At 34.3% G+C, this 144,179-nt stretch overlaps 8 protein-coding genes and 1 pseudogene across 8 annotated transcripts in view; 2 read left to right on the plus strand and 7 right to left on the minus strand.

Annotated features, from left to right (window-relative positions):
* The window catches only part of LOC114757525 (disease resistance-like protein DSC1), a 4,078-nt gene extending 1,695 nt beyond the window's left edge, over positions 1 to 2,383 (minus strand). The window contains exons 1-4 of the mRNA XM_028946605.1: positions 1,852 to 2,383; positions 657 to 1,764; positions 281 to 577; positions 1 to 168 (exon numbers count right to left, since the gene is read on the minus strand). The exon at positions 1 to 168 is cut by the window's left edge and continues 1,695 nt beyond it. Of these exons, the coding sequence (XP_028802438.1) occupies positions 1 to 168; positions 281 to 577; positions 657 to 1,764; positions 1,852 to 2,318 (2,040 nt within the window). The 5' untranslated portion in view covers positions 2,319 to 2,383. The remainder of the gene's footprint in view (positions 169 to 280; positions 578 to 656; positions 1,765 to 1,851) is intronic.
* A 35,249-nt stretch (positions 2,384 to 37,632) lies between these two features.
* LOC114757523 (uncharacterized) lies at positions 37,633 to 38,933 on the minus strand. The gene is made up of 5 exons (XM_028946604.1): positions 38,678 to 38,933; positions 38,486 to 38,590; positions 38,329 to 38,404; positions 38,024 to 38,236; positions 37,633 to 37,695 (listed from the first exon to the last, which is right to left on the minus strand). The coding sequence occupies exons 2-5, from the start codon at positions 38,557 to 38,559 to the stop codon at positions 37,660 to 37,662; spliced, it is 399 nt and encodes a 132-aa protein (XP_028802437.1). The 5' UTR covers positions 38,560 to 38,590; positions 38,678 to 38,933; the 3' UTR covers positions 37,633 to 37,659.
* Positions 38,934 to 43,865: 4,932 nt separating this feature from the next.
* On the minus strand, positions 43,866 to 46,468 carry LOC114757526 (disease resistance protein ADR2-like). Its single transcript, XM_028946606.1, has 4 exons — positions 46,292 to 46,468; positions 44,964 to 45,266; positions 44,479 to 44,597; positions 43,866 to 44,067 (listed from the first exon to the last, which is right to left on the minus strand). The coding sequence occupies exons 1-4, from the start codon at positions 46,328 to 46,330 to the stop codon at positions 43,866 to 43,868; spliced, it is 663 nt and encodes a 220-aa protein (XP_028802439.1). The 5' UTR covers positions 46,331 to 46,468.
* A 6,596-nt stretch (positions 46,469 to 53,064) lies between these two features.
* On the minus strand, positions 53,065 to 53,937 carry LOC114757527 (disease resistance-like protein DSC1). The gene is made up of 2 exons (XM_028946607.1): positions 53,894 to 53,937; positions 53,065 to 53,797 (listed from the first exon to the last, which is right to left on the minus strand). Exons 1-2 carry the CDS (start codon positions 53,935 to 53,937, stop codon positions 53,065 to 53,067), a joined length of 777 nt encoding a protein of 258 aa, XP_028802440.1.
* Positions 53,938 to 61,308: 7,371 nt separating this feature from the next.
* LOC114757533 (TMV resistance protein N-like) lies at positions 61,309 to 88,757 on the minus strand. The gene is made up of 4 exons (XM_028946612.1): positions 88,184 to 88,757; positions 70,971 to 71,435; positions 61,643 to 62,177; positions 61,309 to 61,532 (listed from the first exon to the last, which is right to left on the minus strand). The coding sequence occupies exons 1-4, from the start codon at positions 88,690 to 88,692 to the stop codon at positions 61,494 to 61,496; spliced, it is 1,548 nt and encodes a 515-aa protein (XP_028802445.1). The 5' UTR covers positions 88,693 to 88,757; the 3' UTR covers positions 61,309 to 61,493.
* Positions 62,173 to 64,089, minus strand: LOC114757536 (TMV resistance protein N-like). The gene is made up of 2 exons (XM_028946614.1): positions 63,626 to 64,089; positions 62,173 to 62,578 (listed from the first exon to the last, which is right to left on the minus strand). The coding sequence occupies exons 1-2, from the start codon at positions 63,967 to 63,969 to the stop codon at positions 62,200 to 62,202; spliced, it is 723 nt and encodes a 240-aa protein (XP_028802447.1). The 5' UTR covers positions 63,970 to 64,089; the 3' UTR covers positions 62,173 to 62,199.
* On the minus strand, positions 69,497 to 70,972 carry LOC114757534 (disease resistance protein RPP2B-like). The gene is made up of 3 exons (XM_028946613.1): positions 70,443 to 70,972; positions 70,044 to 70,346; positions 69,497 to 69,963 (listed from the first exon to the last, which is right to left on the minus strand). The coding sequence occupies exons 1-3, from the start codon at positions 70,929 to 70,931 to the stop codon at positions 69,604 to 69,606; spliced, it is 1,152 nt and encodes a 383-aa protein (XP_028802446.1). The 5' UTR covers positions 70,932 to 70,972; the 3' UTR covers positions 69,497 to 69,603.
* Positions 88,758 to 105,196: 16,439 nt separating the features above from the next.
* On the plus strand, positions 105,197 to 106,750 carry LOC114757528 (TMV resistance protein N-like; annotated as a pseudogene).
* Positions 106,751 to 125,597: 18,847 nt separating this feature from the next.
* LOC114757522 (TMV resistance protein N) lies at positions 125,598 to 129,134 on the plus strand. The gene is made up of 5 exons (XM_028946603.1): positions 125,598 to 126,133; positions 126,257 to 126,360; positions 126,737 to 127,799; positions 128,197 to 128,472; positions 128,595 to 129,134. Exons 1-5 carry the CDS (start codon positions 125,804 to 125,806, stop codon positions 129,048 to 129,050), a joined length of 2,229 nt encoding a protein of 742 aa, XP_028802436.1. The 5' UTR covers positions 125,598 to 125,803; the 3' UTR covers positions 129,051 to 129,134.
* The last annotated feature ends 15,045 nt before the right edge of the window (positions 129,135 to 144,179 follow it).

Below are 144,179 nucleotides of genomic sequence, written 5' to 3' on the forward strand. Positions count from 1 at the left end.
GTTCAAATTCACAAGCTTGTGGATGGTTAAAATAGAAGGATGAACCTTACGCAAGCTTTTACAGTTGTAGAGTACAACTTCTTGAAGGTTTCTGGCCATAGAAAAATCTGGGAGTTCCAACAGATGCTTGGAGTTACTGAGGTCAATCTTCTTCAAATTCACAAGACGCTGCAATATTCATAAGAAGCAGACATTGTATGAGCTTTTCTTTTCACAAGAGACACTGTAAGAAAAACTATACCATGTTTGTTTATTTATGATGATGTAGATTGATACGTACCAGAACTCCATCCCAAAGTTTTTCCACACGATTCCAAGTCATGTTAAGTTCAACGAGACTTTCTGGACGGAATGTGGAAGGTAAGGATTTTAAAGGACAGCAACCGCAATGAAGAAATCGCAGTTCATACGGCAAAGATTCAAGGCCACAAGGAAGGCATAGGATTTGTCCATTGACATCATTCTGGGGAAAACTAAGAAGTTTTAGCTCAGACATCTCGGCAAAGACCTGGGGAGTTAAGCAGAGCTCTTCAATTTTTGTCACATTCGAAGTTATGCTTTGAATGGCTTTAGTCCCCTGGAAAGCAAAAGTAAGCATATAAGGGGAAAGCAAGAAGATAATTTGGGAGAATACAATTATCAAGTTAAAATTTTACCAGATTATGTTCCAATACTCGACACATATCATTAGCATCCCATAACCGACTGTGTTTTCCAGGATCATGAATTGATTCTTCACGAACAATCTCCCAACCCATTTCCTCTATCAAATCATGCATAAAGATTTTTGATGCTCCTGCGTTGGATCCTTTGATTTCAGTGATAAGAGCTTTGTCTTCAAGGACTTTTAACCCAATAATTGTTGAAAAACCACAAGCATTTAGAAAAAGTATTACTTGCCGTGATTTATATCCTTTGAAGAAACAAGCAATATACAAGAAAATATTCTTCTCTTCCCTATCAAGTTTATCATAACTCAATCTCATCACATCCTGAATCTTTGCATGTGGCATTTTGTTGAGCTTCTCAAGTTGGCTCTCCCATTCTTCCTTGCTTTTGCCATAAAGAAAGGAACCCAAAACCTTCAAAGCCAATGGAACGCCTTTAGCATAACTGATCACCTTCCTTGATAATTCAATCCACTCCATGTCAAGATAATTATTCCCAAAGGCATTTGACATAAAAAGTTGAGCAGCATCATCAAATATCAAAGGCTTAACTTCGTATATTTCATCAACTCCTTTAGCTAGAACTTGCCTATCCCTTGTTGTTATAATGATTCTGCTACCCGATCCAAAGCAATCAAGTGCTCCCACTAAATTTTCCAGTTGATCAGAATCACTAATATCATCAAGAACAACAAGAACTCTTTTTCGAAGAAGCCTTCTCTTAACATAAGGTGGTATTCCATTTGGTGTACCAATATGCAAATCATTTTCCTTGAGCAGTATAGAAAGAATTTTATTCTTCAAATAGATAATCCCATGATTCTCTGATTCTTCTCTCACATTTGCCAAAAAATAATATCCTTCATATTCAGAACAGAATCGATTAAATACTGCAGTTGCGATAGTTGTCTTACCCATACCGCCCATACCCCAAATTCCAATGACTCGAACATCTTTTGAGCCTTGGTTCATTAGTGATTCTAAATCTGCAATCCTTTCATCAATTCCAACGAGGCCTGTTAAGTCACTTTGGAACATAATATTCAACCTTGTCGACAAACGCTTGGCAATTTTTTCTATAAGCTCAGCCTCGTCCCTGTAACCACAGGAAAAGAGCAAGATTATGAAATTCAGAGACATCACTGCTTATTGAAACAAGAACTCTTGAGGGAAAGGAACTTACTCGTAACTTGATGAATGAAACCCAGACAAGTTAGCCGCTTTATTCAAAGCTGATTTCCAAATTGGCACCTTTTCCTTGTAATTTTTGTCATGTTTGACAAAAGCATCTCCATAAGATCCTTTTTGATGCCTCACATCTGAGGGATCTGTGTTATAGAAAACGGGAATTACAATCTGTTTTTGCTTCTCCATACACTCAATAATCTGCACCAGCTCTTCTAAGCACCACCTTGAAGAAGCATAATCCTTCGAAAATATGATCAATGACATGAGTGATTCTTTGATGGCGTTTAAAAGTGCCGGTGATATTGGATCTCCACTTTCAAGTCTGTCGTCCACATAGGCATCAATTTGCTTCTGCCGCAATTCCTTCCTCAAATGACTAAGAAAACCATGGCGAGTGTCTGTGCCTCTGAAGCTGATAAAGACATCATATTTTATCCCAGAACACTGAGAAGAATACGCCATTAGAAAAGAACAAGCACACAAGTTTGTCTAGTTTGGGAAAATCATGGGGTAGTTTAAGGAACAGAAAGGGATGAATTTCAGCAGAAAGAAAAGAAAAATAAAATAAGAGGAGGAAAATACAACAGCTACAATAATTAGTCAAATAAGACGACAAAAGAATCCGACAACAAGTGAAGAAATTGTATTGCTCGTGCAGCCACCAAATACAAGACTCAGAGAAAGAGTTATTCGGAGGAAAATGACACGACCAGTCCGTGCTAGCTATTAAACTCAAGGATCTGCATATGCAGATTGTTAATGGATGGACTGGACAAAGATTGGAGAAAATTTTTCATGTTCTTTGAAACAGAGTTGTCAAAGAATAAAGAGGAAGCTTCTGGTTCAGTCCCTGTGCTTTCTTTCAGAGTATAATACGTGTTTTGGAAAGTTCCCGAGGGGTTTGCAAATTTCAAGGACAACGAAAGGATGAAGGCATGATGGTTAAATTCACCTTCCCCCCCGCCCAAAAAAAACAAAAAAAGAAGAAGGAAGAATTCCACATAAATACCTTCAAAATATAAAAATCCCAAATCAGCACTCCAGACTTCATAAATACTATATCAGTATTCAGGTACTATATTGGGATTTAGAAATATTGTTAAATTACAACACTGTCCCTCCTTTATCTTTAGGGTGTGTTTGGTTGGAGGGGAGGGAAGGGGAGGGGAGGGAAAATGAGCCCCTCCCCTCATTTGGTTAAAAATTTTGGAGGGAATGGGAGCTAAAATGTCCCCTCCCCTCCCCTCCCTCCCCCCATTTTGGCTCCCCTCCAAATTGGGGGTTTTTGGAGGGGAGCCAAAATTTTGGACCATTATACCCTTATAGCTTTTTTAATATTCCACTTCTACCCATAAAATATATTATTATAATATTTATTTCAAATAAAAATATATTATCCTAAGTAAAAAAAATAAAAAATATATACATTATTATAATTAAAAATATATTATAAAAATTATTTAAAAATAAAAAATATTTAAATAAAAAATTATAATATTATAAAATTAATTGTTTTTTATAAATATATTATTTATTAAATATATTTTAAAGCTGGAAAAAAAGATAGCCTAAAGAAAATAAAATTTCATTTTTCTTATAGCATATAAAATTTGTTAATTTGATTATTTTAAATATATTATTATATTAATTAGAATAAAAAATTACTATACCAATTTTTTAATACACATATTAACATGATAAGACTGAATTTTTATTAAATTATATAATATAAATTAAGATGTAAATTAATTTATATAATATATCAATAAAAAACATAAACTAATATGTAAGGGTAAAATGGTAAATTGATTATTACTATCCCTCTCCTCCCCTCCTTGAACCAAACAAGGGATCATTAAATGCCCTCCCCTCCCCTCCTTTTTAATCAAACCAAACAAGGAGAGGATGAAACCTCCCCTCCCCCACCCCTCCCTCCCCTCCCCTCCCCTACCCTACCCTACCCCTCCCTCCCCTCCCCTCAAACCAAACAGGCCCTTAATCTAACACCCCTTTTCATCATCCTTCTCACACACTCTCTCTCTCTCCCCGACGACAATCTTACCAACTCTATCCCCGCAACTGCTCGTTGGAGAAGAAGGTAAAGGTTAGAGGGGGTGCTTGCCAAAGAAGAAGACAACAATGATGGGCAACGGGGAGGGGTGCTTGTTTTCAATATCTTCTTCATTGTTCTTCAACCTCCATTCCCATTTCTCCTTTCTCTCAACTCCAGCAAGTTTCCACCTAATCCCATCTTTGACCTTCACACTCCCACACCAAAGTGCTGCTCATCACCCTCCGCCAGTTACCTTATCGTCCCCGGCCAGCTTCTCCATTCTATCTTCCATAGTCTACGTATGGCCTCTAAGACTTGCGCTTTGATTAGAAAGACTGGGTCTATCATTCACCAGTTTTGAGAGCTTATTGGAGCCAACTTGTGCCTCTTTGGGGAATGAATTGATTCAAGTGGTGCTTTTCTTAATTCTCGCCCTCTTGTTTCTCCAGTGTCGTTTTTTGTGATGTGGTCCGTTCAAAGAAAAATTCTCTTTTTAAGACCTTGACATTTGATGTGTGCTTTATTAACTCTGGAGAATCTTATTTATTTTGGGCAAGTTCTTGTGCTGCAACAATTAAAACTGAGACCATGAGAGCTGAAAATATGCTATTATTTGCATTTATCATGCTGCTAATTCTGATGTTAATTCTCTCTAACTGAATTAATTTTTATCTCCTTTAGAAAGTAAGAGGTGATCGATAATCAAGCTTGGGAATTTGTTGCCAAAAACATTGACATTTTCATTTTTGTATTGGTTACTTGTAGCATCTCATTTGGTTATAGCTGACCCAAAGGCAGCTAGATACTTTAAATTTTGTGATGTAATGAAGACAGATGGTTGGAGTTTTTTTTATTGATATATTATATCAATTCGTATAACTTGATGAATAAATTTTGAATTTTTCCTTATCTCAAGCCCACCTTCCCTATTAATCTTAGGCATCGTGTTTAATTTGGTTCTAGGAGATTTTGATTTCCTTGCATGTAATGCTTTCTGCTGTGAAATTACTTATATTAATTATGGAAGAGAAGCATCAATTTCACTACATGATGCTAAATTGCTCATGTTTGGGGTGTTTGTAATGTGAAGTTAGCAATAGCAGGACATTAAATTGAGAAGATAGTTTTTTTTTTTTAATTGAGAAAACAATAGATTAAACTGGGCTTTATAGCAAGAAGTCTGCAATAAATAGTTCATGTTTAGGGTGCCACTTAATCAGATTATTTGTCATTGATTTGCTGATTTGTTGTCATTTTTTATTAAATTATAGTTAATCACATTTGTTCTCATTGGTTATTAACAACATAGATGATGGAAAGGAAAAGTCCGGAAGGAATTCCATGAGTCTTCCATTATATTCTGTAGGAAAATGGGCCAGTCCACCCTTGGTGGATTGGACCCGAGCCCAATGTCATTTGGGACTCCAGTGCAAATAGCAAAACTCATGGGTCCTTAACTGTAATTTTCGCCCTTTGTTATATTTTGCCAAAAGGCGGGAACGGTTGTGCAGAGGAGACGGTTTTGAGACAGTTTTTTATTTGAATAAACGAGGAGTTACAAAACTGATCAAAAGGGATCAGTTTTGGGTAGAAGGCATTTTATTCGTTTTTTCCTCCTCCACAAGGCTCTGTCCGTCTCTCCAAACTCCCCTCCAGTGTATTTGCTGTGTCTCTTAAATCCGACTCCGTCCCCGTGATCGGATCTCCGCGTGGCAACCTGACTTTATTGCATACTCCAGGTATGCCCGAAAACCTTCATTGGTATCAGAGCATGTGATATTTCCTGTAGACTCTGTGGCCTGCGTTTTCATATCAGTATTTTTTTCTGATTGTTCGGTCTGAGTAACTTGTGATTTGCTTCAATAAATTATGCAAATCCTCTATTTTACCTTCAGTATGATAGTTTTTGTGTCTTATATTTATGTTTAGACATATTGGGTTGCTTCTCTGCCTCTGTGAAAATCGTTTTATACAGTATTTATTTTTGGCCGTACGTTTTCGTTTTTTGGGTGTCTCGAAATGAAGTTTTTTGGATTCAAAATTTATCCCATTGCGTAGAGCTCGAAAAAACGAAGAAAATGATATAAAGTACACTAAAAACGGACACCGGACGGCGAAGATACGGAGGAGAGAAGAAACCGGGTCCGACGGGTCCGTCGGACCCGACCCGGTTGCAGAAGCCGGGTCAAGACGACCCGGCTGGAGGTTGAAGGAGACCTCCAGGGGCCAAAACAGCGTCGTTTTGGCCCCTCCTGTTAAAAAAAAAAAAGGGTATTTACTGGGCTGGACGTAGGATCCAGCCTAGACAAAAAAAAAAAAAGGAAAGGGTGTACTGGGCTAGAGGCAGGATCCAGCCCAGACCAAAAAAATTTTAAAAAAAAAAAATTTGAAGAGAACCGGTTGGGCCGAAATGGACCCAAACCCAACCGGCCCAAAATACTTTTAAAAAAAAACTGAGAATTTAAAAAAAAAATTTTTTTGACCAAGTAGCGCCACGTGGCGCGTTCTGCCACGTGGCACCCCACCTTGGCACGTGGGGACCACCACCTGACAGGTGGTGGCGCGTAGAAGCCACAGGTACGGCGCGTGTCGCCGGAGGCAGGCTGCATGGTGGCGCGTGAAGTACACGCGCCGACAGGGCGAGTGGGAAAATATTTTTCCCAGTTTTCCGCTAATTTTTCCTTCTAGGGGCGCGTGTAGGCGCGTGGAGGGTCCGTTTGAGGTGTAGTTTGTCTCTAAAAATCCCTAAAATCAGGATCTTTATTTTGGTATATAATTTGATAATTTTGGAGACAATTAAGGATCTATTTGTGAGTATTTTCAGTGTATTTTCTGGTATTTTCATGCGGAAATAAATTCCAGAATATTCAGAATAATTTAAATTATTTTGTTCTAGGTGAAAATGAAGCAAGAGGCTTCTAGTAGCACTGAAAATATCCAAGATGATTCATTGGAATACTCATACATGGATAATGCAATTCCAGAATATGAGCCAGAGGATGAGGATCCTGAAGAGGACCCTGAAGAGGTTCCTCAAGAAATCCCGGAGGAGTTAATGAATTCTGGACCTGAGTCAGAATCTTTATTTCCCACTGAACCCCTTCATACCAAACCTCATTTGGTCTGTAATGATTCGCTAGATCTTCCCAATAAAACCGAAGTAGAGGAAGGCGAAGAGGTGGATCAACCCTGTACCCCTGCTTTAGCTATGAGAATAGCTGAAAGTGATGCAGCTAAATTGACAAACATAAAAGGCATCAATGGTGTGCTCGCTAGCTACGTCCATTACATGACCGATAAGAAGAATACAGAATTCTACCTAAGAGTCATAATGGAGTACATAAGAGCAATAAGAGTTAGAGGCGGACCTAAAGGCAAACCCATAAGAAAGTCTTACTGGATTTGGGCCATAGAGCTAGTGTCCTCCTTTATGAACAAAACGCGCAAACTTAGAAGCCTAAGAAAAGAAATGCTTGATTACATTTATGTTCATATCAAATGATGTAATATTTGTATTCACCATGAATTTGTAGTTTCATGCATTGTAAACAGACTAAGTATGTTATTTCATTTAATGAAATTACTTGAATTATTGTTGTATGATTATTTGTGAATATCATGTGTATGCCTTTTATAAGTGGGAGCTTTTAGAAGATGAGACTTCTAAAGGTTACAATCTTTGAAGTACTTATATAAAATCCTTGATAGGACATGATGATTATTGCTAGTATCTGTGTGATGGGAGGTACAAACGTATTCTCTTGATCATAGATCTTGTAATTTCATTATTTACTGATCAGGATAATATAGGCACATTACATTGTATACTTCATTGTGCTATATAACTGAAATGTTCTTTGGTTCGGTTCTCTTCAAAGAGAACATAGATTAATGTGGGATAGATTTGTCACAGAACTAAGAATGGCAACCAAGAACATAATTGCTGAATTGAACAAGGGAGAAAAGCCTAGAGGAACAGGATGCGATAGAGCCTCTCACCACTGCTATGGTTGAACTTGAGGCTGGCAACACAAACCAGCACAGGAGAGACCAAGAGGCATATCTAACCTGGAAAAAGAAGAATAGCATAGCAAGAATCACGCTTTTGAGCTCCATGGCTGATGACCTGATGTGTGAGTTTGAGTCGCACAAAACTGCACAGGCCATGTGGATAGCATTAAGGATAAGTTTGGCGGTGTCTCTACGACCAAGCTTAGGAGGTTGACGATTAAGTTCGATACCTATAAGCTCAAGCCAAACAATCCTATGAAGCAACATCTGAGAGAGATGGCCAATATGATCCGGGAACTGAAGGAAGCTGGACATAATTGTCTGATGAACAGCAAGTGCAGGCTGTCATCAGGTCACTCCCTGCAAGTTGGGAGCACATGAAAGTCAACCTAACCCACAATGAAAACATCATCACTTTTAATGATGTAGCTAAGCATCTGGAGCTGGAAGATGAACGTCTAGAGGCTTACAAGAGCTCTGGACAAACTTATTTAACTGAGGATGCTGGTACTTCCCAATCTAAGCCCAATTTCAAAAAGGGCAAGAAGCCCCAAAAGAAAGGGAAGAAGGGCGGTCCTCAATTTAAAAAGGGCAAGAAACAATTTAAGAAGAAGGGAAAGAAAGGCGGGAAGAAGAAGCTAGACCTGAAGAAGGTCAAATGCTTCGCCTGCCAACAAATGGGCCATTTCGCACGTGACTGTTCTAAACAGGCTGAAAGCGAAAAGGTATTAGTGAATTATGTGAATTCACATGTTTCATATGTTTCTAGTACTGTTTTTCTAACAGAACCTATTTCTTCTTCTTGGATTATAGACTCAGGCTCCACAGACCACGTAAGCAGGGATCGGGGATCCTTCGTGGAATACCGTCGGTTGCCGTATCAAAGCAAGTGGCTTTATGTTGGGAACAATGCGAGAATCGAGGTTCGAGGGATTGGCACCTGCAAGCTTGCTTTGCGTGGTGGAAAGACCTTGATACTCCATGATGTGCTTCATGCTACCGACATCCGACGGAATTTAATTTCTGTTATTTGCTTAGTAGACTTTGGGTTTAATTTTATTTTCATGATAAAGTTGCAGACATTTCCTTTAACTCTGAATTTTATGGTTCAGCATTCAGATTCCAGAAATTTTTTGTTATGGATCTTGCTTTTGGTTTTAACGCTCATGATTGTTTTGCTATTTCTTCAAGCAATCCTGATATGAATATCTGGCATGCTAGACTAGGACATATTAATCAAAATAGAATGATTAAACTAGCAAAAGAAGGAATGTTGGGCACAATCCCTAACATGGAAATGTCCTTATGTGAAAATTGTCTAGCTGGTAAGGCAACTAGAAAACCTTTCGGTAAGGGAACAAGAGCTGAAAATCCATTGCAATTAATCCATTCTGATATCTGTGGTCCGATGAGTGTGAGGGCGAGACACGGAGCTTGGTATTTTATTACCTTTATTGACGATTTTTCACGATATGGTCATGTCTATTTGATCTCGCATAAGTCTGAAGCACTTGAGTGCTTTAGACGATACATAAATGAGGTAGAGAATCAAATGGACAGTAAAATTAAAGCATTACGTACTGATCGAGGTCGTGAATATTTATCTGATCAATTTAAACAACTCTGTGAGGAAAAAGGGATAATTAGACAATTGACTATCCCTGGCACTCCACAACAGAATGGAGTGGCTGAGAGGAGGAATAGAACTCTTCTAGACATGGTTAGGTCTATGATGGCTCAAGCAAACCTACCAATTTCATATTGGGGTGATGCTTTGTTAACGGCAACCTTCATACTTAACCGTGTGCCCTCAAAATCAGTCGCTTCCACACCCTATGAATTATGGACAAAACGCAAACAGGATCTCAGTGTCCTAAGACCCTGGGGGTCAGCAGCATATGTTCATGATGATTCCCACAAGCATGGGAAATTGGGTCCTAGAGGAAAGAAGTGTATTTTTATAAGGTACTCTGAACAATCTAAAGGATATGTTTTCATAGGTGAAAACGAAGATGGAACAGTGACTGAAATGGAATCAAGAGATGCCACATTCATTGAGACTGAATTTCCTAAAAGAGGAGATGTTGACCGCACTGTATCTCTTTATGAGACACAGGAACAAGTCAGTGCAGAACAAATTGACAGACCAGAATCGTCTAGGTCTGTCAATCTGAGTGGGAGCCAAGAAAGGTCAACACCAAGACCTGAACAAAGAAAGAAAGATAAGCAAATAGCTCCCGTCAGAAGGAGTAACAGGGAAAGTGTTCACAAAAGACGCTTTCAAATAGAAAGCGAATCTCTTTTAGTTACTCCAGAAGGGGATGATGAGCCCCGTTCTGTACGAGAAGCCTTGTCAGGTCCTGCAAAAGATGAATGGATGAAAGCTATGGAAGAAGAAATGGACTCAATGAAAAAGAACCAAGTTTGGGTGTTAGTTGATCTTCCAAAAGGGCGTAAAGCCATTGGGAACAAGTGGGTTCTCAAAATTAAAAGAAAAGTGGATGGATCAATTGACAAATACAAGGCTCGATTAGTGGCAAAGGGGTACACACAACAGGAAGGAATAGATTATGAAGATACATTCTCACCTGTTGTGCGTTTCAATTCTATTAGACTTATTCTGGCAATAGTAAACAGTTTAGATTTAGAATTACATCAGATGGATGTAAAAACCGCATTTCTGAATGGTGATCTGGATGAAGAAATCTATATGGAACAACCATTAGGTTTCATTGAAAATGGAAAGGAAAGTAAAGTTTGTAAACTCAAAAGGTCTATTTATGGATTGAAACAGTCATCCAGACAGTGGTATTTGAGGTTTCACAAAGCAATAACCTCATATGACTTCCAAATGATAGAGGAAGACCACTGCGTCTACATTAAGCGGTTTGAGGGTAATTTTGTCATATTATCCTTATATGTAGACGATATACTATTAGCCGGAAATAGTCTAGATTTGGTGGTGGCTATTAAAGAATGGCTTTCATCGAATTTTGAAATGAAAGATATGGGTGAAGCAGAATACATACTTGGAGTTAAAATCCAAAGAAATCGTTCAAAACGAATCCTCTCTCTTTCACAAGAGAATTACATCAACAAGATTCTTGAGCGATTTAACATGAAAGACTGCAATCCCATGAGTACCCCTATTGCTACTGGAGTGGCTTTGAGTTCTGACATGTGTCCCAAAACTGAATCCGATAAAAAGAAGATGGAAAGAGTTCCATATGCCAGTGCTGTTGGTAGTCTGATGTACGCAATGATGTGTACAAGACCAGACATCTGTTATGCAGTGGGACTGGTGAGCAGATTCCAGTCTAACCCCGGTGAAAAGCATTGGAAAGCAGTGAAGAGGATCTTGAGATACTTAAAGGGCACTTCCAATTATGCACTGTGCTACGAAGGAGGTGACCTGCGTCTTGTTGGGTACTCCGATGCTGATGTAGGCGGAGATGAAGAAGAACGAAGGTCAACTTCAGGTTATACCTTCTTACTCAACAATGGCGCCATATGTTGGAGTAGCAAGAAGCAAACGTGCATTGCCTTACATTCGATGGAAGCTGAGTTTGTGGCTTGCACTGCAGTAGTGCAAGAGGCTTTATGGCTGAAGAGATTTATAGAACACCTTGGATTTGGAAATGAGAGTACCAATCCGGTGATGGTATACTGTGACAATACTGCAGCCATAGCCTATACTAAAGATCCTAAGTATCACAGCAAAACCAAGCACATTGACATCAAGTATAATTTTGTTAGAGATTACATAGCACAAAAGATTGTTACTGTACAATACATTTCAACCAAATGTATGGTAGTAGATCCTCTGACAAAGCCAATAGGCGAAAAAGTTTTTAAAGAACATGTACAAGCCCTTGGCATACGTAAAGTGTAATATGAATGCTTCATTAATGAAATTATATTTCGTTATCACTTTATGTGTCTGTCCGAAAGTATACAATGTCTAGTATGTCGTACAGGTTAAAAAGGTTTGCTCTCTCACATGGGCAACCGCCTTTGACACTCAGGTGGAGTGAACAAAGATGAGACATTTGTGTTCACCAGTAAAGTAGCAATGAATGCTGATATGGTAGAGAAGAAACACAAACTTTATGTCGCCTTGACTAAAGTGTAGCAAGTCAAGATGAGATCCACGTTGATAAAGCTGGATCGAAGTTTGGAATCCCACTTCCATAATACCTGTAGCCAGACAACAAACTCTTCAACGTCGACGTCATAACAATGAGCAGAGTTGAAGAATTTGGGTTTAGATACTGAGTGTGTTTGGACCTAAGTCTGTACGGTGTTGATAATAAATCTAAATCGACATACGCTCTTATAGTAAAAGAGTAACACCGTAGCATGTGTTTCATACCACATGTGTTGAGAGAACCGCAAAAAGGGAAGCAAGTGAAAGATCCCTGCTTCATTGCTGTGTGAGTCCCAGGGAGGAATTATCCTCCTATTGGTGTCCTTTGACTTTGACAATATCATGAAGATATGTTTCAGTGACTGCTACTTTAGCATATGTCCTATGGTCATGATTGATGCGATCTAAGGTAGTATGCTAAGAAAGCGACTGATTCATTTCAAAGTGATATTTGGGGGAAAGAAAGATTAACTGTGATATACACACCTATGCTAGTGTCTGTGACATGTCCCTTATGACATTTTGTGGTCATAAGTGTGGATACTAGACATACGAGAAAGGTAATCTGAGTCAACCATTGACTCGAGAGGGATTAGATTTACCGTGGAAAAGTGTATATGAGTAAATCTAGGACATCTGAGGCATAATTTTAAAATTCAAGCTACACAAAGGAGAGGGTGACTTGTGCTGATCCTTTAAAAGGGATTTCTAGTACAAGGACCCAAGCGAAGACGTCATGCCCACGCAGTCACAGCAAAGCACTAAGTATGAAATTGAGGGAAGGTGAAGAGATTAGACCCGTGACATCTAATCCACCAAGTGTGAGTGGGAGATGTAGGAAAATGGGCCAGTCCACCCTTGGTGGATTGGACCCGAGCCCAATGTCATTTGGGACTCCAGTGCAAATAGCAAAACTCATGGGTCCTTAACTGTAATTTTCACCCTTTGTTATATTTTGCCAAAAGGCGGGAACGGTTGTGCAGAGGAGACGGTTTTGAGACAGTTTTTTATTTGAATAAACGAGGAGTTACAAAACTAATCAAAAGGGATCAGTTTTGGGCAGAAGGCATTTTATGCGTTTTTTCCTCCTCCACAAGGCTCTGTCCGTCTCTCCAAACTCCCCTCCAGTGTATTTGCTGTGTCTCTTAAATCCGACTCCGTCCCCGTGATCGGATCTCCGCGTGGCAACCTGACTTTATTGCAGACTCCAGGTATGCCCGAAAACCTTCATATTCATTGGCATTGGTTACGAATTTGACATATAGAAGGCTTACTTTATACTCTCTTGTTGTCTTCGGTCCATACTAAATGGAATGGGAAGATGAGGGAAAGATCTAGGGCGTTGGGTGAATAAGAAGATTATTAGATGAGAGGAACTTTCACATTGCAAGAGATATTTTTATGCCCCTGTAATTAATGATTCTTTTCCTATGCTATCATTTACAAAAGAAATGCAAAAAAGTTTGTTAGGTGCCTTAACAACACCTTTATATGTATTTATGACAAGTAATCTGAAAATTTTATAACAAGGCACACCAATTATCATTACATAAATAGATTAATAATTTTGTTAAGTACATTGACAACTCTTTCAAATATATTAACAACACTTTTATAAGTATTGATAACAAGTAATAAAAAAATTCATTACAACTTTGTTAGACGCATTGACAACTCTTTGAAAAAAATTAACAAAACTTTTATGTGTATTGACAACAAATAATCAAAAAAATTCATTAAAATTTTGTTAGGCGCATTGACAGTTTTTTCAAATAGATTAACAACATTTTTATATGTATTGACAACAAGTAATAAAAGAAATTCATTTCAGGGCAAATCAATTAGTAAACTTAAGCAAATCACATGGTCCCAACTGGTTATAGCCATTGCTAACTCTTCCAAACATATTGACAACAATTATATATATATATATATATGGACAGCAAGTAAAAAGTGAAATTATTGCAAGAAAAACAAATTGGGAAATGTAGGCAAATCATGTTATCTTCTTATTAGGTGCGTTGACAACTCTTTCATACTAATTGACAACACTTTTATATAACTAGACTGAACTATCATGCCTTTTGTATTGTTTTTTCTTTTGTCAATTTATCTAGGACAATGTTGTCTTTTACCAATATTTGGAAATACCAAATCAGTACCCTCGTACTGATATGGGTTTTTGCATCTGGCTAGCACTGATATGGGATTTTATAAATTTAAGGGTATTTTCTTGTCTTTTTCCCAAAAGAAATTGTCCTTTCTTAATTGCAATAAGTTGGAAAATAAAATTAAAAAGTCACATATTTTTTTCTACAAATTTTAAAAATACTAACAACTATTTCTTCAGAATTATTTCTTATCGACCACATAGTTAGTTGACTTTATAGGACTAATAAAATATAAAACAAAAATTTAGAGAGTGTAGAGTTAAAAAAGAGTTCCTGTATAAAACAATTTATAAACTTCTATAAGAAATTAAACTTTAATTAACGCTTGTACTTACTTGGGTCTCTGTTATCCAATTTCCACCTCTTGCCGGGCCATTTTCAACTTGCTTTTTTGTAAAATTTGTGCGTATATACATATATTGTAGTTCCCTTTAATTTTTTTCCTAATATTAATTTCTTAACTTCAAAAAACGGGGAAGGACAACATGTTTATTTTCTTTTCTTTCTTATTTTCATTATATTACCCAATTAAAATAAAAAATTAAAAGTATTTAATTCATTTTTATAGCATATACCTTTTTTTAAATTATTTATATTTTCATTCTCATTCTTACAGAACTCATTTCTATAAACCAAAAGAAACACAGATCAATTGTTCACATTGCGCCAAGAGTTGCCTCTAATAATTTTCACTTGAAAAGTGCTTAGTCTTGGATTTTCGAGTCAATTAATTTAATAAAAATTTAAAAATAAATAAAAAGTAAGTATTTTTTTTCCTTTGAATTTTGGTTCTATTTATTCGATCCTATTCCATTGGCCATAAAATTGGGAGCACTGATGTTTATTTTATTAGTATTTTTTATTAATTATCATCCTTTCAAATTCATTTTAATGTGAAAATTCTTCTTATACATTCTCTAAATTTTTACTTTGATACCTTTACCTTTTTTCTCTTTAATAATCCTCTAATATTGCTATTTTAACACCATCAGTTCCTATTTAGGGGCTAACAGTACTAACAAAAAAATTAAAGAATTTAATAAAGAGAAAAAAATATACAGATAACAAGTTAAAAATTAATACACACACACGCACTTTTAACAAAGTTTTCCTTTTTTATTTATTATTAGTCACAATCAGACTGGATATTGTACATGCTAACTTCATATTTTATTATAGTATTTAAAAACATACAAAGACGAATTTGTTTTAAGTTAAAGTATGTCTCTCTATGGCGGCCGTATTTTCCAGAGTGAAAGCATATCAAATGAAGACCTTCATAGTCCGAAATACGCTGTTTCTTGAAAATATTAATGGTTGATTTCAGTCTTTTACGAAGATCCAACTCTAAGCAGATTCGAGCAAACTGATCTCTCTCGCTAGTACATGTAATCACATCTACTTTCAGGTTCTTTCCCATAAGTTTGCAAATCTTTCTCAGACTCTCTGTATTGAAAAACTCCAAAGGAAGGAGGGGTATTCGCGCCCACGCCGCTATTTTCTTTTGAACTTCAGCATTCTAGGGGTTGAAGTTTGGCCTCCATCGTTGCATAATAAGATACCGGTCCACTATCATCCAAGATCCCTCTTGATGTCTCAGGTTCATGTCTTCCTTATTATCAAACGACACAACAAAAAACCCATTATCCAAGTCTCACGTAGTGAAAGACTCTTTCGTTTTCCATAAACTCTCTGTATTCATCCTTATCGTTCTCAATGGGAGCGTTTTTCCAAGAAGTTTAATTATCAGAGATCTCCTTCAAGGGAGCACCGAAGTTCATATTCTTCAAAAGTGGCTCTGAGGGTGGGACAATCTTCATCATCATTATCCACTTGTTCCTGATTCTTCCCATCCATACCAGTACAAAAATAACCTTTCAGGCCTTTGAGATAATCGTTCCATGCGTCTTCAAAACACCTTGTTTCCTCTTCTATCGCTTGAGCACGCTACAGGCTCAACAGCCATGAGTTTGTCCTTGAATGAACCAGCCGTTTTGCTTTTCCTTTGAGACTCCTGCTTTTTCATTGCCGTGTTTTTTGAAATTTCTTCCTCCAATGCTTCGTTGGATCGCCATCATCCAGAAACTCCTTTGTCGCCGTTAGAGAGAATTTCTGAACCCTCCATCATCTTTATTTCACAAGTAATTGGTCTTTCGCTGTTTTATAAAACGTTTTGTTCTCTACCTTTTTTTTGGGGTAAATTTAGTTTAGTAGTTATTCTATATTAGTATATCATACGACATTTATTAATTAACTTTGACAGCGATGAAGTGGCTATTGCTATATTTTTCATAAATTTGGAGAGAACTTATTGAGATAGTTCACATTTATACGTCCCAGGAACAGTATCAATTTTAAATTTTAAATATTTATATTAAGTATTTAAATGTATTCATCGTTCCTTACTAAAAAAAAAAAATCGTTTCAGAAAGAGGAACCAATCTACGTTTGGACAAAAACTAAAATGAAGTTGCTCATATCTATTAGTTCATATTGATAGATGAATTTACAAGTACACATGCGTATTTTAACAATAATTAATGACAAAATAATAAGTGTCTATAGTTCATAGGTGAATTTACAAATAACATACATATTTTTAACAATAAACAATGACAAAATAACAAGTGTTTATATTTCATACGTAAATTTATAAATATATATATAAGTATTTTAACAACTAATAATAGTAAAATAATTACCATTATAAAAATTTTAAAACCATAATTTACATTATAAGAATTGTTACAAAAATTTACAAGTATCTGCAAATAAATTTATTACAAGTACACATACGCATTCTAACAACTAACAATAATAAAATAATAAATATTATTGGAGAACTTAGTTTAATAAATGTAAGCACAACTTGACTTAAATCCCCCCCCCCCCATCATCCCACGTAAATGCTATGTGTGAATGATATTTTTTGGTTGGGAACTCTATGAATTGACAGGGGTCCGTCGCAGTCGAGGGACTCCGCCGCCATCATCACAGGGTCCTCAAGGAGGAGGACGTTGCCCAAGGGTTCATATGGAAAAGGGAAACTAGGATTCACCTTTACGGCAGGCAAAGGGCGATCTGCGAAACGTTTGAAACTTCCCCCGATAGCTGAATGTTTAGTCGCTCCAATCTGTGTTTTATTTTCCATTTGTCTTCGTTACTGAGGGCTGACTCCAAGATTTCTTTTGTTTTTCCAAATTGTTCTTGCAAATCTGTTCATAGTTAATTAGTTGCAAGATTTTAATTCAACGATACCTGTATTCGTTGCTGAGGGTTGACTGCCAAGATTTTCTTGTTTTCCCGAATTGTTCTTGCAAATCTGTTCATACTTCGTTCAACGATATCTGTATTTTTCCGAATTGTTCTTGCATCTGTTCATACTTTGTTGCAAGATGGTGAAACTGTATTCATTACTAAGGGCTGGCTGCTAAGATTTCTTTTTCTTTTTTTTTCCCCAAATTTTTGTTTCAAATCTGTTCATACTTTGTTTCAAGATTTTAGTTCATACGTGGTTACCTTCATATTCTTGAATATTTGTGTTTTATCTTCAGTAGTTAATTAAGAAATTAATTTGACGAATTATCGAATAATGTAAATAGTTCAGGAAAATTACTACGCTTAATCGCTTATTAATATACGGACGTTAAAAACTGATTTTGGGTTAAACCTGAATTTTAAGTTTTATCTACGTTTAGAAATAATTATCGATGAACAGGGTTATCAAGGAGATGAGCAGGCCACCGGAAAAGTTTTTTCTCTTTTACCTATCGTTGAAATTATTATGGGAGAGATGCCTCAGATAAGTTACATCCTGGCTCTCTGATCCACACATTCATGTTCAGTCATTTTAATTCCGATTCAAACGCTGTCCATATCATTTAGACGATAGGAACAAGCACAACTTTCATACAGGAAACAATAGCAATTAACACGTTCTCATATAATGTTACACTTTCCTCAGTTATCTCGGTGCAAACGTGATCCATCCGATTTAGAAAATAAACAAGAAAGATAATTAGGACATTGTAATAGTTAATGAGAAAGGGAGAGGAGAATAAGAATTAATCTTACCCAAATGCGTTTAATAATTAGCATCTTGTTTCACAATAGAATGTCATTCTTGATGACAGAGCATACAGATAGATGAATAGTGACACGGTGGATGCGACTGAGCCATGGAAGGGTGAGATGTCAGCACACAACAATGGAGGCTTGTCACTTTCAACATTCCATGCCCATTATTTTGATAAGCACACTAATCAAAATCGTCCACACAACAATAGATTTTAAATATTTTCTCGTTTTAATAGATGTGAAATTTAAAGTAATAATAATCTTACAAATTTATCTTATATCATTGAAAAATTAAGGTTGTCTGGTAAATCATCCAATCTACTAGCTTCCTTATCATGAGAAGCCAACATTGTTCTTCTTAACTTCTTTGACCTACGACTAGATCCTCTTTTCATTCTGGCTTCACAGCAGTCTCTATCTGAACAGCCATGATAACTAAAGTTAACTGAAGAAAGGTAAGATATCAGTATATATACATCAAAGAAACAGCTAAAAGTTTTCCTTTTGATAATCAATCAGAGGAAACAGGTAAAGAGACAAGCTTTGAAATGAACCCAAATAATAAAAGGACTCATAATCACACACTTTCTCGAATATGTTATCGCATTCTGGTTCAACAAACAAACCCAATTCCCCATAACCATTTTTACCCAATCATATCCTCAGACAACTGAAACAAGCGTAACTTCGATGTAAAAACCAGATTGCGTACAAAATATAGCTACATAGCAACCCAATTTCAGATGGTCAATAACAATCGAGTGAACTGTAAAACAAATTATAATTAAGCCACACATCAATATAGAAAATCCTACAACATCACACTAGGAGATGAGGGCTTTGAATCTAAACCTCTCATCATACCAGAAAATCTAAAACAGTAATTCACGGTTAGAGATAATTGAAACAACACTATCGGTGGGACATTGGGAATAGCCGCCACCGATAGCTCTAACTTAGTTTACCATCAAATTAATAACGTGTATTAGTGGTATATCAAAAAAGGAAAAAAAAAAACGTTTATTAGTGAGTAATGAGTTGAGTAAAATCCTAACCTAAACTGTCTAAGAGGCCACACCCCAGATATTTCTAATTAGATATCCTATATAATACTTGTAATATAATTAAACTATCTAACATGGACCTAAACAGTAATTTCAAATCTTAGATATATCCGTCTAAATTTTCAAATAGTAAAAAATTTTACAGCTGACATTTAAATTTAAATAATCTCATATATTAAATATATGAAATAAATTCATAGAAAAACGGAAATTTATTTATATTTAATTTGATTTGATAAAAAATAAAGGGAAAATCTAAAAAAAGCCCTTGGAATATAATGAATCCCTGATTGGGTCCTGAAATTGTGTAAATAACAGAAAGGATCAATGGCCTAATTTGTCATTTGTAAAATCAAGAAGAATTTACAACTTTGCCCCTTATTTGTATTCATTCAGTATAATAATTTAAGAAATTACTATAAGGGTTTAGGCGTTATCTAGATTCGCATAGAGAATAACTACCCATTTTTTTGTAGTAAGAAATGCCCAATGAGAAGGTACCTTGTTATTAACTACAAATAGTTATGTAATCACTAGAACAATGTAAGCGTTACCTAGATTCGTTTAGAGAATAACTACTCACTTTTGCCCTCATTTGTATTCATTCACTACAATAATTTAAGGAATCACTATAAGCATTTAGGCATTACCTAGATTCATGTAGAGAATAACTAATCATTTTTTCGTAGTCACGAATGCCCCATGAGAATGTGCGTTGTTATTAACTAAGACTAATCATACAATTACTAAAACAGTGTAAGCGTTACCTAGATTCGTTTAGAGAATAACTATTCAAGTTTGCTTAGTCAATGCAAAGTTGTCAATTTCTCTTGATTTTAAAAACGACAGATCAGGTCATTGACACTTTCTATAATTTATACAATTCCAGGACCAAATCAGGAATTTCCTATATTCTAAGGGCTTTTTTTAGGATTTTTCCAAAAATAAATTCACCCGAGAACTTAAATTTATTTATATTTAATTTAATATAATTTGATAAATGTCATCAATAATTTCCCTTTACAAAGTCTCATAAATTAAACATTTAGAGGATAAAAGAGTAATGGGATGAATAATCAATAACATATATAATAGACAACAGATAGATTTATTGAATTCTTTTTCCTTAAATTCCGGTGTCAGTTACCCAAAAATTAATCAAGGTAAGGGTGCCATATTATTAAATTATTTATTGAACTGTTTTTCCCCATCGATTCTGATGACAGTTACGCAAATTCTAAACATTAAAATCTATTGACCGTTGACAAAATATTTAAATATTATTTATTCAAATGTCAAAATTCAAGGTTATGCCTCATATATCAAATTGGAGCATCAAGCTAATTAGGAAAAACAACATTTAAATTTATCTACTTTCTTATGATACCTGCTGTGTACCCTGCTTGTTATAAGTATAATAGACATAATAGATAGTGCATAATAGATAATAGATTTTGTACCTTCAATTTTCCTAAATAATTCAAAAATTATAAAAGTTAAAGTACATATTTTCATTCTAACTCTTCAGTGTGACTTTTCCTTTAAAAACCGCAAACTTGTGTAAAATTAATGTTTAGGGCTTTTCTTAAATTTAAATTCTCAATATATTTATAACTTTTTTTCTTATCAGTAAACTAGAGTACAATAGTAACAAAATTATTTGAACTAGAAAGAACAATAAATTATGTAGACCCAAACAAAAAAAACGGAAAGAACAATAAAATATTCTCATCCATATTAAACAGAAAATTAACTCAATTTTTAAACACAATATGATTTTTTAAAAAAAGTGAGCTTTGGGCCCCATAAACAAGTAGCTAACGTTTATATCTTGTAAAGTTGTTCGATTAGGCGGGGCCAGCTGGATATTTTCATAGTTTAACAAATCGGATTCAATGTCCAAATCCATATATCCCATTACCGTGATTTGGAAAAAACAGATATTGAGAGATTGGCTTTGGATTACCTAAATTGAGTTTATCAATTGAGTCTCAGTCGAGGGATATCGATTGTTGGATTTTGATCTTCTGATCAATGCATGTATCATTTCGAGTCCATTAATAATAAAGATTCGGAATATCAGATACTGTTCAATCAAAGAGAGATTGTTAGACTACTTAATTTTTCAAACAATAAAATTGTAACTCCCCTTCTAATACTTTTTTTATAGGCATAAGTAACTTTCTATTAAATGTAATATGAGACATTATCGGATATTAAAGGTGAATATTTTTTAAAATAGAAATTCAAATTTGTGAGATACTGGCCCATTTTGTTCACCCCAACACCTATTAGTCCTCCCTCCAACCAAGTGTAGTTTAGAAAAGTTCAACTGAGAGGATGCAAGCAGTTGGAAGATTAGGATCAAAATAAATAATATTGAAATAAAAACTTTAAGAAGCTTTTTTTTGTTTTCTTTTTTGGCCAAGTAAACATATTTTGATATAGCTTTTGCTTTTAAAAGTAAAACTAACGGTGTCCCTTTCTTTAGATGTATAAGGGGCATTCAAGTTCAAAATTTAAAATTTAAAAATACTTAAACTTAGTATGTCAAGATTGAATACATATACATCTCCCAAGCAACTCACAGATGCCAGACACAGAACACACAGACATGTTTACTCAAAATGAAATTAGAAGTTTAGAGTACAAACATTGATAACTAAATGCAGGTTCCCATCTCACCCTTTGAATTCATTAGCAACGGTGCTGCAAATTATCTTCCGTGATGTCTTGCTCTTAACTTGAACAAGCAGATCGGTTTCTGCAAATCATTAGCATCATGTGTATGAGGACTTACAAGATCAGAATAGATCCATTTCTTCATCACTGATGCTGACTCAGAGGAAAGCATGATAATCTTCAAATAGAATAGTTAAATATATATATATATATATATATATATTATGATGTCACGTGGTCTAGAAACTCAATATTAGATAACAGTGCACCAAAAAGGAGAGGGAAGGCACATTATAAAGAACAATAATTGGTTCTGTTCCATAACAAAGAATAACTCATGCAACTGTTATCTGCACTTCCCAGACCTAAAACACAAACAATAAGCAAGAAAGGCTTTCATGTAAGTAGATAGTCAGATAGTACTCTAGTTTCCAAATTAAAAAAGTATGCAAATTCAAGAATCGAATATTAGACACTCTGAAGGAATTCGGGCATACCTGGAATCTACAACGAAATCAGATAGCCACGTGGAGGTACGATCACGGTGACAGAGTCGGATCTGGATTTTCACAGCAAATGCGCTGGGAGGGAGTTTTTGGAACACAGAACGGAGGATGTCAAAAATGAAAACAAATCGGGGGTTTTTACTGAACTGATCCCTTGCAGTTTTCTAACTGCACATTTTTGAATTAAAAGAAAACTACCTCCTTCGTCCAACCGTTCCCTCTTTTTGGCAAAATATATAAAAAAGCAAAAATCATAGTTAGAGACCCATAATTCTTATTATTCACACTGGGGCCCCAAATGCCAATGGGCCTGGGTCCAATCCTCCAAGGGTGGACTGGCCCATTTTCTTACATCTCCCACTCACACTTAATGGATTAGATGTCGCAGGTCTAGTCTTATTGCCTCCCCTCAATTTCATACTTAGTGTTTTGCCGTGACCGCGCGGGCATGACGTCTTCGCTTGGATCCTTGTACTAGAAATCCTTTTATAGGATCAGCACAAGTCACCCTCTCCTTCGTGTAGCTTGAATTTTAAAATTATGCCTCAGATGTCCCACATTTACTTATATACACTTTTTCATGGTAAATCTAATCCCTCTCGAGTCAATGGTTGACTCATATTACACTTTTCGTATGTCTAGTGTCCACACTTACGACCACGAAATGTCATAAGGGACATGTCACAGACACTAGCATAGGTGTGTATATCACAGTCAATCTTCCTTTTGCCCAAATATCACTTTGAGATGAATCAGTTGCTTTCTTAGCATACTACCTTAGATGGCATCAATCATGACCATAGGACATATGCCAAAGTAGCAATCACTGAAACATATCTTTGTGATATTGTCAAAGTCAAAGGACACTAATAGGAGGATAATTCCTTCCTAGGACTCACACAGCAATGAAGCAGGGATCTTTCACTTGCTTCCCTTTTGCGGTTCTCCCTACACATGTGGTATGAAACACATGCTACGGTGTTACTCTTTTACTATAAGAGCGTATGTCGTTTTGCACTTATCATTAACACCGTATAGACTTAAGTCCAAACACACTCAGTATCTAAACCCAAATTCTTCAACTCTGCTTATTGCTATGACGTCGACGTTGAAGAGTTTGTTATCTGGCTACAGGTATTATGGAAGTGGGATTCCAAACTTCGATCCAACTTTATCAACATGGATCTCATCTTGACTTGCTACACTTTAGTCAAGGCGACATAAAGTTTGTGTTTCTTCCCTATCATATCAGCATTCATTGCTGCTTTACTGATGAACACGAATGTTTTATCTTTGTTCACTCCACCTGAGTGTCAAAGGCGGTTGCCCGTGTGAGAGAGCCAACCTTTTTAACTTGTACGACATACTAGACATTGTATACTTTCGGACAGACACATAAAGTGATAACAAAAAAAGTATAATTTCATTAATGAGGTTTACAAATTACACTTTACGTATGCCAAGGGCTTGCACATGTTCTTTAAAAACTTTTTCACCTATTGGCTTTGTCAGAGGATCTGCTACCATACATTTGGTTGAAATGTACTGTACAGTAACAACCTTTTATGCTATATAATCTCTAACAAAATTATATTTGATGCCAATGTTCTTGGTTTTGCTGTGATACTTAGGATCTTTAGTATAGGCTATGGCTGCAGTATTGTCACAGTATATCATCACCGGATTGGTACTCTTGTTTCCAAATCCAAGGTGTTCTATAAATTTCTTCAGCCATAAAGCCTCTTGCACTGCTGCGGTGCATGCCACAAACTCAGCTTCCATTGAATGTAAGGCAATACACGTTTGCTTCTTGCTACTCCAACATATGGCGCCATTGTTGAGCAAGAAGGTATAACCTGAAGTTGACCTTCGTTCTTCTTCATCTCCACCTACATTAGCATCGGAGTACCCAACAAGGCATAGGTCGCATCCTTCGTAGCACAGTGCATAATTAGAAGTGCCTTTCAATTATCTCAAGATCCTCTTCATTGCTTTCCAATGCTTTTCACCTAGGTTAGACTGGAATCTTCTTACCAGTCCCATTGCATAACAGATGTCTGGTCTTGTACACATCATTGCGTACATCAGACTACCAATAGCACTGGCATAAGGAACTCTTTCCATCTTCTTTTTGTCAGACTCGGTTTTGGGACACATGTTAGAACTCAAAGCCACTCCAGTAGCAACAGGGGTACTCATGGGATTGCAGTCTTTCATGTTAAATTGCTCAAGAATCTTGTTGATGTAATTCTCTTGTGAAAGAGAGAGGATTTGTTTTGAGCGATTTCTTTGGATCTTAACTCCAAGTATATACTTTGCTTCACCCATATCTTTCATTTCAAAATTCGACGAAAGCCATTCTTTAATAGCCACCACCGAATCTAGACTATTTCCAGCTAATAGTATACCGTTTACATATAAGGATAATATGACAAAATTACCCTCAAACCGCTTAATGTAGACGCAGTGGTCTTCCTCTATCATCTGGAAGTCATATGAGGTTATTGCTTTGTGAAACCTCAAATACCACTGTCTGGATGATTGTTTCAATCCATAAATAGACCTTTTGAGTTTATAAACTTTGTTCTCTTTTCCTTTTTCAATGAAACCTAATGGTTGTTCCATATAGATTTCTTCATCTAGATCACCATTTAAGAATGCAATTTTTACATCCATTTGATGTAATTCTAAGTCTAAACTGTTTACTATAGCCAAAATAAGTCTAATAGAATTGAAATGCACAACAGGTGAGAACATATCTTCATAATCTATTCCTTCTTGTTGTGTGTATCCCTTTGCCACTAATCGAGCCTTGTATTTGTCAATTAATCCATCTACTTTTCTTTTAATTTTGAGAACCCACTTGTTCCCAATGGCTTTACGTCCTTTTGGAAGATCAACTAACACCCAAACTTGGTTCTTTTTCATTACGTCCATTTCTTCTTCCATAGCTTTCATCCATTCATCTTTCGCAGGACCTGATAAGGCTTCTCATATAGAACAGGGCTCATCATCCCCTTTTGGAGTAACTAAGAGAGATTCGCCTTCTATTTGAAAGCGTCTTTTGGGAACACTTTCCTTGTTACTCCTTCTAACGGGAGCTATTTGCTTTTCTTTCTTTCTTTGTTCAGGTCTTGGTGTTGACCTTTCTTGGCTCCCACTTAGATTGACACACCTAGACAATTCTGGTTTGTCAATTTGTTCTGCACTGTCTTGTTCCTGTGTCTCATAAAGAGAAACAGTGCAGTCAACATCTCCTCTATTAGGAAATTCAGTCTCAATGAATGTTACATCCCTTGATTCTATTTCAGTCACCATTCCATCTCTGTTTTCACCTATGAAAACATATTCCTTTGATTGTTCAGAGTACCTTATGAAGATACATTTCTTTCCTCTAGGACCCAACTTCCCATGCTTATGAGAAGTGTCATGGATATACGCCGTTGACCCCCAGGGTCTCAAGATGCTTAGATCTGGTTTGCGTTTTGTCCATAACTCGTAGGGTGTGGAAGCGACTGATTTTGAGGGTATATGGCTGAGTATGAAGGTCGCCGTTAACAAAGCATCACCCCAATATGAAATTGGCAGGTTTGCTTAAGCCATCATTGACCTAACCATGCTTAGAAGAGTTCTATTTCTTCTTTTAGCAACTCCATTTTGTTGTGGAGTGCCAGGGATAGTCAGTTGTTTGATTATCCCTTTTTCTTCACAGAGCTGTTTGAATTGATCAGATAAATATTCAAGACCTCGATCAATGCGTAATGCTTTAATTTTATTGTCCATTTGATTCTCTACCTCATTTATGTATCGTCTAAAGCATTTAAGAGCTTCAGACTTATGCAAGATCAAATAGACATGACCATATCATGAAAAATCATCAATAAAGGTAATAAAATACCAAGCTCCGTGTCTCGCCCTCACACTCATTGGACCACAGATATCAGAATGGATTAATTGAAATGGATTTTCAACTCTTTTTCCCTTACCGAAAGGCTTTCTTGTTGCCTTACCAGCTAGACAATTCTCACATAGTGACATTTCCATATTGGGAATGACACCTAACAATCCTTCTTTGCTAGTTTAATCATTCTATTTTGATTAATGTGTCCTAGTCTAGCATGCCAGGTGTTTATGTCAACATTATTCGAAGAAACAGCAAAGCATTCATTACTATTGAAATCACCAATAATATCCAAAACAAAGAACTTCTTAAACAAGAAAGTTGAACCATAAAGAACTGAGTTGCTAAAAATATCTGTAACTTTACCATGAAAGTTTACATTAAACCCAAATTCTAACAGACACAATACAGAAACCAAGTTCTACTGGATGTCGGGAGCGTAAAGTACATCATGGAGTATCAAGGTCTTCCCACCACGCAAAGTAAATTTGTAGGTGCCCAAACCTTTAACCTCGATCCCCGCGTTATTCCTGACATAAAGCCACTTGCTTTGATACGGCAACCTATGGTATTCGATAAAGGATCCTCGATCCCTGGTTACGTGGTCTATGGAGCCTGAGTCTATAATCCAAGAAGAAGAAACAGGTTCTGTTAGAAAACCAGTACTAGAAACATATGAAACATGTGAATTCACATAATTCACTAATACCTTTTCGTTCTCAGCCTGTTTTGAACAGTCACGTGCGAAATGCCCATTCTCTGGCAGGCAAAACATTTGACCTTCTTCAGGTCTAGCTTCTTCTTCCCACCTTTCTTTCCCTTCTTCTTGAATTTCTTCTTTTCCTTTTTGGGTTGAGGACCACCCTTCTTCCCTTTCTTTTGAAACTTGTTGCCCTTCTTGGAATCGGGCCTTGATTGGGAAGTACCGGCATCCTCAGTATAATAAGCTTGTCCAGAGGTCTTGTAAGCCTCTAAACGTTCATCCTCCAGCTCCAAGTGTTTGGCTACATCATTAAAAGTAATGATGTTTTCATTATGGGTCAGGTTGACTTTCATGTGCTCCTAGCTAGCAAGAAGCGATCTGATAATAGCTTGTACTTGCTGTTCATCAGACAGGACATAGCCTGCTTCCTTAAGTTCTCTGATCATATTGGCCATCTCTCTCAGATGTTGTTTCATAGGATTGTTTGGCTTGAGCTTGTAGGTGTCGAACTTAATCATCAACCTTCTAAGTTTAGTGGTAGAAGTACCACCAAACTTGTCTTTCAACGCTATCCACATAACCTGTGCAGTTTTGTGCCTTTCAAACTCGCATATAATGTCATCAGCTATGGCACTCAGAAGCGTAATTCTTGCTATGCTGTTTTTCTTCTTCCAAACTAGGTAAGCCTCTTGGTCTCTCCTATGTTGGGCCATATTCCCAGCTTCAGGTTCGACCATTGCAGTGGTTAAAGGTTCAACTGCATCTTGTTCCTCCAAGATGTATTGGACCTTTCGGTGCCAAATGTCCTAGTTATCCCTGTTGAGCTTTTCTCCCTTATTAAGCTCAACAATTATGTTCTTGGTTGTCATTTTTAGTTCTATGACAAATTTATCCCACATTATTCTACGTTCTCTCTAAAAGAGAGACGTATCATAGAACAGTTTAGTTATATAGCACAGCGAAGTATACAATGTCTTGTATTTATATCATCCTTGATCAGAAAGTAATGACACTGCAAGATCCATGATCAAGAGCATACGTTTGTACCTCCCATCACACAAATACAGGCAACAATCATTATGTCCTATCAAGGATTTTGTATAAGCACTTTAAAAATTGTGACTCTTAAAAGTCTTATTTTCTAAAAGCTCCCACTTATAAAAAGCATACACATATTATTCACAAATAATCATACAACAATAATTCATGTAATTTCATTAAATGAAATAACACACTTAGTCTGTTTAATTACAAAGCATGAAACCACAAACTTAATATAACAAATGTCAATAAGGCGAATACAAATATTACATCATTTGATATGAACATAAAGGTAATCAAGCATTACTGCTTTCTAAGTTTGCGTGTTTTGGTCATAAAGGATGATACTAAATCTATAGCCTAGATCCAGTAAAATTTCCTTATAGGTTTTCCCTTAGGTCCGCCTCTAACCCTTATTGCTCTTATGTACTCCATTATGACTGACAAACTCAATTATTTTTATATATTTTGGTATCTTTTATATGAGTTTTGTCAGCTTAATTGGTCCCTTTTTGCCTTAATTGATTTATTTTGTTTTATTTTGAATTATTATTTTATAAGGGCAAAATTGTCATGTTTTGATTTAATTATGATTAATTGATTTTTAAGGACAATTAATGCTACCTTATTTTTGAATTTTGTTTGCAGGTTTTTAGAAGATTTAAAAATAAAAAAAATAAATAAATAAAAAATAAGAAAATAATAATAAAAGGGGGAGCAAAACGCAACATTTTGCCCCCCAACCTAATATAGTATAATTCAATCTTCTTCACGGAGCTGGAGGCGGAACGAGCTGGGAGCTGGCGGCAGGAAACAAAACAGAGTGGAGCGAGCTAATGAAGGGAGAAGACCAGCGACGAGGAAGAGAGAACGAAGGACCAAAGCTTCACGGCAATCACACTTCCTCTCCCCTGAGTCTTCATCTTCCATCGACAGCATCTGTTCTTCTTTGTTCTCCACGGCTTCTTCCTGGTGGCAGACACGTACGGCGGCTGAGAGAGGGAGAAAACAGAGCGACGGCAGAACGAGCGTCCAGAACCAGAGGAGAGCGGCGTGAACAGGACCAGAGGACGCGCTCACGTTTGACGGCGAGCTCCTCTGTTCTGCTGCCTCTGCTCGTGCCTCCATTGCCACCGTCAACTGCATCTTCTTCCTCTCCACGTTGCGTAACAGAACCACAGGAGTGGCGGCAAACAGAGACAGAACGGTGGAGCTTTACTGATGCAGGGGCTTAGCTAAATCCTTCAATTCTCTAGTACAGTATTTATGACTTGAACTTGGAGCTTCAAAGGGGAGTTTCAGCTCTTCCAATCTTTATTTCTTTCATTGTAATTGTGATTTCTAGGTCTTAGAATGAATTTTATAATGTTTGAATGTGCTGTGATGATTTATATTTGTATTGAGATAGGTTGTAGCTGCTGGAATCTTTGATTAGCATTTAACATTATGCTGTGATTAGCTTTAATTTCTTTACATTGTACTGGGTCAGACTATGTTTTGAAATTATTGTGAATATTCAGTGGTAATTCAAGGTGGCTTGGTTATTGGACTAAAAATGTTAATTGCTTTTCCTTGATTCTTTTTGGCTAATTGTGCTGAAACAGTTTAGTTGTGAGTAATTAATATGCAAGGTGGCTTGGTGTTGATTATTCTAATTAAACCGAGTCTAAGAGGTGGCTCTTAGAGTCTTTTGAATTTAGCTAACTCCCAAATTAATTAAAGTAATGATAGCCTTAATAATTGTACTAGAGGATTGTTTTTCCATTTGCTGTCACTTGTTTATTCACTTTACTTATTTTATTCATATCCATTTTATAAACTAAAAATCCAAAAATTATTTACTCATTTGGCATCCTTTTAAATTTTGCCAATTAGTTAGTTAAAAAGAAAATCAATTCCTTTTCAAGTCAATTCTTTATTTTTGATACTTAGTTTGCTTAGGAATTCAAATAAAGGCTCCTCAAAGTGAAACGACCCGAGTTTTGCACTATATTGCATTGCTTGGATTTATTTTTGATTGGGAACCCCAAGGCGAACGACAAAGGCTCTCATCAAGTGGCGCCGTTGCCGGGGAGCCAAAAAAATTGGTTCCCAAATAACTAAGTGTCAATCTTTGGTTGACTTGGTCCTTGAGCTTTTTAGTTTTTGCATGTAGTTAGTTTTACCATCTTTAGGCAGTTTGCATTGGTTCATAGTTTTTCATTTTTTTTTCTCTCTTCGTTTGCATCAAAAATTTTCAAAAACACAACTAAATATCTTGATTTTTCATTCATTGCATTTTTCATTCTCATACACATACACTTGCATTGCTGATTTTTCTGATTTTTTTGGCTTTTTAGGATTGGTTTGATTTTTTTTAGATTGGCTCTTGTTAGGAATTGATTGTGTGACTCATGGCTTGGTTTAATAGCAATCATGATCTACCCTCGCACTCTCACTTTTTTGCAGGAAATAGTACATGGAATGAAGCACCTTCTAATTCAACATGCTCTCAAGAGATTGAAGAGTTGTTACAACAGTTGGACTCCTTCCAAGCTCAGCTAGAGTCTCAAATGCCTAATCACATCTATACCCATGATCCCTCTTGGATGAACCATCATCTACATCAATCACCTCACCCATCACTCCTACTTCACCAACCATACTTCAATCATATATCTCCACCATATACATACCACCAAGAACCACCTCCTTTTCCATATGACTACTATCACCAACCCTCATCCCAATCCAAGTACCATTCTCTTCCCCAATCTCATGAACATGAATTCAGTGAACCTGACCCATTTCTCACTATTCCTAAGAATGACCAGATACGATTTTTAAGAGAAGCTTATGGTCGCTTGAATTCATACTACCATAGATTACTTGAAGAGGAAGAGATATCTGGGATCTCTAAGGAATTAGAGGAAGAGCTAGAAGAATGTCAAAGTGCATTGGGAAAGTTCTTGAGTGATATAGCGCGAATTGAGTCTGAGATTGGGAAAGATGAATCAAAGTGTCTAGATTCACTCATGCAAGAGGCTGAGATGAAGCAAGAACATCTACAAACTCACAAGGACTCATGCCCTACATCAGGTAATATTGCTCCTCTTCTTGAGGAGATTGACCCTTGTACTAGAACTACTATTCCTGTTGAAGTTATTGATAATGTGAGTGATGATGAGGTGGATGAGGAAATCATAGTTGAATCCCCTCAAATGCTTAACAATAAAAATTCTCACTTGAACACTTCTAATAGTAGTTGTTTAGTTGATGATATTGCTTACACTGTCACTGCTTCTTTATGTGAAGAACATGCTTCTCTTTCTAGTGCTAGATTAGATGGTGCAATTGATTCTAATTTGAACGAACCTCTATCTTGTTCTTGTAATGCCCACACTACATGCATGGATTGCATTGATAACAAGTATGATATACTTGTTGGGTTGCAAAAGCAGAACTTTAGTAAACTGTGTGCATCGCCTTCTAGTACTAAAAGTGCTGACAATATAAAGCATGATATTGATGTGAGTTGCTTAGATGTTAATCCTGTGGAGAAATGCGAATTTGAACATAGCCTTGGAAATTATCTTTCTGAAAATCCCATTGAGTTGCATGCTTCTAATGAGTTAGTAGGAAAAGATTCAAAAATTTTAAAAGACAAAATTGTAAATAAGAACGAATCTTTTCATCTAATTCTTTCTTGTGACTTGCCTCCTGATTTAAGTAGCTATGTAAATAATAATATTGCATTGCATAATCATATTCTGCATGAATCTTCTTCTTCCACTCTTTTTTCACCCACCTCTTGTGTTAGTAAAAGTGATGTGATGTACTCCAATAACTATCAGTTGGATTCTTCATCTTCCGCTTTGCATACACAAGACATTTTTGAAAATATTCCTGATTATTTGATTCCTATAGAAAGGAATCCTATTGACTTTCTTGGGTGTGATATTTACTTGGAAGATTTTGCCACTCAAATATACCTATGCTACTCTAGATCTTTCCAAGTTTTTCTTTTTAGACTAGATACTGCTGCTTGTTCAATGTTTCCCTTGTAGGAACCCTTACCACCAAGGAATGTTAATGGAGAAGTGAGCACACTAAAGAGATATATGTTTCTCATCCGGGATGAGAACTTCTCCTACAAGAGTTTGAAGAGATTTCATTCTAAAGGTTGTCCCTTTCCTTCCTTAACTCTTATCTTTTGAATTACTTGCTTGTTTTGTGAGATAAGTGTGGGGGAGGGGCATAGCCAGTAGTAAAAGGTAGCTTGTGTTTTGTTTTATTGTTTGTTGTTAGTTGTATGCAGTACTTTCCCTACCTTGTCCTTGCACATTTTGAGCTTCCAATTGTTCATATCTTTAGTCTAAGCTTGCATTGAGGACAATACAAGGATTAAGTGTGGGGGAGTGAGTGTTATGTTTTGTTAGAATTTGTTTTCAAAAAAAAAAAAATTTGCCTTTGGATTCGCTCCTGTTTCCTAAGTATTGCTGTTATAATTGCTCTCTTCTTTGCCTTATTGGTTGATTTCTGGATTGCATCGCATGATTTGAGAGTGATTCTTGCTTGGGAATTTTGCTGCTAGTTTCTATGTCCTCCTGTTTTCATTCGCCTCAGTGTTCTGTACTGCTATATGGGCGAGTTGCTGTTTTCTCTGTTACTGAATTTTGACTTTTGTAATCCTTGGGCATCTCTTTTAAAATCCTTTTGCATAATGCTTGTAAATGTTGCACTGCTGAGTTTGATTGCATTTGAATTGAGTGATTTCTGTTCTTAGTTGATTAGCATAGTAGAATGCCTTTGGTGCAGTGTTATTAACCTTGTTTCATAGCTTGATCCTTAAGGAGGAAACATCTTGGAGAAAACCTTGATGGAAGGATTGTTGAGCCATATATTTTCTCATCTTGTGTGATTTTCATCTAGTTTTGGTTAACCTCTAGAACTTGTTTAGATTCTTTTTCAAAGCTGCATTAGTACCTAGATTTATGAAGATGATAGGGGCATTCATTTCTAAACCTTTACCCAAACACAAACCACTTGATTTAACCTTTGTTCACCCCTTTGAGCCTTCACTTTCATTCCATTCATTTTGTTTTAGCAAGTGTTTTGCATGAGTTACATTTGGTTTTTCATTTTGAAAAGTACATCATTAATGTCTATATCTTTGCTTTCTTGGGTTTGGATGCCAAAAGAAAAAAAAAAATAAAGAAGAAGAAAAAAAATAGAAATAGAAAAAGGCAAGAAAGAGAAGAAAATGTTTAGAAAAAGCCAAACAAAGAAAGTTATAAAAAAAAAAGAGAGAAGAAGAAAATAAGTTGCAACAAAAGAATAAATTTGAAATAAGGCATTCCATGGTGGTTTGAAGAGCAAAGATTTTTTGTCTCAAAAGGTTAAAATCTGCACATTGGTATTGTTTCATGATTGTACTTTAGCTCACTTTGAGTTGATTATTTACTACTCATGCATTTCACTTGTTAGTCCATTTCATTCATTTGGCCATACTTTCCAACATTACAATCCTTCAAGTCCCCTTGATCATGAGTCTAAGGTATGTTAGTGGTGGAGATATTAGAATTTCTACAAGCTTATGGTAGGTGCTAATCTAGGTGGATTGAGTGAAATTTTTCTCATTTGAGAGATGAGTGAAACACTTGTACCATATGTGAGCTCTATTATGTTTCTCTTCTTTTATCTTGCTATGTTTCTTGTGTTAATTTCTTTGCACTGAAGTATTCTATAATTGTTGATTAATTAAGAATAAAGGTTGCTTGAGTTAATTGTACATTCATGCTTAGTTAGTTTTATGTTTGCTTGTATTGAGTCTCTTTATTGAATTCTTCTTTAATGAAGTTTTGCCCAGGAGTGCAAAAGGCTAAGTGTGGGGGAGTTGACAAACTCAATTATTTTTATATATTTTGGTATCTTTTATATGAGTTTTGTCAGCTTAATTGGTCTCTTTTTGCCTTAATTGATTTATTTTGTTTTATTTTGAATTATTATTTTATAAGGGCAAAATTGTCATGTTTTGATTTAATTATGATTAATTGATTTTTAAGGACAATTAATGCTACCTTATTTTTGAATTTTGTTTGCAGGTTTTTAGAAGATTTAAAAATAAAAAAAATAAATAAATAAAAAATAAGAAAATAATAATAAAAGGGGGAGCAAAACGCAACGTTTTGCCCCCCAACCTAATATAGTATAATTCAATCTTCTTCACGGAGCTGGAGGCGGAACGAGCTGGGAGCTGGCGGCAGGAAACAAAACAGAGTGGAGCGAGCTAATGAAGGGAGAAGACCAGCGACGAGGAAGAGAGAACGAAGGACCAAAGCTTCACGGCAATCACACTTCCTCTCCCCTGAGTCTTCATCTTCCATCGACAGCATCTGTTCTTCTTTGTTCTCCACGGCTTCTTCCTGGTGGCAGACACGTACGGCGGCTGAGAGAGGGAGAAAACAGAGCGACGGCAGAACGAGCGTCCAGAACCAGAGGAGAGCGGCGTGAACAGGACCAGAGGACGCGCTCACGTTTGACGGCGAGCTCCTCTGTTCTGCTGCCTCTGCTCGTGCCTCCATTGCCACCGTCAACTGCATCTTCTTCCTCTCCACGTTGCGTAACAGAACCACAGGAGTGGCGGCAAACAGAGACAGAACGGTGGAGCTTTACTGATGCAGGGGCTTAGCTAAATCCTTCAATTCTCTAGTACAGTATTTATGACTTGAACTTGGAGCTTCAAAGGGGAGTTTCAGCTCTTCCAATCTTTATTTCTTTCATTGTAATTGTGATTTCTAGGTCTTAGAATGAATTTTATAATGTTTGAATGTGCTGTGATGATTTATATTTGTATTGAGATAGGTTGTAGCTGCTGGAATCTTTGATTAGCATTTAACATTATGCTGTGATTAGCTTTAATTTCTTTACATTGTACTGGGTCAGACTATGTTTTGAAATTATTGTGAATATTCAGTGGTAATTCAAGGTGGCTTGGTTATTGGACTAAAAATGTTAATTGCTTTTCCTTGATTCTTTTTGGCTAATTGTGCTGAAACAGTTTAGTTGTGAGTAATTAATATGCAAGGTGGCTTGGTGTTGATTATTCTAATTAAACCGAGTCTAAGAGGTGGCTCTTAGAGTCTTTTGAATTTAGCTAACTCCCAAATTAATTAAAGTAATGATAGCCTTAATAATTGTACTAGAGGATTGTTTTTCCATTTGCTGTCACTTGTTTATTCACTTTACTTATTTTATTCATATCCATTTTATAAACTAAAAATCCAAAAATTATTTACTCATTTGGCATCCTTTTAAATTTTGCCAATTAGTTAGTTAAAAAGAAAATCAATTCCTTTTCAAGTCAATTCTTTATTTTTGATACTTAGTTTGCTTAGGAATTCAAATAAAGTCTCCTCAAAGTGAAACGACCCGAGTTTTGCACTATATTGCATTGCTTGGATTTATTTTTGATTGGGAACCCCAAGGCGAACGACAAAGGCTCTCATCAATGACTTTAAGGTAGAATTCGGTATTCTTCTTATCGGTCATGTAATGGACGTAGCTGGCGAGCACGCCATTGATGCCTTTTATGTTTGTCAGTTTGGCTGCATCTCTTTCAGCTATTCTCATAGCTAAAGTAAGGATACATGGTTGATCCACTTCTTCTCCTTCCTCAACTTCGGTTTCATTGGGAAGATCTAGTGAATCATTAAAGACCAAATGAGGTTCGGTACGAAGGGGTTCAGTGGGGAATAAAGATTCCGACTCAGGTCCAGAATCCATTAACTCCTCCGGGTCTTCTTGAGGAACCTCTTCAGGGTCCTGATCCTCTAGTTCATATTCTGAAACTGCATTATCCATGTATGAGTATTCCAATGAACTATCTTTGATATTTTCAGTGCTACTAGAAGCCTCTTGCTTCATTTTCACATAGAACAAAATAATTTAAATTATTTTGAATATTCTGGAATTTATTTCCATATGAAAATACCAGAAAATACACTAAAAATACTCACAAATGGATCCTTAATTGTCTCAAAAATTATCAAATTATATATCAAAATGAAGATCTTGATTTTAGGGATTTTTGAGACAAACCGCACCTCAAACGGACTTCCCACGTGCCTACACACACCCCTAGAAAGAAGAATTAGCGAAAAATTGAAGGAAAAAAATTTTGCCCACTCGTGCTGTCAGCGTGTGAACAACACGCGCCACCATGCAGCCAGCCGTCAGTGACATGAGCCGTTCTGGCAGCCTCCACGAGCCACCACCTTTCAGGTGGTGGGTCCTACGTGTCCAGATGGCATTCCACGTGGCGGCATGAGCCACATGGCAGTTCTGTACCAAAATTTTTTTTTTAATACGTTCTTTTTTTTTACACTAAAATGTTTTTTTTTTAAAAATACTGGGCTAGACTGGGTTGGCGCCAACCAACCTGATCTAGAGGCTAACCCATGCTCCTCCCTTTAAAAAAAATCTGTCTTTTTTTTTTTGCAATGATCAAAACGACGCTGTTTTGATCACTGTGCACCGTCTTCTACCTCCAGTCGGGTCAAACCGAGCCGGCTGGAGTGATGGGTCGGGTCTTACGGACCTGTCGGACCCAGAAACTTCTCCATATCTTGGCCGTCTGGTGTTCGTTTTTCGCGCATTTTATATCGTTTTCTTCATTTTTTCGTCCTCTACACAATGGGATAGTTTTTATAGCCTAAAAACTTGATTTTCCAAACACCCAAAAATGAAAAATGTACGATCAAAAAAGGATTACTATGAAACGATTTTCATGGAGGCAGAGAGATAATGTATCATATCTACTTATAAATATAAGTCAGAAAACAATTATACAGGAGTATAAATGGAAGGATTTACATAATATTTATTGGAGCAAATCACTGGATACTCATAACCGAAGAAACAAAAAAAAGAACACTAATATAAAAACGCAGGCCACAGAATGACACCAATAGGAAAAATAAACCATGCTCTGATACCAATGAAGGAATTCGGGCATACTTGGAATCTACAACGAAATCAGATAGCCACGCGGAGGTCCGATCACGGTGATGGAGTTGGATCCGGATTTTCACAGCAAATGCACTGGGAGGGAGTGTTTGGAACACAAAACGGAGGATGTCAAAAATGAAAACAAATCGGGGGTTTTTACTGAACTGATCCCTTGCGGTTTTCTAACTACACATTTTTGAATTAAAAGAAAACTACCTCCTCCGTCCAACCGTTCTCGCTTTTATGCAAAATATATGAAAAAAGCAAAATCATAGTTAGAGACCCATAATTTTTGCTATTCACACTGGAGCCCCAAATACTAATGGGTCTGGGTCCAATCCACCAAGGGTGGACTGGCCCATTTTCTTACACATTCAATTCAAAAGAGGCATCCAATCTTTGCCTTAGGGACAATAATGACCAAACGCATGCCTCCAAGCCCAGCCGTAATCCTATGTTTCATAACCCAATGTAGCATCCGGGCATTGTATCAAGCTATGAGGAAACAAAGATATTTCACCAACTCCTAGATGTTTTGACCAAAACTGAAGTAATGGATGATTATGCTGCTTTTCCTACTTCATTATTGTTTGTAGTAAGAGGCCTACATATTCATATAGTGGTAGAAATGTACGGGTGAAAAACAGCCATAGATATTCTTATTTTTTTCAATGTGCAACTCACTCTCCAGCAAACCAGCCAGCAATATTATCAACGGTACTAATGCTACTAATTAACCACAACAAAGTTTACAATAAACTTTACAACTCTCAAGCTAATAACATCCTAATTTACTTAAACAAAACCCTAAATCTAGATGGACCTCAATTCTCACTTTGAGAACAAAACTCTTGAAGAAGTTGTTTTGCCAAAAGATCTCGGATAAAATCAATGTCTTCAATAGTATAGAAGTCCTTGTTATAAAAAATCTGCAAATTACTTCTTCAAATTTGCTAGTAGATCCATTTTGAATAATTTCATACATGTAACGGATAACATAGTATCCGCATTCTTTATTCCCTGGTTGTTGAGGGCACTGCAAATCAAATCAAAATCAAATGGTAAAGATGAACAAAGGCACATGTTAAACAATTGTTGGTGAAAAAACTTGAAGTTCAAACTACTTACTTTCGGTTGGATCCAAATCGTCTGGCCATTTTTACTATTGTGCTTCTCACCCATAGGATAATATGTCTTTAGAGCCCTGTTAGCAAGTGCAAATAACAAATAAGATATTAAAACAATTTAATTATTTCAAAAACCAAAGCTTTACAAATAAACTTACATGTTGAAGATGATTTTCATCTCAGTGCTTGGGCCATGACCTAAGGAATCAAACCAGTAGATGATGTTGTCCATGGGGCAAACAACACACAGTGCCCAGTGAAAACCACAAGATATAAGGGATTTGAATGTTGTAGATAATTTGATAATTCTTAACAAACTGAACATGTACAAATGGATATAATTAAGCTACCTGCCCTTCAATAATTGGTGTTAGATAACACAGCAATTTCTTCTCTCCAATAGTATTGCCCACATATCTTATCATCTCATCCGGTGTGTTGTAGGCCTTTTGCACAGTCGCAGGACACAAGAATCCATGTAAACCATTTTTTCCTGTTGAGGTGCATATGTTGTAGAAGTACCTATCATTAAATTGGAATAAGGCAAAAATCAGTGCATATATACAATTTAAGAAATTAGAAAATAAATTAAAGTTACATGATTGCTAATTAAGCCCATGATATATCCATCTCCTGCATGGATAGGAATTCAATGATATCTTTATTGTCCATTCCAAAGGAATAAGATTTGTTTGCACCCACGATCCCTTTAGGCATCTTCAAGTCGATCTTCTTAATTGTATTTTGAATCTCATGCAGTTGTGCCAAATAGGGAAAATTCCCAACAACTTTAGAGTCCTAATAAAATATAAAATAAAGTCAAGTCATATAATTTGTAACATCCCGAATTTTCTGACTCAGGATGAGTAGAAAAGAGAAAGTTCATTAAATTTATTTAATAGCTCAATCACAATTGGGGAAAATTATGGAATATTGATTTTTCAAGGTTTAGAAATATTTTGGAAAAGTTCATTCCCCAAAAACTGGTTAAATGATTTTAAAGTTATTTTCATAGCAAAATGGGTTATTTTCTTAGAAAATACTTAGAGGTTTCTAATTAACTAGAAAATTTTAGGGAAATTATCTCATGAGGTAAAGAAGTTATTTGAGGCATAAAATCCTTAAAATGAGTTAAGGATTAATTTCTGGAATTAAGAGTTATTTTCTTGGAAAATTCAAGAAAAATAGTTATGAGTTAATTTTTGACCCAAAATGTTTAGAGAAATTATTTTATGGATCAAAGAAACTAGTCGAAAAGAAAGATCCATATAAAACATAGTGGAGTAATTTTTGGGTTTATCTATTTATCTCAGAATTATAGAGGAAGCATGAAAATGAAAGAAAGCAATGAGCGTAACGGCAAAATGGACATTTCGTTTGTTTTTACTTCCTCATCACACGTGTACTGCCTCCCCACTTAACATAAGATAACACTCTTCCTCCTGATTTTTCATTCGGCCACTCGAAGGAAAAGAGAGAGAGAGACGGAGAGCGAGAGAGGGAGAGCACGGGAAAAAGCAGTACCGGAGTTGGTGATCGGAGGTAGTGATCGGTGGCCAGATTCCTGCATGCAAACGGAGTTTCAGATTCAGGTGAGCCCTCTGATCATCATTCTACTCTTCGTTCTTTGGTTTGCTGTGTGTTTGAAGAGTTAATGATGAAAGAAGTTTGGGTTCTAGTGAGAGAAACTCTTGGTTAAGTCTGAAGCTCAATGATGATGAAAGAGTAGTGTTTGTTGATGATGATGGAGTATGATTTTTAGCTTGCATGTGGATTTCCTTGCTCTGTTTTGTTGCTGGCCGAACAGGGGTTGAGTGGCTGGTTTAGGATGATAATGAGTTAAGTTCATGGAGTGAGCATATTATATTGCATGTTGCTTATCTCCTCTGCAAGTTAAACTTGAATAGTTGTTGTTGTTGTTTCTGATGCGGGTAGCGTCAGGTTCTGGTGGAATTAAAGGGGGAAAATTGCACTATTCAGTGTATATATGAGGCCGTATGTGATATTGGTTTGTGAAGTGACGGTTTTCGAACCCCAAGCTCCGTTTTAATTAAGTGACATGGAGTTCCGTGTTTTGGTTGTATAGTGTCGGTTCATAGTAACAAAAGTAAGGGAAGTTCAGATATTATGCAAAAGAGCTTTAGATGGTGCTGTGTGATAGTTTGGTGAACGTTTTCAAATCAGTAAAAAGAACAAAATCCAGAATATGGGTGCTGATGTACGAAACATTTATGGAGGTTAGAAAGTGGCTAAGATATATATATAGAGAACGAAGCTATTTGGATATATATTAGTGAATGTGTGTGTGTGTGTGTATGGGGGAAAGCCGTGGAAGTATGAGTGGCAAACATTGAAATTGAAATGGTTAATTGGGAGGAAGTTTAGGCATGATTTTATATATATATATATATATATATATGAGTCTATGTGTATAAGTGTCCGCTTGGTTCAGTGATTTAAGAAGAAAAAGTTGCTGCAGTAAATATTAATTGATATGGGAGAAAGGCGAAGCTAAGAGCTTAATATATATGTATACTTGGGAGAGTGTTTCAGTTAGTTGGAGTTTGGAGGAAATTAAAGTGGTTAATTTTCTTAAGAGCTTGTAAAGATGGTAGAAAATGCTTTTAAAATCTGGAAATATTTTCCAAATTTTGGGGTGATGTGTATGGGTTCTCTGTCTCTGTTTTATGACTATCAAAACAGAGAGCTTGCCCTTATATTAAGGGGGTTGAATTTGGGACATTAGAGGAAGGTGAAGGCATACTCGCATATAGATGAGGTTACACTTGGAGATTGGAGTCTAATGCTCTCTAGTATTGTTGGTCTGTGTTTGGCCGAAAGCTAATGGAGTTTATATTGGTGCTTGAGAAGTTGAAGTGATCCAATGGAATAAATGAGATATAATATATATATATAGTCGCAGATTTGTCTTAACAAATTTATTATATATGTATATATGTATGTGTGAAGATGCCGTGAGGAGTGAGTTTGGAAGCTAAAATCAGATCGGAAGTGAAAAGTGATACACACACATGGCGGGAGAAAAGAAGGAAACGAGATTAATATATGCATGTGCTGTTTGGTTGCTGTTGTCCGTGAGGTTGATAATTGGGAAAGTTGGAATTTTCGAATTATTGAAGTTAAGTAAGGATCTTAAAGGTATATGAGTTGCTAATAATAACTAGAAAAGTTTGTAGATTTATTTTGGAGTGTTAGATTAAATTTATTTGGTGGAATAAGGAAAAGTAAAGTAACACTATGGGTTGAGATAAGAAATGAAGCGTTCCAAAGAGAATAGTTTGAATAAGAAAAATTATCCAAGATCACCAACTATTATGTAAGGGTAGAGATTAAAGAAGATTTGAGATTTAAAGAGAATTATTTAATTTATGAATTACAGTTGGATCAAATATTGATCTACCCTTACGAATATGATAGGTTTTTATACCTGCTCAAGCCCACCAAGAAGCAGAAAGAAAGGAGAACGGTAAGGTTTGATTTGGAGGGAGGCCGCCCAGGTAGTAGTTCTTTCCTACCTTACACTTGTGTATGATTGCTGCATGTCTGTTTGTGCCATATTGCTGTTTAAAGCATGAGAACATGTAATCCTTAATTCCTTGCATGGATTTTTAGCCGTGATCACGTGTAGCTGATAGACATGGGGCAGTGATTGCCAATTATTTGCGCATTATTTATTCAGCTTGTCTATTTGTCATTGCGCATAAATGCTTAATTGCATTAGCTTGCAAGGTTATGTTCCACTTTGGCTTGTTTTGCATGCTTTATGTAATCTGCACATTTGTTTGATGGAAATTACTACTACAAAAGAATCTCACCCTCCCATTCATGATGAACAGCGAAGGCTAGTAACTCGAAGGATAAGGAGGATGTTTAAGAAGAAGGTGAGCTGATTGAAGAGCAGAGATACCTGTTATAATTCTGTAAATTGTATAGCAAAATATTTGGGCAAGTAACTTTACTTGCTTTATGTAAATATTATTTTGTATCCAGCATAATGAGGAGAGCACTGCCGGGTGCAGGCATGTACTTTTAACCAAGATGGTTACTATATTTTCAACATAATAGAGATTGCACAGTATGAAATCATTTTAGGTGATAATAGATTAAGGTGAATATAGGGTTGAGTGTGGATCACTCTTCAATTACTCTAAAAGGTTTGAAATTTGATCGACGAATTCCAATATTGGAAAAAAAAATCCCTATCTTTTCCCAGGTCGGAAACCTAACGTTAGTTATTCACATACGTTAAAATGATCCTATTAGTATATATAAAAGTAAAGTGCTGCATAGTTAAGTAGAATAGCAAAGAAAAATCACATGACAGTAAGGTTTTTGCTACTATTGAAGGTATCGTTGTTATGTCAACTGGTCTTTTAGGCTATAGAATGAAAGATCCTTTTACCTGGCCTAGTTTGACAACCTCGCCATTAGAGAACGACACGTCTGCATCGGCTTGTCCCTCTCGAACAGCTATAACTGTCACCCTGCATCGGTCCTCTTGGATTTCTTTATGATGGATGGTGGACCTTGTATAATCGAGTGTCGGCAACAACACGCTTATTTGGGATCTCCAAATAAGGATGACATGCTATTCTATCTTCTGGTGTGGGACTAGGGTCATGCAGTGCCAACGCCCCTAGTAGATTATAGTTGTCTTTGGTGCTTTGAAAGCTTTGGGAAGCCTGAGTGAAAGAAATGGAGGAAACATTGGCAAAACTCAATATCAGTTTAATTGAAATGAATTACAGACTTGAGGTGCACTGTCTTCTTGTGGAACCTGTCCAACTGCCGTGCTGTGATATTTGCGCTTTCGAGAGCCCGCTTCTTTGTGAAAGGAGCAACCAAGCCCCAGTTGAATTTGTTGAATGTAATTTTGATATTCAAGTGCAGACGTTGGGCATACCCCACAACTTTTGATCTTTCCTAGTCTTACACGATTCCAATACGGGAGACGCCCCACTGTGAATTTAATTTCAACCAATGGATGATAAATGCTGCTTTGAGCATCTCTTTTCTTTTTCCTTCAATTTTCCTTTGTGGTTCTCTAGAAGAATTTGGATCATACCATAGAAAAACATAATCTGACAATGTGGAGTAGTCATCTGTCATAAAACAAATGGCAGCCTTGCAAGCATTTTCACCATCAATAAGCCACGTGGCATCAATTCCTGTCTTCGGTGGTGATTTAGAAACGACGGCACAGAAAATGAAACCGCCATTCCAAGGTCGTGGAATCGAATTGAAATCTACTGTTAAGACAGACTGTGTGGTCCTATACATAAACCACTCTGGAACTCTTTTTCCTGGATAATTTAGAAAAGCTATTTCAAAAATGGCTTTATTTATCTGAAGTAGCACTTTTGCCGCAGCAGCTTTGATTGATTGTTGATCCAACTTCATGCAATTTGTAAAACTAAAGCCAAGATAATCCGATTCATCATCATCATCAGAATCTACTTTCTTTCCTTCTTCACCTTCGTTTGTCAAAGGTGAATGTAGGATCTCAATGGCTAGGCGTTATTGGCGGACAGTGTCAAGAGGGAGGGAGGGAGGGAGTTCTGGTAGAGACCGAAGCCTTTTGCATCTATCCAAGTAAAGCTCTTGTAGCCTCGAAAGATGTCTGGTGCTTAAAGGCAAGGTCTCTATATTAGTTTCTGAGAGATGTAACTCACGTATTGATGACAACAAGCCGATGTTGTCAGGAACTTCAAATAATTCACTACAATCATTCAGCCACAGTTCTTCCAAATTACGTATTCTATCAAATATTGGATGTAGGTTTGATGCTAACTTGTTGCAACCAGAAATATAAAGACTTCGAAGGTTACTCAGGTCGACCAATTTATGGGGAAGACTTGTCATACTTTCACATCTGTCTAGAAACAACATAAAAATTTTGCTAACATGCCCACTTGATGAGCATGACTCACCATTATTGATGGCTGTTTCTGAGAGGTCCAGTACAAAATCACAATTTTGTGAGGTCACTGAAAAGTTTTTTAGTCTTGAGCATCCATCCAGGTGGAGAGAACGTAGTGATTTGAGATGGGTATTACTCGCAAGGTTGGTGAGGTTTTTTTGCGATAAATCACAAAGTCTATGGAGAGATAAAATTGATGGATGAACGCACCGTAATTTTGAACAATAATCGAGATTAACTTCTGCAAGATGTTTGGCCTTGGAAAAATTTGGGAGCTCAATCAACTTTTTTGGCCCGTGGAGTTCAATTTTCTTTAAACTCACAAGATTCTGTAAAAATAAATTACATAGTAAGATTCATGGCCAAAACATGAAATTACTCCCTCTAATCCTTTTTACAAGACATTGTTAATAATGTTACTAAGAAAATTAGTTAAAATTAATTTTAGAAGGTTTACAATTTCCAAAATAACTATTAATCAACAATCTTTATAAATAAGGTCGTGGAGATTAGTGTAAAAGGCAATGGCATTTTTTAGAATGAGTTATCAATGTCCTTTCATTAAATTTTGCAAGAGGTACTGTATTCAAGACTAATGAGTAGAACCTTACAAATAAGATTAAAGGGAGTACACAATTAAGATTTTCTAACAACTGTATCAATAATATTTTCTAAGAGAAAAATATAAAATTTACCTGGTCTCCATCCCACAGTTTTGTCAACTTGCTGAAGTTCATTTCAATTTGAACGAGATTTTCAACCTTGAATGTTGTTGGCAAGGACTTTAAAGGGTATCCCACCCAACCTAATAGTCTGATTTTATTTGGTAAAAACTCCAAACCATTGGGTAATTTTAACTTGTTCCCGACCTGGTTATTGTAATTTTTATAAAAATTTAGAAACATTAGATTGGGCATTGAACGAAAGACTTGAGGACTTAAGCACATCTCTTCAACTTCTGAAACATTCAAAGTTATGCCTTTAATGGCTCCACTTCCCTAACAAATAAAAAATAATAATAGCAATAAGAATACGTACATTATGTAAATCAAACGAGAATTTGGAATTTAACATTTTTATAAAAAAAATTAAAAATTTCACTGATCTTACCATGTTTTCCTTCAATATTTCAGAAATTTCATTAGAATTGCATAATCGACTACGCTTACTAGGATCATCTAAGGATTCTTCAAGAAAAATTTGTCGACCCATTTCTTTTATCAAATTGTGCAAGGATATTCTTCCTTCACAAATACATAAAAGAGCTTTATCCTGAAGACTTTCCAATCCAATCTTGAATGAAGGACCATATGATGCATGTAACAAATTTTGTACATCATCAAGATTATAATCACTTAATAAACACGCGATATCCAAGAAAATATTTTTATCTTCAGGATCAAGTCCTAAACTCAATTTTAGAATAACATTAATTTCTGAACAAGGAAATTTTGCAAGCCTTTTCAATTTGCTTTCCCATAATTCTTGATTTTTGCCATATAAGGAGGAACCTAAAACTTTTAGGGCTAATGGATTTCTAGCTGCATAGTCAATCATACTCATTGCCAACCTCCTTACTTTTGGGTCAACACAGTCTTTTTTGAAGGCATTCAAGGAGAAAAGTTGAAAAGCCTCATCAGAATTCAAAGCCTCAAGCATATATATATCAGCTACTTTCTTACTAAGAAGTTGTCTATTTCTAGATGTTATCAAGATTCTACTACCTGGTCCAAAGCAATCATGTCGTCCGCCTAAATTTTCTAATTGTTCATGATTATCAACATCATCAAGAACAATGAAAATTCCTTTCTGACGAAGTCTATCTATGTCTTTAGGAAATATTCGATCATCAAGTATACGAATGTGAGATTCTTTATCCCCTAATAACTCCAGAAAAATTTGTTTCTTCAAGGCAGTTATTCCTATTGCTCTGACTTTTTCCTTACATCTAAAAAGCAAGACCCTTCATATGCAAAACACAATTTGTTAAACAATGCTCTTGTAAGAGTTGTTTTGCCCATACCGCCCATAGCCCAAATGCCAATAAAACGGGCATCATCATTTGAACCTTTGGACAACAATGATTCTACATCTACCATTCTTTTATGAATCCCAATTAAGTCTTTTAGATCATGTTCACTTTGAGACTTGTGACGCAACCTTTGTAAAACAGATCCCACTATTTCTTCATTAATTAGCTCCGCTTCATTCCTGCACATCATTGAAAAAGTAAAGACGCGCCAAATTTAATGCCACATTATCTATTCAGACTTTTCAGCTCTTCCTCATGAAACTTAACTTCGAAAATTTGCCAACTTTTAAAATTTGTTCTAATAGCTTTCTTGAGAACCATTACCAGATGACTTAAACTAGATATACAAAATTTCAATTTAATTTTATGACTATGAATGCATGGTTATGACTATTGTGAGTCAGAGATTTAGATTAAAGTATCATAATGGTAAAATTGATGGGCTTAGTGGACCGGTTTAGCATGGTGTTTAAGAGAAGCTACTCTCTTCATGATTATCAACTTCCATCAGATTCTCAAAGATTGATTTAATTTAGCCTCAAGAGAAAGATCATAAGCATGTAGTTGCCTGTCGAAGTGACAAGGAAAACCAGCGAAGTTGGTAGAATCAGTGAGAGCCTTCCCCCACCTTTGTAGTTGTTGCTTGTCGATGCTTCTGCGCTCATGTTCTTCAAATGCTTTCTTGTAACTTCCAGACTGCTTCCTCATATGGGAAGGATCTACTCTATAGAACACTGGCATAACACGGCGACCTTCATTTTTGGAGCACTCTAATAGCTTTGTAAGCTCCTTCAAGCACCATGTGGAAGATGCATGGTTTTCTAAGATCACAAGGAACAGAGTTGAATGTTCAATGGCTTCGTCAAGAGATGACCATACCTCATCTCCTTTCTCAATTCTGTAGTCGATGTATGTTTCTATTTTGTTTTTGCAAAGAGCTTCATGAAGATGGCTGATGAAACTGTGGCGGGTGTCCTCACCTCTAAAGCTAATAAAAACATCATATTTCTTTAGAGATTGAGATGACGGATTAGCGGAAGGAGATGAAGCCGTATCAAATCGATTTGATAGGACACGCAAAAGGGAATTGGGACTCCTTTCAATTCAGATCTAAGAAGTATTTGTAATAGGAACCAGACAGTGCCAATGTAGGGTCGTCTTGGAGTTGATTCAGGCAACCAAAGTCATTGGAAGACGGTAGGTTGTGACTGTTTATTAAACTAATGGGTGCGAAACCTTTAGGAAGTTCGCAAAACAAACAAACACACAAATAAAAGCAAAGCTACTTTTGAGCTGTTAAGATCAATCTGCCTCATGAAATGGGATCTCTTCGTTGGCTTTTCAGCATCAGACTCAACGTGGATGTTTATTGCCTTCTCAACATTTCAATCCAGCCCGAAGTAGCAGAAGAGGGGTAATGAATAATAACTGCGAAACTTCATGAAGTGCAACGCAACATTTCAAAAAGGTGATAGGCCTCTCTCAAGTTAATTAAAACTTGTGTTCACAATCTGAAAACAGGGCAAAAGATAAGAGAAAGAAAACTCTCCAATTTCTCCGTAATTATAATTCTCGTAATCTCTTCTAAATTAAATACATATACAAGAAAACAGCCAAGTTTAGTTGATAATGTTTTTCCTTTTCAGTTGTATCCTCAGTTAAATGTTATCATTCGCAAGCGTATCTTTATTAATAGATATTTAGGAAAAATGTCTTAATTAGATTTAAAACTTTGCAGTGAGATTTATAACTATGAACAAAACAAATTTTAAAAGACTGAGACTTATGTTTAAGAATTGACAGGGTTGTCAAATGCACCGTAGGAGACTCTAGGCAATCATTCCTGTTTTCTACATTAATCCGTGAGATATTTACAGGGGGAATACTGCAAAAACCCATCAGAATAATCACAAACGATGCTTTTGGAAGATAGTTAAAGATTTATAGGTTGGCTTCTGCGGGACTTAATTATGAGAAGCTTCACAAGGCTTGGATTTCAAATTTCAAAGAGAGGCGGTCCTACTGAGTTGGAATTAGTGGGGGAAGTGATAGCCAAAAAGTATAAATTCTTTGATATTGTCGTCAATGAAAAGTGGAACTTTGAGTAAATGTTCACACTGGTAGCCCCACCAAAAGTGGAACTTTGGAAAATAAGCAGGCACGCAAGTTCTTATGATTACGCGTGCAAGTTCTTGGTTTTCTCAAAGATACAAATATAATTAAGTCCTAAAAGTTAGCATGCCCATTAGAATTATACCTTTCTTAATTGTGTTTCACTGCTTCTACTCCTTGTCTTGATTTCTAGCTAGCACGTGTCTGCTTCGCCTTTAGAAATATAAACTTGAACAAATAATTATTTTTTTAAAGAATAATAATGTATAATATGTAAGATTTGCATTAACATTTAGAATGAAATTCTTAGCATTTTATTTTTTTGGGTGATAAAGGGAGTATAAACCTAGTCAAAATAAAGATTTTGTAGCGGCGAGGCCTCTTGCATCATCATTTAAAATGGCAAAACAAGTCGAGTGACTTAATTACATGCGAATAAGATGGGTCATGCATGTCTCATCCCATGTGGCACTTCGTATTGGTGGAAGTACAATTTAATACTTTGTCTAGTCTTTAATGTTGAAACTGCTTAAACAATTGAATAAATTAAAAAAGTCAGATAAATTAATTAATATAACATATGCGATATGTGATTTGATTGTATAAGTATTTATGTGCAACATTTAACTATATTTATATTAATAAGTTATGTAAATTAGTATGGAAAAACATGGTAAATATAATGATGCTAGCTTAAGTGATAAAGGAAAAACTAAAAAATTAAAATCCTCCTAATATATATAAAATATGGATAGCATCGGTGTTAGTGAATAATCCATAAATTAATCTAGCCTCACAATAAGGAGAGGGCTATTAGGAAGGCACAAATTTTAAAATGGGAGATTCGATTCTTGGGAAGTAGTTGTAAAATAAGGAGAAGGATTAGCAAATTTATTAGATGACATGGAAGTACACATTAAGTACGTCACCTCGCCACTCCCCTATATTCTTAATCTCGACAATAAAGTTGACTTACATCACCCTTGGTTTAATTACTTGATCTATTTGATAACAATAACATCCCAATTTATGATACTCATGAGTAATTTTCTATTTCCAATCATGTTGCCGTCCATGGGGAATATTTTGTTAATTGGTACAACTCATAGTTTGACGTTTGGAGGTCTCCGTCACATCATGCTATGGCACTATCAGCTTTTCCGTTCCTTGTGTCTATATATAAAAAAAAAAAAAAACATTGAAACCTTAGCTCTTTGTTGATATATGAAAATGTGTGCGTGTTATGGGATTAAGGGGGTGTTTGGATAGAAACCAAACCATAGTTTTAGAAGTGTTTTTACGGTTTACAAAGTAAATATATGAAGAAGTTTGTCTCGTTTTGTGAAAAAGTGCTTCTGAAACCATAGTTTGGAGGTTGCCAAACACCCCCTAAATAAGGTTGGGTGGGAAATACCAGGTTGTGAGGCTTAGATTGCCTTTCACATAATGTGTCTTTCATCCTTCCTAAAAGCTTCAATTGGCAAGAATCATCTACCAAAACACCCCTATATGAGAGTACCATTAATTAGCTAGAAAATAAATAAATTAAAGTGCACAATTAAGCAATGGAGTGCAATCCGAAACAAAAAGCACACATTTTCATTCAAAATATGGACACAAATGTAAAAAGTTGCATGAAATTTTAGAGTTTAAAAATTATATATATACAAAATATTTACATTATGTAATTAAAGTGGATTAGTGACTTAATTATTGTAAACTTCTTTTAATTCTATAGATATATTTTAGAACTTTTTTTAATCGTTGACTAGGAATTTTGCCTTTCTTTGGTCCTTTAATGATATATTATGCCAAATGCCAAGTGCGTTATATATACTGAAACATCATGATCTACTGGGGTAAATAATTAATACACCAACTAATGGGGTGCTTTCATCTTCTATCTGTAATAAAATTTATAACATCAATTTGCATTAAAAAGTTCATAATTTAATCCCATAATTTGTCCAAAATTCCAATCTAGTTCCATAGTTTAAAAACTGGTAAATCAATATTTATAATATAGCTAAATATCTAATTATTGATGCAAAATTTTAGTCACGCAAACAAACCACTCTATTTTGTTTCATCACCCAATCGTTGGCTAAATATTATATATGTGTGTCGCAAATGACAAGGCGTGATACGGACCACCCAACCTCAACCTCAAATGCATTATATAATTTGGAATTTATTACTCTTCCGGTGCTAAATATAAAACCTTTTTTGTAGTGTAATTTACACTACAAAAAGGGTCTTATATTTAGGACCAAGAGTAATAAATAAGAAAAATAATGCGTCAGCTGAATATGATTTGTATGAAGTGACAATTCAATATTCCCAATGGACGCCAGCATGCATTAAAATAGGAAATTAATCAAACATTATGAGTTTAATTGAGATGTTATGAAATACTCCCCTTTTTATAATAAACAATATCTCTAGTAGTTGTGTTCCTAAATATAAGAAATAAATCCTTTTTGTATGAAATTTTAAACAGATATTTTTACTTTTACTCGCATTAAATATATGTCACTTATTATTTCTCTATAATAAATTTTCACACATTATTTCTCATGTGTACTTTTTTTACATATAAGGATATAATTAAAAAAATATGTATATATCTTACATTGCAAATTGAAAATTGAAAACTATATTAAAGTGTATTGAGCTGGACTCTTAATTTGCTTATGCTGTGATAAATGGTCAATATTGGCACTGGGTGTAAAGCAACTACCACTGATTTATTATTCGGATATCAAAATGAGCCTAACTTAATAAACATTGGATTATTACTTGTTAATGTTAACAACCTTTTATATTTGTTTCATTATTTTTGCCACTAGCAGCCCACAATCACTATCAATGTAAATAAATAGGCTAGTGGCATCACAGAGCATGAGCGTCATAACATTCAATAGTAAGTAATAAGAAAGTTGGTACATTAACCAACAAACTGTTAGTTAATATGGTAAGCGGTCTTAACCTTGTAAGGAAGAGAACACAAGTTCAAATCACAAGAAGAGTACTTGTTGGGAGGGCTTTAACATTAAGGTTCCTAATCCAACAGGAATTAGTTTCAAGTTCAAAATGACTTGACAATACTCTGAGTTACACCAAAAAAAAAAAAAAGTTGGTGCATGTGAGAGACAAACATGATTAATAAAGTAAATGAATGGTATAGCATTTATGAATATCAAATACACTTAAATAGATTTTTGTTTGCATAATTTTTCTGTCTCCTGTAGGGAGGAAATGATTGCTAAATACTTTCTCTTTCACCAATCTCTACATCAAAAGAATGAAACTCCAAACAATATGCAAATTTAACATTTCTAAAGAGGTTAGGGAAAATAATTTATTGGACATAATAATTAGATTGCTACAGTTTCTCAAATTTAAGAATTTGAGCTTTAAAAGAGAAACGATAGATGGATCAAGCCGTGATAATTTAGTGCATCCTTCAAGCTCTAGCCTCTCAAGATGTGGAAGCAATTTGAAATTTGGCATCTTTATTAAATCCTTGGATCCACTAAGATTCATGTTCTTCAAGCGAAAGAATTCCCATGGATAAAAAAAAGTGTACCAAATATAATTAGGTAAATAATTTATAAAAGTCAGAAGGGCTTAGGCACAATTAACATTACCTTTCCTCGTTCCCTTTCATTTATGATACAGCAATCAGGTGTCTTTTCTTCATCCCATATATTAGTGATGCAGCTATCAAGCAAAATCAATTCCCTAATACTGATAGGATATTGGTGCCATATGAAATATATTGGAGCCTGCTTGAAAGATGCTTCAGCACTCCAGAAAATTTTACGTTATGAAATATGATTAGTAAAAGATATTTCATCCGAGATAAAACTTCAACCCTCAATGTTCTTCCTTGTGAATCTTCAAGCTCCAAGACTATCACTTCAACTTCAAAAGTAGCCTAAATATAAAATACATTCATTTGAAAAAGATGCAAAGTAAGACTACTTCAATATTAATGTTGTAGGCAAACAAAATATGTGGTAGCAAAACTTAGTGTCTCATTTTGCATAACTCTATAAATATCATTGAAATCCCACAATCTACTCCACTCTTCTGGCCTGGAAGGAAATTTATGCCAAACAATTTCTTTTCCCATTTCTCGCAACAGACTATGCATTTGTATCTTTTGATTTACAATAGTCACAAGTGATTTTTCAATTAAAAGTGGTATCCTCACTTGACTAAGATTTTTCAATTAAAAGTGGTATCCTCACTTGACTAAGGGCAAATATCTTATAATGACGATATACATGACCACCTAAAATTCCTTCTACATATATATATATTTATATATTTTTTTTTTTGCTACAAGAGAAAGGGCTAGGCCCAACTAAAAACTAGAATTAATCAAAAGGGGATTCAAATCCCATACTCTCTGCAGCCACAAGGTTACTAAGCCACCGCGGACAAGAACTCAATAGAGAAGAATTATTGAGACCTTCCTTTGCAAGAGCGTCTGCCACTTGATTTTGTTCCCTGGGAATGTGCTGAATCTCCACTTGCCAATGAAACGTCAAAAGGTCGTGTATTTGCATTAGGAGGATGCTGTATAGTGAGTTGACCTCCTTCTACATATTTAATATCCTTCCCCATGAAAAAGCATGCAATGTCTAAAACGTTTCCTTAGCAATGAAGTCCAGTTCAAGAAAACTGCTTCTGAGGACTTTCATTATCATTAAGCTAGCGACCTTTTTGAATTCAACCAATGCTGTACTCCATTCGGAGGCCCTTCTATTATATAAGAATGAGCCCAATTTTACAGTTACTAATGGAAGACCACTAACATATTTGAGTACACTATCGATATGCTCCTCATAATCTCTTATAGGAAAATCACATTTGAAAACTTTCCGACAAAATAATTGAACAGCTTCATGTCCAGTCAATAATTTAACCCTATAAATATCATGCATCTTAAAAACCTTAAGGATTCCTTCATCTCTGGTTGTTAAGATGATTCTACTTCCTCCACCTAACAAGCTATCATCTATAGTCTGGATTAATGGTTGTAGCTTTTGGTAAATGTCAACTCCATCAAGAACTATGAGAATACTCTTGCCTTCTGTGTTCATGTCAAATTCAGATACATTGAGTAGGAAATGAGAAGCATCAAAACGGTGAGAGATCCTATCATACAAAACTGTGGCAAGAGTTGTCTTCCCTATCCCACCCATTCCACAAATGGCCACAACTCGAACTGCATCTTTTGTATTAAGGTCTAGAAGCTCTTCTACTTCTTTCACTCGAGATTCCATTCCTACTAGGTCTAAATCAACATACACCAATTGACAGATCTTTTTCGAGACCACTCTGACAAAGTCATCAATAACTTCTGGGCATGGGCTGCAGTAAGAACAAAAACATAAGTAAAAAATTAATCACTAATTGGGTGACTAAATTGAAAGAGTAAAGCTAAAAACCATGACTAATTTTACTCACTTGCATGGTACTAGCCAACTAGAGAGATTGGCTGCTCGTTCCATGGCATACCTCAAATCATGTACCTTGAGTAAAATTTGTTATGAACCTTCGTTCATGTTCACTAAAAGCTTTTTTGAAAGAATTACTCTGGTTTTGTACATCGGATGAATTGACATCATAGACAACTAGGAAAACAGTATATCGCAGTTCCGGAATGCACGCAGCAATCTCAAACAGTTCCTCGAGGCACCATACACAAGAAGCATAGGTTTTGAAGAAGACAACAATGGAAATGTTGGTTTTGTCGAATTGGTTTAGCAAAGTGATGTGGGAGAAAGATGGAATCACCTGGCTCAAGCTTCTTATCGTCCCAAAAGGTATTTAAATTGTCACTTTCAAGAGCAGCCCAAAGATCGACCTTGATGATGATGATGATCCACAAATGACACTCTTCATGTGTTTATACTTTTCAGTCTTGATGATCGGCTGCCTTTTTTAATGAGAAAGCTGGATAGAATGGGGTCGATGTTGCTTGCTAAGCTTTGGGAGATCTTCTGATGGCTCCGCAGATGGCAAAACCCAATAGATAAGAACCTTCAAACGAATAGAAGCAGAGAGAGCTGTTAAGGTGGAATGTTTTGGGAGCTTGCCTTGAAAGAGATACGAACAAGGTTTTGAAGGGCCGACCATTAAAAAGTAATGGATGTGGTTTAAATAAACGGATGTCGTATCTTCGCATTATTTTAAAACTTTTTATCGGTAGTTTTGCACTCAAGTGAAAGCACATTTATGATTCATGAGTAGACTCTTAATCTTTTTTAAAATGGAAGTCAAAATGATATCAAAAGAGGATAAGCTTACATAATCCCTTCATAATATGAACAAACATACACTAAAAAAAAAAACAGCTTATTACTGATGAAAAATTATTGTATCGCTAATTTCCGATGAATTATCAACAAAAATTCTGTTACTAAATTTAGCAATGGATTTTCTGTTCATCACTAAATTCTGTCACTAATCCGTCAAAAATTCAATCAGTAAATATTTAATGACTGAATTAGCAATGGAATTTTTTCCTTCGAAAATTTCTGTGGCTAATTCCGTCACTAATTTTAATTATAAATTTTTAATGATGGAATTAGTAACAAAAATTTTGTTGCTAATTTACATCACTGAGTTGTTTGTCATGCAAGTTTTTATTACTGATTTTCCCGCTAAGTCTATTCTATCGTAATTCTGTCACTAGCCTGTCACTAATTTTAAATTTTATTATTTTATATTATAATCTTACAACAATTTATATAATAACATAATTAAAAATATAATGATTTAAGTATATTTTTAATTACAAAATAAATTAATATATTTGTGGAATTGGTGTTAATAGAGGTATCATCATCATTAAATGCATACAGAGAATAGGAAGACAATTTCTTAGAAAACTTGTTTATATTTCATTAAAATCAATTCCTCTTGATTATTAATAATAATTAAAAATATAATAAGAATATCAATAACTTTCTTATACAAACTTATATAAGAAAGAAATATTTTTATCATATGTATAATATATTGAAAGACGTAATATATGGTAGAAATTCAAAATTAAAAAATGAATTTATATGAACACATCAATTTATGATTATAAATCAAACTAATATTGAAGTGAATTTTGAATTTCAATCATTAAACAATGAAAATTAATCGTGATAAATTCATAACTATGATATAAATTGATTTTAATTTGGTTTTCAATGCAAAAAAATAGTATATACAAAGAATTTTACGAAAATGAATTATATAGGATACATATGTAAGTAGAAGAATGTTGTTTATCATAATCTATTCAAATAATTTAATTTTTTAAAGAATAATTTGTTTGATTTTATTATAGTAGCTATTTTTTGAATAACAAGATTTTTTTTTCTAATTATAAATGGTTTTCATCAAATATATAAAACACATATAGATAATATAATATAATGTAATATAATATATAGAAGTAAAGTATATACCTTATCAATATTAATTAAAAATAAATTTAAAAAACGCATTTATGAAAAAATTATTTATGATTTAAAATTCAAAATTCATGTAATTGGAAATTAAAATTATACTAAAAATATTTTTAAAAAAATAATTTTTTTAAAAATAAAGCATTATAAAATAAATAGTAAAAAATATTTAAAATTATTTTGTCATGAAAATAGTTATGATTAAAATTATCATATAGTTTATTTCTAGTTTTTAATAATAAGGTTCACTGCAACTCAACTGGTAAAGCCAAACGTAAGCACAGACAAGGTCTCGGATTTGAGCCATGGATAAATCACTCTGAGGAGGAATTATGTGGTGAAGATATGTGGTGGCACATGGTGGCATGTGAGAGGGCGACACATGGAGGTGGTCGGCAGTCATCACCGGCAATGAGGTGGCAATTAGTGGAGGCACTACATGGTATTTTAATTTATTTTTTCAAAAATTGTATTAGCAACAGAAAAATTCCATCGTTATTCTGTTACTAATCTGTTGCTAATTCTATTCCTAAATAAAAATTCTGTCACTAAATTACGTCACTAATCACATGTTTTTTTAGTGATAATTAGTACTAATGAAATAAAAAAGGGAATAAGGCGTCAAAGAAGAGAAAAAATTAGAAAATTAAGTGCGCTTTGATTTGTTCTATTCAAGAGAGATGGTTTCTATCTTAAGAACCCTTTTTCCACTTCTAGAAATGCGCAAAAACCTCAACGGTCTTAAAAAAAACCCACTTTAATCTAAGCAAGCTCAATCCAGTTAGGTTGAGAAAAATTTGCCCAAAGCAAGCTAAGACAAGACCAGACCAAACCAAACTAGCCTCATCAGGGTAGATTGGACAGGGGACCGAGTCCTCATACCAATTGTTCTAGTTTAGTTTGGCTTGAGTTTACTTTTTTTTTTTTTTTCATTTTCAACTATTATTTATGTAACTTTAATTTTTTTAATTCTTATATATAAGCTTTTTGCCAATTCAAATAACGGACATTTATCTCTTTATTTTCTAAGTAATGAGCATGTATATGTATTTTCTTCACTGTAAATCCTAAATTGATGAGGATTAAAAAAAAATCAAACATAACATTATAAAGAAATTGAACTGAAAGGGAATGATCAAATTTGATGAAGCTTGGATCAAAACAACTGCTGACTTTTATTTTCAATAATTATTTTCTTAATTGATTAGTACTTTCTACCTTCATTGATTGTTTTCTTGATTGATTAATACTTGTGTTTTATCTCTGTGTAGTCTATATAGATAACAAGAAAACTTCCGGTGTTGATCTTAGTCTTCTCCTTTTATTGATATGAATTTTACATTGTCTTCATTAGGATTATTATTAGGTTGAAATCTTGTCTCCATTAAGGGGAAGAAAATCAAACTAAGGTCCTACATTGCCTGAACTAATTAGGCAGTCTGCTGGTGAATCAAATCTAGTCTAATCCAACCTTGGGTAAATACTGGATTAGATTAGACCTCGAGTTTTCTTGTTCAACTCAAGGTCTTCACCAGAACAAACCTCAAAGTTAATAGCTAACCCTGCCTGATTTGTTCCACAAGCACAAGCTTTAGAGACAGTTTCCTACACTACAAACTTTCAGCCGCGACTTTTATACTTTCAGTGGTGACTTTTTGTCGCCGCTGAAAGTTAATTTTTTTGTAGTGCTAGAAGTTTCCATGTTAACAAGACTTTTTTTTTTGCCCCAATTATTTATTATTTTATTGGCCCTTGTTTATTTCTTTCTTGGATAGTGTTCGAGTGGTACAAAAAGATCATTTGGACAGATTCAGCAGAAACACTGAAACACCTCAGGAATAATTTTAAAAAATAGTCAAAATGTAACTTTATGAAGACCCATGCGTGCATGGTGGCACATATTTAATTATTTAACAGGATTGATAGAGCCGGGGTATCAATTGTTAAGAATCTAACCTACTACTTATAATTATTTTTGAAGACACTAAATGTTAAGATTATGTCAAATGAGAATTGATTGTTTTGGAAATTAAATCCTGGTTGATTGAGATCATTGCCTTCCATTGCGGAATCAAGGAACAACCAATAATGGATGATGACAAAGAGAAATATTTAGTCGGTGGAACGTTAAGCCAAACTAAAAAGGAGTTTAATTGCTCTAAGACGCGTGTGGAAAATTAAGTGAGACAAGATTTGCAAAATCTAGGAAGCGCCTTTTTAATGTCCAAATATTTCATGTGCTATAAAAAGGATGAAATTTGAATTCTGAACGTACAAGTAGAGAAGAACAGATTACAAGGTGTTATTTAAACTTAAACCAATACTATTTTACAGTTATAAACTGTCAAATAAGTGATCATATATTTGACAGTTTTTACGAAGTAACCAACAATTAATTGACTAATATTTTTCGCTTTTTACTAACTAATCGTAGGGTATTCACGTATATCCTTTTTTTTTTAAAAAAAAAGGGACAACTCTGGCATTAAAAATATAAATATATAATAAACTAAAATCTAATTCTTATCAAAACTCAAATTAACCAAAATCCAGACATACAACAAAATGGGTAATTATGGGTACGGTTAATATTAGAAAAATGGGCAAGAAATTAATAAAATGGATTAAAAAATGGAAACTTGGGAATGGCTTTTTGTGAACAAAAGCCGATGGAGGAAACTTTGCCCCACGTCAATTGCTCTTCTGCAACTTTGCTGTTTGGTGCCCATTTCAGGCATACAACTGCAATATTTATTTTGGTGTTGAAAATAGTGTAGTGTTGTGTTATGTCAAATAAAGGCCAACGTTGCCTTTGTGAGAAGTGGACCAAGAGTGTATAAGATAACATATGATTATAAAAGAGTAAATAACGGGCTTAGAGCCAGTTCCACATCCCGCCCATAACAATGGGCTAGGAGGGAAACACGGTTGAAACTGCGGAGTGAGCACCTTTTACAGTTTTTATGAAAAACCAAAATATATTTGTAGTACAAATAAGGAAAAATGACAAATAAAGACTCCTAAATTATGAAAATTACAAGGAGGTCACCTAAATAAGTAAAATTATCATGAAGGACCCGGCCTCATATTGTAAATGTGAAATATTGGCAAAATGTTTTAAATGCCCCTTAGCCAAGTTGTGATTTGGTCCACTGAAGTTATCATTCACTAAAGTGAATTTATTATTTCTCATAGTCAACTTGTCATTTGGCAAATATGAAATCTTGACAAAATGTTTGAAATGCCCTTTAGTCAAGTTGTGATTTGGTCTACTGAAATTGTCATTCGCTAAAGGGAATTTGTTATTTCCCATAGTTAACTTGTTATTTGGCATACCTTCAGCCAAGTTCTGATTTGGTCTACTGAAGTTGTCATTCGCTAAAATGAACTTGTTATTTTCTATAGTCAACGTGTCGTTTAGCTTAGGGGTATTTTGGACATTTTACCAAGATTTCATATTTGCAATATGGAACTGGGTCTGTCATGGTGATTTTGCTTATTCAGGTGATCTCCTTATAATTTTGATAATTCAGGGGTCTTTATTTGTCATTTTTCCTATAAATAATATTTAAGTTAACCAAAAAAAAAAGTTAACCTTCAAACCTTATTTTTTTAAAACTAGGTTTAAAGTTGGATTGTCAGAACATGCTTGTAAAAGAGTGCTCCCACAATTTCCATCTGCAAATACCTTTTAGGCTTGCTCTTTCGTCTTTTAAAAATTTCTGAGCTTAGGATTTATTTAATCTTCTGCAGTGCTGCTGCTTCCCGAATTATAGAGAAATTGCGGAATATCTTTTAAATACAACTTGAACCATCTGATTTTTAATGTTGCTGCCGACAATTGGACATACACATGCGTAAATTCATAATGTTTATATATGTGTTTGTATATATAAATACAGCGTCCTCAAAAGTTGGTGTTGCTGCGCGAGTCTTTGATGGTACCAAACGCTGAGGATCTCATAAAACTTAAAATACTATTCAGCTTTAGATATCCATTTGAGCGCCTTTTTCAACTGTTCTGCTGGTTGCTTAAATGAGAGAAGATTCACGTGGTGGAAATATCAAAGATTTTTAAAATATTTTCTTCAGCTCACACAATCGGAGAAAGCATATTTTTACTTTGATGTCTGTATATGGTAGAAGAGGGCGGGGTTGGGGGGGGGGGGGATTGGTCACTGATAAACAGGGATTTTTTTAAAAAAAAGTGAGAATAGTTTGAAAAACGTTTAAAGATTGTACCTAAGATTTCTATATTACACTTGATAATAAAATAAGTTTGGAAAATAATGAATGGCAGTTCATGAATGTGCACAGCAATATGAGGGCACCGGGATGGGGGTGTCAGCTGTGCCCTCCTAACTGTGCGCCCAGCTGTGCTTTATCTTTGGGATCCTTTTCAAATGTTTTTTTTTTTTTGGTCGTGTCTTTGTGCTGTATGCATGAGTGTTCCAGATATCGAAAGAATTTGTCATCGGTTGTTCAGGTTAATAAAATCTAATCTTTCATTTCTTTATCAACCACACTCTAGTTTATATATGGAATATTAAATATAAACAAATTATAGAAACGAAATATGAGGGGAGTTGAGGAAGTAAGAGAGAGAAGAGAGAGAGAGAGAGAGGGATAACAGAAAAATGATAACCAAATAATGATACGACATTTGTGAGTATTAAATAATAGTACATAGCTTCTGTGTTCAAGAAAAATGACTACTGAGTACTTTCACCAAGCTCCTCAAGCTTGGAAAAGTTCAGACAATGAGCAAACTGGGAAAAGCAAGCCAAATTTAGAATCTCTAAGGAGCGTAGAGAAAACAACATGTTGGGAATACTGACAAGATTGGTGCAATTTCTCAAGTTAAAGAATTTGAGCCTTGAGAGACAAATTCTGTCAGTAAATGAATCAAGCTGTGATAACTGAACACATCCTTCAAGGTTTAGCCTCTTAGGCCGTGGAAGTCCATTTAAATTTGGCCCTTTGGTTAGATTTTTGGAGCCACTAAGATCGATGTTTGACAGACAATATAAAAGCTGTGGATAAAGAGACAAAATCCGTAGGTTAAAAGGGCGCGCGTTGCACAATTAATATTACCTTTTGAAATTTCCAGGGCTGGGTAGCCGTTAGTACTAGTAAAGTGGAGAAATGTAATTGAAAATGATGTAAGAAGGCTAAAAAATTCACAAACAAACAATTAGCACAAATATATACGTACATGAATAAAAATAGAAATATATAACTTATTAATATATATATATATAAGAAACCATATATATATTTTTCATTTCGTTAGTTGATATAAATATTTTGGTTATTGCTCATAAAGGAGTTGTTCCCATTTACTTGTGATGCAAGTATCATGCCGCTTTTTCATCCCGTATGCTTGTGATGCAGCTATCAGTCAAAATCAATTCCTTAAGGCTGTATGGTCGAAATTTATATGGCAATGAAGCAAAAGGATATTGGTGCCATGAAATATACCGGAGTTGCGATGAAAGGTGATGTAAGACCCCTGAAAATTTCACATTGCGAAGTATGAGTACTCTCAGATTTTTCATGTGTGATAAACCTTCAACCCTCAATATAGTTTCTTGTGAATCTTATAGCTCGAGAACTATTGCTTTAACCTTTAGAGCCGCCTGAAAATGAACACATTTATATAAAAGCAATGCAAGTAAGATTACTTAGTATACTATATATTAATGTTTCAACCAAACAAGAAATGTTAAAGGAAAGAAAAACAACTTACTGTGTCACGTTGCACAACACTATAAACATCAGCAAAATCCCATAATCTACTCCATTCTTCTGGCTTGGAAGGGAATTGATTCTGAACAATTTCTCTTCCCATTTGCAGTAAACCATGCATTTGTATTTTTTGATCTATAATGGTGATGAGTGACTTTTCATCCAAAAGTTGAATTCCATTGTCCTTAACCAAATCGCAAGACCGTAAGACTCCTTTTACAAATTTGATCTCCTTCCCTATGAAAAAACATGCAATGTCTAGAAAGGCTTCTGCGTGCTTATTATCCAAATCATCAAAACTTTGTTTGAGTACTTTAGTTAACGACGGCTTAGCCAATATTTTGAATTGAACCAAGGCATTACTCCAATCTGAGGGTTTTATGTTAAACAAGAATGAGCCCAGCATAACAATTGCCAATGGATGGCCATTAGTATATTGGAGTACACTATCTACTTGCTCCTCATAAACTCTTGCTGGGAAACCACATTTGAAAGCTTTCCTACAAACTAACTGAAGAGCTTCGTTCTTGGTCAATATGATGATTCTACTCCCTCTACCTAACCAGTTATGCTTATCACATTGAGCACTAATTGTAGATCATAAAATTGATCAACACAATCAAGAACTATGAGAGTTCTCTTGAGATGACTTGGCTTTATGGTCTCATAAAATTCAATTGCTTTAAGTATGAAACAAGAAGCATCGAAATGGCGAGAGATCTTATCATAGAGAACTCTAGCAAGAGTTGTCTTCCCTGCTCCCCCAATACCACAAATACCCACAACTCGAACCCCATCTTTTGATCCAAGATCAAGAAGCTTTTCTACTTCTCTCACTCGCGATTTCATTCCTACTAGGTCTGCATCAAGATACACTAATTGACGTACTTTTTTCTTGACCTCTCTAACAATGCCATCGACAACTTGTGGACTTGGGCTGAAGCAAAAACAGAAACAAAAGTACGAATCAATTACAACTAATCACTTATTCATTGACTAAATTAATAGAGAAAAAAAACATGACTAAATTTACTCACTCATATGGTATATTACAGCCAGAGAGATCTGCCTACATCAAGGATCCTCTTTGAGTCCGTACTTGTTCTACATTGTTCTGGATGTTTTAACTGAACCTATTCAAGAAAGAATCCCTAAGTCCATGCTTTTCGCCGATGATATAGTTCTCATAGCAGAATCAAAAAAAGAGATTAACACTAGATTGGAATTATGGAGAAGGACTTTAGAGTCAAAAGGTTTCCGTTTAAGCAGGAACAAAACAGAATATATGCATTGTGATTTTGGGAGGAGGCAAGGCAATGGGGATTTGGAGGTGAAGATGGGGGAGCAAATCATTCCCCAAGTATCAAAGTTTAAATACCTAGGATCCATTATACAGGAGGATGGGGAAATTGATGGAGACGTTTCTCATAGAATACAAACTGGCTGGTTAAAGTGGAGGAAAGCTACCAGAGTTATTTGCGATAAGAAGGTACCTAAGAAACTTAAAGGAAAATTTTATCGGACTGCGATAAAACCAGCTATGTTGTACGGTTGTGAATGTTGGGCAATAAAGGGAAAACAAGAGCACAAAGTCGAGGTAGCAGAAATGAGGATGTTGAGATGGATGTGTGGTCATACAAGAAAAGATAGGATTCGAAATGAAAATATTAAAGCAAGAGTAGGTGTGGCACCTATCCAAGAGAAAATAGTTGAAAATCGCTTAAGATGGTTTGAACATGTGCAGAGAAGGCCATTGGAGGCCCCGGTAAGGAGGGTGGATCAAACAAGATAGAGTCCTATAAAAAGGAATAGAGGAAGACCAAGAAGAACACTTAATAAGGTCATTGAACGAGACCTCCTAGTCAATAACATATCTAAGGATTGGGTTGTTGACAGAACACGATGGCGTCGTGTGATTCATGTAGCCGACCCCATCTAGTGGGATAAGGCTTTTTGTTGTTGTTGTTGTTGTTTCATTGCTCACCTCCATTTGTGTACCTTGCGTAAATTTGCTGTGAACCTCTGTTCATGTTCAGCGAAAGCTTTTTGGAAAGAATTACTCCGGTTTTGTACCTCAAATGGATCTACATCATAGAAAATCGGGAAAACAGTATATTGGGGTTTATGAATGCGTGCAGCGATCTTAGAGAGTTCCTCAAGGCACCATATGGAAGAAGCATGGCTTTTGGAGAAGACAACGATGGAAATGTTAGATTGTCGAATTGCTTTGAGAAAGCGATGTGGAAAAAGGATGGAATCAGCTAGCTCAAGCTTCTTGTCATCCCAAAAGGTGTTTAAATCTTCAGTTTCAAGGGCTAGCCAAGGCATCTCTGTGAATTTGCAAGTTTAATTTCATCATCATCTTTGAAACTTAAATAAACATGGATTGGCCTTGATGATGATGATCCACCGTTGAAACTCTCCATGTGTCTATAAACTTTCAGCCTTGAATATCAGCTGCCTTTCTCAGTGAAATTGAATAGATAAAAGAAAATTGAATAGTAAATGAGCATAATAATCACCACCGAGTTGCCTCCAACGTCCGCTGATCGATTGATTTCAGAAGGTGAAGTGGAAGTGATTCCCCTGTTTCGTTCTTCTCTTCATCACTGCGTTGAAGAAAATTTATGCAAAAGAAATGAAGCTACAATAATAATTCAAGCTAGCCGACCAAAAATAGCACTTTTTTGTGGGAACAAAGCAGAGTGTTGCATCAACTGACTTTTCAATAGTATTCTGATAGGGAATCTAAAGAACTCTGAAAAATTAATTGACTCAAATCTATTGATACTTTCATTTTTGTTGTTAGCCGTATAATTTTTATTTTGCCGAAACCTTATTATATCGTCTGATGGCATCACATTGCAACTCTCAATAAGAACGTTGTAAGATCAAATCTAAAGAATATAAAGTACTAGCTCTGCTTCTAAATATACGAACTAGTTTGTTATACAATTTGCCTATTTTGGTAATTAGTCAATTTTTGGTTTCCACTTAAGATACTTGGCCAATTCGGTTTTGCTTTCTCTTGTCCAATTTTTATTTTGGTTCAGAAAAATATACTGTAAATTTGTTTCTCATTTGGTGGTTGAATTGATATTTTTTGTTGCTTTCTATTTTTATAACATAGGAGGGCTACTAAAAAGGCACCCGTCTTTTTTTTTTTAAGGTAAATAATACTTAACAATTATTGAGAACAACTGTCAGGTATTGGGTATCAAAAGACGATTAATGGGGTTGCAATACTTAACTATTTTATTATTAAAATTGTCAAGTATTCCCACAAATATTTGACGGTTAATAATTGTCATATATTTACTATGCGAATATATGACGCCTATATATTTGATAGTTCATAACTGTCATATATAAATAAAAATAACCGTCAAACATTTGTATTTTTGCAGTACTGGCCAAAAGGTATTCAAATGACAAATTGTTAGTTTGAAGAGCAGTCCATAGCCTATCTATGATTATGCAAGTTTCTTTATCTCCTTTGAAACTTAGATAAACATGGATCGGCCTTGATGACGATGATGCTGCACTAATGAAAATCTCCTCTCTCACTCTCATGATTGGTTGCCTTTCTAATGGGAAAACTGGATAGAGGTGGAGTCACAATTGCTCACTTAGCTTTCGAAGATCAGCGAATGTAAAAGAGCGACAAAGTTAGAGCTCTATGCGAGTGCGCGCACCTTTGGTAAGAATTACTACTAAAAATTAAAAGGTTTGTTAATTTCTTCTTCTTTATTTTGACTATTATGTACGTTGCTTTAGTAACGTTGTTGAATTTTCAAGTGGATAAAAAGTTGACAGACAGAAGACCCAGCTAAGCATGCCCTTTTCATAAGTAGTTCTTGGACATCGTTTCTTTTATTTATTCATTGTTAATATAATCTTTAGTCATTTAAATTTACACTGATTTTATTTTTGATCTCTCAAAATTTTAAGTCATAAATTTTAGTTCTTCAAGGAGTAAAATAGTTCAAATTTTTAATAAATTATAGGAATTAATGTTTTAGAAGGAAAGAAACTTGAAGAACCGAAATCTGTGATTTGAAACTTAAAGGATCAAAGTCAGAATAAAAATAAACTCATGAGATTAAAAATTATATTAACCCGTTCATTTATTATTTTCATAGAATACGAGCTCAGATTGTTTTTTTTTTTTTTTTGGGTGATTGTTTAGCTATTTTAACAGATGACCTAACATTATAAGTGGGATCAAATTCGTGATCTCTTATTTACATATTAGCATTTAAATCCCCAGGTTACAATACCATACCGTTGCTGGAATTCGGACCTAAAAGCACCGATTTAATCATGTAGTCACTAGATTGTGTTAATAATTGGTCAACAGTTATTTGAAATTCTTTATAATTTGCCTATTGAGAATTTGAGACTTGAAAATTTTGATTAAGAAAAACTAATTACTGTCCAAAGCTTTTTTTCTTTTAATTTTTTTAGTGAGACAAGATTTTGAAGATTTTTTACGGCTCTGTGAATTATAAAAGACGTGCGTACACGGATCAAAGAGGAAGCATAAAATGAAAAAGAAAAGAGGTTGCCAAGGAGGACATGCCTCAGGGCCTGCCTTGAAAAAGATCCTAATTAAAGAGGAGTTTCTATGTCTTTATAATTTCTTTGAGCAAAGTGGGATGCAAAGTAAAGTGTTTCTTATTCTTTTTTTTCCCTTTATGAAAAGGCAAAATGATACTAAATAATAAAGTGCCTTTTATTTACCTTTAAATATAAATAAATAAATGAAAAATTAAACAAAAATGCCTCTTTATGATATGTTCGTCCTCTTTCCCATTGATGGATCAAGCTGTGATAATTTAGTGCATCCTTCAAGCTCTAGCCTCTCAAAATATAGAAATTTGGCATTTTCGTTAAAACTCTGGACCCATAAAGATTCATGCTTCTCAATCAAAAGAAAATTTGTCAATGGAAAATAGTGTACCGAACAATTAGCTAAACAATATCTATAAGTTAGAAGGGCTTGCGCACACATACTTATCATTAGGCAAAATCAATTCCCAAAGACAATAGGGTCTAAAAATTGAAGGCAAAGAAGTGAAAGGATATTGGTGCCGGGAAATATATTGGAGCAATGCTGAAAGAAATGACACTAGAAAAATACATGTTTTTGGGTAGGAAAATAGAGGCATTGGATGAATTGGAGCAAAACAGAGCAAAGCATAGTGTCCTGGCTTGGACAGAATATCAAAAGGACGAGACTATTTACGATAAACCAAACTCCCCCTTAACACTTTTGTTAATTTGGTATGCTGCTGCTTCGTTTGAAAAGAAGATAAAAAGTTGATAAAGATGAGACACAGCGTACGTAGGCCCCTTTCTTCATTGCATGTTGACGTTTTCCTATCTCTTACCAGCTTGGATTCTGCAATCTAATTTGAAGGTTTTTAATAAAACTATCTGCAATCTTGCTTTAGATTCTTTAGATGATTCTCAGGATTTTGCAACGTGCCCTCAATATTTATTGAATTTTTCTGAGCTTTCAAAACATAGCCTTAGGGTCACACTTTTTCATGGAAATTTGTTTACGTATTCATATATATGCAAGGTGTTTTTCTATGGAAAAAAACACACTTTAATAAGAATGCCTCAGTTTTTTTAATGAAAAAATGGTTATCATATAATCATTCGCATGCAGGGAAATAGTATAATAATGATTTTAAATATCCGCAATAAATAAATTAGAATAATTTAATTATTGATAAAACTTGGTTATACAGATCCATTAAAATAATTTTGAATTTTATTGTTGAATGAAGAAAAACTTCTAATTATAAAAAGTAATATTCATCGAAGCAGTGCGATTTGCCGTAAAAGATGAGAGAGAGCCACTTTTATGGAGGGGTAGTCAAAGAAAGTCCTGTGCAGCTTTTTGAATGCCACGTCACATATATATTAATTCTTAATATAAAACTCATTTAACTAATTTGATTAGATTAAGGAAGTTAGGCAAGTTAGTTAATTATAATAAATATAACACGTTTTTTCTAAAATACTATAATTATCTTTTTAATACCCCTCTTCCTCTTTTACTTGATTATGGTTGACGGAGTATCCTATAATTTTGAAAAAATCGATAAATATGAAAAATGAGTCTTATATTTAGGACTAAAACCATAAAAAAATAAATGAAAAATATAGGAAAAATCACAAAAAAAAAAGTCAAAATAAAAAAATTATAAACAAGGACCCATAACAATATGACTATGAATAGTATGGATTTGATAACAATTTTATAACTGGGTTCTTGTATGTAATTTTATTTATTTTAGTATTCTTTTTTTGTGATTTTCCCAAAATATATCCCATTGGGCTTCCTAGATGAACAGGACAACACTGCCAGATGTTGAAGCCCAAGTTACACTAGCAAGTACAAACGAAACCCAAACCAAACAAGGGAAATACTGGGACTCTTAACACATAGCCCCAAACAAAGCGGTAAAGCCACACATGAAACGCAGTGCGAACCCCTTATATAGGGCGTATTTGGATTCCCAATCGGTAAGTGTGTCTATACTTATCTCTATCGTGTTTCATAAATCATAATTAAAAAATTATTTATAAATTACTTATATATCATTCTAAACAAACCTTTAAATGTGTTGGAAATCGGTTTGGGACCAAAACTTATTCCCTTTTGGACCATCTAAATCAAATATAAAATTTTTAATTAATTATTTTTAAATAAAAATAGTTTTTAAAAAGTTTACTTTAGAGTCTACGTCCATTAAAATAATTATTTTAAAAAAATTAAAAAAAAACCTAGACCGTACAAATCAGATTTAAATAATACAAAAGGAACAAGCTTTGATTGCTCATTTAGGACTTGTTTGGATTGACTTATAAGTAGTTTTTTTAAATATGATTTACGGAATATGAGATAAATATGTAAAGAGAGTTTTGTCTCAATTTACGTAAATTTACTAAACAGTCTGTTTTGAACGGAGCTCTAAACAAGCTAAAAGATAAGAACCCAAACCGCTTTCAGTTATTTTCTCTCTTTGTTTCCCTTGTTATCATCTGCCTCCCAGTGGCGATCGATCGGTGTCGGCGGCACTATTCTCAGTGCCCAGCCTCAAGCCCATCATGGACGGCGGCTGCCCTCAGCTCCATGCCAGTACTCTTGTTTTGCTTCTTGCCACCACTCTTCAATCTCCATCCTTCTACCTTGAAGAATGGACCTCCCTCCGTTTATGGATTAAATTAAGTATTGAAATTTATGACAATAAAGGCGTTTCACCTGTTATGTAAGAAAACCAATTGATTCATGTAGAATAAAGATGAAAGCTGCTTTTCGTTTTATAGTAAAACTTTTGCAATGAAAATAAATCACAGAACAAACATATTATTTTTTTAACAAATAATGTTTTTGTTAAATATAAATAAATTGTTGTGTGTGTGTGTGTGTAATATCGCTGTGTCCATGTCTAAACGACTTTTCACCGTTTCTGTAACGTTCAGTGTTGGAACTGAAAACAATTTCGAATTTATTTATCTTTATATGTATATTTTTGGGGAAAAACATAATATGCTTGAGTATAATATGATTTTAATAAAAATATCCTCAACACAAAATTAAAAATTAAAAAACATATTAAAGTGTATTAAGCTGAAGTAATCTTTTATTGTTGCTATTAAATCATCAGTAGTGGCACTGATTGTATGATAAAATGGCCACTAATCTATTAATATGATATCAAAATACGCCTAACTCGATAAATCTTGAACTAATTGTTAATGTTAATAAACATTTATATATGCCTCATTATTTTCACGAGCAACCCTCAATCATTATCAATGTAATAGGCTAATGGCATCGCATCATCATAACATTCATTAGTAGGCGAGAAAGTTGGTACGTGTGAGAAACAAACATGATTAATAAATTAAATGTGGCATATACACTTAAATATATTTTTGTCTCTATAGCTTCTTTCTCTTGCAAGGAGGAAGTGATTGCTGAATACTTTCTGTTTCACCAAGCTCCGCAAGATCAAAACAATGAAACTTTAAACAATTGGCAAATTTGGAGCAACCAGCCAAATTTAACATTTCTAAAGAGGGCAAAGAAAATAAAGCATTGGGAATACTAACAAGATTACTACAATTTCTCAAATTTAAGAAGTTGAGCCTCCAACGAGAAGCAATTGATGGATCAAGGTATGATAATTTAGAGCATCCTTCAAGCTCTAGCCTCTCAAGTTTTGGAAGGGATAGAAAATTTGGCAGCTTTATTAAATCTTTGGAGCCACTAAGATTCATTTTCCTCAAGCGAGAGAATTTCTGTGGATAAAAAAAGTGTAGCAGACAATTAGTAAAACAACATCGACACGTTAGAAGGGCGTAGGCACAGTTAACATTACCTTCCATTCATCTATCAATTTAGCTGGTGCTGTTTCTTCATCCCATATACTTGTTATGCAACTATTAAGCAAAATCAATTCCTTGAGATTTTCGGGTTCAAATCTTGATGGCAAAGAAGTGAATGGAAATTGATACCACGAAATATATCTGAGCTCCCTTGAAAGATCCTTTAGAACTCCAGAAAATTTCACGTTACGAAATATGAGTAATTTAAGATTTCTCATACATGATAAACCGTCGACCCTCAATTTACGCCCTTGTGAATCTTCTAGTTCCAGGACTATTGCCTTTGCTTTAGTGAACTGATAATAAACACATTTATGCAAAAATAATGCAAAGTCAAGTCACTTAAAGTATATATTAATGTCTCAACCAAGAAAAATGTTATAAAAACTTACTTTGTCATTTTGCATAACACCATAAATATCTTCAAAATCCCATAATCTACTCCACTCCTCTGGCTTATGAGGAAATTCATGTCGAACAACTTCTTTTCCCATTTCTTGCAATAAACTATGCATTTGAATTTTTTGATCCATAACGACCATGAGTGATTTTTCAATCAAAACTTGTATATATGGTTGGAATCCATTAAAACAATATCTATAGATACTATCCAAAATTCCTGCTACAAATTTAATCTCCTTCCCTGTGAAAAAACATGCCATATCTAAAAATATTTCCTTACACCTGCCGCCCAATTCATCAAAACTCTTTTTGAGGACCTTCGTTATCATAGAATTGACAACCTTTTTGGATTCAACCATGGCACTGCTCCATTCAGAAGCTCCTCTATTATATAAGAATTGGCCCAGTACTACAATCGCCAATGGAAGACCACTAGCATATTGGAGCACGCTATCTATTTGCTCCTCATAACCTCTCATTGGAAAATCACATCTGAAAGCTTTTCTACAAAATAATAGAAGTTAACCCTATAAATATCATGCTTTTCAAACATCTTAAGCACTCCTTCATCTCTAGTTGTTATGATGATTCTACTCCCTCCTCCTAATAGGTTTTCTCTTACGGCAATGATCAGTGATCGTAGAATATCACCAATACCAACAACATCGAGAACTAAGAGAGTTCTCTTGTAATTTCCTAGCATTGTGTTCTGATTAAATTCAATTGCGTTGAGTACCAAATAAGAAGCATCAAAATGGTGAGAGATCCTATCATGGAGAACTTTCGTAAGAGTTGTCTTCCCTGCTCCACCCATACCACAAATGCCCACAACCCGAATGTCATCTTTTGAACCCAAATCAAGAAGCTCTTCTACTTCTCTCACTCGAGATCGCATCCCTACCAGATCAACATCAGCATAGACTAATTCACGCATTTTTTTCTTGACCTCCCTAATGATGTCATCAACAACTTGTGGCTCTGGCCTGAATAAATGATAAACAAAATTAAACCACCAAATTAATCACCTAGTCTATACATTATTTCACTAACTGATCGACGGTTGCTTGAATGTAACTATAATTTGCCTATTGAGACCTGAAAGTTGTATGATCACGGAAAAAGGCAAGATTAAATTACTCACTCGATTGGAACCTCCCAACCAGAGAGATTGGCCACTTGTTTTATTGCTAACCTCCAACTGTGTACCTTGCGCAAATTTGCTGTGAACCTTTGTTCATGTTCAGCAAAGGCTTTTTCGAAAGAGTTACTCTGGCTTTGAACTACGGATGGATCTACATCACAGAAAATTGGAAATACAGTATATCGCGGTTCATGAATGCGTGCAGCGATCTCAGAGAGTTCTTCAAGGCACCACATAGAAGCAGCATAGTTTTTGGAGAAGACAATGATGGAAATGTTGGATTGTCTAATTGCTTTAAAAAAGTGACGAGGAAGAAAGGAGGAGTCACTTGGGTCAAGCATCTTGTCATCCCAAAAGGTATTCAAATCATTACTTTCAAGAGCAGCCCAAAGCCTGTCCGTAAATCTGCAAGTTTCATTATCTCCTCTGAAACTTAGATAAACATGAATTGGCCTTGAAGATGATAATGATCCACTAATGAAACTCTCTCCCATCACTCTCGTGGTCAGTCGCCTTTCTCAATGGGAAAGCTGGATAGCCTGGAGTCACACTTGCTCACTTAGCTTTTGAAGCTGAGCGCGAATGCAAGGAACCAAAAAAATAAGAACCCTTAAATGAAATGAAGAAGAGAAGGTTGTAAAAGGAGGAAATTTCTGGGATTTTTCCCTGAAAGAGATCCGAAGGAGCAATCTTCCTGTCCTTAGTATAATACTTATTTTGTAGTACAATTTACACTATAAAGTAAGTATTATATTAAGGACATGAGAAGTATTTCTTAAGGATTTTTTTTAATTAATTCATTCTTTTTGTATGGAGTACTTGTTCAGTTTAATTGGACTGTCTATAGCCACTGGGCTGCTTATAATTCTTGAAAAAAATTAGGCTAAAATACCTTTAAAAATAAACAAATAAAAAAAATGCCTCTTTCCAAGCAACTTCGTCCCGTAACGCGTGCTTTTTCAAGTCCGCGTAACCAAAGGAATAAAGACAATAATTACTCACATGATGCCACATTTCACACTATTATGTCATTTAATGGAAATGAAGTTTTCCACAAATTTCAAAACATAGGCCAAGGTCATCATTGAAATTAAAATTTTTCTAGGCTAATTTTTTATTACTAAAGTATTATTATTTATCCATAACTTATCAAATATTAGAAAATTGACCTATTCTGTTTTTATTTTTCTTAAATTAATCATGATTGTTCAAAGTTTATTAAAGGATTGCTAAATGAATGTTAACACTAATAAAATTAAATTTAAGGTTTCAAGATTTTAATGATCCTATAAATTGAAATGGATTAAACTAAAGTGGTTCTAAAAACTGTCTTTATTGCTCTTAATATTAAAGAGAGAAAGTTATTAAATCAATTAAACACCATTGCGAAGATTTGTCACTCTCCCTTGTGAGAGTTTTCTCTCTCTCCTAAAGTGGGAGTTAGTTACGACGGTTTCTTCACGTCGTTTTTGCCTGAGTGCTTCCCTTCGCCGCCCACTGCGACGGAGGCAAAAAGAGTGCCCCCTCGTCCTTGCTCATTGCATCGACGGGGATTGTGAGGTCTATCCTGTTTCTGGAGTTAGGTAGAATGGAGGTTGGAAGTTCAGGGGAAGGTTCAAGCGGAAGGAATGCAGATCGGAAGGCCGATGATATGACAACGAATCTAGTTTGGAAAAAGCAAGAACAACGTAAGTTGAATGGAGGCGCACTAGTCGGTAAACTAATCACTATGAAATCTTTAAATCGTCAAATTACGATTCAGATGATCAAGAAAGGATGGAATCTAGAGAGGAAAGAAGATTTGGAGGTGATTGAGGTGGAACGAAATGCTTTTATCTTTGAATTTCGAAGAAGCAAGGATTGATTGAGAATCTTGAGAGGCAGGCCTTGGTCAATTCAAGGCGTCTTGCTGAATATACAACCATGGCAGGAGTATATGGCCTTTAAGGAGGTTGATTTTAATTACTATCCGTTTTGGATTCAATTCCACGATCTACCCTCAGCAGGAATGGATATAGAAAATGCTGTGACGCTAGGATCTATGATTGGGAAGGTAATGATGGTAGAGGATCCGAGACATAATGATTTGTTGATTAGAAGTTTTTTACGAGTAAGAGTTCTGGTTGATTTGCAAAAGCCTTTAATAACTGGAATGTGGACTCCTCGACCTGATAATGATCCTATATGGATTAAAGCTAGATATGAAAGACTGTAGAACTATTGTTATAAATGTGGCAGAATTGGTCATGACCAAAGGAGCTGTTTGGTGGATAGAGATCAGGAGGAGGATGCTGATAGAGGATATGGAGGATGGTTGGGAGTGCAAGCATCAAGGATGATTGATGATGCTATTAAGTGTTGGGAGGAAGGCTGGGAGGAATTTGCAATGATGGACAAAGTTAATCTGTCCCAAGCCAAGAAAGTAGTACGTTTGAAGAATGTGGAGGATAAGGAAGGGAATGGTAGTTCGAAACTTGATGAAAATAAAGAGAATATGAATGCTAATCTTCCTGTAAAAGATGATGTTGCTGTTAATAAGAATAACAGTAGTGAAGGTAATAAGCCTCAAGCTAACTGCAGGAGGCAAACTATGGTCGGGGAAACTATGAAAAGCAGGGCAGAGAAGACTAGTGGTAAAGGGACTGAATCGGAAGGTGCAAGGAAAATGGAGAATGTTATTTCTCCAAAGAAAAGAGAAGATTTATCTAAAGCAATAGTGGTTTATGGTACGATTTCACCTATGAGTGAAGTTACTGCTGGTCTAAAGAAGGTAAGATTGAAGAGAAATTTGGAAGAGGTGGAAGATAGTGTGAGTTCTAAAAGAAGGAAGTTATTTTTTGAAGAACCTATTGTAAACAGTGAAAAGGAGAAAAAGACACCATTGAGGAGAGGAAGCCGCAGGAGTGTTCAAAATCTGAAGAAACAAATAAGAAGGGGAGCTGGTAGAGGTCGTTTGGTAGGGAAAGGGAATGCAGATTGTAATGTGGTAAATTTGGCTTGAGATGACCTGATAAATTTGATGACTGGAGGTATTGGTGGCTGGCCTCAAACAGCCATCAAGGAGCCATGAAGATGATTGCTTGGAACTGTCAAGGTCTGGGAAGAACCTTCACAGTCAAGAAGTTGAGGGAGGAGTGTTTAAAGAACAAACCCTCTATAATCTTCCTAATGGAAACAAAAATAAAAGGGGAGAAAGTAAGCAGAATTAGAAGGTTGTGTCAGATGCAAGAGGAATTTTATGTTGATCCAAGGGGAAGGGGAGTTGGCTTGGCGTTATGGTGGAAATAAGATGTGATAGTGAATATATGGTTTAGTTTGAGAAACTTGATCCATGTTTCCTTAGAATCTGATTCTTTTACTGTACCAAATTATGTGACCTTTGTGTATAGGGCACCAGTTAATGATGAGAAGATGTTGGTATGGAATGAAATGAGAAGATTGGGAAGTGGAGTTAGAGGGTCTTGGCTGTGTTTAGGGGATTTTAACGATGTGATTTCAGAAGAAGATAAGTGGGGCAATCTACCAATTGAAATAGGAAGGGCAATAAACTTTCAATGATGTTGGCAGATTGTCATTTCGTAAATTTGGGTTTTAAAGGTGCTAGGTACACTTGGTGCAACAAAAGGCTTGGGGCTGCACATGTGAAAGAAAGATTGGATCAGGCAGTAGCCAATGTGGAGTTTAGAGAGGAATTTCACAATGCTACTGTAATCCATATAGAACCTGTGGGGCCGGACCATCATATGTTGCTGATGGTTGTGATTTTCAGCATTCAAAGGTACCCAAAATGTTTAGATTTGAAGCTTTTTGGGCTGAACATACTGATTTTCTGAGTGTGGTTAAACAAGGTTGGAAACAGTCTGGAGTAAATGGTAATAAGGTGGATGATTTAATTGATAGACTTGATGAATGCAGAAAGGTTCTTTTGAAATGGAGTAGGGTGACATTTCCTAATGCAAGGAAACAAGTTGAACAGCTGACACAGAAATTGAAAGAGTGCACATTGGGTAGTTTGAATGAGCAAAGCAGAGCAGAAGCTAAAAGTTTAATTCAGCAAATTGAAGAAGCTTGGGATAGGGAAGAGAAGTATTGGTGGCAGAGATCTAGAGTGAATTGGCTGCAAGATGGAGACAGAAACATGAAGTTCTTTCATTCAAGCACCATTCAAAGAAGGATAAAGAATAAAGTCACAGAGTTGAAAAGTGATGATGGTAGATGGCTACAGGAAGAAAATGAGGTGAACGATGCTTTCCTGAAATTCTATTCTTCCTTGTTTTCCTCTACTGGCTATAAAAACATGCAGGTGGCTTTATTCTTTGTCAAAAATTCTGTGTTGGCTGAGGATAATGAGAGGCTGGAAGGAAGGGTATCATTCGATGAGATCAAGATGGCAGCATTCCAACTAAATGGTGCAAAGGCCCCACGTCCAGATGGTTACTCTGGTATGTTTTATCAATCTACATGGAACATTTATTGTTTTTATGTCCTTCGGCAAAACAGGTTTGGTTTGGCTCTCCATTGAGTTTGAGGTTTGAGGAGGGACGAATGTATAGGTTGGATAAATGGTTAGGTGACTGGTTGGATTGCAAGGAAAAACCAGATGCCTACGGTTTAGCTCTTTTTGCCACAATTTGCTGGGAAATATGGAAGTCTAGGTGCCAGTGTGTTTTTGAAAAGAGAGAGGAGAAGCCTCTGGAGGCATGGTTGCAAGAAATGATGAAGGTAGCTTTGTTGGTGGTTTTGGGAAGGAAGTAGTAGCAGATTCTGCGTTCATGGCTGAAAGTATCGCTCTGCTTGGGGCTTTAGAATGCTTTGATAAATTTAGCAGTGGGAAAGTAGTGGTGGAGACCGACTGTCAAATGCTATTTGACAAGCTACAGAAAAAGGAGATAACAGGATGTGAGTGGGGCTGTGAGGATATTCTGCAGAAGTGTCATGTTTTGCTAAAAGATAGACATAATTGGGTTCTGTCTTTAGTTGCAAGGAAAGGGAACAAGGCTGCTGATCATCTGGCGGCTGGAGTTTTGAGAAGAGTGGTACCGCAAGGTTGGTTCAATGAACCACCACCTTCTCTGGAACCTTTGTTGCAGTTAGATTTAGTGTACAGATTGGATGAGGAGGAGGGAAGATCTGGAATTGGTTAATTGCTTTCAGTTTGTTTGTTGGCTTCTTTTCCTTTCTGTTTCAGTTTTTACTTTCTTTTGGTACTTTCTTTAGTCGCTTCTGCTTTGGCATTGTGCCTATTGGTATGTGTACTGTTTCGTGCTTCTTAATAATATGGACTATTCAGCTCAAAAAAAAAAAAGAGAGAAAGTTATTATACTATCTTTATGTATAGACATCACAATGGTGCTTGTCTTAATGTTCAGCTATAAATACGAGACTTGAAAATTTTGATCAAGAAAAACTAATCACTATCTAAAGACTTCTTCACCAACTCATACGCTGGGACAAGATTTTGCATATCTCGCGAGGGACGTCAAGAGGAAATTTCCTGGAGCTTCCCTCGAAATGATCTCAAGTGAGGATTTTATATAGGGTAAATATGCATTCACAGCATTTTGATCTTATTTTTTAGGTGCATTCAATGCTCTGATATTTTTTTTTTGGTGCATTTAGTATTCGGATGTTATTTTTTTAGCTATATCCAACACTTTTTAGGATGTCAGACACACTATAAATTAGATCATACTGCTAAATGCATTAAAAAAATAAGATTAGGATATTGGATGTACCTAAAAAAATAAGAATAAAATGTTGAATGCACCTTTATCTTTTTATATATATTTTTATAACTTTAGGCCCCTTTGCGCTTTGTATAATATTACTCAAGACTTATGGAATGTTTGAATTAATTTTTTTTATAATAATTTTACAGTGCACAAGATAAATATGTCATAAAATTTTGTCCGTAAATATATTTTTGTGAGGATCGTTTACGGTAAACCAAACTCCCTCTTCACACCTTTGTTTGTAAATTTGGTATGCTACTTCTTTTGAAAAGCAGATGAAAAGTTCATAAAGATGAGACACAACGCATGTAGGTCCCTTTCTTCATTGTATGTTGACGTTTTTCTATCTCTTCCTGGCTTGGATCCTGCAATCTGATTTGAAAGTTTTTAATAAAAATATCTGCAATCTAGTTTTAAGATTCGTTAGATGATTCACAGGATTTTGCCACGTGCCGTCAATGTATATTGAATTTTTCTGCGCTTTTGAAACATAGCCTCAGGGTCACTTTTTCATGGAAATTTGTTCACATATTCATATATATGCAAAGTGTTTATCTTTTGGGGAAAAAAAAAAACACATTTTAACAAAAATGCTTCTGTTTTTTCATGAAAACATGGTCATAATTACATCATTCGTATACAGGGAAATAGTAAAATAATGATTTTAAATATTGGCAATAAATAAATTAGAATAATTTAATTATTGATAAAATTTGGTCATACAGATCCATTTAAGTAATTTTGAATTTTATTGTTGAATGAATTTTTTTAGGTTAAACTATATATTTAGTTATTTAACTTTATATAAAGTTTCAGTTAACTTTAAAAAATATATTTTTAGTTTTTAATTATAAAATTATTAATTTTAAATGATGATTTTTTGAAACAATTATAGTTATTTTACAAACTAAACTTAATATGTTAACATTTGAAAATGTTTTGTCAACATTCAAAATCTCAATAACATCATTTTTTAAAAATAATTTTAGGATTAAAGGGCTAAATATATATATTAAAGTTAATAAATCAAACTGAAAACTAATGTAAAGTTAAAAAAGTAAAAATATACTTCAGCTAAATTTTTAATTATAAAAAATAATATTCATTGAAGCGGTGTTTAGTCAGCCGTGAAAGCTGAGGGAGAGCCACTTTTATGGAGGGAGAGTGTAATTTTAAACAACTGTAATATCTTATATTCTCAAAATTAACTCAACTAAATTAAATCAATAGAATAATGACAATTTTTCCCTTTACAACAACCAATTTGCAAGAATCACATTACTCTCCAAATTACCACAAGTTAACATTCAGTCATGCAATTAAGCCTAATAAATCTCATAAAAACCCACAAAATGAAATTAAATCACAAGGTGAAAATGATGGCGTAGCTTTTGAAATCTTTTAATGGCTCTGCAAAGGAAAGAGATCAATAAAATAAGAACCTTATAATGAAAACAAGGGGGGATTGTTATGGTGGAAATTTCTTGGAGCTTCCCCTGAAAGAGATATGAACAAGGCTTCCTAATTTCTACGCAGGTGTGTGGCTTCTGCGTCCCAACACACCTGCCACTCATTATGGCTGTCAAATCCTTCTTGATCCAATTACATTCTTGTCCATATCTTGCATTGCTCTGCTTGTGCTCAAGTTCAATGAGATATTTTTCAACTTCTGTTGTTTTCCTTGTTTTTAATTTTTTTTGGTACAATTCATTATTTTTAATTGTTGAGATTACCTCAAATTACACATATACCCATTGTCTTTTTTTATTATTATCAGGCCTGATCAATTCGACTCATATACGCATGAGGCTCAAAATTCACAATTCCTACCAATAAATACAAGATTTCCAATTTGGAAAGCACTAAATGAATCAGATTTGTTCCTAGCGTGTAAGAGGATAAGCAAAGCTACTAACTCATTTACACATTTTGACGGTCTAATGTATCTTAGTAATTCATCAAACAGTTACGCTAACAAAAATCCCGATAAATTGCTTACTGTGACTCTCGGGACAAATATGATCAAAGAAAACTGAATAGTATATGAGCAAATTGATTCCACCAAAAACACCAACGCCCCATGATTCCCCTGTTTCGTTCTTCTCATCATGGCCGGGTTTTATTTAAGCTGAGGATTCCACAATGATATATTTATCGTGTTATAGAAAACCAGTGTACAAGGAATGAAACTAGAATAATACATATTCTCGGGTAGGAAAAATAGTGGCATTGGGTGAATCGGAGCAAAACAGAGCAAAGCGGATAGAAATGGCTTCGTTACGTTGCTTTAATAAGAAGGTAAAAAGCCGACAAGGACAAGACCTAGCTGGAAGAAATTGCATTGATAGTCTCTTATCAGTGCTCTACAATCAGATGATGGAGGCGTGATATGATCTGAAGAAATGCTCAAGGAGATTTCTTAGATGGACTGGCAAAGAAAATAAGGACTTCTTCTCCTTTTATGGCTGGCTGGTTTGCTCTGAAGGAAGGTCTATCAGCTGTGAACAGATTTTGCTGTGTAAATTCTACTTTGGAGATTGATTGCGAGGAGCTCTATAACCTGATGACTGGTAAAGAAAGCGAAGATTGGCGAATGGTTATGTATGGACCTGGTTCGCGAACTTCTATCTCCGTAAGAAGGGAAAATTTCATTTAAGGACAGCAGAAGAGAATCTATATCAGTCAACCTCCAAAACATTCTGAAATATCATTGCAGGACCAAGGGACCAAACTGAAATTAAAATTAAGAGTAAAATTACAATAATACTCCTCACTTTTATTTTTTTAAAAAAATAAATATTAATGGACGTAATTGTTCCGGCCACCGGTGTTTAGGTGGCCATTATCAGAGGTTGGACCTCCGGTGGTCGTTACTGTAGCTCCGGTGGCCGGAATTTTTTTTTTTTTTAAAAACAAGATGGCCAAGAGGTGGTCTAAACCCATAATCCCTTAACACATCAAAAATGATGTAACCACCAAGCCAAACAAGCCATTTAATTATGTGATGCAAATAAAAATATAAATAACAAAACAAATGCAACTATCTAAGCATAAGTGAACAAGTGAAATTCGATGATTTACAAGTAAAATTTAGCAATTTACAACAAAAATTAGGCAATTTACAAATAACATAATGAAATTCACAATTCCAAATGCAAGTATTTAAGTAAAAATGAGCAAGTGAAATTTAAAGATTTATAACAAAAGTTTATGGATTTACAGTCCAAATTTGGCTATTCACAACTCAAAATGTAAGTGTTTGAGTGTAAGTGAACAAGTGAAATTCGACAATTTACAAGTAAAATTCAGTAATTTACAACAAAAATTTGGCAATTTACAAATAACATAATAGAATTCACAGCTTCAAATACAAGTGTTTAAGTGTAAATGAGCAAGTGAAATTTGAAGATTTACAACAAAAATGAAATTTGACAATTTACAAGTGAAATTTGACAATTTCACTTACTCATTTACACTTAAACACTTGCATTTGAGGTTATGAATTCTATAATGTTATTTGTAAATTGTCAAATTCTTGTTGTAAATTGCTGAATTTCACTTGTAAATTGTCGAATTTCACTTGTTCACTTACACTCAAACACTTACATTTTGGATTGTGAATTCTCTTGTGTTTTTTGTTAATAGCCAAATTTAGGTTGTAAATCTATAAAATTTTGTTGTAAGTCTTCAAATTTTATTTACTCATTTATATTTAAATACTTGTATTTGGTATTGTGAATTCCATTATGTTATTTGTAAATTACCAAATTTTTGTTGTAAATTGTTGAATTTCACTTGTAAATTGTCGAATTTCACTTATTCACTTACACTCAAACACTTACACTTTGGGTTGTGAATTCTCTTGTGTTTCTTGTGAATAACCAAATTTGGGTTGTAAATCCATAAATTTTTGTTGTAAATCTTCAAATTTCACTTGCTCATTTACACTTAAAGACTTGCATTTTGGGTTATGAATTCCATTATGTTATTTGTAAATTGTCTAATTTTTGTTGTAAATTACTGAATTTCATTTGTAAATCATTGAATTTCACTTGTTCACTTAGATTTGGATAGTGGTATTTATTTTGTTATATATATTTTTATTTGCATCATATGATTGAATGGTTTGCTCGACTTGATGGTTACATCACTTTTGGTATGCCAGGGGTCATGAATTCAAATCTTCCCTTGGCCACTTTGTTTTTAAAAAAAAATTTCCGGCCACCGGAGCTACAATAACAGCCACCAGAGGTCTAACCTCTGGTGGTGGCCACCTGAGCACTAGGTGGTCGGAACAGTTATGTCCATTAATATTTATTTTTTTTTAAAAAAAGTTAGGGGTATTATTGTAATCTTACTCTTAATTTTAATTTCAATTTAGTCACTTGGTCCGGCAGTGATATTTCAGAATGTTTTGGGGGTTGACTGATATAAATTTCCTTCTGCGGTCCTTAAATAAAATTTTCCCTTGTAAGAATTCAGCAGGCGGTGTTTTTTATCTTTGGTATACGGATCAATATAACTTTTCCTCCCTCAAATTTACCTTTACTTTTGATTTAGTCCTTCAAGTTTTAAACCTTAAATTTTGGTCCCTCAACAGACAAAAAGGTTGTAGTTGTTATAAGTTATAGGAACCAATATTTTAAATAAAAAAACTTAAGGAACCAAAGGTTATGGTTTAAAACTTGAGGAGTGGAAATCAAAATGAAAGTAAATTTGAGGAACCAAATGTTATATTAACCCTTAATATATGCTAACAGAGCTGCTAATTATTTATCAGTGTAAGATTATAATTTTCACAAAATATGAAAAAAATCTGTGGCTTCAAACTACTTTAAGATTTTGGGAAAATTATGTAGAGGTTTACTAATTAACAAAATTAAAAGTACTCTTGACTTCTCATTCTTCGCTTTCTTAACTGCACCCATCAGTCTCCCAGGGCTCTATTTCTTCAGACTCAGTATCTGTGTTAACATCTCTTATCATGACATGAATGGACAAATAAAAAAGAACAAGGATCATTCATGTCATGTTCTGCTTTGTTGAGATAGTCACTTGCTATAGCATTTTCGTTGAAAAAAGAGGTCTAGATCCACTGATTCTTTTGCACTACGCTTTTAGGCAAATCCTTGCTGCATTTATAATAGAAAAGATCTACTATTATTTTTTACAGGAACAATTGAAATTTTTCTGCATTAACAAAAGAAGGATTGATCCCATCCACTTTTTTTTTTTTTTTAAACTTTTTGCTAACTTGATCCCATCCACTTTCTCAAACAATAATGGGTCCGTTGGGATTATCGGTAAAAAAACTTGTTTTTAATAAAAGTTGGATTGGGTACTGTAATTTATATTTGGATTGACTTTTGTAAAAATTAGTTTGTAAAGTAAAAAGTTATTTGGATTATGATTTAATAATTAAGTTTAGTTTATAGAATGATCAAAATGAATATGAATTTTATTAAATAAAAAAAATGATTAAAAATATGAGTTTACAAAATATAATAGTTTAAAATTATTATAATAGAAAAAACTTATATTTAATAAATAAAATATATTTAAATTAGAAATCATAGTAATGTGAAAATTTTTGAACCAAATAGTATTGCATAATTAATTGGATGATATACTTTGCATAATATATGTAAATATAAAATTAAAAATAATATTAAAAATTAAAAATATTATAAAAATATTAAAAATTATTTTTACTTAAGAGAATATTAAAAATAAATAACTAAAAATTGATTAGGAAGCACAAAGAATATATAGAGAGAAGCATAAGAACAACAAAAAAATAAGAGCAAAATTGTCTTTTAATTCTAAAAAGCTACTTTTGCATAAGTTATAAGTGAATTTTACGTGTTTTTGCAATCATACTTAAAAAAGTAACTTTTGACCTACATGTCGTATTCACGGCTTCGAAATTTTCAAACTACTTATCATACCTATAAGCTACCCCCCCTCCAAAGAAAACCAAAAAAACACCTTACCAAACAAGCTATATGCTGTTTAGAGAGACGCATGCTTTTTGTTTTCACTCCCTCTTCCTTTATTTGGTAATGTTGCTAGTGCTCATTTGGACTAGCCGTAGAAAATATAGCTTATTTTCAATTTAGTTTTTAAAAAAATTAGATTGGGTAAAAGTTATATTGAGTCATGTGGTTTATATTTGGATTAGCTTTTATAAATAAATCAGTTTATAAAAGTAAAGTTGTTTGGATTATTATTAAAAAAATAAATTTAGTTGTAAAAGAACAAAAAAAGACAAGAATTTTATTAATTAATATTATTTTAGGGAAAATCCCAGTTACATCCAGTTAAAATATTAAAATTCAAAATCAGGCATTCACTTTATATAAATTTCTAATCAGGCCAAGAGGCCTCATTAGGAATTCATGAATATTTTAAAAGTTCAAAATGCCCCTCAACAATTAAAATGACTTGTTACTTCTATATTTTTCTCCCCACAAATCCTTTTCCTAATCAATTATTTGTAAAAGGTTCCGGCTCGAATAAGTGGTCAAATAGTCCATATTTCTCTCTTTGATCCTCAACACAATGGCTTTTTAAATATTTTCCTGTTTATTCATCACCATGGCATGCCTTTTCCTTTGATTATTTCAGAACAAAACAATTATACATTATGATCCTCTGTCACCACTATTTTATCAGTTTTCCAAATATACATGTGCATATATTATTAAATATATGGAGGATGGATCAATATTAAAACTGAACAAAAAGTAAACCCTTCGAAAATTAAAATCTAGCAGTGAACTACACTATTTGATTGATTAGAGTGTTGGAGTAGTTATTAATATGGATCAATGATTGTATTGTAATTTCCTGTCATGTACTAAAGATCTACTACTTTTATATTTCCGGAAGAGAATTTGTGAGGCAGAAAAATATAAGAGTAACAACTCATTCTAAACTTTCAATAACATTCACAAATCTCTAATTAGGCCTTTGGTCTTGATTAGGAATTTATTCAAAATATAAGTCTCAATTTGCATTTTGGTATTTCAGCTGGATTTGTATGGGATTCTCCTTATATTTTATTCTCTCTCTTTTGTTATACTCTCTAATTAGATTTTTTCATATGTTTTCTTTTATCCTTTATCTTATTTATTATAAAGGTATATTTCAAATCAAAAGTATATTTATAACTTATTTATTATTTTCAGTTAATTTTAACTATTTTTATTATTTATATATTAGTTATTTGAAATTTATAATAAAAATTAGAAGGAGTAGTAAATTTCTTAAAAGTGAAACCCTATTTTTTTAACTTCTTCTCTCTTCACTTTTCAAAAGCCAAAAGCCATAGCCCATAAGCACCAAATTTTTGCTTCTAACTTATTGTGACTCTTTATATAAAAGTGAAATTGCCCAACCGTGAATTCAAACACTACAAGTTTTAATCTCTTCCCTATCCTCATGTTTATATTACTTTGTAGGGCATGCTTTCATTTATTAGTATCATTTTGTCTTGTTATAAGGAAACTTATTTACACGCCTAGCTAGCCAAATTGGTACGGATCGGTGAAAGGATCACATTGTCTCCGTCAACTGTGGACATATTCAATTGTAAATTACGAAATTTAATTGTAAAGTCGTGATAATTAGTTGTAAATTTCAGGCAATTAATTTCCAAAAATCATTTGCATATGTGAATCTATAATTACACATGAGCATTTTAATAATTAAAAAAATAAAATAACAAGTGTTCATATTTTATAAGTAAATTTATAAGAGCTCACACATACACATACATTTTAATCACTAGCGACAACAATATAACAGGTATCTTATAAAAATTTACAAATTCTAATTTACATTATAATAATTAATACAAAAATTTACAAGTGTTCATAGGTCAATTTAAAAGTGTACACATGTATTTTAACAACTCACAATAGCAAAATAACATGTGTAATTAAAAAAACTTGACCTAATAAATATAAGTAACTTAACAGAAATTTTGTCCTTTTACGTGATGCCTTCAATTTTACACCTGTAAATTCTCATTAGTTACAACTATCTAGTTTGTTTGGGAAATCCCCAAATACACTTAAACAGGAATAGGTGTTTCTTGAGACAAAACTCCTTTCATATAAAAATAACTTCAAATAAGTTAATCCCAACAAATTTTGGCCCATACTGCCATTTAAAAAAGTACCTCTTGATCTTTAAGAACTCCTTCTCTCATATTTACAACGAACAACTAATCGCAAAAAATTTACAAGTAAAATTGTCGTAATTTACAACCTTAAAGCTGAAGGAGACAATGTGGCACTTTCACATCCACAGAAAATTATAATTAACCAGGTCCTAAGATATTTGCGGCTGTATTTTTTATAGAGATTTAATTATAAATAAATTTCTCATTTTTTTTTACCAAGAATAAATTTCTCATTTGAGACTTATACATAATTTATTTTTGACTTTTTTCTCCGGATGGTAGTAGTAAGGGATCATCGACTGAGGAAAAATGATGCCAGGACAAGTAGATTTGTGACGGGAAAGGCTTTTCATCCTTTAAGTATGATAGAAGCCCAATCAGTTTCTAGATTAAAGTATCCGATACATGTTTAATTATTTACGGGATAGTGAGAAAATTTCTTTATATAAATATATAATTGTACTCTTCATTTATTATATATTATGTTGACTTTATTTTCATGATATATGTATAATATATATTAAATATAACATTGGAAAGTTGTTAAATTTTAAAAGAGATAGATGCATGTGACAAACAAACATGACTAATAGATTAAATGTGTAAAATAGCATTTCCGAATATCAAATATAATAGACTTAAATAGATTTTTGTCTACATAGCTTCTTTCGCTTGCAAGGAAGAAATGATTGCTGAATGCTTTTCCTTCCACCGAGCACCGCATCAAAAGGAAGAAACTTCAAACAATATGCAAATTTGGAGCAACCAGCCAAATTTAACATTTTTAAAGAGAATAGAGAAAATAAATCATTAGGAATACTAACTAGATTACTACAATTCCTCAAATTTAAAAATTCGAGTGTTGAAAGGGAAGCCATTGATGAATCAAGCTGTGATAATTTACTGCATCCTTCAAGCTCTAGCCTCTGAAGAATTGGTAAGGAATCGGCATTTGGAAGCTTTATTAAATCTTTAGACCCACTAAGATTCATGTTTCTCAAGCAAGAGAATTTCTGTGGATAAAAAAAAAACCAAACAATTAGCCAAAAAAAAATCTGCAAGGGCATATATGGGCACAATTAACATTATCTTCCATCTGTTAACCAAAAAAAAAAACTTACCTTCCATCTTTTAACTACCTTTTTTTCATCATCATCCCATATACTCGTGACGCGGCTATTAGGCAAAATCAATTCGGCAAGATCAAGGGGGTGAAAACTTGATGGTAAAGAAGTGAATGGATATTGGTGCCATGAAATATATTGGAGCTGCCAGGGAAGATGCTCTAAGAAACCAGAAAATGTTACATTGCGAAATATGAGTAATCTAAGCTTTCTCATGCGTGATAGACCTTCAGCTCTCAATGTACGCCCTTGTGAATCTTCTAGTTCCAAGACTATTGCTTCAACTTTAAGAGTAGCCTGATAATAAAAACATTTATATAAAAATGATGCAAAGTCAAATTACTTCAATTTTAGTACATTATATGTCAATGTTTCAACCAAAAGAACATTATAAGAAATTACCGTGTCATTTTGCATAACAATAAAAATATCATCAAAATCCCATAATCTGCTCCACTCTTCTGGATTACAAGGAAATTCATGCCGGACAATTTCTCTTCCCATTTCTTGCACTAAACTATGCATTTGAATTTTTTTATCTATAATGGCCATGAGTGACTTCTCAATCACAACTTGTATATTGTACTTCACTGGGCAGAATATATCATCAAGAGAATATATATAAATACTATCCAAAATTCCTTCTACAAATTTAATATCCTTCCCATTAAAAAAACACGCCATGTCTAAAAATGTTTCCTTGCACTTGTGGTCCATTTCATCAAAACTGTTTTTGAGGACCTTCATTATCATAGAACTAGCGACCTTTTTAAATTCAACCAAGGCACTGCTCCATTCAAAACCTCTTCTATTATATAAGAAATGGCCCAGTATTACAATTGCTAATGGAAGACCACTTGCATATTGGAGTGCACTATCTATTTGCTCCTCATAACCTCTCACTGGAAAATCACATTTGAAAGCTTTTTTACAAAATAATTGAAGAGCTTCATCCTTGTTCAATAGTTTAACCCTATAAATATAATGCTTCCCAAACCATTTAAGATCTCCTTCATCTCTAGTTACTATGATGATTCTACTGCCTCCACCTAACATGTTAGAATTTACAAGGGAGATCATCTGATTTACATATGAGGGAAGACGAATGCCATCAATAACCACGAGAATATTTTCTAGGATATTCTTTTTGAGATATTCTTGAGTTGCAACCTTGTGAAATTCAGATGCATTGATTATGAAATGGGAAGCATAAAAATGATGGGAGATCCTATCATGTAGAACTCTAGCAAGAGTTGTCTTTCCTACCCCACCCATACCGCAAATGCCCAACATGCGAACTTCATCGTTCATACCCAGCTCTAGAAGCTTTTCTACTTCTCTCACCCGAGATGGCATTCCTACTAAGTCCGCATCAACATACTCCAATTGACGTACTTTTTTCTTGACCTCTATAACGATGTCATCAATAACTTGTGGGTATGGGCTGAAGTAAAACCAGAAACAAAAGCACCCAATTAGTAACTTATTCAATACCCCGTTACACTATAATTGATAGAGAAAAGAAAGCAAAAGTAAATTTGCTTACTCATATGGTACATCCCAACCCGCAGAGAGATTGGCCACTTGATTTATTGCTGATCTCCAAATGTGTGCCTTGCGTAAATTTGTTGGGAACCTTTGTTCATGTTGAGCAAAAGCTTTTTCAAAAGAGTTACTTTGGTTTTGAATCTCAGATGGGTCGACATCACAGAAAATTGGAAAAACAGTATATCGCGGTTCATGAATGCGTGCAGCGATCTCTGAGAGCTCCTCAAGGCACCATACAGAAGAAGCATAGTTTTTGGAGAAGACAACGATGGAAATATTGGATTGTCGAATTGGTTTAAGAAAATGACGAGGAAGACAGATGGAATCACCTGGTTCAAGCTTCTTATCATCCCAAAAGGTATTCAAATCATCAGTCTCAAGAGCAGCCCACAGCATATCTGTAAATCTACAAGTTTCGTCATCTCCTTTGAAACTTAGATAAACATGAATCGGTCTTGATGATGATGACGATGGTCCAATAACGAAACTCTCCTCTATCACTTTCATGATCGGTCGCGTTTCTCAGTGGGAATTAAGCTGGATATAGGGGAGTCACAATTGCCCACTTAGCTTTCGAAGATCAGCGAATGGAAAAGAGCGATGAAATTGGAGCCGAAAGTGAAATGAAGAAGAGAAGGTAGTTAAGGTGGAAACTTCTGGGAGCTTGCACTGAAAGAGATACGAAGAAGGATTTCCAAATTATTGTTTCTTTGCGTTCACACGTTTGATGAGAATTAAAAATAAACAATTTTGTTAACTGCTTGTACTTTTTCTTCTTTTCATTGTGAGGTAGGCAAAAAGTTGACAGAGACGAGACACAACGAGCACGCTCCTTCTTTTCATTGGAGTACTTGTTCAGTTTTTCTTCGACTGTCTATAGCCACTCGGTTTGCAGATAATTCTTGAAAAAATTATGCTAAAAAACAGCATTTATTGAAATCATGCAAAATAAAGCTTCCTAGTCCTTTCCAGGAAAAATAACAAATTTAAATTATACAATTTTTATTACGCCTTTTATTAACTGACAAATATGATCAAGTGTGAAGAAATTCTAATTAAGTATACAATAATGGTCTTCATTTCTTAATTGAGAAATAGGATTGAATGGAATCAAAGTTCCTTACTAGGTGACTCTCCACTTGCTCAGTCACCTTTAAATGAATAAATAAAAGCCTCTTTCTAAGTAAGTTCGTCCTCTCATGCTTGTTTTTTAAAAAAGCTTCTCTTCAGCTGCCTCGCCCATAATTTAGTCCTGTAAATGTTCATATTAACTTCTTGTCATTTTAAAATTTGTGAATATTTTATTATCTCTTATTACCAACTTGTTCCATGTAGAAACACCAAAGGAATAAAGACGATAATTACTCACATGATCCCACATGTCACGGTATAATTATTATGTCATTTAGCGGAAATGACGTTTGAGGACATATATATAGGATCACAAGTTTTCAAAAATTTCCAAAAAAAAAAAAAGACCAAGGTCTTCATTGGGATTAAAATTTTTCTAGGCTAATTTTTTTTAATAATAAGGTATTATTATTTATCAATAACATATCAAATATTATAAATTTGAACTATTCCGTTTAGATTTTTTCTTAAATTAATTATGCTTTTCAAAGTTCACCAAGAATTAAAGGATTTCCAAATGAATATTAACACTAATAAAATGAAATTTGAGGTTTCAAGACTTTAATGATTCTATATATTACAATGACAGACCAAGGAAGAAAAATAATTATTAAAGGTCTCAATTACAATCTAATTAAGCAGCTTGTAATGACAAAATTTTTTTAGAGTAAAAAATAACAACTTTTGAAACTTTTTTTTAATTATTTTCTTTTTTTAGAAACTCATTATAATTCTGCCAAAAACTCATCACCATCTGAAGACTTTTCACTAACTCAAGCACTGGGGACCAGATTTTGGATATCTTACGAGGGTCGGGGAAATTTCTTGGAGATTGTCTTGAAATTAAACGTGCATCCAACATTTTAATTTTATTTTTTAAGTGCAACTATCGCTTTGATGCTATTTTTCTGATGCATTTAGTACTCTGATATTTTTTTTTTTAGTTACATACAACACCCTAATCTTTAGGATGCTAGATGCACTATAAATAAAATTGAGCTGCTAAATGTATAAAAAAAAAAAAAAAAAAGATTAGAGTGCAGGGTGTACTTGTCAAATAAGATCAATGTGTTAAATGCAACTTTACCTTTGTATATATTTCTATAATTTCTTCAGGTGTGTATTGTATATTGTATAATATCAGGCTTAGGAGGTGTTAAGATTAGCATTTTGGAAACACTTTAACAGTATAAAAGGTAAGTATGTGAAAAAAATCTTATCTTGACTTGCATAAAAATTCTTGTCTAAAAAAACGCCCCCTTAACACTTTTGTTTGTTAATTTGGAATTCTGCTGCTGCTTCTTTTGAAAAGCAACAGATAAAAAGTGTGATAAAGATGAGACCCAGCGTGCGTAGGCACCTTTCTTCACTGTATGTTGGAGTTTTCCTATCTTTTCTTTTTAGCTTGGATTTCGCAATCTAATTTTAAGGTTTTTAATAAAACTATCTGCAATCCAGCTTTAAGGTTCTTTAGATGCTTTTCAGGATTTTGCAATATGCCTTCAATATTTATTGAATTTTTCTGAGCTTTCGAAACATAGCCTCAGGGTCACACTTTTCCATGGAAGTTTGTTCACATATTCATACATATGCAAGGTGTTTTTCTTTAAAAAAAAACACTTTAATAAAAATGCTTCACTTTTTTCATGAAAAAATGGCTACCATATGATCATTCGTATACAGGGAAATAGTATAATAATGATTTTAAATATCGGCAATAAATAAATTAGAATAATTTATTTCTTGATAAAATTTGGTCATACGGATCCGCTTAAATAATTTTTGAATTTTACTGTTGAATGAAGAAAAATTTTTAATTATAAAAAATAATATTAACCGAAGTGTGGCTGGCCGTGAAAGATGAGAGAGAGCCACTTTTTTTTTTGGGAGGGGGAAGAAAGTCCTGTGCAGATTTTTGAATGCCACGTCACGTATATATTAACCTGCATATTTATAATAAAAGAAAATAAAATTAAAGAGACTTGATTCAAAATATTATCAAAGCATAAGGATTGTCAAATTAATTTTTGCAAACATAAATTAAAAAATATATCCAATTGGGCTTCCTTTAAGAACAAGAAACCACCAAAAGATTTGGAAGCCCAAGTTTCAAGAGAGAGGGCAAACAAAACCCAAACCAAACAAGCGAAATAGCGGATGCAACACATAGCCCCCAAACAGAGCAGTAAACCCAAACATGAAACATGGTGCGAACCCATTATCTGTACCAAGAGGAAACATCTCTTATTTAAAAAAAAAAGAAAAAGGATTAAGATGTACTCAGTATCCGGAATTATTTTTTAAAATATATTTAACATCTTAAAGTATTTAGTGATACAATTTTACTCCTAATGTATTAAAAATAGAGCAATTTACACCATGAACTAGATGAGCACAAGGTCTATTTCATACCCCATTTCTGTTTTGGAAAAATGACAAAAAGTACTTATTGTACTTTGACAAAATCAATAGGTCATACTTACTACTATTTTGACTAATTCTATAATAGTTTTGGCATATCAAAATCATCTGTTTATCATTTTAAAATTCAACAGTTATTTTTGTTATTTTTCTCTCTTTGTTCCCCTTGTCATCATCTTCCTCCCTAGTCGTGATTGATCGGTGCCGGCGGCACTATTCTCAGTGCCCAGCCTCAAGCTCGTCATGGACGGCGACTGCCCTCAGCTCCATGCAAGCACTGTCTCTCAACTCGGCAAGGCCAAAGCCGGATGGGATTTTTCATGAAGAAAATACTGACTCGTTTTGCCTCTTGCCACCACTCTTCAATCTCCATCCTTCTATCTGTGAAGAATGGAGCTTGTCCCATTTTTAATCTCCACATCGTCTTCCCTAAAATATTGAAGTCTCCTCCTTCCGTTTATGGATTAAATTGAGTATTGAAAAAAGCTATCCCACTCAAAGCAAATATAAGTCGGAAGAAGACGAAGGAAACTCATGATTGCATTGGCATAAGGAAAAGCTACAAAGTGATCCGTACACGAAAAATTCTTGGATGGACCAGAAATGCCACGTAAAATATGGTCTGCCCAATATAAAAATGACAAGTTATAACTCATAAGTCTGGCTACAGCTGTCTAACCTTCTTCCCTTTTCCCATGCATCCTGCTCTCTTCCTCTCTTTGAATAGAAATAAAACTATAATTTTAAAAATAATTTTACGACATATAAAATAAATATATAAAAAAATTTTATTTTGACTTATATAGAAGTATTTTTTTTCAAATGGTTTTCAGATATACCAAATGCCCTTAGATCTCTGTCCTTTCAGCTTTTTTCACAGTTGGCATATCCCTCTTTCCCATTTTCTCCACCCTTATGTTCATCTTCAATTTTTCCCCTCCACCGAAAAATTTAAAGCCAAAAATAGAAACGACCTGGTCGTATGAGAGGCAAAATGATGATCAACATAAATTATTTAGGAACTTTTTTTATTTTTTAACTGTTGACGTTGGGTGGGATAGGCTAAATTCTTTTTTTCTAAATACTTGCCCATAAATATATTATATATATATTTCTCATAATGATAAAATTCCCATGGCAAAAAGAAACATAATAATAAAATTACCATTAAATAACATATTATGCATAATAATGTTGAAATTATATGAGAGAAGAATCATGTATCTTATATATTATTGGCTCAAAAGAAAATTTATGAATAATAAAATTTTATTAAACATGTAATTTTTTTAAATTTGTAGCATTCATTTGGCACTATCAAAAAAAATTTCTACTTTTCATATACCTTTGTATTATATATAGACTTATTTTTGATAAAATTTGATAGATTTCTTATAATTTATTTTTATATATTATCTATGTGAAATAATATAAAAAAACTATTATAATAATATGCTTTTATTATTCATAAAAGAAAATCTTATTTTGGGTATAGTCGTATAGAGGGAATAAATTGGGCTAAGATAAATGTAAATTGAATAATTTTGGAGGGAGAAAATGGGAAAGAAGGGTGTGTGAACAACGAAGAGAGCTGGAAGGAGAGCGAGTTTTTTTTTGGGGGGGGGGGGGGGGAGAGAACGAGATGCATGGAAAAAGGGAAGAGGGCAATGGTGGAACCCATGACCTATGGCTTGTAATTTTTGTACCGGTCAGACCATATTTGACGTGGCAGTCCTGATGCACTCAAAAATTTCTCCCCGTCGATAAATCAATCCACAGGTGAGTGAAATAATAATAATAATAATAATAATAATAATAATAACAACCTGATAGTTAATGCTAAATGTTTCTTCAATCTCCCCAGCCATAATTAGCCCTTCATAAATCACCGGCCATAAGCAGAATCAAGCCCACTCGTGATCTTGGTCCTAAAATGAAGTCACCAAGGCAAGCTCGTCACTGAAATTATCCGAACCATGAAGAAGAAAGGGGCACATGTTTTACAAACTCGTATTTTAAAAGCGCAAATGGCAAAAAAAAAAAAAAATCATCCAAAAAACCGACAGGCATTTAACCCTACAAATATCATTCTAACTCCGGTCCGAATTATAAGAGCTAGTTGACTAATTTGAAGAAATTAAAGAAATACGTTAAGTTAGTTATTTATAATAAATATGTGTTGTCTTTCCTTAAATATCTTTAGTAATCAAGTATATTGGTTAGAATTATCATTATTAGAAGGACTACTTTAGTATAAAAGACATAAATATTAGAGACAAAGTGGATTAAAGTATTATATTTATGATCAAAATAAAAGTCAAATGATTTTATATTAAGGACTGGAGGTAGTACTTTTCAAACATTTAAAGCACTATTTCATTTCTACTTGTTATAATGATTCTACTCCCTCTACCAAACTAGTTAGATTTCACAAACCAAATTATAGGTTCAAGATCTAGGCCAAAATGAATGCCATCAATAACCAGGAAAATATTATTCTTGAGATGTCCCACCTTTCATGCAATACTGCAAAATTCAAATACATCGAATATGAAACGAGAAGCATAAAAAGTATGAGAGATCCTATCATAGAGAATTCTAACAAGAGTTGTCTTCCCTACCCCACCCATACCACAAATGCCCACAACTCGAACCTCATCATTTGAACCAAGAAGATCTTCTACTTCTCTCATTCAACATTTCATCCCTATCAGATCTGCATCAACATAGGCTAATTTATGCATTTTTCTCTTGACCTTTATTGTGACGTCATCAATAACATGTGCCCCTGGCCTAAACATAGGGGGGGAAAAGCAAAATTAAGGCACTAATTGATCAACAGTTACTTGGAGATCTCTATAATTTACTTATGCAGACTCTGAAAGTTTTGATGAAAAAAACTGATTACTTACTCATGCAGTACATGCCAATTAGAGAGATTGGCAACTTGGTTCATTGCTAAACTCCAGCTGTGTACCTTGCACAAATTTGCTTTGAACCTTTGTTCATGTTCGGCAAAAGATTTTCCAAAAGATGTGCTCTGGTTTTGAACGTCATATGTATGGACACCATAGAGAATTGGAAAAACAGTATAACAGGGTTCATGAATGCGTGCGGCAATCTCTGAGAGCTGCTCAAGGCATCATATAGAAGAAGCATAGTTTTTTGAGAAGATAATGTGTTGGATTGTTGAATTGGTTTAGGAAAGTGACGCGGGGGAAAGATGGAGTCACCTGGGTCAAGCTTCTTATCATCCCAAAAGGTGTTGAAATCATCAGTTTCAAGAGCAGCCCAAAGCCTGTCCGTGAATCTGCAAGTTTCATAGTCTCCTTTGAAACTTAAATAATCATGGATCGGCCTTGATGATGATGATGATCCATTAATGAAACTCTTCATGTGCCCATAACCTTTTAGCCCAGATAGAATGGACTCTCTGTTGCTCACTGAGCTTTTGAACATCTGTTAATGGCTCTGGGAATGAAAGAGAGCAATAAAATGAAACCATGGGAGGATTGTGGTGGTGAAAATTTCTTGGAGCTTGCCCTGAAAGAGATATTAACAAGGCTTCCAAATTGCTACGCAAGTGTGAGGCTTCTACAACCCAACTTCAACTCGCTTGGGAAAGCAAATGTATCATAAACTACCTTCTATCCTAAACATAAAAGTTAGTTGACTAATTTAAATAGATTAAAAAAATAAGTTAAGTTAGTTATTTATAATAAATAAGTATTGTCTTTTCTAAAATACCTTTACTAATCAAGTTTATTGGTTAGAATTACTATTATTAAAAAGGTTATCTTGAAAAAAAAAATGTGAGAGACAAAGTGGATTGGAGTCTTATATTTAGGACCGAAATAAAAATCAAACAAAGTCTTATATTAAAGAGTAAAGGTAGTATAGATTTTTTAGAAGACGACGCAAACAACGCGCCATGATTCATAATTGCTTTCAGAAGGTGAAGTGCAAGTGATTCCCCTGTTTTGTTCTTCTCTTCATCCCCGTGTTGATACATTAAGTTGAGGGTTCGACAATGATATATTTATCGCCTTATATAAAACCAGTCTTAAAAAAGAAAAAAGGAAATGAAGCTAGAAAAATGCCTATTTTCGGGTAGGAAAATAGTGGCATAAGGTGAATAGGAGCAAAACAGACGAAATCAGAGTGTTGTGGCTTGGACAAAATAACGAAAAAAAGGGATTCTGTTCTATGAATAAAAGATACAGACATAAGAAACAAAACCAAAATCTTGCATGATCATCAAAGGCTTTTTGGTAGGAATTACTTTGCCATCGTACTTCATTTATGTGGGAATATAAGATTTTTATTTTCACTAGTTAATAGCATCAAACTCCCACTCCCATAGGGAGTTTATGTGCTGCCAGGCCACAAGTTAAAATATCAAAACGTAAATGTTAATATTAAATATTGAATAAAAATGTATTTAACACCCTAATCCTTTCTTTTTTTAATGAATAATGTGAGGCCAAAGCCCAACTATATCATGACTTTACATGGGAATGAAACTCCCACAGAATCAATGTACAAAAACTTCCAAATACCTGAGGAAGGCTGATCAAAAATAACAGTTCCATCCTCAACCTCAAAACTAAGATTTGCTAAAAAATCGGCACATGAATTCCCCTCCCTATACACATGTATGACTCTAACCTGTGCAAATTTACTAAGCTCATTCTTTACAGTTTTAATCAAACTCGAGACGTTATCAACATCATTATCTAAGCTCTTTAACATATTCACAACAGTAACAGAATCACTTTCAATAACTAAATTCTGTATACCAATTTCTCGAGCAATCTGCAGTCCAGTTGTAACTCTCCATAGCTCAGCTTTAACAGCAAAACAGCAACCAAGTCTCTTTGCAAATCCCCTAATCCATCTTCCTTCATAGCTTCTGAGGAGACCTCCACATCCAGCTATACTATTGAGTCCTTTTAAGGCCCCGTCTGTGTTTAATTTTGTCCACCCCACCAAAGGAGGTTTCCAATAAACATATTTTTCATATCTTCTCACTCCCAGCATTTCGTAGAAGCTTGGAATGTTCAAGATCTCATTTACATATCTATCAATCACCAGATTTGGACTCTCAGGAACAGTAAAGTTCTCTTCAAACAAGCATCTATTTCTCCATGTCCATAGCTGCCAGCAAATCACCCCAAACTCAACACTCCCTCTATCCCCCCTCCTAGTCAAGCACCATTCAAACCACTTTATTCCCTCCAATAAGAGGAACTTACTGTCTTACAACCAATTACTACATATATCCCATATTCTTCTTGCAAAATGGCAATCTCTTAAAACATGCATGATTGTCTCCACTTCCTCCACACACTTATGACATATAGGGCTTCCACCCATCAATCTATTTTTCCTTTCAGCAGTCAAAAGTCTGTTATGCATTGCTAGCCAAAGAAAAATTTGAATTCTTTTGGGTCCTTTCCACTCCCATATATACTTCCACACAACATTCTTTTCTCTGACCTCTCTTCGCATCATTTTATACATATTAGCAACCACATAATCCCCCCTTAGCCTTGTACCCCACTTAATCACATCTTTACCCCAATTAATATTTGGTGGAGGCACAGCTAAAACCATATTTCTCCCTCTATTGTTCAACACAGCATTAATTTTTGTAAAATTCCATTGCCCATTACCATCAGTTACGTCTTTAACTCTCCAGTTCATCACTTCATCATCTAGAGTCACATTACATTCATCCTCTAGTTTAACATCCCTATTACACCATAAGTCCTTCCAGAATCTTACAGCTTCCCCATTCCCAACTTCCCATTGAATCCCTTTCAATATTTGTGGCCACAACCTTGCTAGATTCCTCCACACTTCTAAGTCTAATTCTTTAGCAACACATTCAACCTGTAAATTCAAGTTTCTGCCGTACTTTCCAGCTAGTACTCTCGAACATAAACACTCTGGTCGAGAAATCAAGTTCCAACCAACTCTAGCCAGCAGGGCGTCATTCATAATTTCCATATCCTTCAACCCATACCCCCTCTATGTTTGAGGGTACATAACAAATCCTAGTTGACTGCATGCATTCTTCTTTTTTCCTCATCACTCTTCCACATAAAGCTTCTTTGAATTTTTTTTCCATTTGCATTCTCATACCCCTAGGAATGTGAGAATGTTGCATATGGTAAACAACCATATTGTTTGTTACAAATTGAACTAGCGTTAGTCTTCCAGCTAGAGACAACTAGAGAAAGATTCTGTCTTTTCCACCCGCACAGTTTTGATTGCATGTTATCAATTAGGAATTGGAATTTCTCATTAGTACTTCTCCCACTTGTACTGTAGGCCCCCAGGTATCTGCCCATATCATTTGATCATTTGATCATTTGAAACCAGTCAAGCTACATATCTCATCTTGTAATCTTCGGGAAGTGTTTTTGGAGAAAAAATACTAGTTTTCTATGCATTTATATGCTGTCCAGAATAGTACTGGGAAAACGAGCTGGCCCATCACGGGCTCGGGCTTAAACAAACCCGAGTTCCAAAAATGAGTTATTTTTTCAAACCCGACCTGTGAGATCACAGGCTCGGACTGGCCCGCGGGCTTTTGGCCCTTTTAACTAAAATGAAATTTTTTTTCATTTTTTTTGCATATTTTATCAAAATAATAAAAATAAAACAATAAAATTACTAATAAAAGGTATCAATATAAATAAAATTAACTCACAAATATAAATATCATCATGTCTAAACATATATCACAGTGTAATAGAGTCTATTGAATAAACAAACTAAATAGAGGACAGACATAAACAACTAAATAAGCACTAAGTTCAGTAGATAATTACAATGCAGATGATCTGGTTTAATTATAAATAATTAACAAAAAAGTTTAACTAACAAACATAGTATACATAAAGAATAATCATTTGTCATGCTGACAAAAAAGAAAAGAGTCCATCATCCTTAGTTCTAAATTTGTTTCTAACTATAAAAATGATATAGATCTTTATTTTAGTTTAAAATAGTTCTAAATTTGTTTCTAACTATAAAAATGATATAGATCTTTATTTTAGTTTAAAAGATTTTTTGATCAATTATATTTCAAGTGTAAAAAATATGGGAGAATAACAAATAAAGACTGTAAAAATTACACATACGGTATTTTAACAAGTTTTGACAACTTGTTATTAATATATTTTTGTGAATATGCTTAGTTTTAAATTTTGCAATTTTCACATTTTTTGGTTATTTTTTCCACAACTATAATGATTCTTATTTTTTTGTGAATGCTATTTGTGTGAGCGGTTGGGATAAGTAAAACTAAGAGTATGCTATGTCTAAAATATTAGGACTTCCTTTTTTAAGTTAAGAAAAAGAATATAAAAATTAAAAAAAATTAACGGGCACCGCGGGCCGGCCTGTTTATTTTTCGGCCCTACAGGGTTGGCCCTTTTAAGCCCGACTTCCCTTTCAAGGCTCCAAAATATAAGTCCAGCTCTCGACTTAAACGGGCTTAAACGGGCCGAGCCCGTCGGCTCTAGTCCAAAAGCCTCCCTAAAATTTTCTAAAATGTTCAGTAAGTTAAGAGCTTGGCCCACACTTGCTTCACAAAACAGTAAGAGATCATTTGCAAATAAGAGGTGAGTAACAGCTAAACCTCTTCTTCCCATCTTAAATGTATTCCATTTATTCACTTCCACACTATCTGCAATCATATGAGACAGCTTTTCCATTCCTAAGACAAATAAGTAAGGAGACAAAGGGTCCCCTTGTCTCAACCCTCAAGAAGGTTTAAACTCCTCCCTTTTTTCACCATTCCACATAAGAGCTATTTTTGTTGAACTAATGCACATCATAATCACTTCAATCAAATGATTATCAAACCCTATCTCCTTTAAAACCTTTTCTAAAAACTCCCAAGACATCCTATCATAGGCTTTTTCTAGATCAATCTTAATGGACATAAATCCTTTTGTTCCACTCATCTTATTCATTGTGTGCACCAATTCCTTAGCAATTATTATATTGTCTTGAATATTCCTTTTAGGTACAAAACTAGCTTGAAAAGGGAAAACTAGTTTGTCCATTAAAGGCTTCAATCTATTTACAATCAACTTAGTCAGACCTTTGTATGAAACATTACAGAGAGCAATCGGTCAAAATTGACTTACCACCTTAGGCCTTTCTATCTTGGGAATTAAGACTAGGAAAGTGTTGTTGATATGAGCAATGCGGTCAGCTTGTTTCCACAAAATCATAATCAAGTCTTAAACAACATGTCCTACAACCTCCCAATTCTGTTGATAAAACAATGCTAGAAAGCCGTCTTCCCCAGGAGCCTTCAAGCTTCCCATTTGGAAAAAAGCATTTTTCACTTCCTCTCTGCAAATCTCATCACCAGCACAACACAAACATGTTCTGATTTAAGATTCCCCATTTTTGCCTTGCTTCAAACCAGACCCTACTAACTTTTTCCTCACTGAATAAGTTTTCATAGAACTTTTGGAAAAGATTTACAATCGTATCTTCATCCTCTATCCATCTTCCTGCTTCATCCTTTAGCATACTAACTCTATTCCTCCTCCTCCTAGTTAAGGTCTTCATATGGTAGTATTTTGTGTTTCGATCCCCATACTCCATCCACTTCCCACACAACTTCTGGTACAATAACACTTCTTCCTACTTTAGGACTTCCAATAATTCAGATTCTAGCTCCTTTTCCAAATGACAAAGAAAAGGATTGCCTCTTCTATCAATACTTTGTTGGATCCCATATAATCTGTTTAAAATTCTCCTTTTTCGTGATTCAACTCTTCCAAATATTTTCTTATTCCACTGTTCTAAGTCAAGTTTCAGCCTCCATAGCCTCTTATGTGCCTCATCTCTTCCAACCCGACATTACTTCAAGAATTTCTTGAAGTGTTCATGACTATGCCACATTGCCTCATATCTGAGTAGTCTTCTCCCTCTAGAAACTAATTTCGAGGACATGTCCACTAAGAGAGGATGGTGATCTGAGCATATTCTAAGGACAACCTTAACCTCAGTATTACTAAAACTACACTGCCAGTTAGAATTAATCAAGCAACGATCTAGTCTTTTAAACACTATCCAAACCCTCCCACTTAGGACCTTTCCAAGTGAAGAACAGTCCCTTAGCCTCCATATCAATTAAATCACTATTCTGAATCCAATCATTAAATTTTCTACATCTCGCCATATTCACTCTTCTATCCCTTTTTTGCTCCAATGGCGATTTTATCTCATTGAAATCTCCTGCAATCATCCACGGCCCACTGACACTATTAGCCATGTTACTAAGTTTCTCCCACAACATAGATCTTTTCTATTCATTTGGGTTGCCATAGACAGCTGTCAAAAGTCAACAAGTCTCTCCCAAAGTAAATTTTGCATGCAAGAATTGCTCATCCCTTGCCAATTGCTCAACATTCAAGTCACAACAATTCCACAGGATCCAAATACCACCTGAGAAGCCTTCCGCTTCCACCCGAATAGAGTTACTAAAGCCCTAATTTCGAATGGTTCTTAGAGCCACTAATTCTTGGTTCCAAGATAACTACTACATCAAGTCTATACCTCTGCCTCATATCCTTCAAGACAGCTGCCCAACCTTTACTTGCAGCCCCCCTACAATTCCAAATTAATACTTTCATGGTAAACATAACTGTATTAATTTGGGTAAATTCCAACACATCAATCAAGCATAGCAGCAGCAAGAATAAACTCTCCTACCTCAACAAACATATCAGAGCACTCTATGGGATCTTCCTCCTCCACAAGGCCTTCCTCCCCCGGATCTAGATTTTCTCTACCACTCCTTATCATTGCACTATCCCTGGATCAACATTCTCCTTTCCTGTGCGATTCCCCCCATTTCCTCCAGCACCAATTTTGTAGTATGGGGCATAATTTCATTATTGTACCTCCCTTCCTTGATTAAACCACTCACTTCTCCCCTGAGCTCCATATTAGTATTTTTCAACTGAATCTCCTTTGCCCTCCTTATCTCTCCATTATTAGAACCAAGTTCTTTATCACTCCTCATCTCTACCGGTTTATTATTAGCTTCCACTTGTCTCATAGGCTTCTTCTTTATCCTCTTCTCGCTCCAGTCCATATTCCTATTTTGTCTCTACATATTTGTAGTACCTTGCAATCCCGACTCCTTATTCCCCTCTACCATGTCCATTTCCTCTCCAGATGTTTCTTCTACAACCAAGACAGAGAATCTTGACCCTCCTCCTACTTCCTGTTCATTGCCATTCACTTTCTTCTGCCTTCTAATTCTTTGTACTGTTTTCCAATGCTCCTTCTCTTTTATTTCTCCTTGATGAACATTTTCTTCATTAGCTCTAACACTCACATCATCCCTTCCCCTATGTGTTTCCTCACAGTACTCCTTAACATGACCAAAATTGCCACATTTTTTACACAGGAGCCCTAAACTTTTGTACTCAACACTTAGCACCTATCCGTCCACATCACATTCCAGTACAAGGGGCTTAGTAAGATCCAGCTCTATACATATTCGTGCAAATTTTCCTCTAGTTCTCAATGCAGTATGGACATCCAGTAGAATAGCCTTACTAATAGCATTTCCCAATTCAAAAGGAATTTCTTATCAAACAGAGGTGCAGGGCAATTCAAGGAACCTAACCCAAGCAACCATTGATTCTATCCTCTCTTTTCTAGGATCATAATCAGGTCTCCATCTTGCCACACTCAAATAAGCATCAGAAACAACCCAAGGACCCCCGTTAAAGCCTCCAGATAATCCTCAATACTTTGAAAACTAACTAGAAAGAAATCATTCTCTAAATCAAAAGGTTCAATCTCACCTTGCCTCGACCAGAGTTGCTTGAATTTCTTTACCATGAAACTATAGCTTGGTTGCCTCCCCATCAATTTCACAATCAACGTCTTCTTGAATGGCTTCATCCATCGTTCCTTTTCTCTTTCATGAATTGAAAATTTCGGGCACAATGGGTTCGACATGTCCACATTAATTCCTTCAAAAGGATTAAAGACTTTTTCGAAATTAGTTCCATCTCCATATCCACTAGCTTCCTCTTCATCGTCACTTTTGGCCCATTCCCACCAGCAATTCTTCGAAGCAACGTTCTTCATCAGTGATTCTCTGTAAGATCTTGGAGCTGGCCGTCCAATATCCTCGTTCATCCAGTCCTCATTGCGTGCCTTCATAGACTCCTCCCTAGAAAAATCCTGCCCTTCCACTCTCACTTTCTTCTTTCTTTGATTCGGACCTTCCTTCTCTTCCTCCATATTTCCAGCAGCAGACAATCCTCACCTATACCTTGTTGCAGTGCGCAAACCAGGTGTCCCTCTTTTTCCTCCGCCGCAGTGGGCGACGGAGGTCTCTCTCACCGTCGGCGTTTGGAGCTTTGTAGTGCCCCAACAGAGACACGCGGCGGCGGAGGTCTCTCTCACCGTCGGCGTTTGGAGCTTTGTAGTGCCCTAACAGAGCCTCGTGTCTCTGTTTCGCCGTGCGCAAACCAGGTTCTTAAATTTGTAACACCCTAACTTTTATATAGTACGTTTAACACTCTGACATTATTTTTTTTAACATTTTAGTTTTATTTTTAGTTTACCTGGATGTAACTAAAAAAATAACATCATAGTTCTAGATGGACTAAGAAATAAGATCAAAGTAATGGATGCATATGAAAAATAAGATTAGGATATTAGATGCAATTTTACTCTTAAATATTTAATAATTGAAAGTCTATCGATATTAGTCATGGATAAATGATGCCACGTGGGATAAAATGTTCCTTAAATTCTATCGTGCCTCATTTATCTCTTGCATGCCTTTGCTTTGCTTTCATAATATGATAATTATCTGCATTGAGTATGAATAGATACGCTACAATAAATAAATATTGAATTCTAAATAAAAAAATTAGGTAACTAATTTATAAATAGTAAAAAAATTAATTATTTATCACTAATGTATGTCAATTTTCTTAAACTATCATCTCTACTCATTACTCCTATTGAAAGAAACACTTATTCATATAAGTAATTAATAAGGAGAGTTTGAGAAGAAATCATAAATTTAAAAGATAAAATAAATTAAGATATTATATTTGGAACTAAAATTTATTATCTTAACTAACTTTTATATTTAAAATAAAAGGAAATATATATTTTTTGGGTAACAAAACGAAAGAACTAGCTGGTAAGGTGATACGATCAGGAAAGAGCTTTCAAGTTCTGATCCAAGACCAATAAAAGTCAGGGAAAAAAAAAAAAGAGGTTCGTGTCAATCTCAAAAAGAGTCATCCATCCACACCACACATGTTTAGAAAATATCTGATGTCCATGTTTTTCAATAAAGCCTCCATACTTTGTGGCCTACCCCATGATGCTGAGAAAAAAATTCCAACCCAGCAAAATATATTTTGAAAAAAAGACATTTAAGCACCGACAGCAATATCAGTGACTGGCAATTAAAAACATTAAAATTTTGAACTAAGGAAAATAAGAAATAAGAAATAAAAAATTATAAAAAAATATTTATTGAATTTCAAAATGACAAACAAATGATTTTGATCAATTTTAACTTGTCAAAACCATTACAAGGGTAATCAAAACCATTACAAGAGTAGTCAGACCTATTTATCTTTTTGAAACATTTTCTTGATAAAAAATTAACTTGAACATTTTACTTTCATCTTGGCCAAAAAAAAAAAACACAATTATGGTTTGTTTTCAAATTTCAAAATGTTAAAATCCCTGACCAGGAATTATTAATGTTCTTAAAATTTTTTAAACGGAAAGGAGTCAATCTTTTTAAATATTAAAACAATATTACACTCATTAATTCTAATATTATACTACCTCTGGTCCTTAATATGAGAACCAGATGAATCTTTAATTTGGTTTTAAATATAAAACCCCAATCTACTTTATTTATCATATTTATCTATTTTTTTAAGGTTATCCTCAAAGTAGTTGCACATATTAAAGGCTTCTTCACATAGTAGTTTTAACTAATACACATGATTAGTAAGAGTATTTCAAAAATAACTAATTTAACTAACTTTTTTAATCTATTTAAATTAGTTAACTAACTCTTATAGTAAGCACTGGAGGTAATATGTTAGTATCATCTGATGATAATTTTTTGTGTTAATCATTATCTTAGAAAATTAAACTTACAGTATCATCATAAGAATTTTATTTTAAAAAAAAAATAACATCATGAGGTTAAAATATTGAAAAGTCTCCTTATAAAATTAAATTAAAATACCAAAATGAAGCATCTTGAAAAATTAAAGGACGATAGCTGCATTCCCCCGGCCAGTTTTTAATTTCCAGTCAACGATGACTTTACTTTCCCGCATAGTTAGCCATGGCCATGAGAAAACATGGGACAAAGATTTTTGTTGAGTTTAGGAAGTGAGGTTGTGACACTGTTGAAATGAGTTACCTTAGCTTACCAAGCAGCTCGTCTTTCCGGAGGACCTGGAAATACGAAGTGTTTCTGAGTTTCAGAGGTGAGGATACTCGCAACAGTTTCACGGGTCATCTTTATGCTGCTCTCCAACGAAAAGGTATATACACTTACAAGGATGATAAAAGGCTCCAGAGAGGAGAACGTATTGGACCAGAGCTCCTCAAAGCAATCGAACAATCCCAGATTTCAATCGTTGTCTTATCGAAAAACTATGCTGATTCCACATGGTGCTTGGACGAACTGGCCAAGATTTGCGAGGGAATTGCTCAACCGGGATACACTGTTCTGCCAATCTTCTACCATGTTGATCCATCTGATGTACGAAAGCAGAGGGGCGATTTCAAACAAGCATTTGATAAACATGAGCAAAACTCAAGTAATAAGGTCCCAAGATGGAAGTTAGCTTTGAAACAAGTAGCCGATCTCGCTGGTTATGATGTAAGGAATAAGTAAGTAATGTTGTATTGTTCTAGTTTGATTATGAATCTGTATTGGTATGCTCATTTTTCCATTTCTCTTCAGATCTGAGTCAGATACTATTGATGAAATCGTTAAGGATGTCACCCATAGATTGAAGCATAGATTCTCAAGTCTGGCTGATGATCTAGTGGGGATGCAATCTCGTGCAGAAGCTTTTGAAAAGCTTCTAAACCTAGATTCATGGGATGATGTTCAATTTGTGGGGATTTTGGGAATGCCCGGAGTAGGAAGACTACTCTTGCTGCAGTTGTATATGATAGAATCTCCCACTACTTTGATGCTTGCTGTCTTCTTCTTGATGTCAGTAAAGTTTACAAGGGTCCTGGTCTTGCCGGTTTACAAGAACAACTTCTCTCTGAAACAGTGGGGAATGATCAAAAGGTTTGGGAGGAACACACAGGAACCAATTTAATAAGCAATAGGTTTCGCCAAACTAAAACTCTTCTCGTTGTTGATAATGTTGATCATGCAGATCAATTGGAGAAATTGGTTGGAAAGCCCAAGTGGTTTGGTGCTGGGAGTAGAATCATCATAACAACTAGGGATAAGAGAATCCTAAAGATGCATGGAGTGAATAGAGATAAAGTTTACAAGGTTGAACTACTGAATGATGAAGAAGCTCTTCAACTTTTTTGTGTAAAGGCCTTCAAAAGTGATGTTCCTGATGATGGATTTGAAGAGCTGACCCATAGTTTTCTGCAATACGCTAAAGCCCTTCCACTAGCAATCAAAGTGTTAGGTTCTTCTTTGCTTAAGCGAAAAAAATCAGAGTGGGAAGCACTATTAGATAGATTGAAAGAAATTCCCAACCAAGAGGTTATGGGAGTGCTGGAAACGAGTTTATTTTCACTTGACCAAAGGGACAAGGATATATTTGTAGATATTGCTTGTTTCTTCAAGGGAGAAGATGAGGAGTATGCTAGAAAAATTCTTGATCATTGTGGATTTAATCCTGAGGTTGGAATCGGCATTCTGCGTGAAAGATCACTCTTAGTCACAGTCAATGGAACACTCCGGATGCATGATTTGCTGCAAGAAGTGGCTGGAAAATTGCAAAAGGAGAATTTCCTGAAGAGCCAGCAAAGTGGAGTAGACTCTGGTTGTACAAAGATCTTCAAGCTGTAAAGACAGTAAGTAATGTTTTGATCATTACATCACTGGCTTTTGTGTGCTTTCTTTTTTATTCCTTTGGTTAGATCAATCGATTAATGCTTCAAAAAATCCAACATATTCCTTTTACTTTACATATGTTTGTCTTGATTCTTCGTGGTAGGGAACAGAAAAGGTTAAAGCCATCGTCTTGAAGGAGGAAGATGTAAATCTGAATGAAATGCTGCCATTGAGAGTTGAAGCTTTATCTCAAATGACTTGCCTCAGGCTAATCATATTCCCTTCTATGAAATTTTCAGGAAAGCTGAATAATCTTTCCGATGACTTGAGGTTTCTTTCCTGGCATAAATTTCCTTTCAATTACTTACCACCAAGTTTTGAACCAGCTAAACTGGTTGAATTGATCCTGATTGATAGTAATACAAGCCTCCTATGGGAAGGTGTAAAGGTATAGTACTGTTTTTCTAACTAACTTTAATGAATTAATTACTACTCTGGTCCTGTTATTAGGCCTTTTCTAGAAGAATTGAGTGCCGCCAAAGGGAGAGGGGTGTCTGATGCCCCATCATTCTCCCTCTCTTCCCAAATATTTTTTTTTTTGTTTCTTTTAATTACTAGATTCTATATTTAATGAGTGACATTTTGACATGTTATGATGAAAAAATGAGCTGTTTTCAAATTTTTTTTATAATTTTTAAAAAAAATACTCTAAATTAAAAAGAAACAGTAGATTAGATTAATCTGTGCTGTTTCTTTTTAATTTAGAGTTAGCTGCATTTTTCACCTAAAAGACATCAAAATGTCACTAATTGAATGTAGAATCTAGTAATCAAAAGAAACAAGGAAAAAACATTTGCTAATAGAGGAAAAATGATGGGACAGCAGGGAGGGAAGTAGACACTCCGTCTCGCCACGAAATGGGTATTAATTACTTTTTTTCAAAGATTGTTCCTATTTAAAGTTTGATGCGATTTTCTCTTTCACTTTCGATCATTGGTTATGGTATGTTTTTAGCTAGTTGTCTTTTGGCTTCTTTATAAGGCTTTGCCGGAGTTGAAGATCATTGACCTGCATGGCTCTGAAAATCTAATAAAGACACCAAATCTTAAAGGTGTGAAAAATCTCGAGAAGTTGGATCTTGAAGGATGTAGTGGATTATTAGAAGTTGATGCATCTACTGGAGATCTCAGAAAGCTAACTTTCCTGAATTTGAAAAGCTGTGATCGTCTAAAAAGTATCCCAAACACCTTATTTCTTTCAACTTCTCTTGAAACTCTGAACCTTCCTGGTTGTTTAAAACTTGCACAGCGTTTGAACTTCCAAGGACCTTCATAGAACCGAACCACACTCATTTAATTAATAAAGATGCGATATTGATATGCTGTTGGTACAAAGTGGATAGATTCATTAATTCTAGTGGTTGTAATAATTAGTAGCATCAGCTTTAGACAATCTTTATAAATAGCCATGTTCTTCCTTTCAAATAAATCAATTCATCTCCCTCCATATAAGTTTTTTTTTCTTTTTTTAACGAACATTAAGGAAACAAGAATGGCGGGGAAAATTTGCAAATATAATGAAGAAAAGTCACATCAAGAGAAATGCATATATAAGTAGGCATAATATCATATTTTAACCCAAGACCCTAAGTTGTTGAATTTAATTTGTGGGTCTTTTGTATGGTTAGCCAAATTCCATATCCATAAGACATTTCCAAACCAAAATCCTATTCATGCAATTGAAATCCCGATAACATTACCATAGCATCAGTATCTTTACCCTTTTGCCAAAATGATATTTAACAAAATACTCTTCCGGTCTTAAATGTAAGACCCTTATACATACTAGTATAAGGGTTTTATATTTATGATGGAAAAAGTATGTTGAAATTTTAATGCCTATTAAAAGAAGTCCCACGTTTTTCAAATTTTTAAAAAAAAGGCCTTAATATATATATATATATATATATATATATATATTTAAGATGTGAATTTTGACTTTTTGAGCAGTCAAGAAAAGTCAGCTGACACAGCAACAGGCCAACGCAAGCCAAGCCTTGAGCAATAATTTTGGAAAGGACATTTCGAAACTTCGCAAACAAGTGTGAAAATTTTGCAATTGATATCTTAATTTTTATTATAAAATATTAAAATAAATCTTATTTAACCAATACATAAAAGCGTAAAATTTTAACACTACATATAAGTGTAATTATTACTGACCTTTAATTTTAAAATTTGACATTAATATATAAAAATTTTGAGACTCATCATATTTCATTATTTCAACTTTTAAAATGAAACAAGTTAGGTAAAGATATAATTAGGTAATTAATTTGTTTTAGGCATTAAATTAAATCATTAAGGACGCAGATTTTTTTATTATCATTTTGAATTGTTTTTTGAATCTAAATTGTAATTAAATTTACGAAAAATTTCATTTAAGGACCACTGTAGCCAATTAATGTCAATCAACCCTCAAAATATTTGAAAACTTTAGTCAACCCCCTTGAACCAAGATGAAATTAAAATTTAAGGATAAAATTATAATACTACCCCTTCTTTTTATTTTTTTTTAAAAATAAATATTAATAGCTGCCAGAGCTTAGTGGCCAACACCAGAGGTCGGAGCTCTGGTGGTCGGCCGCTAGACTCTAGTGGTTGAAGGATTTTTCTTTTTAAAATAAAGTGACCAAAAAAGGGTTTGAACCCATAATCCCAGACCCCTTAGTACACCAAAAGTAATGTGATCGCCAAGCCAACCAAGCCATTTTAATCATATTATGCAAAGAAATATATATATATATATATATATATATAAAAACAAATGCAAGTGTCCAAGTGAAATTCAGCAGTTTATAACAAAAATTTGGTGATTTACAAGTAATATAATGGAATTCACAACTCCAAATGCAAGTGTTTATATGTGAATGAGCAAGTGAAATTCAAAGATTTACAACAAAAATTCATGAATTTATAATCTAAATTTGGTGATTCACAAGAAACATAAGGGAATTTGTTACCCTAAATATAAGTGTTTGAGTGTGAATGAACAAGTAAAATTCAGTAATTTACAACAAAAATTCAGTGATTTACAACTCAAATTCAGAGATTTACAGGAAACATAAATATTATAAAACTTAGAAGAGAATTCACAACCTCAAAAGTTTTGCTAATTAAGGTACCGGAGCTTCTATCCAGGGACGCTTCATTGCTTCCGGCGACATTAAGTGAAGACCAGCATCTTCTTAGTTTTGCTAATTAAGGCTCAGTCGGATAAAAAGGAACATGTAATGTCGTATTAGAATTAATTACATATTGCCTGTATTTAATTTCTGTTTCTTCATAATGCTAATAATCTCAAGCTAGCTCTTTTACTCATTTTGTGTTCATCAGATACATTGTAGTGTAATTATATTATAATTTTTCGCGACGAATAAGATATTAAAAATATGGTTTGCAATATAAATAAATGTTATGCGGACGACATATTGTCAATAATACAATTCTCCACGTACAGTTTTCATTTCTTCCGGCTCCACACACATATCGAAGCCTTTGATAATTAACTCATAACTTGTATATATTTAAAAAAGAATTGATCCGATCGCAACTTCGAATATGAATTCAAAGGCATCAAATAGGAAATGATACTCTGAATCATAGAATTATAATAAAATACATGATCAACCAACATTTATCAAATTTGAAAAAGAGTCGGAAGAAATGATTTGATGCTCTTATTATATATATTTAATAGATCATAATGAATAAATTTACAAGTTAAAAAAAATCTAGATATTTGAAGCACAACTTAAATTAATGCACAGTGAGTCTAAGAAGCATAATGGAATTTACAACCCAAATGAAACCTCCTTAAATATAAGCTCCTGTGCCTTAATTAGCAAAACTTTTAAGGTTGTGAATTCTCTTATAAGATTTGTAATATTTATGTTTCCTATGAATATCTGAATATAAGTTGTAAATCATTGAACTTTTGTTGTAAATTGATGAATTTCACTTGTTCATTCACATTCAAACACTTACATTTGGGGTTACAAATTACCTTATGTTTCTTGTGAATCATCGAATTTGTGTTATAAGTCTTCGAATTTTACTTGTTCATTCACACATAAACACTTACATTTAGAGTTGTGAATTTCATTATGTTACTTGGAAACTACTAAATTTTTGTTGTGAATTGCTGAATTTCACTTGCAAATTGTCAAATTTCACTTGTTCATTTACACTTGGATACTTGCATTTGTTTTGTTATATATATAAAGATATATTTTTTTGCATCATATGATTAAATGGCTTGGTTGGTTTAGTGGTCACATTATATTTGATATGTCAAAAGATCATGGGTTCAAATCCCTCGAGCCACCTTGCTTTTGAATAAAAAAATCCTTCAACCATTAGAGTCCAGTGGCCACTGAAGCTTCAATTTCTGACGTCGGCCACTTGAGTGCTAGTGGCCGGACCTCTAACCTCCGGCAACTGGAGCTCTAGCGACCATTAATATTTATTTTTTTAAAAAAGAAGGAGTAATATTATAATTTTACACTTAAATTTTAATTTTATTTTGATCCAAAAGGGTTGACTGAAATTTTCAAATGCTTTGGGAGTTGATTGACATTAATTGGCTATGATGGTCCTTAAATGAAATTTTCTTTTAAATTTATCTTTTGTCCGAAAGTGTCATTTCCCCCTTGGTATAATTTGATTGGTCTTTACGTACACACTGTGACACACCTCACCGACAACACAACATTCACGGCTATTCATTCCTGTTGGTGTTGGCCAGCTCCCTTCATTATCGCTTGTACTAAATTTGAATGACACTTTTTCCCATATCTCTTTTCAAATGTACCATCCCAACTTCACGACCATAGTGTACAAAAAAATTGGGACTTTTTATTGTTTTTAGATGCTTACAAAGCATACATAAACTATAGTTGAGGGACTTCTAAGTAGTCCTTCCAAATGCAAGCATATCACTTGAAGATGAGGTGTTAACAGCAAATTGCCACAGTAACAGCGTCACCAGTGCCACATTAATAGAGTCACCCGTCTTAGATGATGTCTAAAACTCGAGTTTGACATTTACAGGTTTGAACATATAAAAAAGAAATTATCGACGGGGCAATTTTTAGTCCTTTCCATTATAAAGAACTAGCATGTCCTTTCCGTGGGTTGCACGAAGAGTTTATAAATCTTACTCTTCTTGTCTTATTTATAAGACACTTTTAGCATATTTTATACAGACAAAAAAAACCTTAAAATATATTAACTCTTTATTAAAATATAATAATTTTTTAATTTTACCCATATTTAATATATACACTTTTCAAAAGAGATAATTACCTACACTATAATAAATGAATGATAAAATAATATGTTCACGTTAAAAATTTAATGAAATGACTTATAAATAGGAATAAAAAAAAACACTCTCTCTGTCCTATCAATAGAACCAGAGGAGTAAATCATTATATTTTTGATTATGATCTATTTTGGACTAGAGAAACTTATTAGACAAATTGATTTGATTTTATTTTAAAAATTACATTTTGAAGAGATCTTTAAAAAAGGTGGCATCCCAAAGAGATTATGATAACTCACGGGGACTTACGTACCTTCTAATTCATGATTCTCAAAGTTTGTTTTATTCTTTTTCTTTAATTTCCTATATGCATTAAGTATAATGATCAAACCTCTTCTTTATTTCTTTCATTTCCTCACGCATTTTTGCACCGATCAAGTACCAATTCATTTTATTTTATTTTTTCAAATGCAAGCGTGTGATAATCAAATGGAGATATTTCTAGAATACTCCCTCCGTTCCTTATTATAAGAGACGAATAACCGAATTATATTGATCAATAAAACAGTTAAAATTAGTTAAGAACAATCAATGTGTAAAAAGTATGATCTTTTTTTCAAAAATGCCCTCTTTAATAAGGAGAGAGAATATGAGAGAGAACAATTAAATTATTAAAAGAAAGAGAAATGGGAAGGAGAGAGTGTGTGAGTTGGAGACAATAAATATGGGTAAAACAGGAAATTAACACAAAAAAGTAGAGACAACTTTTAAGTGTCTCTTATATATAGGAACATGCCATAAGCATCAAATGTCTCTTATAATAAGGAATGGAGGGAGTAACAATTTTGACATTGGTCTATAAAAGATTATAGCGTGCACTTCCAAGAGCAATACATCCTACAAAAGTTGCTCATCCAACTACATGACAGGCAACATCATAGCACACGAGTTTATTCCGAAGCAAAGAGAGAAGTATCCATAACTTGAGGCATATTAGCATTATGTCGTATTGTGTTAACATCAAAATAGAGATGAGAATTAGAACAGAATGCTAACCTTTTGCTGTGATTGGAAATGTGTTCATCTTAACCATTTTGTACAAGTGTATAATACATTAAGCATATCATGTTCATGAGGGTATGCATATTGGAATTCAATAGGATGTACAAAGTACTGGCAGTAAGCTTATATCATAATTTGATTAAAAGTTCTCAAGGATATTTTGACCAAATTAACATCCATTTCCAATCTCCAGATTATAAAAAAATGTTTGACTCTTGCCAAATGTTATTTGTCCAACTTCACAGATGTGACATATCCAATTAATATATCATTGTCATAAAGAAATTCCATCTATGTTCAATATAATAAACTAATCTGGTATAGTAGTTAGTAAACTTTATATCAATATATCTTTAATGCATAACCATGGATTAAATAGTGAGTATTTACAGCATATAAAAGGTAGAATCTAAATGGGAAATTTTGAAGACAGGTATAAACCTGCTGACTGAGGCCGACACACAACATTGATTCATAAACTTTTAGCAGTGACGCATCAAGGCTCCAAAATTACCCAACATGACACAAACCTGTTCCCACTTCCATTTGACTGTGCTGGAAATGGTTTAGCAATTGCTGCCTCCACATTCACGAGTCAAAGTCTAGCTATTGCAAATGCCAAATTAAAGAGCAAGGATGAAGGTATAACAGTAAGCAATAGATTGCAGCCATGAATCCCAAAGACATATCTCTTAACATATCCAACATCAAAATAATAGAACAGAAAATGTCAGGAGGGATCTAAAATCCACATGTAATAGCAAAATATTTATACAATTCTTATTTTGCTCTATTAAATCTTCAAAATTGATCTCTCCCGAACGTCTGAGGAAGTCATGTGATGACCATACAAATTTATTTTATTATTCTAGATCATTTTTATCTTTTGTGCACGTGTCTATCTCTCCATGAGTCCCATCCATTATATAAGGGACAATCACTATAGACCAATCCCATCAGTGAAATATCATACGAATATTCAATGGTTTTTCTTGTCCGGTTCTTTTTGTTTGTTTTTTTCTTCTTTAACTTTATCATGGTATCAGAGCCACTAGCCTAGCAGTCAATATGGACTCCTCTCCTTCTCTAAATACCTCATCTACTTCTATTACCATTCCTCAATCTCCGTCGTCTTCATCCAATCCACTCACTTCTCCACCCCCTAACTTTCCCCACTATGTCACAATCAAGCTCACTCAAGATAACTACCTCATTTGACATGTACAGATTATGCTTTACCTTTACGGCTAGCAGTTATTTGGCTATATAGATGGTTCTATACCTTAGCCTCCTCTTAAGCTTCCTACTGACTTACCCAATCGTGACTATTTTACTTGGTTTCAACAAGATCAAATGGTCTTTTTTGTTATTCAATAGTTTTTTTTGTCCGATTTTTTTTGTTTGTGTTTTTCTTTTTTAAGTTTATCATGGTATCAGAGCCACTAGCTTAGCGGTCAATATGGACTCCTCTCCTTCTCCAAATACCTTATCTACTTCTATTGCCATTTCTCAATCTCTGTCGTCTTCATCCAATCCACTCACTTCTTCACTTCTAACTTTCCCCACTATGCCACAATCAAGCTCACTCAAGATAACTACCTCATTTGGCATGCACAGATTATGCCTTACCTTTACGGCCAGCAGTTATTTGGCTATATAAATGGTTCTATACCTCATCCTCCTCTTAAGCTTCCTACTGGCTTACCCAATCGTGACTATCTTATTTGGTTCCAACAAGATCAAATGGTCCTTTCTGCTATTCAATGGTTTTTCTTGTCCGGTTCTTTTATTGTTTTTTTCTTCTTTAACTTTATCATGGCATCAGAGCCACTAGCCTAGCGGTCAATATGGACTCCTCTCCTTCTCCAAATGCCTCATCTACTTCTACTGCCATTCCTCAATCTCCGTCGTCTTCACCCAATCCATTCACTTCTCCACCCCCTAACTTTCTCCACTATGTCACAATCAAGCTCACTCAAGATAACTACCTCATTTGGCGTGCACAGATTATGCCTTATCTTTACGGCCAGCAGTTATTTGGCTATATAGATGGTTCTATACCTCAGCCTCCTCTTAAGCTTCCTATTGGCTTACCCAATCGTGACTATCTTACTTGATTCCAACAAGATCAAATGATCCTTTCTGTTATTGTTGCTTCACTTTCTGAAAAGATTATTCCACAGTTCATTAGGTATCGCACTTCAAGGGCAATGTGGGTTGCTCTTGAAACTTCCTTCTCTCAACTGACTCAAGCTCGGTTGGTTCACCTTAATCAACAAATCACTAATATAAAAAAAGGAGGAGAAAGTATTTCTAAATATCACAAACGTGTCACTATTATAGCAGACTCACTTGCAGCAGCTGGGAAACCTATAATTGATGATGACTTTGTCACCTACCTTCTTGCTGGTCTTGGTCCCGAGTATGACACCATTGTTATTGTTCTTACTACCCAGCGAAGTTTTTTGTCTATTGAAGCCATACTTAGTCATTTACTAACTATTGAGGAGCGTCTATCTCACCAACACTCAATCTCTCTCCCAACTGAAATTACGGCTAACGCAGCGAGCTGTACACCATCAAATGCTTTTTCATCTCGTGGTGGTAGAGGTGGCTGCTTTGGTTCAAGACGTGGTTTCTATTCTGGGTATTATTCTGGTCGAAGTAATAGAGGACGTGGTTTTGAGTTTCATGGAAATATTCGTGGTCGTCGTGGCCGTACATTTCAAGGAGGAGGACGTGTGTCTTACTTTCAGCTTGATTATGAAGTACCATGTCAGCTTTGTCAGCATTTTGGACATGATGCTCGCACCTGCTATCAACGCAACAACCACGCCTTGCAGGCTCCTCCTCCACCATCCATGTCAGCCTATTACTTAGAGTATCCTACTCATAATGATTCTTTGTGGTATCCTGACATAGGGGTGACACACCATATGACAAATGATCTATCAAAGCTTAATCTCAGCTCCAAACCATATTATGGTCATGACTCTGTTTGTATTAGCGATGGTTCTCCCATGATGATTCAACATCAAGGCTCTGGGACGCTTACCACAAATTCTGGTAAATTTCTTCTCTCTGATCTTTTACATGTTCCTTCTGTTACTAAAAATTTAATGTGTGTGAATAAGTTTTGTGATGATAATGATGTTTTTTTTGAATTTCACTCTAAATATTTTTGTGTGAAGGACAAACAGACCAAGCAACTCCTCCTCCACGGTCCCAGCTATAATTACATGTACCCTTTTGCTTCTTCCACATTTCCATCTCCACAAGCCCTTTTTGGTATTAGGACATCTCTAGCTCAATGGCATCATCATCTTGGTCATCCTGCTTTCTGCACTGTTCAGAAAGTCTTGCAATGCAACTCTCTTCCAGTCACAAATAAACAAGTTATCTATCAGTGTCGAGCTTGTCACACCTCAAAGAGCCATCACTTACTGTCTCCTACCTCTTTGCATCGTTCCACCTCGCCTTTTCAATTAGTCTTTTGTGATGTATGGGGACCTTCCCCCACAACTTCAGTAACTGGTTTCAAATATTATGTCTGTTTTGTGGACGATTATAGTCGTTATATATGGTTCTATCCCATTCATACTAAGAATGAAGTTCATTCTATTTTCTATCAATTTAAGTCTCTTGTTAAAACCTTTTTTAATTCCCGCATTAGATCCTTTCAATCTCATTAGGGTGGTGAATTTCGTTCTTTGCACAAAGATTTAATTTCTTTTGGCATCAATCATAGAATAACTTGTCCACACACCCACACACAGAACGAAACTGTAGAGAGACGCCATCGTACAATTGTAGAAACAGGACTTGCCTTGATGCATCATGCCTCTGTTCCTCAATGCTATTGGACCTTTGCTTTTGCTACTGCATCATTTTTGCTCAATCGACTTCCAAGTGCAGTGTTGCAAGGAAAATGCCCATTTGAATTATTGTTTAATTCCAAGCCTGACTACAAATTTTTAAAGGTTTTTGGGTCTAGTTGTTAGCCCAATCTTAGGCCCTATGCTCCAAACAAAATGGCCCCAAGGTCTCAGCTTTGTGCCTTTCTTGGATATGCACCCAACCATCTTGGTTACTTGTGTCTCCATATAGCAACTGGACAAATCTATACATCAAGGGATGTGGTTTTTGATGAATATCTATTTCCATTTGCAACCCAAACGCATGCCTCTGAGCCCAATAATAATTCACATACTTCCTTACCACCTTTATTCTCTTAACCCATTTTACAAAGCCCATCATCCACACCAAACCCATCTACCCCTATCTTGTCCACGCCTCCCTTTTCTCCCTCCTCATTACACACGTTGCCTCAATCTCCCATCTTCTCTGCTACTTCACCATCTCCGACTACCTCTCTACATGTATCATCGTCCTCTCCTTCCCTTGCTCAGTCACCATCGCCGGTCCCACCTTCCCATCCTATGATCACTCGCTCCAAGGCAAACATCTTCAAACCAAAACCTCTCCCTTCTGATTTTGTTTCACATCCACCGCCTCAGGCTTACTACTCCTCGAGTTTGATGCCTTCACTACCTACCTCTGTTACGCAAGCACTCAAAGACCCTACATGGCGCAAGGCTCTCTATGATGAATTTCAAGCGCTTATCTCCACCAACACCTGGGATCTTGTTCCTTCTTCTCCATCATTCAATGTGGTTGGCTGCAAATGGGTCTTTCGATAAAAGTTTCTACCGAATGGTTCTTTAGATAAACTCAAAGCACAACTTGTGGCAAAGGGCTTTCATCAACAACCAGGAATTGATTTTGGAGATACCTTCTCTCTTGTGGTTAAGCCCATCACTGTCCGCCTAATTCTTTCTATTGCAATTTCTCGGGGCTGGATCATGAAGTAAATAGATGTGCAGAATGCATTTTTGCATGGTTTCCTCCAAGAGGATGTGTACATGCAACAACCTCCTAGATTTATTCACCTCGATTATCCTCACCATGTCTGTAAGCTTCGAAGAGCCATTTATGGCCTCAAACAGGCCCCACGAGCTTAGTTTGCTAGACTAAGCTCTAGGCTTCTACATCTTGGTTTTTTAGCTTCCAGGTCTGATTCTTCTCTCTTTATTTGCTCAAATACTAGATGCACAATTTATGTCTTGGTCTATGTCGATGACATTATAGTTACTGGGTCCTCTGCCTCTGCGATTCAAGAACTTATCTCTGCTCTTGGTGATTCTTTTCCTGTTAAAGATCTTGGCTTGTTGCATTATTTTCTTGGTATAGAAGTCTTGTCCTCTTCCTTTGGTCTTATTTTATCTCAACAAAAATACATTCTGGACATTCTTCAAAAATCCAACATGTCGAGAGCTCATCCTGTTTCAACCCCCATGGCTTTAAATTCTCATTTGTCTGCTACTGATGGTCTTGATTTTGCTGATCCTCACTTCTACCGCAGCATTGTTGGTAGTCTACAGTACCTTAGTTGTACTCGCGCTAACATTACCTTTGCTGTTAATAGAGTTTGCCAATTTATGCATCATCCCAAAGCATCTCACTGGAAAGCAGTTAAATGCATCTTGAGGTATCTTCGTGGTACCTCTCATCTCGCTCTCCATCTGCGACCCACCTCCTCTCTTCAACTCTTTACTTTTTCAAATGCTTATTGGGGTGGGAATCCTGATGATTCCAGATCCACAGTGGGCTTTGCTATCTATTTTGGTCCCAACTTAATTGCTTGGAGTTCTAAAAAGCAACCGACAGTTGCTCAGTCTAGTACAGAGGCAGAATACAAGGCAATAGCAACAACAACAAGTGAACTTATATGGCTACAGAGTCTGCTCTATGAACTTCATTTCACCCTGTCTGATGCCCCTACTCTTTATTGCAACAATCTTGGAGCTACCTATTTAGTTGCTAATCCAGTTTTTCACTCACGCGCTAAGCATATAAACCTGGATTACCACTTTGTTTGAGAGAGATTAGCTGCTGGTCTTTTGCACATTTACCATGTTTCTTCAAGAGACCAACTTGCTGATATTTTGACCAAACCTCTGCTCTCTGTTCGCTTTGCAGCTTTACGATCGAGCCTTACTGTATTACCAACACAGTTAGACTTGCGGGGGAGTATTAAATCTTTGAAATTGGTCTCTGCCTGAATGTCTGAGGAAGTCACGTGATGAGCGTACAAATTTATTTTATTATTCTAGATCATTCTTATCTTTTATACACGTGTCTATCTTTCCATGAGTCCCATCCATTATATAAGGGACAATCACTGTAGACCAATCCCATCAATGAAATATCATACAAATATTCAATGGTTTTTCTTGTCCGGTTTCTTTTTGTTTGTTTTTTTCTTTAACTTTATCATGCTCTATCACTTACCATATTTGGATGCACTACAGATACATACTTGAAGATAAACGTATGATAAGCCATATCTCTCCAAGCTGTCACATCTCTTTTTTCAGCAGCATCTCCTTTTTCAACATGCGGAACCTTTTTTAAGTTTCCCATAAAATCACTCTAGGGAGAGCTGGTAAAAAGAGGAATAGGTGTCGTAATAAAACTAGCATGTACTTACCACGCAGAACATGGAGAGCTGGTAATTTGAAGTTTTTTCATTTTAATTTATAAAAAAAAAACACACTTTTTTCTACACATAGATATATCATAATTCACAATATTTCATGAATTCATGACATATAAAAAATGAAGATATGGACAATCTCTAAATTACATTTGAATGATATATTTGTTTAATTACATTTGTATCATGCATAAACTAATTTAAAGTAATTTCCTACTATTATTTTAGCTTTCAATGCAATGCAACAGTCATAGCGTGAATTCAACCTTATCTTCTTCTTCTTCTTCTTGTTTTTTTTTTTTGGTGGTGAACAATTCAACCTTGCGACTATACTTCCACTTAACATTTGGATATCATATGAAATGCAGATTCCTTCCACCATTATGCAAAAATATTTTTCATCCTATCAAGCGCCTAACTCGCACAGATTTATTCAATTTTAATTCCTTACCTTGACTACTTTACTATGAAAGCATGAATATGACTTCTATCAGTTGTGGTTTTCTCTCGACATTTTGGTCTTCAGCTTGAAATATAAATTAATAATGAACTATAAAAACTGATATCATAAATCATGGACGGCAATACTTAATGGGGGGGGGGGAGAAAAACTACAACTACAAAGATCAAAGAAATTTGGACAAATTAAAGAATTAATGTAAATCTTCAATAAAATTGGGCCTTTTTTAATAAAGACAATCCAACATGACGTTTAATAATAGTTCAATGTTGACAATAACTATAACTTTTTCCAATGATAAAAAATAATGAAGAGAACTTCTTTATATGTCAAGATAAAAAAAATGTTTACTTCCTCATGGAGCCTGTGAGGAGGCATGAAATTAGAGTAGGCATAAAATTTGAAGAATTCCACCTTAAAATAACACCAATCATTAGCATCAGATAAAAGAATAGAAATACTGCATAACTTGCGAGGTGCTGAAAATGGGCAAAAATACCTAACATGGATGTCATGTTTTATTACCTATTCATGATGTGCAATAGAAACTACCAACCTTACACATCAAAATTCTCTAGATTTATACAGACTGAAGCATCTATTCCAACACGCTGTGAGTATCTTGCTTTCTTTAGAAAGCACAGGCTTCTTCTTCGGCCAACTTCATTCATCAACTGCCACATTGAAAATGGTTTTTAGATCTATTGTTAGAACAAATGTGAAGAAGGACAAATCGATGAAAAGAAGAGACGAGAGATACAGAGTGGGGTAAGAGGAAATTGATGAAAACCTGATAGAGGGAGCCGGGGTGAGATTCAATGGCAGGGGAGGGGGTTTGAATATTCAAATACCGGAGTGAGACGAGACACTCGAGATGGAATTCAAAATTAAAAAATTCGGAGCTTATACTTGAGGGAGGGAAGGCATTTGCTTATGGCCTGTTTGGGATAGCGGTAAAAATTATTGATAAGCACATTTTATATAAATCGAGATAAAACTCTTCTCACATGTTTGTCTCATATCCTGTAAATTATGATTAAAAAGCTATTTATAAATTGTTATAAACAGGTTCTTTATTAAAAGATTTTGAATTCTGAATTTGAATGTAGCTTTGCCTCTCACCAAGAAGTAACCCAAAAAAGAAATAAACTCTATCTGGAATTTAGGGATCTTGACCTCTTCTCCATCTTCATGTTTCTACGCCCAAGATCCAGCTTTTTACAGCTCTGCGTCACTGAGATGCTGATGCCCTGCTTCACTCTTTTCTCCGCTCTCTATCTCCCAGCCTCTTTCGTTGGCCCTTTCAAATGTTGTGGGCTTAGGATTTGTCTTCTTTCTATTGTGCACCTTCCTTTATTTTGTACTTTTTTAAAATAAAATTTTATACTCCAATTTTAATTATAAAATTATATTTATGGGCTATAACTAAAATTTTATAATTAGAACAGTAGATAGTATTAGAGATTTCATAAAAAATAGTTATGCATTTAATAATTACAATAAAAGAAGAAACTTAAGTAATGAAAATTTTAAAAACATTTTATTAAACAATAAAAGATTATATAAGATTTTACTTTTAAAACAAACATCTATAATATTGATTAATTTTAAAAAATAATCTTCAATAAATTGAAAAAAATCTTCTAGTTTTAATTTTTATAGAGGTTTTATATTGTTTTTTAAGTGTTTTCTATACACTTAAATGTTTCAGATGACATTAAGAAATTATTTTCTTATAGATATATTTTAAAAAAATTCATTTAATTATTCTCTATTTTTTAGGTTACTTTTTTTATTTTCCTATCTAAAGATAACAAAGAGAAATTTGTTGAAAGATAAGTTTCATGGAGATCTTATATTGTTTTTTTTTATTGTTTGTCTATAGACTTAGATGTTTTGATTACATTAAAGGAATTATTTTCTTAATGACCTCTTTAAGAAAAATACGTTTCATATAATTATTCTCTATTTGTCCATGTTATTTTTTTATTTTATTTTCCTATCAAAAGATGAGAAAGAGACATTTGTTCAAAGCCCATTAAAACTCAACATTGCACGCAGCCTTTTGTGTGAGCCCAAAGACACGAAGCCCAAAAATCTTACCCCCAAGCCACATATCTCTTACGACGGCATATGAACAGTAAAACAAGTCAATAGCCATATTTAGATGTGGCTTCAGGAAAGAGTTTTTATATACATACATTGATATTGACATTGATGATGTTCGGCGCTACGCATAAACGTTTTAAAACGGACACTCCCGTTAAATCCTTCCAACGTCGGTCAGTTTTTTTATTGTGGGTCCCCACAAATGCACAAGTATCAGCTTCTCTCATGGTCAAGTCTCCCCTAATTCTTTTCTTTCTCGTTTCTCTCTCTTCCCTCTCATCTTCTGACTCTCCTCCCCCTCTCAAGTCTCTCTTCCCCGTCAACTCTCTCTCTCTCTACCCCACTGCTCCTCCAACCTCTGCGATTTTCAACCCAGGAAGAAGAGGACGTCCTTTGACGCAGCTATGGAGGTCGCGACATTGAATCGAACGTTCAACGATGCAGATTTCCCTGTCTGGGAAAAGATTGGTGCTGTCGTCAGGCACAGCTATGGCCTCGGTAAGCTTCTCAGCCAAACTTAAAAGTATTCATTAAAGTTGTTTGCTTTAGAAATGAATCAACGAAAGCCTCGTTTCTTTTTCTTTTTTTTTTGCGCTCTAATAGTTAGTATTTCAGTTGGTCGAATTGATTTTCATGTATGATGTTAGTTTTAGGGATATAGTTTTATGTGTGATGTAGTTTTCCAGGATATATATGTGGCCGTGGCTGTTGCAGGGAGTTTTATCCTTGTTTTGCCAGTAATTGTATCTCCATGCGTTGTGGGTGCCATGTGGTATATTGGGGACATTTGCAGGAAAAAAAAGGAACCATTGGTTTTCTTACCACATTTACACGCTTAATTATAGGATGAAATCACAGTGGAAAGGCTCTCTCTGGCCGTCCTCCAACTCCACAATGAGTGATCCGTACAGGCCTGCGGAAGGGTGAGAGGGAAGGAGAGTTGACGGGGAAGGGTGAGAGTTGAGGGTAGAGCCGGGAAAACGGGTCGAGCCCGTCGGGCCGGTCCGTTTAAGTTCGTTTAAGTCGAGGGCCGGGCTTATATTTTAGAGCCTTGAAAGGGAAGTCGGGCTTAAAAGGACTAGCCCTGTAGGGCCGAAAAATAAACGGGCCGGCCCTGTAGGGCCGCGGGCCGGCCCGTTTAGGCCCGCCAAATTATTATTTTTTAATTTCTGTTTTTTTTTCTTAACTTAAAAAAGAAAAACCTAACATTTTAAACATAGCATACTTTTAGTTTTACTTATCTTGGCAGCTCACATAGATAGCATTCACAAAAGAAAAAAAGAATCACTATAGTTGTGGGAAAAATAACCAAAAAAACATGAAAATTGCAAAATTTAAAACTAGGTATATTCATAAAATATATTGTTATTTATAAGTTGTCAAAACCTATTAAAATACTGTATCTATAATTTTTACAGTCTTTATTTATCATTCTCTCATATTTTTTATACTTGAAATATAATTGATCAAAAAATCTTTTAAACTAAAATAAAGATCTATATTATTTTTATAGTAGAAACAAATTTAGAACTAAGAATGATGGACTCTTTTCTTTTTTGTCGGTATGATAAATGATTATTCTTTATGTATACTATGTTTGTTAGTTAAACTTTTTTGTTAATTATTTATAATCAAACTAGATCATCCGCATTGTAATTATCTACTAAACTTAATGCTTATTTAGTTGTTTATATCTGTCCTCTATTTAGTTTGTTTATTCAATAGACTTTATTATACTGTAATATATGTTTAGACATGATAATGTTTATATTTGTAACTCAATTTTATTTATATTTATACCTTTTATTAGTAATTTTTATTGTTTCATTTTTATTATTTTGATAAAATATACAAAAAAATAAAAAAATTATTTTAATTAAAAAGACCAAAAGCCCGCGGGCTAGTCCGAGCCCGTCATCTCACGGGCCAAGCTTAAAAAAATGACTTATTTTTGAAACTCGGACTTAAACGGGCCGGCCCGTTTAAACCCGAGCCTGTCACGGGCCGGCCCTACAGGGTCGGGTCGGCCCATTTTCCCAGTACTAGTTGAGGGGGAGAGAATGAGAGAGTCCACGGATGAGAGAGATGAAGGATAAAAAGAGAAGGGAAAGAAAGAGAGAGAAAGGAAAGAGAAAAGAGTTAATCTGACAGAAGCCGACACTTGGGCGTTTGGTGGGACCCACAAAAAAAAGCTGACGGACGTTGGGAGCGCTTTAACCGAAGTGACATTTTTGCCCTGATTTAAAATGTTGATATGTATTTTTGTCCCTGACATTATATCATGGTAAAAGGTAAATTTATTGTTTTATCTTTTTTAAATACTTTCTTTTGCTACAATATTTTTCAAATATTATCTACAATAGCCAAGACAATATCAGCCAAATACAAAGCCCAATAACATTAATATAATTAATGTTATGTGACTTGATAGCAGCTGGAGAAATATATTTATTTATGTAGAGCTTATTTGGAACTCTGTTTAAAATAAATTTTTAAACAAGTTTATCTAAATTAAGATAAAATTTTTCTCACATACTTACTTTATATTTCGTAAATCACATTTAAAAATCTACTTATAAATTAATCCAAACAAGCCCTCAATTAGCTTATGAAGTAAATATAGTAAGGAGCTAAACACAAACTGTTTAAGGCATACAGCAGAACAGCACAGGTTATTGATTTTTTATTGATTAAGAGAAAAGGATAATAAAATATTTTGAAAATTGCTAAATGACAAAACAAAAATTACTATAAAAATATGTTGTCATTTGCTATTTAAGTGTAGCCAATTACTATTAAAGTATAATAAATAAGACTAATTTAAAATTTTGAAATTTCAGAAATGTATACTTTTTTGAGATTTTTTTTGAAGAATAAATTAGGGGGGAAAACTATAAAATATTCTGAAAATTATTAAATAACAAATTAGAAATTACTACGAAAATATGTTGTCATTTGTTTTCATCCTTAATAAAAGTTTCCAAACTATGTAGTTTTTTTTGCTGTTGTGAAGTTAATGACAAATTAAGCTATCAAATCACGTCACTAATTTGATATAGACTTCTATGTTTTTTCAAACAAGATATATTTTGATTTTTTTTTGAAGAATAAATTAGAGAAAAAAGATAATAAAATATTCTGAAAATTACTAAATAACAAATCAAAAATTACTATGAAAATTTGTTTTCATTTGTTTTGATCCTTAGTAAAAGTTTCCAAACTAATGTAGCTTTTTTGTTGTTGTGAAGTTAACGAACATCAAACACGTCACTAATTTGATATAAACTTCTATTTTTTTCTAACAAGATATATGGATATTAAATAGGAACTTAAGTCTCACCACATGTTTTGGAAAAATATCTGTCCATCGTTGGTGCTCGCGGACCAAAGAAATAAAAGTCATTCTGAGAAACCGAAGCAACAAATATAAACTTGGATTCGAACTCTAAAGCAAATCTGATTCATTTCCATGGACGACGGGAGGCCGACCAATATTTATCTAAGTCACAGAGGCGATGATTACAACGTTTATGAATTCACTGATAAGCTTTGTGCTGCTTTTGAAGCTGAAGGTTTAACAACCTTTGAGCAATACCAGGATCTTGAAACAGACGACTCACTTCTAGATTATCTACTGAAACCAATTCATGAATCATGGGTCTATATATTTATCTTCTCCAAAAACGATGCTACACCAAAAGGTCACTTAGTGGAACTCCAAGAAATTACTTGGCACATTCATAGGCCACGCGGTGTTATATTCATCTTCTACGATCTTGATCTAATCCAGGAAAGGCAGGTAAAATTCTGAAATGCTTTTTATTATGCTCCTCAAGAATCTGGACTGTTCAAATACAAATTAGATGGATTTAGATCAAATGTTAATGTTTCTGCAAAGAACTCTAATGCCAAGAGAAACCAGGTTCTGGATGAATTCTATGACAAGGTTGCTAGTCAGTTCAGCAAATTCACAAGTGGGACGCCAGATGATCTTCTTGAGATGTACAGTATCATGATCCGGCCACGGTACAATTCTCTTACTAACTAATTTTACATTTGATTCTTAACATAAGAGCCATATAACTAATCTACGAATATTTAAAAAATTAGTTAAATTAGTTATTTATAACAAATATGTTTTAGTTTTCGTAAGCTATCCTATTTAATTATTTGTATTAGATTACCCCTTGATTGGAAGCCCTTTTAATATGTGCATCCAATAGGGCTACTTTAGGTAAAAATTATAAATTTGGAAGGCAAAGTAAACCAAAGTCTTAAATTTAGGATCAAAGTGAACTTCTTGTCTAGCATCTATATTTAGGATCAGAGGTAGTAGTTTAATTTTCTGAAAGTTGATTCTGATTGATCATATTGGTTGTTTTCAATTTCATTCTTCGTCCAGCCGAATTTCAAAAGCCATCAGTGAGATCGTTAGCAAGGTCATGATAGCTCTGCGTCAACTAGAGTATGTTGTTGAGCTAGTTGGGATGCAATCTCGTGTGGCTGAAGTTGAAAAGCTTTTGAATCTAAGTTCAGATGATGAACAAGCTCGAGTAGTAGGCATTTGCGGTATGGGTGGAATAGGCAAATCAACTCTTGCTCAAGTTTTGTGCAGATCAATCTCTCGCCATTTTGATGCTTATTGTTTCATAGAGAATATAAGTCAACTTTTGCATGATGATCTTCCTCTAATGGAAATTCTTTATCAAAACCTTGAGATCAAAGATCCAGAAACTTGGACTCCAAACCAACGCAAATTTCTTATTGTACTTGATGGTGTTGATCACGAACAAAATCTTGGTGCACTGAATCTGCTTCTGAAATCTGAATGCTTTGAAAAAGGAAGTAGAATCATCATTACAACTAGAAATGAACGAGTCCTTGAGAAGTGTGAAGTGGAACATGTTTATAGACCTAAAATACTGAGTGAGGATGAAGCTCTGAAACTCTTCTATATAAAAGCCTTTGGACGTTATTCTGCAGAGAGTGGATATGAAGAGATGACAAAGAGTGTGCTGGAATATGCAAATGGACTTCCATTGGCAATTATAAAACTGGGCACATTCTTATGCCAGAAAAGTGTTGGAGAATGGAGAAGTGCCTTGGCTCAACTAAAAAGGATTCCTGATCGTCACATAGTGGAGGTGCTCAAAAAAAGTTTTGATGAACTTGATGATAAGAGCAAGGAAATGTTTTTGGACATCTCATGTTTTTTCATTGGGAAAAAGATGGATCGTGTGAAGGAAATTTTAGATACTTGTGGCTTTCCTGCGGAGAATGGAATGAAAATTTTGATTGAGAAATCACTCATGAACATTTTAGATCACAAAATAGAGATGCATAATATGTTGCAAGAAATGGGACAACATATTGTTCGGAGAGGATTCCCTTACGAGCCCAAAAAATGGAATAGGTTGTGGCATATAGATGATATTGATTACGTCATGCAACAAAATGAAGGCACAGTAAGTCGTTAATAACTCTTTTCTTTTACTAAAATAGTGTGTGTGTATAAAACCAGGTTAATACCATTTTTAGTGCTTAAAAATTTGACTTCATTTTGGTTTCAAACCCTGATATTCTAAACTAGGGGTTTTGATTTCTGAAATTTGATTTTATTTTGATTTTGGTTCCTAAAATTTGAAATAAGTGGTTTTGGGCTCTGAAATTTGATTCCATTTCAATCTGGCCTAAGATTTTTGGTCCTTAAAACAAGAACCAAAACCAAAACCAAAATGAATTCAAATTTAAGGGACTAAAATAAAATGAGGGCAAATTTTAGGGACTAAAAATGATATTAACCCTATATAATACACAAAATTGAAGTGATCTGTCTAACTTGTCTTATTTATTTATTCCTAGGCTATGAAAAGATTTGAAGCTATATCCCTGGATTTGGAAGACACCAGAAGAGTTACATTAAGAGTTGAAGCTTTATCACAAATGAGCAATCTTAGATTACTCATATTCCGTAATGTCAACTTTTATGGAACTCTCAATTCTCTTTCTAATGAACTACGATATGTTTCGTGGCATCAATATCCTTTCACTAGTTTGCCATCGACTTTCGAGCCTTATGCACTAGTGGAATTGATCATGACTGATAGCAACATCAAAGAATTATGGCAAGGCCAAAAGGTAAAACTATAGTTTGTGGATTTATTTTACTTGTTATGATACATTTTAGAGTACTAGTATAAATATCTCTTGCTCTATAGCTACATTTTATGTAGAACATAGTGACTCTGTCTCATTTACAGGTGCTTCCTAAGTTGAAAACTATGATTCTTAGTGGCTCCAAAAATTTGATGAAGATGCCAGATTTTGGAGGGGCTCCAAATCTTGAAAGATTAGAGCTGGAAGGATGTACTGGATTGTTGCAATTACATGCATCTATTGCTAGAATTCCAAAGCTCAAATTCTTAAATCTGAGAAACTGCATTAATTTGGTTAGTATTCCGAATGTGTTATTTGGTCAAGGTTGTTTGGAAATTCTGAATCTTGCTGGCTGTTCAAAGTTTGCTTCTTGTTTGAGATTTTGCCCTTTGAAGAGCTCCATAGAAGTGAGACTACTCAGCATTTGGTACCATCAATTCTTAGAAAGAATGTTGTACTTTTTTCTTTTTGTTTTGCCCCAACATAAAAATTATCATCTGCTTGTTTTTTGCTGTCTTTTTTACTTGTTCTGTAGGGTAAAAATAAAAGGTGTGTCCTGAGATATAGTTTTGCTATTTATGTACTTTAAACTCGGTTATTCCACTTCTACTATATATGACTGTATACGCATCATCTCTAGCTAATTAATGGTGGGTGTAAGAAATTATGTAGATGAAGGCTGAACCCCATTTATTTCCAAAATTCTTAACGTAGAATTAACTAATTTATCTTACTATTTTATTAAAGCAGTAGATTAAAGAAAATGGAAGAATTTACGTGTTGATTTAAGAATTTAAAAATATAATTATAGGGTTGCGCACGTGTATATTTTAACACTGCGGGAAATTATAGCTTAATGTTTCTTTAGTGTAATAATGCTAATACTTTTTGATGAATTATGATGGTTAATAGAATTTTCTTAATTCGTCATTATCTAAAGCTTTACAGAATTGGGGTTTGAATTGAAAATAAAAAAGAAGATTTTATATCCTGAAAATTGTTCATAACAATTAACTTTTGTTAAAAGGTAAAAAGAAATAGATTGACTTTAAAAAACAAATCATATATAGGCTGAATATATAATCTGTAAGTATTATTTTTATCAAAATATTCATCATGGAAGGTGATTTTGACACATACTACAAAAAAAAACAGTAAATTACCGGCGGTCAATTTCTAGCGATTAAAAAAGACCACTACAAAAATAAACATTTCTAGCAATTATAACAAAAATCACAAAAATCTGCAACATTTTGACTAAGAAGGGTGTAGACCCCACACATTTCTAGCGGTTTTAAACCAACCACTAGAAAGTGACCGCCACAACTGTTGCTGCCATTTGGTGCGAAGCTGGCGTCATATTTCGAGCGTTTAATTTCTAACGGTTCTGTTGCTAGAACTGCTAGAGAACGCAAATCGTCATTGCGTTTTCTAATGATTCAATAACCGCTAGAAATGTCAACGAATTTTCTAGCAGTTTTCCTTGAAACCGCTAGAAATGTTTTATTTTTCCTGAGGAGTCCTGACACGTGGCTGCATGCAGGTGGCAGAGGGGCAACGCTACAAATTTCTAGCGGTTTTCAAAGAACCGCTAGAAATTTGTAGCCTATATATACCCCCTCTGCCTCATTTTCATACTTTTGGTGAATTGTGTAGTGAAATCCTGATGAATTCTCTCCACAAAACATATCCAGATCCAAATCCAGATGGTATTCCATATTTTTAGGTAAGAATTAGAAATTTATTTATAAATTATTTTCATTTTTATTTTTATTTATTTATTTAGTGTATGTCTTAGATAGTTCTCCATAGTTTGAATTATGTGTTATATTTTTTATATTGAGTTTAATAGACTAGTTTAGTTAGAATTCATAGAAATAATTTTTTATAATAGACTGGTTTATTTAGAATTAATTGAAGTAATTGTTTATTTTTAATGAGTTGATATGAGATTTAAATATACAAATATTTTTTATTCAATTATTATTATTTGATTATATTTATTTGAAGTATTTATTTATAGTTATATTTTTTATATTGAGTTTAATAGACTAGCTTAGTTAGAGTTAATAGAAATATTTTTTTTATAATAGACTAGTTTATTTAGAGTTAATAGAAATAATTAATTTTTTTAATGAGTTGATGGCAAATTTAAATGTACAAATATTTGTTTTTCAATTATTATTATTTGATATTATCTATTTGAATTATTTATTTAGAGTTGATAGATATAATTGTTTATTTTTAATAATTGTTAGTTGTAAAATATATTTTTCATTATAATTGCTATTTGCTATTATTAGGATGACTCATTAATCAGGGAAAGAGCCAATCGATCCTAATAGAAGAGGATCCAGCGAGGATCATGCCGCTAGGGGTGGTGATGCTAGTGAGCCATTCTCAAGCATTCACGACTATGATCTGAACGAGGAGGACATCCTGAGCTTCATGACAAATGATGATATCTAGCCTACTGAGGAGGCTAATTTTTCGGGGGATGAACAACCCCATATTGATGATGGTGAGGAGGAGGAGGAGGAGGAGATTCGGGGGAATGAGAATCCCCATAATGAGCAGTGTCCTGCTCCAAGGCGTCAGACCGGTTTTGAAGTGGAGTTTGTGGGTAAGTATTTATTTAATCTTTTTAATTTAACAACTATTTGATTTATATAAAAATTGTTTTAATTTAATTAATATATAATTAATTTCCCAATAAAATTTTGCAGACTTTGAGGGGAACAGGTCCTATAGGAGGTTGACAACCAGAGAGCTGTCTATGATGACGAGCGTACGGGTGGTTGTGCTGCTGAATGAATTAGGCCAACTAACTAAGAAAGGTGGCTAATTATATAATAAATATGTGCACCTTCTTAGTCAATAGTGGATTTTTTTCCCTATTTACATAAAGAATTGAAAGAAAATCACTATAAAGAAGAAGCAATAAAGTAAGGTTAAGAAGTGATGAATTTAATATATATATATATATTTATTTAAATTACTTAATTGTTTAATTATAATTTTTTATTTACATAATTAATTTTTGAGTTATAATTTTTTTAAATTAGTTAAATGAATATATATTTTTTATTTAAATTATGATTATAATTTGTTATTTATGTAATTAATTTTTTATTTATAATTTTTTTAAATTAGTTAAATGAATATATATTTTTATTTAAATTACTTAATTGTTGGATTATAATTTGTTATTTATTTAATTTATTTTTCATTTATAATTTTTTTAGATTAGTTAAATGAATATATATTTTTTATTTAAATTACTTAATTGTTTGATTATAATTTGTTATTAATCTAATTAATTTTTATTTATAATTTTTTAATGAGTTAAATGAATATATATTTTTATTTTAATTAATTAATTGTTTGATTATAATTTGTTATTAATGTAATTAATTTTTTATTTATAATTTTTTAAATGAGTTAAATGAATATATACTTTTCTTTAAATTACTTAATTGTTTGATTATAATTTGTTATTTATTTAATTTATTTTTTATTTATAATTTTTTTAAATTAGTGTAATGAATATAAAATTTTTATTTATTTAATTACAGAGTAAATTCATATTAGGATAGGAGTTGAGGGCAAATACCATCAAGAGACTTAGGGTAGTATGGAAGAACAAGCAAACCGATGGCGGGAGAAGAAAAGTGACGGGACAAGGCCTCTACAGGAGATACTAGAAGATATACCTGGTGGAGTCCTGGAGCAAGACCGGTCAAGTTTTGTGTATTTTCGGATGTTGGCTGAGCAGATGGTATGATATTATTGCATTAATTATAAAAAAAAATTATTTTTTATCCAATTTGACTAATTTAATTTTTATACATTTTGTTTTAAGCTCTTTCCTAAAGAAATGCTGGAAATGCCAGGCAACAGACAATGCGTCATAGGGCTAGATCCAAGAGCTTTGCTATCACCTATGATGAGATTGTAAGTACATAAAAAGAATTTATATGTTGTGTATATGCATTTAATTTATAAATAATAATTTTTTTCATTTCATTTACAGAGGGAAAAGATGCTGCAGGAGCGGGGAAACGCGCCTACCTATGGCGAGATGTGGCCGAGTCTGTACAGGCCTCGAGACAGGTCTCCTGCGTCATATGATGTTGAGGAGATGGCAGTAAGAAATTAATTAATTAAATATTAATATCGTAGTATAAATATTCCATACTAATATTTTTATATTAATTTTGATAGGCATGGATAACTTAAGTCGACACCTAGTTGCGAGAGTCTCAAGGGTTTGCGTCAGATCCTACTGCCTTACTTTTAGTGGGTCGTGGCTGAGCGCAGCACCTCGACCGAGTTAGTGGGCTCAGTCTTGGACCCATACCGAGTAGGCTGCCCCGTCAAGTGGTGCTGGCCCTTCAAACACTGCGGGGAGCTCTCAGTCAGCAGCGACGTCCCATCAAGCAAGAGCAGGAGTGAAGTGGCCGAATTCCTTGTCTGAGGAGGAGCTGCGAGAGGAGATCAGGCGAGAGATGGAGGCCAGGATGGAGGAGCATGATTATCATTTGCAGTTACAGCTTGACCGGTTCAAAGCAGTTGCTATGGCCATGTGTGATATGATGATTAGTTTCGCTCCAAACATCTCATCCCTAACATACACTTGACACCAGCCCAGCCCCAATAAGACCAGTAGCCTGCCCAGTCCCAGTAAAACCAGCAGGAGGATCTAGAAAATGACGATTAGGATGATACTGCTTCTGCCCCTCACCCCTGATTTACGCCCTTCCCTTGTATTGACTTTTAATAATTTGGATTTTATTATGTTATGTTTTATGTGGATATTTATTTAAAACCATAGTTGTTTAATTTTATTATTAGTCACTTATTCCTTTTTTTATTTGTTATTGTTTTTTTTTTTGCACAGATGAAATTTGTGATGATTACAAACCACTACAAATGCTGCAACTGCAAGAAAATTTAAAATTTTAGATCAGATTCTTCTCCTAGCTAACAATTTCTAGCGGTTGCTAGCTACTAGAAAATTTTTACTGTTACAGTCTAAGATTCAAATTTCCCTCTAACATAACATTTCTAGCTGTTATTAATGCTAAAAAAGTCTTACCGTTACCAAATTCAAATTTCCATCCCATTGCAACATTTCTAGCGGTTATTAACCGCTAGAAAATTCTTACCATTCCCAAATTCAAATTTCCCTCCTATCTCAACATTTCTAGCCGTTATTAACCGCTAGAAAATTCTTCGGAATTCAAATTTCTAGCGGTTGTAACCGCTAGAAAATGTATATAAACACTAGAAATTTCTAGCGGATTAGAATCGCTAGAAAATGTTGACCGTTATCTATCCATTGACAGCTTCCTTTATAAGCTGAAAAACTTCATCTAAAATTCATTTTAACTTTTCTTTGAGTTTTTCATCTGATATGTTCACGAAATTTGAACAATATTAGTGATGGATAGGTCGTGGATCAACTTGCACTAGTCGACTCCGTAATACTTGGCTGGTCTAAACTATTTCTTGGATTTTGCTTTTGCTAATGCTGCCATAAATGGTAAGATTCAGTGTCCATGTCCTAAATGTAATTTCAAGAAACGGCATCCAAGAGATATTGTTAGAGAGCATTTGATATTTAAACCCTTCCCGTGAGAGTATGTATTTTGGCAACTATATGGGGAATGACCAGATATGATTGCTGAGTTAGTTCTAGTAGTTTCACGGATGGGAGTTCGAGTGGAAGAAGTTGATGTCATGAACGATGCTGTGCGTGATGCTTTCGATGTTCACGAAAGTGAGGATCCCAATAAAGATGAAGTAGAGGGGCCTCAACTGGAGTTCCTTAAAAACGAAACTATCTGGGAATTTTTTGACCTCATGAATGAAGCTGATAAGCCTCTTTATTTTAGATACACAAAGTGTTCTAAGTTGTTATTCTTGGTAAAGCTTTATGGTATCAAATGCTTGTGTGGTATGACTAATAAGGTGATGTCCATGCTATTGGAATTACTGAGAGATGCTTTCCCTCAAGCTGAATTCCCTCCATCTTTTTATGAAGCAAAAAAGATTATTAATAAGCTTGGCTTGAACTACAAGAAGACAGATACATGCCCAAACGACTGTATGTTGTACTGGGAAAACGATGCAAACAAGGAGATTTGTGCGAGATGTGTAAGACATCTCGCTATAAGTCGGTACGGAAGGGGAAAAGGCGAAAGAAGAAACCAGCCAAAATTTTCAAGTACAATTCATTATAATGTGTTACTTGTTTTGTCTCTAAATATTCGATATTTGAAATTCTCAATACATTATTTCGTTAGGTACTTTCTTTTGAAACCGTGGTTGCAAAGAATGTATATGTCATCAAAAATAACTGAGCACATGAGATGGCATGTGACTGAGGAAAATCCAGATGGCAGGTTAAGACACCCACGAGATTCGGAGGCGTGGAAAACGTTTGATGCGAAATTTCCAGACTTTGCTAGTGATACTAGAAAAGTACGTCTTGCGTTGGCAACTGTTGGTTTTAATCCCTTCGGAAATATGAGCACAAGCTACAGTATCTAGCCCATGGTGTTAATTCCATACAATCTCCCACCTTGGATGTGTATGAAACAAAGCTCCTTTTTACTTTCCATAATCATTCCTGGCAAGAAAGCACCGGGAATGATATAGACATGTACCTATAACTGTTGATACGTGAATTGATCGATTTGTGGACGGATGGTGTTGAGACGTATGACTCATATGATAAGCAACTATTCAATCTCTGTGCAGCCTTGATGTAGACAATAAGTGATTTTCCTGGTTTGGGAACTTTGTCTTGCTAGAACGTGCATACTGGGCTGGCCTGTCCTGAGTGTAATTTTGACGCCGTATCATGTCACCTTCCACACAGTTGCAAGTGGTGCTTCATATGTTAGGAATAAGGCATAGGAAAATTATTAATGGAATATTAACCTACAAGTATTTGGAAAAATTAAAATCATATGTTAGGAATAAGGCGTGGCCTGAGGGGTCAATAGCAGAAGGTCATTCCGGAGATGAGATCCTAACTTTCTGTTCAAGGTACTTTGATGATATGAAGACATCTTTAAACCGCCCGCGTCGCGTAGATGATTCTCCTTTTGGTCCTTTCACGTCAACTTTATTTTCTCTTGTTGGGAAACCAATTGGAGGATATGAATTCTTCAGACTTACTCCCACTGAGAAACTCCAGGCATACATACATGTTTTGATAAATTGCAGCTAAGTTGAACCTTTCATGAAGTAAGTATTATAAGCTCACTAACTTTTACACTTTATATTTGTTTCTCACTGACTCTTCTAACAAATTACACTTCATTATAGTGAGTTTAGAAATTATCTCAGGCGGCAGCTATGAGGGCATGCATGTTTCGCTAACATTGATAAAAGAGTCCATATAGAGTTTCCTGGTTGGTTTATACGTCGAATACGTAATGACAACATCCCATATACAGATGAATTCAAAACTCTTTCCCTCAGTCCGTTAGACCATGCACGAAGGTTTACTGCGTATAATGTCAACGGGTTCAAATTCTATATGGTCGGACGTGATTAGGGGTTGCTCACACAAAACTCTAGAGTTTGCGGGACATTCGGAACCAGATGTTATGCTAGCAGTAGTGACGGCGATATGAGCTTTGGAGGCATCACTTACTATGGAAAACTAATTGATGTCGTTGAGTTAAGTTACCAACTTTTCACCGTAACTCTATTCAAGTGCTCTTGGGCAAATACGACAACTTCAAGGGGACTCACTACTGACCACTTGGGCATCACCTCTGTTAATTTCTCTAGACTCGTTTATATGGGGGAATCTGAAGATGATGAGCCATATATTCTTGCCTCCGAAGCACACTAAGTTTACTATGTCGAGGACGAGAAACATAAAGACTGGAATATGATTGTTCACCTCAAGCCACGAGATCTTTATGATATGGGTAATGGTGACATTACTTACAATAGTGAATTCTTCCAAACCATGAATTTTGAAAACTTCTTTTCTTAAGAAGACGATAATTTGGCCATTATCAAGTATATGTTTTTTCTTAAATTATTTAAATAATTAACTACTAATTACTAATTTTTTTCTAAATATATTATAATTCTAGCAATAATTTTTGTATATCTCCTTTTAGTTAGGACGATGATCAAGAATAGCAGTTTCAAAAATTTTATCATTCAAATAATTTGTTTTTCATAAATAAATATATACAAATAAAAATTGGTTCAGTTTTTTAAAAATTAAAAAATTACAATTTGTAGCAGTTACAGAACCGGTAGAAAATGAACAACTACTACAAAATTAATAAAACCGCTACAAATAGTAAACAACTGCCAGAAAAGTTTTGCTAATCTCTATAAATATCATATCACCTCTTTATTCATTTACCCCATCTCTGTTCTTTCCTTTCCTCTTCTTCTTTATAATTCTCTTTTTTCTTCTTACTCTCTCATATGGTGATTTTTTCCTTTTCTTTATATGATAAGATGGTATTCATTTTATAAATCTTAATTTCTTTTATTTATCTTTATTTATGATTTACTAACATATTTATTTATTTTTTTCTTTCAGATTTTTCTTTTTCACATTTGTCATGCCCTCCTCAACTAATTCAACCACTTTTCAACATAAGAGTTAAGGCTCAACATTATAATCTATCCCATCTCCGATTCAACTATCTTATTAAATTGAATTCAATTCAATTCATTTGACACAATCATAATTTAATTACTTTGGTAAATATACATATTAACATAAATTCACTAATATAATCTATTTAATGGTTTTCTAATTTATAATATTATATTTTATAATAATGAAACATTTGAATTTTATTTTTTTCCACCTGGAAGGAATTTTGTAGCGGTTCAAAAACCGCTAGAAAAATAAAAAAAAAAGTGCAAAAAATTTCGTAAAATTTAAATTTGGTTCCACCTGTCACCAGATTTCTAGCGGTTGTTAGTTTTTGTGCCAATTTGAAAATTTAGTTTCCCCCCAAAAATATATTTTCGTACAAAATTTTCTAGCGGTTAACAACTGTTAGAAAGTTTTGGTGCCAATCTAAAAATTACGTTTCCCAGCAAAATGTAATTTCGTCCAAAACTTTTTAGCGGTTTTTTGAACCTCTACAAATATTTTGACAAATTTTCTAGCGGTTTTAAACTGCTACAAACGTCGTCGCATTATCTTGTGCCTGCTTTTTTTTCCAGTGGTTAGCGTAACCGCGAGAAATTTTATGGCGTTTTGATCAGACTATATAGCGGTTCCCTTAACCGTTAGAAAACTGTTTCTTACACTTGATTTTCTAGCAGTTTCTCTAACCGCTACAAATATTGTTTGTGTGCGGTTAAAACTGTTAGAAACGTCATAATTTAACTGCGAGAAAATACATATTTTTTTTTGTAGTGACATTCGTAAAGTTTATTGGTCTTATATATTATGAATGACGCATGGAAAGAATCTATCATCTTATATGTTACTGTTCCCATCCTTAATATAAAATCTAATTGTTGAATTAATCTTGATCTTAAATATAAGACATATTTCTTATATTTATCAATTTTTTTTTCTAAATTATCGTTATTGACACTCCTTCAACCATAATCAAGTAAAAAAAGGATGTAAGATATTAAGGAAGATTGTTATAGTGTTTTAGAAAAAGCATGTCATATTTCTTATAATCAATTAACTAACTTACTTAACTTTCTTAATCTAATCAAATTAGTTAAATAGATCTTATATTATTGATAAGAGGATTATTTAAATTAAGTTATCTGGGAAACCTTTTTCCACAAATCTTACGCGGTTCATGAGGTCAAAGTTTTGGATTAATTAACTAACTTGATACATATCTTCTTCCAGAACCTCTTTGATTGGCATAGTGACATTGACAATCAGTGAGAATATTAAGAATTGCTAATATTGCTATCATGAATAATACAAAGGAATTTACTTAAGAGAATACACTTATAAAAGCATATATGCTTTTTATTAAGATGGGAGCAATTTGGAGAACCAATGATTATTCGCACAAATTGGATCTTAACTTTCATGAGCCATTTCTCCTTATCACTAAAAAATTGAACTAGTTTTAGGATAAAATAAATATGAAATTAATGAATAAACAATTTTTTGTGGGAAATGAGATGAACCTATTTTGAATTGTTTCCGCCAAATTTTTGAAATTTTAGCTACAGTAGACCATGAAACGTGGTAGGTGTATTAAATTATAAATTTAGTTGGGAAAAAAATAGCTAACGTACATCACTTTGATTTAGTCTTTCTTTTTTATTTTTTTTTTACCAGAGAAAATATATTTTTATTAGTATAGGAACAAAGAAACAAGAGACAAGCCCAACAAGGGGTCCAACAAGAGGGTCAGCAAGCTAAAGGCCCATAGGCAGCACAAAACCGAACCCTAACAGCAAAATAAACCAAAAGGAGCAGCCACCGTCAAGTTGACCAGAACCTCCTACCATCTTGTCACTGGAAACTGCAAGGAGGAAAACGCCGTCATCGGCAACGATGTCAAAGTGAAAGGTGGTGGTTTGAAAAACCCATCCCAAAGGACCCATCCTTTTTGTCGGCCAAAGAACAACCAAAGATGGTTGAGAAGCAATCATGGGAAGCCCATAGAAGCTAGAACACCCACAACCGCCGCCACCAGCAAACAACGGCACCAAAGGAGGAAGATAACTCACCTTTGGCCACCCACCGTGCAGGACCATTTGATGAAACTCATACCCTTCATCAATGTCTTGGACTTACCACCGCCGACCAACACCAATGACTTTCATCCTAACATCGAAGATGGAGGTGCCGCAAGCAAAAAACAGAGACATGATAATAGCCGAAAAAACGGAGCACACCACCATTAAAAACCCATCAACACACAAAGACAAAAAAGAGACGGGCGTTCCCTTCTCCGACGGAGAACGCCGAGGAGGGGGACGCCGTAACGGCCGCTGGCCCAAAAGCGAGGAAAGGTAAGCTCTCACTGCTCAAGAGTTTTCTAGAGAGGGAGAGAGAAGCTCGCCCCAAAGGCGAGAGAAGATTGCATTATACATACCACTTGTTTTTTCCTGATGCAGATTCTTTCTTACCGCTTTATCTTCTCTAAATATTTTACACAGGCGTGGCATATGACATGGTGGGATAGAGACAAGCCAACTTCAAGTAATCTCAATGCATCATACATAAGTTGGAATTTCTAAATAAAAAAGTTAGACAAAGCCGACTATGATTCGTAAGTCGTAACAAACTAATTGCCTGTTTAGTTAAACAGTGGGAGCTTAAATAAATTTATTTGAATTTAAATAAGTGATTATGTAATCTATTTATCCTATTCCGCTAGATGTTTTGAAATCACAGTTTGGAAAATCCTGATGGAGATTTAACAACAACAAAAATTCTTTTATCTACCCTTGTTAATAATAATAATTAAATAAAAATTATATGTAATAAGAATAAATACTTATAAGAATTATATTAAATCATATTTTTCTTATAGACCCATGTTACTTTTTGGTAATTAAATATTTATAAGTGATTTTAATAATTAAAATCCAAACATAATCAGAATTTTTAAAATTATTTATAAGAAAAAATATTCAAATAGTAATCACGATTAATTAACTAACGTGAGTTTTAATCAATATCACTTACACAAACCATAATTATCTGAAATCATACTTATTTACTGTTTATCCAAATGGGCACTAACAATTTAATATTCTCGGACAATATAATTCAGGTAGGCCAACATTATTAAAAATATATAGCAAATTAGATCATCACAATTTTTTGTTGTTGTTGCTTGATACCATCATAAATTGGCGTGTTATAAAATGAAGCGAATACAAAAATAATAATATGCAACAACCACAGTAATGACAATAATTTATCCTTCTTATTCTACTTATAAGTTACTTTTAATACGTTATAGTGAAACTAGGAAAAATATTAAATTTTATCAACTCTCTCTTAAAATTTCACTACTTTTCAATCTTATTCCTATTTAATATATATACTTTTAAAAAAACAACAATATACACAATAATAAATAAATAATAAAATGACCAACAAGCTGTTGGTTGAGGTGATTAAAGGAGAGTATAAGTTTGAATCCTAAAAAGCGTACTTGTTGAGAGAACTTTAACTTTAAACACTTTCGGCCTAATAAAAATTAGTTTCAAATCTAAAATGGCTTGGAGACACCCTTAATCACCCCCCAAAAAAATAAAGAACAAAATAATAAATTTATTTTTATTTTTATGATGTAACTTATAAATAAGATAGAAAAATATTCTCTCTTCAACTTATATATGTATGCAAGACTACAAGAGTACCTAGCGTGAAAATTAACTTCATTGATGCTAACGCATGCTTAGAATAGCGTTAGGATTTAGGAAGCCTCATAAATTAGTTGGGGAAAAAAATGCTAGTTAGATGAAACATAATATTTGAGGTGGTCTTGGGAGCAATTGATTTATTTTTCCAAAAGTTGCATTAAAGGTTTTTCAGATTTGAACTTTGAACCAAGGAACAAAAAACTAGGTCAGACAGTAAACCAGTTAAGATAATAGTTCAAAAGTCAGTTGGTCAGATCGGAGTCAACTCAGGGTCAAACAAGTCATATTAAAATAATATAATTTAATTAAAAATAACAAAATATAACAGCATTAATAATCATTAATAACAAAATGCAAGAAAATATAACAATTTAATTATAACAACAATAAAATACAACATCATTAAGAATTTTGATCTTTATGATTAATCAATAACTAAAATTAATAATTATTGATATCAAAATCATCATTAAAATTCATTCAAATTTATAGTGATTAAGATATTAGGAGCTGAATGGAAAAAAAAAAGATTAATGGTAACATGATCATTTAAACTGATTCACACTAGTTCTTATTGGTTTGACTAGTTCGACGCTGGTTCAACTTTTGACCAGTTTAATACCCATACCAAACTAGACTACTAGCCAGTTCACCAGTTTTCAGTTGAACCGGCCAGTTCATTCTGATTTTTTTGTCTTTGCTTTGAACCTTCTCGTGTTGAATTTTCAATATATATCATTTAAACAATTATTTTTGTCAAACTTAGGATCTGTTTGATTAAAAGAATCCATTGGAATGGAAAAGAATTGAAAGGACGATAATAAAAATTTTCAATCGAGCGGCTGTTCGGTGTGCATTAGAATGGGAAAAGTGTTTATGGAAAATTTTGTTCGTTTGGATGAAAATAAGTTGAAAAATTAACCAATTTGACCATGTTACCCTTAATAAAATAATTTTTTTTTTTTGGTTGAACTCAAAGTATCCATTACTAATAGTAGTGACTAATCCCCTTGTATAGCAAACTTCCCAAAGGAACTACTTCTTCATGCAAAAAAAAAAAAGGTTTCAAAATAAAATTACATCAAGCACAACTTCGGTCTTCAATTTAAAAATCAATTCAAATATCAAACCCATATATAATTCCATACTTCGTTTCCTTTTAAAACCCATCATATAACTCCAACATTGTTGCACTACAAACTCAGCAAGAAGAGAACAAGACCATTGCGAATCAAGAAGAGAAGAAGAGAGGAGTCATATGCTAATCAACCTGTGGAAAAAGCTAGCTGGTTGCGACCCGACGTTTGCAGAAGAGTCTTCATCCTCCTCGAACTTCTGCATACACCACTTTATCTTCAGATTTGTTGAGCCCCAATCGCGTTTTTCTAATCAACTTTTCAAGGCAAATGAGAAATGGGCGTTTTGTGCAAGTGACTAAAAATTCATATCTTTAAAAGAAAACGAGACTCCTGCTAGAAATTTCTTTCCCGCCACTTTTTCAACTCCAGGTGCTCACGGCTACTTGAAAATATGCATTGTCCATTTTTTTTAGCTGGATTTTCTTCAAACCAAACGGGTCCTTCGTTTTTTTAAATGAAAACCTGTGCTCATGTATTTTTACTCCTATTTTAATTTATAAAAACCAGTTGGATAAAAATCACTTTTTTCAACGATAGTGATGCTTCTTGTTGCTGTGATATTTTATTCTGATTGGTTGGCCACTAAACAATGCACGCGATTTAATTGTTCTCTCTTGTACGTAGACTTGCGTGCCCAACGGAGTTTCTTATTTTAAATGATACTCCCTCCATTCCTTATTATAAGAGACAAATAACCAAATTACGTTGATCAAAAAACAGTTAAAATTAGTTGAGAACAATTAATGTGTAAAAAGTATAATGTTTTTTCCAACAACGCCCCTATTAATAAGGAGAGAGAGTATGAGAGAACAATTAAATTATTAAAAGAAAGAGAAGTGGGAGGGAGAGAGAATATGGGCTGGAGACAAAATAAATAGGGGTAAAATAGGAAATTAATACAAAAAACTAGAGACAACTTTTAAGTGTCTCTTATATATGGGAACATGCTATAAGTATAAAATGTCTCTTATAATAAGGAACGGAGGGAGTAAGATGATGACTTAAGAAATAATACTAAAAATTTATATATAAAATAAATATTATTTATGACTTGTTCCTATTTATAAAAGACATTTAACGGATGTCTCAAATTTTCTCTATTAATTTCTCCTTTTTTTCCTATTTAATTACTCGTTTTAATATTAATATATTTATTATCACACAATCCCAAAACATCAAGGTGATATGGTTAAGCCATTTATTTAGTCTAAAAACAAAATAAAATCTCCAATTTACACATATTTAATAGCATGAATTACATTAAAAAATCTTGGAAGCTGCACCTTTGTGTGATCCTATAAAAAGAAAATCGCTTGGACAGAGTGAAACTGAAAAAAAAGACCAAGTTAAACTCCTCTCCTAATTTTATTTGTGAGACACTTTTAACATTTTTTAATAGAAACTAAAAAGGTTTTAAATTTTATTAATAGTTAATATAATTTTTGGTACTTGAAATTTGGGCTCATTTTGGTTTTAATCCCTCAAATTTTAAACTCATTATTTCAGTCCCTAAAATTTAATTAGTCTTAAAACGTTAGTCCTTAGAATGTTATAATACTAAAATCTACAGAAGCATCATAAATAGTGTTAAAGTGATGATGTCAAATTACCATTATATGGCATCTAGCTAGATCTTGTCTGGATTTTTTTAAAAAAAACAAAGAAATGGTCCTCAAAATGCAATACAAAGAACAATTGTACAAAGGGAGATGAGTTCTCAAAACACATTGTAGTGAACAACTTCTCAAACAAACAGAGAGAAAAAGGGGCTAAGTAGCTATGTTTTGAGAACCTGCTCTTTTTTTTTTGTCCTCTATTATTCATATAAGATTTAGCGCCTGTTTGGATTAGCGGTGAGCAACTGTGATTTTAGATAATCTTGAATTTTATAAGTGACACTGGCTATAAGTGACACTAGTTAATCGTGATTTCTGTTTGGGCATTTTTTTAAAAATAAGTGATTGTAAGAATTGTGATTATGTTTCGTATTCATTTATTAAAATCACTTATAGATGTATTATTACTAAAAAGGGCATGAAGTTAATATTTGAGGAGAGATTTTTGGAAGAGTGTGGGAGGGTAGATTGGAAAAAATTTAGTTGCTGAAAATTAGTCGAGATTTTTCAAACGCATAAGCTACCTTTTATTGCTTATTCTAAAAGTTCGGTAGAAGGACAATTTATC

This window comes from Neltuma alba, unplaced genomic scaffold (assembly GCF_004799145.2).
Source record: "Neltuma alba isolate B1F8T4 unplaced genomic scaffold, ASM479914v2 tig00010608_pilon, whole genome shotgun sequence".
NCBI lineage: Eukaryota > Viridiplantae > Streptophyta > Magnoliopsida > Fabales > Fabaceae > Neltuma > Neltuma alba.

Excerpts from the sequence above, each read along its gene's own strand:
- LOC114757522 (XM_028946603.1), top strand. The coding sequence starts at position 125,804 with ATGGACGACGGGAGGCCGACCAATATTTATCTAAGTCACAGAGGCGAT. Across the intron at positions 126,134-126,256 it reads ATCTAATCCAGGAAAGGCAG|GTTCTGGATGAATTCTATGA; the intron begins GTAAAATTCTGA and ends AAGAGAAACCAG. Across the intron at positions 128,473-128,594 it reads AATTATGGCAAGGCCAAAAG|GTGCTTCCTAAGTTGAAAAC; the intron begins GTAAAACTATAG and ends TCTCATTTACAG.
- LOC114757533 (XM_028946612.1), bottom strand. The coding sequence starts at position 88,692 with ATGAAAGTGATAGAGGAGAGTTTCGTTATTGGACCATCGTCATCATCA. Across the intron at positions 71,436-88,183 it reads GGTTGGGATGTACCATATGA|GCCAGAGCCACAAGTTGTTG; the intron begins GTAAGCAAATTT and ends TCATTTATTCAG. Across the intron at positions 61,533-61,642 it reads GTGTTGTGCAACGTGACACA|GCGGCTCTAAAGGTTAAAGC; the intron begins GTAAGTTGTTTT and ends GTTCATTTTCAG.
- LOC114757534 (XM_028946613.1), bottom strand. The coding sequence starts at position 70,931 with ATGAGAGGTTATGAGGAGCAAATAGATAGCGTGCTCCAATATGCTAGT. Across the intron at positions 70,347-70,442 it reads GTGTTATGCAAAATGACAAA|TTCACTAAAGCAAAGGCAAT; the intron begins GTAAGTTTTTAT and ends GTTTATTATCAG. Across the intron at positions 69,964-70,043 it reads AATTGATAGATGAATGGAAG|AAATTCTCTCGCTTGAGGAA; the intron begins GTAATGTTAACT and ends TTTTATCCACAG.
- LOC114757536 (XM_028946614.1), bottom strand. The coding sequence starts at position 63,969 with ATGCCTTGGCTAGCCCTTGAAACTGAAGATTTAAACACCTTTTGGGAT. Across the intron at positions 62,579-63,625 it reads CGCAAGGTACACAAATGGAG|CCCAAGTCCACAAGTTGTCG; the intron begins GTGAGCAATGAA and ends TTTTTGCTTCAG.
- LOC114757527 (XM_028946607.1), bottom strand. The coding sequence starts at position 53,937 with ATGGAACGAGCAGCCAATCTCTCTAGTTGGCTAGTACCATGCAA. Across the intron at positions 53,798-53,893 it reads AGTTGGCTAGTACCATGCAA|CCCATGCCCAGAAGTTATTG; the intron begins GTGAGTAAAATT and ends TTCTTACTGCAG.
- LOC114757526 (XM_028946606.1), bottom strand. The coding sequence starts at position 46,330 with ATGATGATGCCCGTTTTATTGGCATTTGGGCTATGGGCG. Across the intron at positions 45,267-46,291 it reads TGGCATTTGGGCTATGGGCG|GGAAGTGGAGCCATTAAAGG; the intron begins GTATGGGCAAAA and ends TTTATTTGTTAG. Across the intron at positions 44,598-44,963 it reads AACTGTGGGATGGAGACCAG|AATCTTGTGAGTTTAAAGAA; the intron begins GTAAATTTTATA and ends TTATTTTTACAG.
- LOC114757523 (XM_028946604.1), bottom strand. The coding sequence starts at position 38,559 with ATGGACAACATCATCTACTGGTTTGATTCCTTAGGTCATGGCCCAAGC. Across the intron at positions 38,237-38,328 it reads CGATTTGGATCCAACCGAAA|TGCCCTCAACAACCAGGGAA; the intron begins GTAAGTAGTTTG and ends TTTGATTTGCAG. Across the intron at positions 37,696-38,023 it reads TTCTCAAAGTGAGAATTGAG|CTTGATACAATGCCCGGATG; the intron begins GTCCATCTAGAT and ends GTTTCCTCATAG.